Consider the following 138,561-nt stretch of genomic DNA (forward strand, 5'->3'; position numbering starts at 1 on the left):
GTCTGCATGCAAAATGTGTTTGGTACAAATATTCCGCATATTAGATAGATAGATAGAGAAGTGTATTTTAAAGACAAATATACGGCCATGAACATAGTAAAATAACATAAATAAAAGGCACAAATAACATAAACTTTGATCAGCGATAATCATAAAACACTTAAATTAAACATTACATTAACTTAAAAATAGTACTTAATGTTTGGAAAAACGATGATTGAAAAAAAAACACTTAAAACTAGGAAAAAATTCTAAAATAAAACACTACATTAACTTTATACTGGATTTTTTTTTTTTTTTTTTTTTTTTTTTTTTTTTTTTTTTTAGTTAATACAATTTCCAGATATCTCGCTATTCTTCTGTAATTTTTTAGTTGCCATAACTAGAAAAAATCGTTTTCTGATTTCAAACTGTCCAAACACTTTACCCCCCCCCCTAATGTTCAAATATATAGCCCAAATCATACATTTCCCATTATTCTGTCACTTCTCTTTGTGTTGTCTCGCGCTAAGCTGAAAAAAAAAATAACTAAGAAATAGGTTGGTTCTAGAGTTTTACGCAGCGTAAACTTGAGTGAGTGGTGCATAATACACAAGAACCAAAATTCCTTCCCCCTACGCCAATAAAAAAAAAAATCTCAAATAGAATTCTCAAATTTGGACAGCCTTATTTTCCACTGGGGGGGGGATTTTCCGCGGGGGGTATTTTCCACGGGTGTATATTTTCAGGGGGGGTATTTACCGGGGGATATTTTCCGCGGGGGAGGGGTATTTTCCGGGGGGGTATTTTCCAGGGGGGTATTTTTCCGGGGGGTATTTTCCTGGGGGATATCTTCCGCGGGGGGGGGAGGGGTATTTTCCGGGGGTATTCGCCGGGGGGGGGGTAAACGCCGGCCACCGTCTAGATTATAGTTATCTAATATGCTGAATCTAATGGCGTGTTTAAATAGTTCGTGATAACGAACTCTTAAGTAAGGAGTGACGCGGCTCAATAGTAACTGAAACTCTAAAAAAGCTAAATTTTGATACCATTAGATATATAAAAAGAATTTGCTTTTCATGCTGACTTCAAATACATAAGATTCATTGAGTTTAATGTTACCCATCAAAAGCCAAGGGTCTGAGAAAATTTGCTTGATTTTCGAGAAAAGAGGAAACACTCCTAAAAGTCAAGTAATTTTAATAAAAATCACACCGCCAAATTCAGTGTATCAGAGAACCCTACTGTAGAAATTTATAGCTCCCATCTACAAATATTTGTAATTTTTGTTATTTTTTTATTTTTTTTTTTTTTGAAGAAAGATAACCGATACGTGTTTATTTGTTGTTTTTACCATGGGTGAACGTATAAGACCAAAGGTCCTAGAATATCGGGAGAGGGCTCATCCGAACGGAAATTGAAGGATCTAGTGCCCTCTTTAGGTAATCAAAAATATTTGGGGGAGGGGGGGGGTTAGCTAATATAAAATATTGACGAAAAAGGATTAATAAAAAAGCGAATAAAAAAAGATAACAAAGATTGGGGGAATTGTCTAGAATTCAATTATATAAAATTCTTATTTATTTGACTCACTTTCTCTTTGCCGACTCAATTTTACATGTTAAAAATAATTGTCCGGGGTAAAGTTTCACCGGGATCGAATTGTTTAGCTAATCTTTCTGTGAGGGAAATTTTTCTGTGGGGTGGGGGGAGACTGGTTTTTCGGCATTTATTTAAAAAACAATCGGAAATTAAATAGGAAAAACAGAATTTTTCAACTGAAAGTAAGGACCAACATTAAAACCTAAAATGACCAGAAATTGTTCCGTAAATGAGGGGGATTGCCTCCTCCTCAATACTTCACTCTTTACAGTAAAGTTTGACTTTCATCCCAATTTTATAAGAACGACTACTGAAATACATGGGTTGTTTAATTAAAACAATAAGAAGCTTTTATAAAAGTACTAAAAAACTTTAGCGTGACAAGCAATTTATTGAGGAGGGCCCTCCATATACGTAACAATTTCTTTTCGTTTTAAGTTTTAATGCTGCTCCTTATTTCCAGTTGAAGTGACTTGTTTTTACTATTTAATTTTTGTTAAGATTAAATAATTAAATTTTTGTTAAGATTTGCTTTTTGGGGGTGTTTCCCCTTTTTTTGAAAGTCAAGCTAATTCTCTCAGGCTTGTATCTTTTGATGATTAACATTAAACTTGACGAATTTTATATATTTGGAATAATCATACAAGTTTAATTCTTTTGATGCATTAATTGTTATAATTTTTTTTTGTTTTAGGATCTCTGTTACTATTTGTCCGGATCCCTCCTTACTTACAGTTCGTTATCACGAAATGTTTTATTAATTTAAAGAGACATTTTGCAGTAAAAAAAAGTTCAAAGAAAACTAAAAAGCGGTATCAAAATCGAAAACGGGTGGGAATAGGATCAAATAGTGATTTAAGCTTCAAATGAACGAGAATTACTAAGAATGAACAAAGTAAAATTAAAACAAACAGAAATGAAATAAATCTTGAAAGTAAAGTTAAAAAAAAATCATCCCATGAAACGTACTAAAGGCTAGAGTGTTATTTACAGTTTTTATTTATTGTAGCATAAAACACATCTAAAATCTAAAAAAGTTAATAGGAAAGAAACAAAATATTTTTTCAGAATAAACGAATAATAAGTTTGGATTTATTATTCTAAAGGATAATTTTGTGTTACAACTATTTTCCTTTTAAGTCAGTATTATTATAAACAATTCTTGTGTAAGTAAAACTTTAAGAAACATCATGCTGTGATTTTTGAAGGAACCTCTTTTGTTTGCTTAGGCAATATTTGGATATTTTCTCGAATATTTGGCAAATATGAGTTTTGAGATCTTTAATTCAACAATATATTCACAACAAAGGAACATCAGCTTCAACAGAGTCTCCCTAACGTGATGGTAGCTTCTCTGTGCATCAGCTCAATGCTCATGGTCTTTTTTCGTTTAATGAGTCAAAACAAATAGTGCTTTGTCGCCATCTGTATTTTATTGGCCTTTGTGAGGCTTTCCTCGATTCGAAAACTGAATCTCTATTGCAGCTCTCTGGCTAAAATATGAAATACATGAGTCGAAGCAAGATTGCTAATAGTAGGAGAAAGATACGGAAAAAAATGGTTGAACCAGGAAAAAATTGATATAGACATTATTTTTGCACCACTATGTTCAGAAAAGAGAGCTCTGCAATATATAAAAAATCTAAATCTCCATCGCATTACGAAATTACCTTTTTTCTATTTTTTTTCTCTGCTATTTTTTTATTTTTCCAGAATCCGAGAATAAGGAACCGTGAAAAGAAAAGCAGCCTGTTGATGGTTTTCTTTTCAAGAAATGATTGTATTTGAATGAATATAACATAAACGTCACCTTTTATCATTTTATTGTTTTGATTTTTGATTTTTAAAGTTATATAAGCATAAAAAAAAACAAGAGAAAAACACGCAAGTGACCTATGTTCATAGGGTATTTTCACTATTCTCAACAAATAACGATTTCCGCATAGGTATCTACTCCTACAGACATTTATAAATCCTCTTCTGATATTTAGTATCTGCTACAACCATGCATTGATCTTATACGCTCTTTTCAAAGTTGTTTTTTGTGCTCAGCCTTGCAGAGCCACCTATCCGCAAAAAAAAACTGCACAGATGGAAAATATTTTGGAGTCTGAGCAGATATTTAAAGACAGTTGCATGAAAATGGAAACCTTCGCAGTAAGGCAAGTGTCTTGTTTTTGCCCATGTTTGATCTCCCGTCTAGTAACAAATCCTGATTTTACTCAACCTTGCGCTTTGTTGCTTGGCAAGGGAAACCATACATATCAACACCAGTTCTCACATTTGATAGGCCGCTCTGGTGGAAGTCAATGATGACCCTGAAGTCCGACATCAGGAATGAGCTGAGTAGCATTGTTCTCAAGATGGGTGGTTTCCATTTGATGATGAGTTTCGTGGGATGAATAGGACAACACTTTAAAGGTTCTTGTTTGAAAGAGGTCCTAGAACTGTTATACGCGCCTGGTGCAGTACCGCACATTCTCTCTGGAAAATCAATTTCCAGAGCTATTCCTGCCCACATTCTCGTGAGCTTAGCCATATATGCCCATCTTCTCGAAGACGAGCAGGCAGCCTTGATTGCTCTATAAATGTCTACTGTCTTCAATGACGCCCTAGACGGATACCTCCCTCCCAAAAATCTCAGTCAGAATACTCAGCTCAAGCAACTGGATAACTTTTTCAAGCAGCGACACCAAGATCTGCAGTTTCAGAGACCGGCAAAGCTCTGGTTTCAGTATCTTGACATGGTTGGGATACTACTCAAATTCATACGTGCCGAGAGACTGGGCCTGTGGGATCGGCACTTACAAGCTGCAGTAGAGATGCTTCCTTTTCTAGAAGCATATGGACATAACCTCTATGTCAAGTCTGTCTGGATATACAAGCAAGAGCTGGCTAAGCTCCAAGCTAGTCACCCAAAAATCTTTGAAGTATTTAAACACGGAGGTTACACCATTAGAAGATCAGAGCGACGCTGGGCCGGGCTCTCGGCAGATCTTATCATCGAACAAGCGCATATACGAAGCCTAAATACTTCGAGTGGTTCTTGGGTACTTTCAAGACCAGCATGCCTTGAAATCAACCTCTTGATGCAGAATTTGACAAAAATTGGTTTTCGACAAGGGGACAGCGTCGTGACATGAGTTCCAGTAGAAAGGAGTGTGAGTTCGTCGACACCCAGTAGCTCGTTGGATACTTTGGAGAATATTCCCCGTTCAGTGGAGATGATCAGCTTAGAAACATTACCAACGGCATAACTTCTTCCCCAGATGTTAATGTTGACGAGGCTGATGCGGCTGGACAAGTGATCCTAAGTAATATGACGGGAAAAACCTTGAAGGTGCAAGTCTTCAAGAAAAAATACCAAGTGACCCTATTAAAGGCCAAAAAGGTGGGATCATCGGTGGTAGCGCACATGGATTAGGAGCTCCTTTTCTAGCGATTTATAATAGTGGCCCAGCGAACTGACCTTCGAGAAGAATACTTCAAGTACGAACCTAACACGATTCCTCCTTGTCTTTTTGAAAGTGATTGCTTAATGAGAAAAGCAAATAAGCCAGAACTTAAAAAAGCGATCTTTCAAGCTTGTGGATTGAGTCTCAGTCACCCTCAAGACCTGCATCTGTGTGTAGCATCGTCTTGGGTGGTGGTTCTCTTCTACATCGAGTTCCATGGAAGGTAGGATCAACCTTTAAGGACATCTTTCCTCCATATGTCTACTACGTACAAGCAAGGTATACCAGTGCCATTGTTGTTTTTGATGGCTATGAAGGTGGTCCAGAAATCAAAGATGCTACCCATTTACGTCGATCAAGAACTGTTGGTCATCAGGTCTTTTTCTCCAAGGAGATGACCCTCTGCATGAAAAAGGAAGAATTTATTTCATGCATTGGTTTGTAAGTTTTCCACTCGGAAGGAGACGCCGCCGTTCTGATTTCATAAAAAGCAGTAGAAGCTGCTCGTATTACAGACACCATGGTGGTTGCTGATGATACTGCCATTTTGGTACTTCTCATCAGTCGATCAGACTCGTTTTCCAGGCGTTTATATTTCTCACCCGAAACTAAGTTTGGTGGTACCAATTCAGCTTGGGATATTAGTAAGATTAAAAAAAAGCTTGGGACAGATGTCATCCATCTGATGATATTCTGTCATGCCGTGCTAGGTTGTGACACAAACTCTCACCTTTATGGAATAGGAAAGGGTGGAGCCGTTCAACTGCTGCTTACCGACAAGAGTTTCAGGTACAGCGCTGCTATATTTGGTGACAAGTTCGCATCCCTTGACGATATTGTGACAAGAGGAGAGCGGGTCTTATTGGTACTGTACAGTTGCCCTGATATTTCAAACCTTGACACTGCCAGAAAGCTAATCTTTCACAGAAAAGTGAGCACTACCACCACTTTCGTGCATCTACAAGAGCTGCCACCGACTCAGGCAGTAGCAAAGTACCACTCGCTACGAGTCTATTGTTAAGTTCAAGTCCGGCTCGGGAGCCCAGTAGACCCTTTAAGCTTGGGATGGAAACTGCAGGATAACGAAGTTTTTGCGCCAATAAAAACAGATAGATAGATAGATAGATAGATATTTATTTCGAAAAATTACTATCACAAGCCCCGAAGGGCCGAATTCGAATTTCGAAGTCCATAAAAGAATAAATAAACAAGAAAATCATAACAAAAGCACAACAACTAAAAAATTGGCAACCAATGCAAAAAAATAAAAATAAATAATTAATTAAATATCGGAATGCTATTTGATTCCTTAGTCACTTATATTAAAACCGCAAAATGGTAACTGGTTAAAAAGATAAAACTGATAAAACTGAAAAAATAAATAATATACACATTAACAAATGTTTAAAAAACAACATAAAAAGGAGATAGGGAACAAAAAAAAAGAGCAAAAGGAAAAACGAGCTGTTTCTTTTATTATATAAGAGATAAGACAAAATTTATGTACAAATTAACCACTATTTATTATATCAGTAAAAAAGGGATAAAAGATTTCTTATACCGCAAGGTAGTACAAAGACTGGGAGATAAGGTGGGGATAGGCTGGGACACAGTTCGTGGAGGACGATTTCTATGAGGTACATGGTAATCAGGGAAAAGGTTTGCAGTACGGGGGTTCAAAAGTGCCAACTTACCAAAACGGAGGAACAAATTATTTCTTCGTCTCTCGAGGGTCTCTAGGTTTGAAATATTTAACAAATGCAAATATGGTATCATGCCCTCTTTAAATATAATTCTTAGAGCTCTCTTTTGGACATTTTCAATTTTTTGTGTTGCTTTCAATTGAGAGGCCAGGGTGCCACATAGGACAAGCATACTCTAATATGGGACGCATCGAAGAAATGCATATCTTTGGTGAATGTGACTGCGGGCAACGGAATTTATTTAAAAGTTTAAGGAGGGAAAGTGAGGAGTTCGCTTGTTGTAGGATATCATTTATATGGGCATCCCCTTTCAAATTAGGAGAAATTGTAACACCAAGGAGTTTAAGAGATGTGACAGAGGTTTCAGGAGGTATAGGAGCAAGAAAATGGGGATGGGATTTAAGGAAACTTACTGAAACTATTGCAGATTTAGAAGGGTTAACAGTCAGGTCAAGGGAAGAGGCCTCAAAGAAAATATCTTGGAGTATGCCCATTGGGTTGCTAAAGATGTTTTTATGACATATCTCTAACACTGTCAAGTCATCGACAACTTTCAATATATTTTCGTAAAGGGTTGAAAGGCTGTTAGTCATAAGAGAAAAAAGGAGAGGGCCTAGAATAGTCCCCTGAAGAATTCCATTAAATATGGGGAGATGATCAGAGAAACAATTTAGATATTTATCTGCTTGAGATCTAATAGAAAGAAAAGAGGCAACGAGCTTAACAAGGAAAGTTTCAATGTGGAATTCATTTATAAGTTTATCTATGAGTAAATTGTGGTTAATGAAATCGAAAGCTTTTTGAAGATCAATAGAAATTAGATTAAGCCAAGTCCCCCTGCCGCTCCGTCTCAGCTGCTGAAAATTATCAACTGCTCTTGTCGTATTGACGGTTCTGATAGTAAAAGGTGCACCTGTAAGAAAAATGGACTTGTGTGTACCGTACCTGTAAGGGGAGTCCGTGCAACAATTCTAAGTTTCAAGACGAACTTAGTGACGAAGAATAAAAGCTCACTGTGATGATGACAAATCTAGTTTCTACATTTAGATGAAGTGCAATGTTTAGGCATTAGAAAGCTTTTTCTCTAAGTTACAACGTACCTTGTTCTAAAAGGTCTAGGGCCCTGAGGTTTTTTGTTACTCCTGTTTATTCGTTTTGTTCTTCAGAACCTATTTATGCAAATTCCTAAATATAGGAACATTCCTAAATATATATATATATATATATATATATATATATATATATATATATATACAATTTTTGATGCTTTGTCACATTTTTTGTAGCCGCAGATCTTGTTGGCTTCATTTTCGCGCAATATTACCCCATACGTTTTTCAATGCCTTTTGCTTTAGTTATTCAGACTCGTTTAGAATCATGAGTAAAATCGCATGACGTCATAGGTACAAAAACACTTCTTTCCCAGCTTTTCCACAGCCGTTATATTTTTGTTTTAATCCAGGAAAGTTCCAACTCCTATGCCTTCTGAAATAGCTAAATTACGCATTGGAAATTCTGACTTGAACTCAATTCCTCCTTCCTGTTTATCTTTTACCGACGCTAAAATAACACGCTTTTTATTCCATTGTAATTTCTGAAATATCTAAATTAATGAAACAGCATAACTTTCGTGCTATTCTTTAGTTTTAAGTTACATTTTCGTTTGCAATTCCCTGTGATTTGTGTTGTTTCTTGTGCCATGCCTTTTTCTTTAGCTGTATAGTGTCATTTGGTATCTTGTATAATTTTTCTCTTGTCACAGATACTTAAAATTAATTACTCCTAAACTAATGGACAAATTTTAACATTTATATTCAATATTCCAATTCAACAGAACCCTATGACAAAACAAATGCTGCCGTTGCCACCAACAGAAGCATGAGCTCAACAAAGTGCAAATAAAAATCGAAAAATTTCCACCAAAATAACGTCGTACTACGACTACGTTGTAGTCAATTAGCAAAATATCAATATATAATGTGATCAATTTGCGGTTTTCGATTGCTGTGGGCCTACATATTTGTCTTGTTGGCTGGAGAAACAGTGAAGCAAAGAGAGAATCCCACGAACGAGGTAAGTAGAAAGTTAGATTTGGTCATTGACCCTAAATCCACTCCTTATTATCCTATTCTGGACGCTCTACAGTACTCCCAAGTGAACCTCTGAAGCCCCACTATAAAGGAGATAGCAGCATTCGGTAGCATGTCTTATACAGAAGTTCTTTTCAGAAGCTCTTTATTAAAATAAACGATCCGACTAAATGCATAAGTTCTCTTGAGAAATGAGAAATGAATCATAAAGCTTTTTAGTAGGGGAGGATCTGTCTTAGTCGTAACGGCGCTGTACAAAATTTCAGCTTAGAAACAAATTCTCAGCAAACAAAATTCTTCATCTCTCTTGGTAGTTTCGATTAAAAACAAATTCAGGAGAACAGTGTAGGTCCTTGAAGGGGATATTGGCAATAATGTTGTTCTTACGGCATTAAAACTGGCAATCCATGCACCAAATAGGTAGTTCTTCACCAAGAGAACCACTTAAAAGAATAGGCTCTTTGAAACAAGCTCATAGGATGTTTTGTCGTCAGCAATATGATGTTAAGTGTATGCTAGACTTTCTCCCATATTACTTTTATATACAAGGATATGAGTGGGATCCTTGATATTAGACCCTGGTTATCCCCAACATCCCCCGTGACATAACTTGCCAAGTTCAGTCCTCATAGAATTTTATTAGGTTTGCTTAAATAAATTTATAGTAAAATTCATAATTTTTTTTTAAATTTAACTGGGACAAAATACATATACCATGGATAAATAATCGTTTTATTCAGGTCCTTTCTCTGCATTTTTCCACATCTGTAAACATTTTGAAAATAAAGTTTTTGTCAAACAAAGATCTATACTTCAGAATTCTATACTGATTATACTGAATTGATTGATCCAACTCCATTACTGTTTTGGTTTTAAAGATATCTAGGTGTTTATAGCTTTTCTAAACTGGAAACATTCAACCAATAAGCATGTTTTTTTCGGAGGGGGGGGAGGGGCTCTTGCATCCATCTTATCCCTAAAATAATATTTTTGGGGATGATTCTAAGTATAAAGGTAATGGTATTTGTCTGACTACTCTTTTTTCAAACAACTACTCGTCACAAGAACAAATTAACGGAAAATTAAGCTCAGCCGTCTCTAAATGTCGACCCGTCTCTAAATGGGTACCTGGAGAAAACTGGGGAAGGTAAACAGGAAGGGTGTGCGAAAGCTCAGGATGGCTGGTCCCCATCCCCCTTAGCACTTCCTGGCACCAAAGGCCATGCAATGGAGATGAGGAAATATTCAATATTTGGAAGAATAGCTCAATATTTACCGTGATTTGAAGAAAAAAAGAAGTAATTGAATTGAAATTTCTTTTGTTTAGTTTTGTTCTTTCTCTTAATCATATTACAGTGTAATTAAAGTATGGGCAAATAAAGTAGCGTCGCTGTAGTTTGTCATATCGGAATGAAGTGTCATTACGCTTAGAATTTTCGACACACCGAGAGTGACAGTTCATATCTTTTTATTTAAATTAAGGGACAACACGGAGTCCTCATGCAGGGATTTTGTGGTCATTCCATAACAATTTGAAGAGTGAAATATAACCACTAAATACAGCATACGACATGCCCTTCATTTCTGTTTATAAAAGTGTATATATTTATATAAAAATAAATTGTACTGTACCAAAAATAAGTTCCTAAAATTGGGTGAAATCGCCTTGTAGTCTGGGCCTCTGGAGCAAAATCCTTCTTTTGTAAGACGTTATAATACCCAAAAAACGCAAAATACATTTGTAGCTTTTCCGCTACTTCTACAACTTAAATTTGATTGTGTTTTCTAGGCTCAAGATTTATATTCATCAACTTTTTGGTATATCACTTAAGAAACAATCTAAATTATAAGTACTTTCAATTTTTATTTTCATTTTCCAATATTTTCTAAAGAGTGGTTAAGCATTAGGAGGACACACCCCGAATCTCCATATGAAAGATGGTCGAAAACTGTGTTTTTTTCTTCTTGGTGATGTCTTATCAAACTGCTACAAAAAATGGGTCCTGCATAATATTGAGAAAGTTTAAAACTAGTTTGTATATTTTCTGTAAAACTGATTTATTGTAACACAGCACGTTTAGATTATCTGTAGCCAATGCAGTGTTCTCTGTTTGAAAATTTCTCAAATGCTTTTTGGATCCATCGTCAAAATGCCAAGTTGAAAAATTAATGTATATACCACAGCGCTATCTATTCTTTGTAGCTCTAATATTTTGTCAAAATTAGCTGTTGATAATCAAGTACTTTAGATTTTTTTTTTTTTGTATTTTTTTTTTGACTAAAAATTTGATAATTTAACCCTCAATAGAGTCAAAAATGATTGTGCTAAGGAATGTACATGTTGTTTTTCCATTTATATTTATTCCTAAGCTCCAGACAATTTAAGCAGGGGTCTCGCTTCCCGCTTGTCAAAATCCAATTTGATAGTCTGAAAATCCCAATAAATCCCTTTTACTTGAAAAAATACATCAAAAGCCCCTACCCCGGTGTGCAGATTTATGGTGCGATTATATGATGTGGAAAGCCGTACGTTTTTCCACGTGGGGATGACCACAGTTTTTTCCGTACAGATGGAATAATATTTTCATATTGATGCGCATGTAGTTCCCGTAACCATTTAAAACGACCATCTTCAACTAATATTCCATGCCCTCATTTAACTTTCTATTACTGAAAATATTATAAATTTTTGTCAAAAAGAACCTTCCTAAAAGACAGTGCTGTGTTTCTACTGCTGCACCTTTGCCCCAGCCCCAATCGATTCGCTATACAGCAGAATTTTCTGCATTGCTAAATGACACCTTTACTTTTTCATCCGCAAGCAAAGTAGCTATTTAAATGAGGTCTTAACCCCATGTACATGGGTGAGTTAGCAATCTATAACAACTGGCGAGTACGCTAGTAGTCGAATACAAACAACATTTTCGCTTGCTCAGTAGCCAACTAGCTGCCGTGTGGAAATCTTGTTGTCTGCTGTTATGGCTAATGTCCTTAAATCCACTGCAATATTTCATTATGCACTGAAATTAGATCCTACTTTTCAACCAGATATATTAGCACACTCACTTTTATTCTTTGTTTACAAGCAATATTTGAAATGTTATCTAAAAATAAACCCATGCAGTTTTTCTGATTTTATTCTTTAAAACTAAAAAGGAAATGCAAAGAGAAACTAGGCAACTTTTCGTAAACTATAAATGTTTAAAATGTAAAATATAGGTAAAGTTCTATGAACTAAAACTGTAAAATCAGATCAACAGAAGACCCTCATATTATTATGAACTTGAAACTGAGTCCATATTTTCATTGGATGTCTGTTTGCTATCATCTAATTTAATTGACAATATAATAATGCTTGCTAGATCTTCGTCCAACATATTAAAGATCAATAAAGCACACAAGCTAATGCGAGTACATATGACTAGTTTACAATTTAGCTCAGTCAAAAATCGGAGAGTTTTGTGAAGTCACCGACACTTCAACCTTTTCAAGAGCGTTCTTACAAGCAGCAAACAGAACGAGTCCATGGAGCACACGAGATTAGCTTATGAACTCCTTGTGAAAAATCTAGCTTGTAGCTTGTAAATTCGGTTCTTTTACCTGGTCCTTTATGCTCAGTCCTGGTTACTCTCAAGCTCCAGGTATATAAACTCAAACGTTGTCGTTGTTGGACTTGTATAAGCAAAAACTATAGGCCAATTCCTACTGAAAGTTAAAGATGTAAAAATGCATAAAACCAACGTGAATTACTACTATTGAAGAAAGCCAAACATAAGAATTAAAAGTTTCTATTAGTCATCATTACCTACTAGTCAGCTTCTTCAAATAGAAAAATCTCCGAAGCAGGATTTCAAAATATGCACCCACTTCCTCATCCCTTGTGTCATGATTATAGATGGGATTATACGAACTTGAGGTTTCATTAGTGGCCATTCACTGCGTCTTAGGTGCAGTCATACTGGCTCTCGTTTTGAGGCTTCGCTTATATGCAGTGTTTTTGATTGAAAAAACCTGAGTGAGAGGGATTCCCCATAGTCCTAGTCACAGTAATGACAGTTCCTTAGCCTCGTGTAGCCAGCCTATTAGTTATCTGCATGTCATTATTGCCAGATAGAAGGAGTTTCGATGAATGGGTTATTTTGTTTTCTAGTGAATTAACTATTTACAAGATAATTAGTAATGAGACCTAAGCAAAGCTGCTTATTCTGCAGTAACATTAACATTTACCTTTTTAGTTTATTCCATTTGAGAAGTCCAAAATCAGTGATATGGCAGTGGTGTTGACCATCCTCACTCCGCATTTGCACTGCAACAGACAAGACATAGTTGGTTGCTTAATGTTGTTGCAACTATTAGTTTTGATAAATTTAAGCTCACTGAGCAATGTTCTGCCGGGGGAATTTTACTTAATTAGATTCATGTACCGCCACTTGTACCGCTTACTTTGTGTGGTACCTACCGGGTGCGCCAGTTCTGCCGGGGGAATTTTATTGGTTCGGGTATTTCAATGTAGATTCATGTACCGCCACTTGTACTGCTTACTTTGTGTGGTACCTATCGACCGCACCAGTTCTGCCGGGGGTATTTTACTTAATTAGATTCATGTGCCGCCACTTGTACCGCTTACTTTGTGTGGTACCTACCGGCTGCACCAGTTCTGCCGGGGGAATTTTATTGGTTCGTGTATTTCAATAGTTGTCGGCCCTGTACCACTTGTGACCGTGTCACTCGTGTCATTAAGGATTTAAGCTGTATTATTAAGGATCGCACCAACTGCGCCGTTATGCAATTGCTCCACTCGTGCCGCTTAGGTTTTACCTTGAGCCGCTGAGTTGATATAAACTTGTGCCACTAAAGATTGTGCCACTCGTAATAGGGGGAAAGGAATGAGTACTTAGAAGGGGTAGAAAAATGACCACTCCACTCCCTATGAGAGAAAATAAAATACGTAACTATAGTAGGTTAGAAGTTCTCCAACCATCAATCCATCAATACCTCTAGTGTTAATTAGAAATCAGATTGCATGGGAGCGCTGCCTATGGAGTACATTTGAACTAGTTACCTACTATGCGATGAGATACAAGCATATAATAAGAACAAACACAATAGAAAAGTAATGGATTTATTGAAACTTACATTTCAGGTGTTCAACAATGTTTGTATATGAGCAAGGCTTCACTTCAGTCAGAATAATATTTTCATAATTACTCGCAGAATGATAGGAACATAAAGTCTGTAATCATAATGCCCATAATCATAATGAAGACGAATGACGCGAAAAACACTTTTCATCACTATTTATCCTAAATCCTGATTCATTGCCGTGAGAGCTATTTCACGATTGGCCCAACTCCTGTGGAGGGGCCGCTACCTTGTCATTATGTTTACAAACTAAACTCATTATGCTAACTGCCCATCCAATAATTTGTGTTCAATATATTTATGATTAAACATTTATATTCCTATGATAACTTGAAACTTCCTGAATTAAGACATTGTCTAGTGATTTTTTATTGCCATGTATTTTAGTGAAATTCCAAACTGTCTTCCTTGATTTAATACTTGGTCTGTAAAGCGAAACGTCTGGAATGCTACGAGGTATTTATCGGAAATATCCTCAGAAGGAAACAATTTTGTTTTATTTTTTATATTTTAAATATATGATTTATTACTCCCTGCACATATTATCCTTCCCATTATTTAATGAAGTCCCGTCATTAGGATTTGCTTGCCCTTGGGTTTTTGAAATATTCGCGGTTTATTTACTATTTGTCTTACGTGATTTTAGTTGACATTGTATTATTTTATACTTCTGTTTAAGATTAATCAAGGGTGGAAAAAAAATTTTCTGTATTAAGTTTATTGTTTTATTGTACATCCTTTCCATTGCTGATCCATCAGAACAAGATTTCATAGAGTTACAGATTAGCGGCAATACTAAATATTTGTTTTTTATAAATCTGACACTGATGACTCCTACATTTCCAATTGTATCAAACCTTATCATGGGAAATGTTTATGTGGTTGGGACTATTGTACTATTACTACAAGATTTTTTTTTTTAATTCACCTTTTACAAGTTTTTTTCTCCTTTGCTAACTATAGCATAATTATGCTTCCTATCTACGCTAAATTAATAGGGAAATACATCGATTTTACATTAACTCTATCTAAGTAACTAGCAATACATATATATATATATGAACGATTTAAAACATATAATAATATGTTCAAAACATTCACTGGTAATCATTAAAACATTTTCACTGGGTTTGTTCGTTATATAATTCTGATAATAAGTTATCGAAGTTGTTAATTTATCAAAACTATAAAAATGAGACATGGTGTAAATTCACACCTATTTCACCACCTTACGTGTCTCTTAGAGTACTCACTCCTTCTGTTGTAAATTATGACCCTTCACTCTTTTCGTCTTGGCAAAAATTTTAAAACACTTACAATATAGTTTCTTCCCGGAATAGTTCGAACATGGTTGGGCTCATCTTGGACGAAGTGCTTTCTCTAATTATCAAACGGGAAATGATACTTCCAACTACAGGTGTGTGGAAATATGCTATCGGATTTCATTCTCACCTGCTGTTTTTGGATAGTTCATAAGGTGCTTTATCGTTAAGGGGTTGAACACTGGGACCGCGTTGATAATAGATGGGTTGATTTTCTTCTCAGCATATCATTCTTGGGATATTTTAAAGTACATAGAGAATATAATTCTCGTATAAAATTATTCGCTCGTGCACTTAGAGATTAAGTTCTCTTATAAAATTGTTCGTGCATGGCTTGCATCTATTAGCTTTTGTGGTGATTCCTTGGTTAATCACAGGGGAATTGATTTTTGGATTTGGAATGGGTCGACATCAAACTTTAGTGACTCCTTCAACATATTTTCTTTAACTTGTGGGAGGAGTATATTGTCACTGAGGGGTTAGTCACTGGGGTTAATTTTGGTTTCTGTAATTCAGTGGTTGGTTTCCAGGTCTATTTTTCAGAAATTATCTTTTAACATTTATGGGATAACAGAGATGGGAACTTTTCGCATTTGATAGAGGTGATAGGAGGGATTCCGAAGAATGATCGAAAGTGATTTAATACATAATTCTTCAACGCGTACATAATTTGGGCTCATCTATTATCGTAGCTATATCGTAATGTAGTGTACGTGTCCCAATGGACTATCAATGGTGATATTTTTGTAAATATATATTGTACCGGTAAACGGGGTTCTCAGGATTGATTTGTTTATATAGTTCGGTAATGCACTGGATACTGAGATTCATTAGATAGTGTTACCTGATACATAATATGGTTTGTGATCGAGGGACAACGATCAAAAAGGTATCTGTGATTTTCGTCCTAGCTTGGTTGCCTGTAATTTGTGGTGAGTACTCTTCGTTGGTTGAGGGATGATGAAAATAGATGCTACTCGGTTGTATCAGCACTGGACAACGTATTGTAATTAATGATTTCCAATAGGTCATTCCAATTCCTTTAATAAAAATAACGAGGCAGAATCACACGTTCTTTAAAAAGAGTAGTCATAATATATAATAGGTAATACGATTGGGCACATTTATGGCGAGTTTTACGGTACAACACCATATAAAACAAATACACTAATATTATTACACATATATTGATTTTAACAGAACGATATTATTATCATGTTGGTTTCAAATACAATTTCTATTGGGAAACCTAAAACGTAGGAATTTCTTCTAAGTTGTTATAGAATAACGACGATATAAGAGATTAATCTCTTTAACTTTAAGTAATGTCTCTTACTATGCTCCTTAGTATACGCTATTACACACATTTTGTTTTAATTTCCTTCAACACGTATTTAATTCTACATTAGATTTAAAATAATCATTTAAACATAAGTTACGCTACATCATTTAGTTTGAGGTCTCAGTTTACAACATATTTCTTGCCTTCACTGTTCACGCACGTCCGTGCTGTTTAAGAAACGTATGTTGCAGCGTTGTAACCACACGGCTCTACGTAAACGACACTTACAATGAGGGAACAAGACATAGCAAGGATGAGTGGAGACCTCTATACCCACTCGTTTTCTAATGTCTCCCCTTTTTCTTGGCTTAGACGTTTTCATGGGGTTCCGGGTTTAACTTCTGCATTTCAGCCGTTTCCTCGTGTTCTTCCTTTGGGTTTTGCCTTCTTAGTCTCAAAATTCTTCCATAATTAAAAGTTAGTAAGGTTCTCATAGTCAACGAAATCGTGAATACAAAACATACGGTCAGTAGTATGTTCCACCAGAAATTGGTTGAGAATAATCCGTATCTATTATCCACGTACGTTAATCTTTGGTCTTCATTTGTAAATAGGGGAATCTGGGAGTTTAATACTTCTCTTATTTTTGTAAGCGGTAATGTTCCTTTATTATTTTCTATTTTGGACCATATTGAGGTTTTCATCTCCTCCATTTAGTAGGTTATACCCTCGTTCTATTAACAGTGTAAGGAATCTAAGTGGTAAGAACCGATTATCACCATTACTACAATTTGGCCCCTTTCGGTATCGATTATCGCGTTTCGATTAGGACTTGATTCTGTTGTCACGATCTGAAATGATCAGTTTATAATTACGTATATAAATACTAATAGTTTTTTTTTGTTTTCAGCAATATTATTTTTGTAAGACTATTTGCCGTGTGCCTTCAGCAAGAGAATTTATTTTTGATATACTACACATATACTGAAATATATTGGAAAAAATTTCCTTTAATATTTTTGTAGCTATACCATTTTTATTCCTAGACAACGAGTTTTAAATTATTGTTCCTTTATGTCACCAAACTATTCAAAATCTCGTAATCCTATACTGACTAAGGGTAATTCCATCCTTCAGGTTTCTTAACCTTACTACCCGGTTGTGTTGTCACTTTCTCCTCGACTTCTTATGTTTTTTTTTTTTTCGGTTTTGCTAGGGATATAAGATCAAATTTCTTGTATTGATTTTTCAAAAATTCTTGACCTTTTAATTTTGTTTCTTTCGCATGCGCGGCCGCTGACGTCAGTTTTGACTTTCCTGTTTCTTTAACTACCATATGGTCTGAGTTGCCGTCAGTTTCTTCGGAACTGGTTTCCGATGGGTCTGCTTTAGAACTCTTAGAAGTGGAACTTTGCGTTTTTGTGGTATCACCTGCCCGTCCTTCGTAAATATTGACTCCTCTGGATGTAGAAGGTTTATTCTCCAAGTCCTCGTCTAGAGATCTCAACTCGAAAGACTTGGAAGACTCTTGTGAGCTCTGCGAGGAATCAAAAGTTTTTGCAGGGTTCCTCCATTGTTTAAATGCCATGTCTTCAGGGGGACGAGGCATTTTTTGCACTAGTGTTTCCCTCCATGAAGTCCATTGTTTAGGCTTGACCTTGGACACAGGTATATCATGATATTGTCCTTGCTGGTCATCCTTGGGAGTTTGATTCCAAGGCAATGTACTTTGCCTCTTTTTTATGGGGAAATTTATTAAATCCATAGCTTCTCGCATATTTGATTTAATTAAATCTTTGGGAGGAGTTTTCTATATGATAATACCCGGAGTTTCTACTGCTCTGTTCAATTCCTCCTGTAGCGACAGGGGTCTCTCTGTTAGGTTTTCCGGGGAAACCATATCATCTGGAAATCTTTTAGGGGGACAAGGGGTTGAAATTCTACTCGGAAGAAATTGTGTTTTCGGTGATATCGTATAATCTAATTCTCCTGCGCTCTCCGATGATGAAATTTTTGGACTTTTTGGCGTTTTTATTCTCACTGGTATTAGGGACTTTCTTGTGGGAATAAAAAGATTTTTCATAGCTAAAACTTCTTCAAAGTTTTCCTCATAACTATCATTTTCGAAATAATCTTGCTTGAAATTAAAGGGTTTTAGCTCTTCCAATCTTGATTTATGGGGCTCGTCTTCTGCGTCGGACGAATCGATTGACGAGGGACGCGATACCCATCTTTCCGGGAATTTGGCTCTTTTTATTCGGCTAACATGTGCCTTATAGGTTCTTCCATTATCGGGGTTCGCCATTTTAAAAGTAAACTCGTTATCATACTTTTTGACTATTCTATACGGTCCAGAGCATTTATTGGAAAGTTTTCTGCCTTCCATCTTTGCCTTGTTCCTTAGGTAGACGCAATCTCCTGTATTAAAATCTATATTCCCTTTGACTTTGGGCTAGTTTCTTAACTCTTGGCTTATTTTACATTTTTCCAACTCTTGCATAACTATCTTATAAGTTTTCCTCATCCTATTTATAAATTCTTGTGTGTAAACCTCCGTTGTATTATAATATTGTCGGTACTCAACAATATAACGATACAGTATTCTCAAGTTATGACCAAATAGTAAATAAAAAGGGTTCTCCTTGGTTTTTTCTGAATAAGTAGTGCTAATTACGTTATTTAAATAAGGTAAAAATTGAATACAGTCGTTGCTTGTGTCTTTTGTATAAATTCTTAATAAATTCGAAAATATTTTATGTCTATTTTTTATTTTACCGTTAGCTTGTGGGTGATATGGGGATGTCACCAATTTCTCTATGTTAAGAAAACTCATTAAGGCTTTTGTTACTTTTGAAACAAAATTGCTTACCTTATCACTTATAACCTTGCTTGGAATGCCAAACTTTAAAAATAAGTTCGCTAACGCCTTACTCGTGGCGTAAGCGCCTTGATTCTTTAATGCTTTTGCAAAATTAAATCCGAAAAAGTGATCTATAACAGAAAGAATACAAGCATGGCGCCTGTTGGAAACAGGCAAGCCTCCACTGGTTCCATATAAATCAAATGAGACAATATCGAAGGGGGACCTCGCTACCGGGACTCTGCCCATTGGGGGGCTAGGGTAGGCTTGGGGTTTTTTTCTTAAGTCACACGCTTCGAATGTACTTACAAATTCTTTAAGTTTTGTTAACGCCGACGGCACATAAAAAAATTATTTTAATTTATGGAAAGTTTTCGTTATTCCTAAATGTCCAAATATATCTGAATGAAAATATTCAAAGGCAGATATTATTAAGTTTTGGGGTAATACAGGTATTATTGAAGTTTGGATACTCTTTGCCTCAGCTGTCACAATTTTGCATGATATTTCTTCATCAAGGTCATAGTAAAAGTAATTTATTTCTTTTCTAAGAGTTTTGAATTTATCGGGTAACGCATCATCAATCACAAAATAAATAAATATGGCTAAGCACATTTTGTCCTTTTTTTTATTTCTTTTTATATTTTCCTCAGACAAGGGACAATAGTTATCCTTATTTTCTTTTACTGTGTCTTTGACTTTCTTCTTCTTACTTTTATGTTTACTCTTAGTATTAATAGCGTTAATTTCGTTCTCCTCGGTTTCTGACGGCGTTCTCGGTTTCTCGGTTTCAGAAAATTAAAATTTGTTGCTTTTCATCTCCGACGGAGTATTTTCTGCGATTCTACTCAAGAAGTCACAAGCTGCATTTTGTTTACCTTTTAAATATTCAAATTCATAATCTCGATCTTGGATTTTCATAATCCATCTAGCTAGAATTCCCGTGGGGTTTTAAAAGTGCTCAGGTACTGCAAGCTTTTATGGTCTGATTATAATATAAATTTTCTACCAATTAAATAGTGTCTAAATTTATCCAAGTGGTGGATTATAGATAATAATTCTAAGTTTGTGGCGGAATAATTACTTTCGCCTTTTGATAAAGTTCCACTCGAATAGCATATAACTTTTCCTATTATTTTTTGTTTAGGCGGTCCTTGTAAAGGATCAGGGTTTCCTATGGGAATTATTTGCGAAAAAATAGCACCAATACCTTTCGAACTAACATCAGCTTTGGCCACAAATTTTCCGTTTTAAAAATTAGGTAACGTCAAAATTGGATCACATGTGAGCGCTTGTTTGAGATGATCCAGGGCCATTTGTGCTTCCTTAAACCAAGTAGCATTTTGGGAGTCCCCTTTTGTTAATTTCGTGAGGGGTTTCGCAATTTGGGCATAATTGCACACGAATTTCCTAATGTTGCCAGCAAGACCAAGAATTCCTCTTAATTCTTTCATAGTTCTAGGGGGTTTGCGGTTTTCAACACATTTTATTTTGTCTGGGTCCGAAGATATCTCTCCTTGCGTCACCACTACTAATAAAAATTTAATTTTAGGTTGAAATAAATTTACTTTTTCAGGCCGGCATTTTAAATTGCCCTCTCTGAATTTCTCGAACACATTAGCTAATGTTGCTAAGTGTTATTCAGCGTTTTCTCCTACGCATATGACATCATCAACAAAACGAATGATATTCTTCAATCCTCTTAATAGATGTAATAAGGGACTACATAGCGCGCTTGAACTTGTCTTAAGTCCAAAAGGTACTCTTAAGTATTCATAGGAACCGCATTCAGTTGTAGAAAACGCAGTTTTATAGACATCTTTTTCGGCTATTTTTACTTGGTGGTAGCCTTGGGTAAGATCTATAGAAGTAAAAATGTTGTTCTGACTTGAGATAAAGTCAAGGATTTCATCAGTTCTTGGTGAATGAAATTTATCACTAACTGCTTGTCTGTTAAGGGCTCTCTAATCTGCTACAAGCCTCAAGTTACAATTCTTTTTCGGAGCTAAGATCACTGTTGTAGAATACGGACTTATTCTGGGGCGTCTAATCTCATTTTTTTTCTAATTCATAAATTGTATTTTTTTAGCACTCTTTGTGCTTATAAGGTACACGATATGGCTGTTTCGCGACAGGATTACTGGTCGTTAGAATCGAATGTTCATAAAACGGTATCAGTCTGATGTCATTTATCAGATGCAGAAAACATATCTTTGAAATTCCATAAGAAATCGCATAATTTTTTCTTAAGTTCTAAGTCCGTAATATGATCCATATTAAATTTGTTTAAGAATTGCGATTTAGTTAGAAGGTATTTGTTAGTTGTGGTTTAAATTCCGTTAACTAGGTTTCTTTTGGAATTTTCCCATCTATCTAAATCATTCTCCGAGATAACTTGGATTTGAACTAGACATGTTCCCTTTTTTATTGTAATTGTATCATTTTCGTGGTTATTAGTTACCCAAATAAAACCTTCTCCTTTGTCGTAAGTTATAATCTGTTCTTCGCATAACAGATTTTCAGAAATTTCATTCGACGGGATCGCGAGCCATATTTCAGGTTTGCTATCCACTGGTTCTATCATCTATGATATATGAATTCTTTGCATCGTTTTGGGAGGGACTTTTGTGTTCCGTCTTGTGATTCCGTAATACTTTACTGAGTTTTCATTGTTTATTAAATATAGGCTGGGGTTATCCGTAAATAGCATTGGCAGCGCCTGAACCGCATTGGAATTCCCTACCTTTTTCCATAATTCCACTATTTCCTTGATTTCATTCCACCTATATCGTCGCATATCTCCTATTTTATTTTTGCCGATTCAATCCGCTTATTATGTAAATTTACTTCATATCTGCAATGTCTCCCAGAAAAAATAAACAAATTTCTGATTATTCCATATCCTCTTTGTAGCTAGATATGAGGTTCAAAAGATTGCGACACTATACCGCCAGAAATTTATTTACTGTTACATTCTCTTCGTAACCTCTGTTACAATTTCTTAAGGTAGGGAAAGGGGTATTTGACGGGTACACAAGCCTTTCGTTCGCTACGTCTAATAATACTTTATCAGACCTTAAAAAATTTGTGCCGATGATGGCTTCATACAGAAAATTGTTGCATATTATAAAGTTTGTCGGAAAAATTATATTATCCCTTTTTACATCTAGGCGAATTGGACCTTTTGCATCCAATCTATGCCCTGTTACACTAGTTAAATTGGGACTATTAAAATTCTTCTTTTGCCTAATATGCGGAGGTAACATATTAAATACGCATGAGTTTATGATATTAACCGTGGCACCAGAGTCAATTAGTGCCTTAAAGTAAACATTTGCCACACTAAAATCATTAAATATAGGTAACTTATTATTGCTATCACTAAAGGACGGTACTACTATTGGGTTGGACCTATAAAATATTCTAGGCCCCTTCAGGGTCCAGTTTATTCTTCTGAGGAGCCTGAGACGTTTCCCTGCGGATTTATTTCATGCGTCGGTTTCTGCAATAGAGATTCAGATATGTCCATGGAATCTCTAGGCAAATGATTTACATTTGTTTATCGATTTTGCCATGTATTATTACGATAGTTTAGATTTCTTGCACCAGTGCTGGGTGCTGGCGTCGACTGCAAATGCCGTCGGCTTGAAAAATTTGCATTTCCCATCGGCAAATTTTTGGGATTTCTATATACTATTCTTGCACTATATTGGTTTTGACAAGTATTTGGGTTTTCCAAACGATAATTATTTTGTCTATTGGGGGGAGGTTTATACAAATTCGGTTGGTACGTATTGTGGGGTACTGGTGTTTGCAATCTTTCCTGCCTATAGCCTTGTGCACCATTGGCGCTAAAATTTGTTCTTCCAGACAAATTGTTGCCATAATTTTGTGCATTACAGACGGTATTCCTTGGTGCCGTTATGTCTCTAAGCCTAAAGCGGCACTCTCTCGCGATACGCACTGGTCGATTGTAGTTATAGCATCTTACAATTGTGGAATTGTTTCCATAATTGATTGGTTTAATTCACTGAAAATGTAGGGAATTTTGCCTAGTTGGCTCTTGCGTTCAATACTTTTCTTGGACTGGGGAATTATCCCTTGAAAGGAAATTTGGAGAAGCCTGACCTCAGGTGAGGCTAATCTTACGATCGATTCACCTAGGCTATTTATTTTTGTTTTACTGTGATTTGCCATAATCGTATCAATTTCGATCATTCGCCCCACCTCCTGAACTGCAAGATCTAACGTTTGAATATTTTTGGATATTACCATTCTATATAATTTTGGGGGTTGCCCTTGCAAAAAGGCATGTAGTATGATTTTGTCATACAATTCTCCTGAACCTTTTCCAAATTTTGCTTCTACTGAAATTCGTATATTATATAAATGTTCTCTCACGTTCTGTGTATGGTCAAAGCATACCATTCCGTGTTTTAATTTATTTGTTGAACTAGTTTCTATAAATCTATCTTTGAGTGTTGTTAACAGTTTTTCTATTGTATTTATTGGCAAAGTGTCATCATCTTGTAGAGTATTTTTAATTTGCTTTGGGAAGCTTAAGGCTTGCCCTCTTAATCTTAGGAGGAGCATACCGACTAATCTTTCTAGCTCTATTTTTGTTGATTCTACAAATTGGGCCAATTGGATATTAAATTCGTCGATATCTGTTTGTCCATCATATTGCAGAATAGATTTTGTTATTTCTACATTTTCTAAGACCAACTTTTGCGCCATTAATAGTTCGCTTAATTCTTCTGACAGTTTTGCGTTTGAAATATTTAAACCAACTTCACAAATATATACGCTCAAAATAAATTTATTTCTTCACTTAACTTATTTGGGGGAGACTGTTATCTCCTATGGGATATTCTAAAGGGGTTTCCTATTATAGCTTAGCGGTTATAGGCCTATACACTTTTTCTTATGTCTGAATCTACCCAATGATTTAAATTTAAATTAAGAAGTTTGTAGCATAACTAGTTCGCATGTTTTCCTCCAGGTTTTCCGATCGCGCTAGTTCTGCTGGGGGGATTTTATATGCGTTGGCCCTGTACCACTTCATCCTACCGACCGCGCCAGTTCTGCCGGGGGAATTTTACTTAATTAGATTCATGTACCGCCACTTGTACCGCTTACTTTGTGTGGTACCTACCGGCTGCACAAGTTCTGCCGGGGGAATTTTATTGGGTCGTGTATTTCAATGTAGATTGATGTACCGCCACTTGTACCGCTTACTTTGTGTGGTACCTATCGACCTCGCCAGTTTTGCCGGAGGTATTTTACTTAATTAGACTCATGTACCGCCACTTGTACCGCTTACTTTGTGTGGTACCTACCGGCTGCACCAGTTCTGCCGGGGGAATTTTATTGGTTCGTGTATTTCAATGGTTGTCGGCCCTGTACCACTTGTGACCGTGTCACTCGTGTCATTAAGGATTTAAGCTGTATTATTAAGGATCGCACCAACTGCGCCGTTATGCAATTGCTCCACTCGTGCCGCTTAGGTTTTACCTTGAGCCGCTGAGTTGATACAACCTTGTGCCGCTAAAGATTGCGCCACTCGTAATAGGGGGAAAGGAATGAGTACAATGAAGGGGTAGAAAAATGACCGCGCCACTTCCTATGAGAGAAAATAAAATACGTAACTATCGTAGGTTAGAAGTTCTCCAACCATCAGCCCATCAATAGCTCTAGTGTTAATTAGAAATCAGATTCCATGGGAGCGCTACCTATCGAGTACAATTGAACTAGTTACCTACTATGCGATGAGATACAAGCATATAATAATAACAAACAAAAATAGAAAAGTAATGGATTTATTGAAACTTACATTGCAGGTGTAAAACAATATATGTATATGGTTGAGAATAATAATTTCATAATTGCTCACAGAATGGTAGGAACATAATGTCTGTAATCATAATGCCCGTAATATTAATAATGACAAATGACGTGAAAAACATTTTTCATCACTATATATCCTAAATCCTGATTCTGTGCCGTGAGAGCTATTTCACGATTGGCCCAACTCCTGTGGAGGGGCCGCTACCTTGTCATTATGTTTACAAACTAAACTCATTATTCTAACTGCCCATCCAATAACTTATTTTCAATATATTGATGATTAGAAATTTATATTGCTATGATAACTTGAAACTTCCTGAATAAGACATTGTCTCGTGATTTTTTATTGCCATGTATTTTCGCGAAATTCAAAACCGTCTTCCTTGATTTAATAGTCGGTCTGTAAAGCAAAACGTCTGGAATGCTACGAGGCATTTATCGGAAATATCCTCAGAAGGAAACAATTTTATTTTCTTTTTTATATTTTAGATATATCACATATTACTCACGGTACAATGTCTTGGCCACAAAATTGCTAAAGAGAAGATTCAATTGAGACAAAGAAAACAAATATTTCCTGGACCATGCTCTAGGTTTAATATGTGAACCTCAGTATTCTTTAACCGAAGTATTTTTATGGCGTTTCCAACCCCCGTCTTATTTTTCAAAATAAGTTAATAGAATTCTAAAGCTCAGCTCTCTGGCATATTTTTCCCACCAAAACTTCGACCAATTCAAAAATAAGATTTTCAAAGTTGAATTGAACTTTCATTTAGATGTTTGTTGATTGTAAAGTCTTGAGAATCTTTGTAAACCAAATCTAATTTTGCTACCCTGACCGATGAATCACTCATGAGAAAAGCCATGCTTCACATGCTTCCACAGCCAGACATACTTGTTCATTATACTTGTGTAATTATTCAGATTCCTGTTTTTCTTAGAATTTCAGGGCGTTTGAAACGGTCCTTATATAAAATAGGCTCATAAAGTTACCGGCAAAGATTCCGACTAGTTATTCTACTTTCTTGTTTTATCATATATAAACCTATGCCTGGAAGAAACAATCAAAGTCGTTAAGGCCAAAACTCTTTAGACACAGACTTAAGTAATGTTTCCATCAAATGGTTATAAAGTATTCCTAGGAACCAATTATGACCATGAATTAGATGTGTAAAAATCATATTCGGGAATTTCAGTTTCAAGACTTTCTACCTTGGTGAAAGTCCGCTTCGTCATACTGATAAGACGGCTGTGTGAGGTTGGATGTCGAAAAATGCTTTGAATACCTTCAGAGTTCTTTTTTGCCTAGCACTTATGCTGACATGAGAGTAGACAGTCCTAATGTCCAACGACCAATGAAACTAAATCTTCAACTAAAATCAAAGGTAGATTATTTTCCAAAATGAAACTTACTATGTATGCCTTTGTTTCTCAAAGTTAGTCACTGCTCTGTATCATTAAAATTAAGTTCACTGCTAGATCTTCTACGCCTTCTCAAAGTCCTCGAGGCTTAAAAAAAAATTATACTTTATGTGTTTAATTAACAATAATTTTCAAGACCAAAGCTTTTTATTCCAGACATTGCAGAGTTTTATTTCTCAGGATAATTTAAATGCTTTAATTTAGCACGAAAACAGCGTATTGTTTTAAACTACATTGTGAAGTTTAGCAGACATAGATTTATTCTTCTCATCTTTCTGCGCTAACTTTTTCCCTTGGCTGGTACTATTTCCTTTCGTCCAGGTTTGACTTCACCTGACTATTCACTTTCACTAGGGACAAACTAAGATACCTCATTACCCATCTAGAAAGATATTCCTGCTTTCACTATAAATTAATTCAGTTTTACCTGGTTGGATATTCATGTTATAGCCTTAACTTCTTAATATTAAAAATCAGGGTTTGATCACAGGCTTATTCTGGCAAAAATCCTACTGCGTCATGCAGCTCGAAGAAAAAACAAACCAAAAGCCCAAATCAACATTGGTAAGCTGCAAGATAAAGAAGTTTGGCAAATACTAAACATTGAGCTAACCGTATCGATGCACTAAACGACATTGAGGAGAAAAACTGCTAGCCTGAGCAAAACTGGGAGAAATGCAGTAAAATGACGAGAAAGACGCCAAAGAGATCCTAGGCCAAATGAAGGAAAACAGCAGCATTGGATTACCATCATAATCTATCAAAAGTTGGAGAGGAATGAAAATGATGAGTGGCCATAAAGATGTCATAAAAGAGTTGTACAGACTGATCAAGCTCTCCGCTTGTCTGAACTACCGCGAAACGTGGGAAGAGACCTCTTTGTCATTGCAGAAAGCAACGCTCATACATGACATCCCCAAGCAAGAAATCGACTGATTCTCAAGGAATCGACTGGTAAGAGAGTCACATTCTCAGAAGTTGAGAAGGACGGATAAAAAAAAGCCAATAGCTGTCAGAAGGAGCGTTTTGTCAAATAAAAAGATTGCTTCCAAACCCTTCTCAATTGGAACCCATCACCAGCCCCAGGTGGTTTCCACCGTAGAGTTAAAAAAAACAAATGATGTCGAGCTTACCGCTCCGACAAGAGCAAAAAAACGAAGCGATTAAGGCCCTGAAGAACTACAAGGCCACAGGAAAAGAGGGTCTCCCACCGGAAATATACAAACATTGTCCCAAGATTACTGCTGAACAGCTCCATGGTAACCTTGATGAAGTACAAAGTATCATCAATTTCCCGAAAGATAGGAAAACATCAGTTATTCTCCCATTCTGTAAGAAAGCTGATGAAACTGGATGCAAGATTAATACACATGAGTCTAATTGATATACTGGTAAAAATATTTGGAACTATTCTTCTTAACCATGTCAAGAGGGTAAGGGAAAAAAGAATCCGTGAAAACCAAGCCGGCTTTCTTCTGAGTAAGGGTGCGCTAAAACGTTTTTTTGCACTTCGCCACATTATCCAGTACTTTGAAAGGTGCAACTTGCCGCTGATTCTGATATTGTGGACTTCGCTGCCGCCTTCGATTCGATCATTCGCCAAAATCTTTGAAAATTTCTAGAGGAAGACGAAATGCCCATAAATATGTCAAATTGCTTAAGGCACACTATGAGGAATCAGTGAGCAAAGTTCAAGTTTACAGAGAAGAGACGAATTCTGTGTTGAGTTCGGAGTAAAATACGGCTGCTTTCCCTCTCCAACCCTGTTCAATTACTGTGCAGATTGGGTGCTGGAGAATGCCCTATCTTCTCTCTCGTCTAGGAGTTCAGATTGGACAGAACCTATCACTTGAAGATCTTGGCTACACTCCACATCCAACTTTATCTTGGATTGATTTAAAAAAGTTTTTCCAAAAAAATAAGTTTTTCAAAGAAAAGCAAAGAGCTCCATCAAACCTGAAATGAGCAGAGAGAATGTCCAATAATCATCCTAGCGAAAAACTACCACAAATTGTCATCAATAAATAATAAAGCCTAAAACGAACAAAAATTACAATAAACAACCGAGTCAAAATCAAAACGAGCAGAAGTTAACATGAGTACAGATGACACCCTCCCCCCCCCCCCACATGCCTACTGAATACTAGAACATATTTTACACTTCACTAAAAAAGATGAATGTGGATTGATAGTTTAATATACATATACTGATATTTTTTCTTTAAAGTGTTAATAATTTTTGATTTATTAAAGTTAAAAAAAGGTGAAAAACATTTAAAGTGTATTTTGTTGAATTTATATGTTACCGTGAATGTCACAAATCTGGTTAATGTTGGGATTCACTGGTAAATGTCCGAAATTCCCTTTTCTCTGCTTGGATTCAATTAGCTTTGCAAGTCATTTTTTTTTTCAGTTTCATGCAAGCTATGATGGTAAATGTTAAAGTTAAATTAGGTTAGATTATGTTAGTTTAGGTTAGGTCAAGTTAGATTAGGTTAGATTAAATTTGGTTATAAATATCAGAAATGGGTTAAAAACCTAACATAAGCTAACCTAACCCAACCTAACCTCATTTAACCAAACCTAATCTGACCGAACCTAACGCGTCATCATCAAACCTTGCATAAAATTCAAAAAGTTGACCACAACACTGACTAAATCCAAGGAGAAGAAAAGGTATTTCGGACATTCACCAATTAATGTCGGACATTCACGGTAATATAAATAGAAATGTGTATATATCATATTCCAAATTGTCAATCTGTATTCATTTTTTTTTTTGGCAAATTGTAAATTATGTTCTAGCATTAAACAGGCATGGGGAGGCGTCAGCCCTACTAATGTTAACTTCTGCTCATTTTAGGTTTGACTCGGTTATTTATTGTAATTTCTGGTCGTTTTGGGTTTCATTTATTTACTGATGGTGGTTGCGGTTATTTTATGTTTTGAAGATTATTTGACTTCGCTCATTTTTGGCTTAATGAAGCTCTTTACCTTTCTTTGAAAAATTTATTTTGTGGAAAAAAAACTTTTAAATCTATTTATGTTAGTTTTTTATTGACATAGTCTTTTTCATGGAAAACGAAAATAATATTTTAAATTTTTTTGTTTTTTTCTATAAGAATCCATAGTTTGGCTTGCTCTTTTTATGTTGGAGAAACTTTTTCAACAATTTCTAACAACATACACCCTTTTGAAAATCTGGGTACATATAGTATTTCTTAATTTAGTTTTATACCTCCTCAAGTTGACCTGAAAAATAAAACCTAATATTATTCCCAAAAAATTATCTCTATACTCTTTGATAGTCTGGATGCTTTTACACTCTTTTGATTTAGTTAAACTGAAAGATCAGAAGTAGAAATTGTAGTAGCCCTAGAAGTTTCAACTTAATACCCTCAATCGTTCTTACTAGGATGTTTCCGAGAGGTCTTACAGGCAACCAGCATCAGGGGTGGATCCAAGTTTTTTTTAGGGGGGGGGAATAGGTTTATTCGATAAACTTGCATTAGTAGCAAGTTTATTTAACGCAAACTTGCATTAATTAAGCAAATTACACTACTTTAGACTACGTTAGGGGGCCCCCTCCCTCCCCTGGATCTGCCACTGACCAGCATACACGCAGTGCCTTTTGCTTTAGTTTTAAAGCAATATTTAGTTGTAAGCCTAATGGACAAATTGCATAAATGTTGGGGGTCGACATACCCAATATCCCTAAAGATATAATCACTGGACTGTTCAACCATGCTGAACAAAATTGCCATATTAAAAATTTTATTGAATGTATATGGAAAATAAATAGGCTTGGGAAGAGGGCTGCTCATATAATCAAAGAGAGTGCCGAAGAAAAACAACCAACAAAATAAAACCCGGAAAGTCAATAGGAATCTGAAAAAAAAAACAATGAAAAAAAAACCTGAAAGATGAATAAAATTCAATAAAAGCCAAAAATAAGAAGAATTAAAACCAAATACCTAACAACAATAAAACTAAGTCACTAATCAATATACATGATTTGCAAAGAAATTCAAATTCAACCGCCATCGATGGATACTAGCGAATAACTCAAATTGAACCGATGGCGGTTCAATTTTGAATTACCTTCCAAATCACGGAAAGTGGTGAATGACTCACTTTTGTTGTTGTTAGGTATTTGGTTACAAGTTTAGGCTTTTATTGAATTTTATTCATCTTTTAATTTTTTAGTTTTTTTCACATTAACATTGACTTTCCACCTGTTATTTTGTTGGTTTTTTCTTTGCCACTCTAATTGATTATATCTTCTCGTTTAGCGTTGAAGAATAGGCGCCTTTGTACCCTCGAAATGTTCGCTTTGTTGTGTTTTGCCACTATTTTCATTTGACCTTTAGAAAACCCAGCTGTCAGTATTTTCATTTTAGCCTTTTCATTTTGGCTCGTTTTTCTTTCTTTATGTTATGTTAGGTCAATGTCGTTAAGCAGTTTATTGATTATTTCTTTCTAGTTGGTCATATAAAAAAAATAATGGTTTAAAAAATCTGGTGGCTGATTTCCTATAGTTTAATTTCTAGCCTGTAATTTGTTATATGGGGTTCTTATTTATTATTTTTTTTTCCGCTTTTTGCCAATTAATGTCGGACATTCACGGTAACATAAATACAAATGTGTATATAAAATGTGTTGTATATGTGTTGAATATGTATCTTAAATTGTCTATCTGTATTCATTTTTTTTTTTTTTTTAGCAAATTGTAAATTATGTTCTAGGATTAAACAGGCATGGGGAGGCGTCAGCCCTACTAATGTTAACTTCTGCTCATTTTGAGTTTGACTCGGTTATTTATTGTAATTTCTGTTCGTTTTGGGTTTCATTTATTTACTGATGGTGATTTGTGGTAGTTTTATGTTTTGAAGATTATTTGACTTCGCTCATTTTTGGCTTAATGAAGCTCTTTACCTTTCTTTGAAAAATTTATTTTGTGGAAAAAAACTTTTAAATCTATTTATGTTAGTTTTTTTATTGACATAGTCTTTTTCATTGAAAACTAAAATAATATTTTAAATCTTTTCGGTTTTCTGCCACTGACCAGCATACACACAGTGCCTTTTGTTTTAGTTTTAAAGCAATATTTAGTTGTAAGCCTAATGGACAATTTGCATAACTGTTGGGGTTCGACATACCCAAAATCCCTAAAGATGTAATCACTGGACTGTTCAACCATGCTGAACAAAACTGCCATCTTAAAAATTTTATTGAACGTATTTGGAAAATAAATAAGCTTGGGAAGAGGGCTGCTCATATAATCAATGAGAATGCCGAAGAAAAACAACCAATAAAATAAAACCCGGAAAGTCAATGAATCTGAAAAAAAAAACAATGAAAAAACCCCAAAAAAATGGAGAATGAATAAAATTCAATAAAAGCCTAAAATTGTAAGAATTAAAACCAAATACCTAACAGCAATAAAAGTGAGTCATTCACCAATATCCGTGATTTGCAAAGAAATTCAAATTCAACCGCCATCGATGGATACTAGCGAATAACTCAAATTGAACCGATGGCGGTTCAATTTTGAATTACCTTCCAAATCACGGAAAGTGGTGAATGACTCACTTTTATTGTTGTTAGGAATTTGGTTTTAATTCTTACAAGTTTAGGCTTTTATTGAATTTTATTCATCTTTTAATTTTTTTTTTTTCACATTCACATTGACTTTCCACGTTTTATTTTGTTGGTTTTTTCTTCGGCGCTTTCATTGATTATAGTTTTTCGTTTGACACTGAAGAAGAGACGCGTTTGTCCCCTCGAAATTTCCGCTTTGTTGTGTTTTGTCAGTATTTTCATTTGGCCTTTAAAAACCCGGCTGTCAGTATTTTCATTTTGGCTCGTTTTTCTTTCTTTATGTTATGTCAGGTCAATATCGTTAAGCAGTTTATTGATTATTTCTTTCTAGTTGGTCATATAAAAAAATAATGGTTTAAAAAATCTGGTGGCTGATTTCCTACAGTTTAATTTCTAGCCTGTAATTTGTTATATGGGGTTCTTATTTATTATTTTTTTTTCCACTTTTTGCCAGATTTGTGGAGTCCTGCATCACCTGCTTTCAATGTGATGTTTGAAGAAAGTCCTTTTCCTTTTGTCACCTCTTCCCTTTTCTTTTTTTTCAGCTCTTTGTTTCTGTGAGTACTATAGGCGTTCTTGCATGTTATGTCATTAAATGATTACCAATTTAATGCTTGAAAGTCTTGTTTTGTAATACCCCTCTTTTAAAGGCCGTGGAGCCTTTGTGGGGGATTTGTGATGGTGCTATTGAGTTGTTTTTGTTGTTGTTGAAATATATATCTTATGTTATGTAAATAGTAGTAGCAGCAGCTTAGAAGTAGTAGTAGTACAAGCAGAAGCATTAGCATAAGGGTACAAATATAGTATTTTGGTTAGTTCAACATCCCCCACAACAAGCCTTGTAATTTTCAACTTCACATACCAAATTGTTCCTAAGATATTGCACGCTAACAGCCTAAGATAACGCCCTTTTGACAGCTTGCGCACAGACGGCGTGTTTTGATTCAGTTAATCTTTCCCCCTTAATATCACCGGAAATATCCCCTTCATACCCTAAGCCGTAGCTGTAATAGTAGCAATAGTAGTAGTATCAACAGTGAGAGCACTAGTACTTGTAGCAATAGTAATATTAAGAAATTGCCTTTAGGTCAGTTGAACATCCCCCTCATCAAGTCCTGGAAATTTCAATGTAATACAAATAGCCGTTGCTATGACATTGCCGATACGCCCTTTTTATAACCTTCATATCCATATACTTCCTTAAATTTCATCTTAATACACTTTGCCCTACCAGTAGTTTAAATAGAAATAGTAGTTGGAGCGATGGTAGCAGTAGTAAATGTAGTAAATGTAGCAGTGGCAGTAATACTAGTAGTAGCGTGCGCATATTGCCGTATGGTCAATCGATTTTCCTCTTTAAGCATTCTCTGAAAGTTCCAACTTAATACCCAAATCCATTCCTGAGATATGCCCTTTTGAAAATCTGCATGCACATAGCGTATTTTGATTTATTTCAAATTTTCCCTCGATAATCTCCCATATTTTCACCTTTATACACTTAGCCTTAATAGTGCTTGCATCATATTAGCAGTGGTAGCAGTAGGAGAAGCAGTCGCATTAGTAGTGTTGTGTTAGTAGCACTAGTAACTGTAGTAGCAACAGTATCAATAGCAGTAGTAGCATGTAGATTTTGGTTAGTTATACACCTCCCGCATGTAACCCTAGAATTTTATTTTTAATATGGTAAGCCGTTCCAAAAAAATTGCTGATCAAGCATTTTGACGCCCTTTTCATCTTAATACTCTTAGCCTTACAAGCAGTTTCAATTGAAGTTGTAGTTGGAGTAGTTTAGTTGCAGTAGCAGTAGTAGTAGCAGCAGAAAAAGTAGTAGTTGTAGCAGTATTAGCAGTAGCATAAACAAACTGCGTTTTGGTGAATTCATCTTCCCCTTTAAGCATTCTCTGAAAGTTCCAACTTAATACCCAAGTCCATTCTTGAAATACGCCCTTTTGACAATCTGCATGCACTTAGTTTGTTTTGATTTAGGTCAAATTTGCCCTCAATATTCTATCAAATTTCCACCATCATACGCTTAGCCTTAATAGTACTAGTATCATAATAGTAGTGGTAGTAGTACTAGCAGTGCTATCTGTAAGGGTGTTGCATTAGTAGTAGCAGTAAAACTTGTAGTTGATAGCAGTAATATCATATACATGTTGCCTTTGGACCAGTTTAACCTCCTCTCATGCCGCCCAGGAAGTTTCATCTTAAAACGGCATGCCGTACCAATACGCCCTTTTGACAATGCACACAGTATGTTTAGTTTAGTTGAAATTTCCCCTCAACATTTCCTCAGATTTTCATTTCCATAGCTTCAGCATTAGTAGTACTCACCACAGAAGCTGTAGTTTTAGTGGTAGTAGTAGTAGTATACAGAAAAACACATTCGATGTTTTGTTTTATGTTTGTTTTTATGATTTCAAGGAGGCACACTTGTGCCTCTATAAAGAGGCGACCCACCACAATGTTAAGCGATTTCCGGTCCTAGCGGTCGCAGAGAGACAGCGATAATTGCTTTTTTTAGCCCAAGCTCATACTAAGAAACATGCAAAATTTCTCCCCCCTCCAACTTTATCTTCATTGGTAAAAGTGGGCCGGAAGTTTTAACCCTCCGACCACAGCCCCCCTTTAACGTTGTCCGATTGGGTTGAAATTTAGAGGTTAAGCTTTCCTAGGGCTCGGGAGCTTATCCTCGAAATTTCAGTTCAATCCGACCACTCCTTCTCTGTTTTCCAAAAACCAAATATAGCCACTTAAAGTTCAATTTTTTTTTTTATCCACGCCTACAGGCCACAGTTGGCAACTGATCCGGGTGAATGAGGACTCATTCGAAGCAGAATTAGACCTGTTAGGGCCTTTTGATATTTTCAGACCGAAAAAATTATCCCCCGAATTTACATTTACGAAAAGCCTCGTTTTCCTATAAGAGCCCATGTTAATTTTTCCCACCACAGCCCCCCTTTAACGTTGTTTGATCGGGCTGAAATTTAGAGGATAAGCTTTCCTGGGAACTGGGAGCTTATCCTCGAAATTTAAGCTCAATCTGATCACTCCTTCCCTGTTTTCCAAAAACCAAATATCAAGTTTTGTGGGGATTTGCTTGCGTCAAAAATAGATCCCACTTACTAAAAAACAATTACAATTGTGTCTTTTTAGTACAGCGGTCGATACTCCTGACTTTAGGCTGAAGACCCGGGTTTGATTCCCCGTCAGAGCAAATTTTTTATATACTGAATTTAAAGTTTAAAAAAAAAACTCAGTTTCTTTTTTAAATTATTTGAAAAAAATTAAGTTTTATAAAGAGTTAAAGAGGCTGAGTTACAAGATCGACCCTTAAAACACCCTGTCGAGAAAGAAAAGAATAATACTCAATCATCTAACAGTTAGTCAAGCAATAATAAGTAATAAACTGTACAAAAATGTGCAGAAACTATTTGAAAAGAACTACGTTTTCTAAAGAGTTAAAGAGGCTGAGTCACAAGTTCGAACCTTAAAACATACAGGGATTAGAGGGTACAGTTGGGGGGCTGCCGCCCCCCAAACCTCCCGCTTTCGCAGCCTTTAAATAAATAAAAAAAAAGTTTTTTTTTACTGAAAGTAAGGAGCGACATTAAATTTTAAAACGAACAGAAATTAGTCCGTATATGAAAGGGGCTGTCCCCTCCTCAACGCCTCGCTCTTTACGCTAAAGTTAGACTCTTTCTCAAAACTTTTTTTTTAACAATAAAAACTTTAGCGTAAAGAGAGAGGCGATGAGGAGGGCACAGCACCTTTCATATACGGAATAATTTCTGTTCGTTTTAAGTTTTAATGTCGCTCCTTACTTTCAGTTTAAAATTTTTTTTTATTTAAAGGCTGCGAAAGCGGGGGGTTTTGGGGGGCGGCAGCCCCCCAACTGTACCTTCTAATCCCTGTACGTTTTAAGGTTCGAACTTGTGACTCAGCCTCTTTAACTCTTTAGAAAACGTAGTTTTTTTCAAATAATATGTTTATACATCTTAAGATTTTGCGTAATAGAACACAGAAGCTAATAAGATTTTGGGAGAAAATTATGCCATAGGAAGTGTCATTTTATAAATGATCACATTCATTAGTGTGATAAGACAATAAAGCAGCAAAAATGCGTATATTTTCAAACTATAAAGTTTTCGTTGATAAAATATAATATTAATAGCCTAAGTAACCAACCCGCAATAAATTGACCGATGGCATTAACCCGATGGTATATAAGTTCTTCATGTGATTCGCATACCTATACAAGTTCCTATTATTTTAGCAATAGCTTATTCCCGTTTAGCAGCTAAGATAAGCAAAATTCAACAAACTAATGGAACTATACATTCTCAACTAGTACAAGTTAAATTTCATTGGGAATCGTTGGGACCAGCAGGTTGTCTCAATGATTTTGCATTATCCAAGAGTATAGGTAACTGACAAGGGTCCAAACTGGCGCTAATGTCGACAGAAAAAAAACTATCAACACCATCCAGCCTGTGGGAACATGAGCCATTTTTTTAAGCTCTATAGTAATTTTTCTGTCAGGAACTGATATCATATACGTATTCCTACCCTAATTTTATCATTTAATTAAATTAAATTAATTTTCCTTATTATCACACTGAAAAAATACCAACTATCACCAAATTCTAGGTGGCGTTGATAGTGTTTCTGTCGACACTAGGGCTAGTTTCAGCTCTTATAAATTGCCCATACTTTTTGGTCATTATCTCATATGTACCTTGGTATTTTCTCCCGCAAGAAAACAAATGAAAATTCCTGCCTGAATGTAGTGGCATCAATACAAGAAAATGGGGGGGGGGATGGTGGCAGGGCAAAATACTTTTTCAAGATATAAGAACAATTTTGGTTTTATTTTTTTTCAGTTCTTTCAATGGCAATACCAAAAAGCCGTTTTTCAGTGAAAATACCAAACAGGCTTTAAAGAATCTAGATGGTGGTAAAAACGGCCCCCTTCTCCAATTGACTCCATTACCTGAATGTGTTCAGGTAATTGCCTGCCAGAATACTTTTGATTATCATCATTATTGTCATGCCTAAATGACGCATCTCACATTTTCGAACTTCCAGGATATCTGCTAAAAACTAAATTTTAGCTGTTCTCAAAGCCTAGATTTATATTAATATAAATCATAGAATCCTGTTGACCAATATAAATCAACAGAATAAAAGTATGACTGAACAAACGTTGCCCCTTCTGAGTCCCCTTTGAGAATATCTTAGCAAGCGAGTTTAGAGAAATATCTCAGAAGTGTGAAAATATAGGATGAGATCTTTAGGTGTTACAGCGCCATCCGTTCTCAAACATTGCATAAAGGGATATTTTAAGCCCCCTGTGTTAAAAGTAATTACTATCATAAGGTCGATTGACTCAGTTAGTAAGGTTAATGGACAACATTGATAGGCCAACTGATAGGTTTTTTTTCGGCTCTTCTGTAAAATTCACTTTTGAAGATAATCCCATCTGAATTCACGCAGCTCGTGACTTCTCCGTTAAGATAAAACACAAATAATCTTAGTTTTTATTAAATGTAAGAAATCTGGTTAAAAGCAGTTTACAACTGTGATAGTCTATAATTTATTACCTTACTGAAGTTTTGAACGTCACAGTTTAATTGTTAACTTGGTAAGTGGTTTTTGTTTTAATTGGTCAGTAGGTAGGGCGTGAAAGGACTTTCACTGGCTAAACAAGATGTAAAATAGTGAGCAAGCACAAGCTATAACATTATTCTTGATCAATTACTTCAATTACTTGATCTGTTATAAGAATTGGACATTGCCAATCATCTGGTAAAGCAACCATATGTAAAGCAAATTTCGAGTAGCAATACTAATGTTCTGGGAACAAGATCTCTTAGTCCTCCATTAAAAAAAAAAAAAAAAAAAAAAAAAAAAAAAAAAAAACCTGGTACATCAAAGTACAATTTGTAATCCAAGGTTTTACGATAAAGTTTATTAAAAAAATATCATACCAAAATTATATATTCAACAAAGCAATCAATCGATATAAAGACGCTCATGTAAAAATAATCCTTATAGATTTAGAAGAAAAAAGACACTGGCAAACATCGGCAGTAAATACGCTTGAAATGGAGTAAAAATCAAACACAGCACAGACAAAATAAAAACTCACATAAAACGACAAAGGAAAAAAGGGAAAGTTAAATAAGTAAAAAAGAAAGAATAATTACTATTCAGTCACGCATTATTTACATAATATAAAAATAGCATAAATGTTTAAGACCCATTGAAGGTATTTGAAGGTCTTGTTACAATATGATGCTATTCGATGCCGTATTTATTTATACACCTTTAAAGATTTGTTGTAATAGACAATGAAGCCACTAAGGCTTTAAGGGGAAAATTTATCTCCATATGGAGCCATTTGAATAAGTGACCTCATTCACCAGTGTAACACGGTAATATCAAAGCGGCAAAAATGCGCATGATTTCAAACTATAAGATTTAAGTTGACAAAATATAATATTAAAATATAACGGACAAACCTAAATTATTATTGTAAGCCCTTGATATGCTTTCACTCCTTTGTAATTCCAGCATGCGTAAATAAAAACATATTGTACATCGTGCACGACGCCATAGAACACGTCAGTGAGCCGTTTATGTCTCCAAAAACACACACACAAAAAAAAATTTAACACGAATTGCTAATGCATTGAGCAAAAACTTCAACTAAGTACCGGAAAACAAATTTGATCACTTATTTATTTTACCGTAGCACACAGGCATAATATGCATTCAGTGAGTCTTAGAGTCAAAAAACAATTTGAAGGAAATATTTTAGTTATAATTTGAAAGTTTAGAACTAAAGCACCAAATGCCCCAGTTAGAAATTTTTTTTACTCGTAATTACCCGTATACTTCTTTTAATTAAAATTCGCAACTAAAAGGCCTACAGATTCATTTATATTGTCTAGTGTTATCTTCTATTCATTAAATTTATATAGTTTATTTATTAGAGATTCAAAATCTGGTTGGATTTGGTATGAAAAAAGACAAAAAACACTTTCACTACACCAGATTCGTCATAATTCCTATGTGATTTTTCTTATAAATTCCGAATTTAAAGAAAAATGATGCTTAATTTACTTTTACAGAAAAATTATCCATAATAGGGACTAGGGACATGCGACTGGCAGCAAAAACTATTTAAGTTTTGGACAGTTTATGTTTCATCGGGCAGTTTACGTTTCAACACCAGTTTCATTTTAAACCAACACGATCTTGTACTGTCAAAAACAGAATGAGGAAAATAGTTCAACTTGACAATTCTGTACCAAGAACAACTTGATATGAAAAAGCAAAGTTCGACATTATTTATCCCTTCTTTTTATATCGCTAAATTTCCTGTTATCGAGCTAGCTTTCCTTTGTACCACTATAGATTAGACATTGAACGGAGAAAAGCATTAATGTCTATCTAAACACAACTAATAACTTTGTCAACTGTTTTCAAATCGCTAAGGGATAAATTTTTATATATTTTGAACAATCTGCTAGCTAAAAGGCGAACATGGAACTCGATGCACTTTAACACTGACTGCAAATGTGCTAATCGCTATCCTCGTAAATTCAAATAGGGGGCGGGATACTGGGGTAAATTTGCTACTTGGAGTCAGTGTTAGAAGGTGAATTGACTTGTATGTTCATCTTCTAGCTAGAAAATTAATCGATATATGGATACTGAATTGAAATGATTAATCAAAATAAAAATTTACTCGTATAGGATAAATAATACACAAATAATTTAACACTTTACAGAAACATTATTTATAAATTTTAGTAGACTTCCGTATCGGTAGAATTTTACATCAAGGAAAATTTTATAGGGACTCTTAAGCCAGGCTCTAACAGAAAATGGTAAATTATGCAAAATAAAAAAAGTTTGATCACTGCTGTTAAGTGAATTATAGCTGAGATGTTTGATTGAAAGTGAAAATACTGTAAGTCCTTCTAGAAAAAATTCTTGAAACTAAAAAGGATTCCTATGAACATTGTTACTGCATCTAAAGTTTTAACACATCTGGCATGATTATCAAAAACTGTTAGGTAAGTTGTATCAGAGGGAGGGTGAGCAGGGCAGCGCACGGATGATCCTCCTCGGGAAGATTAAAGAGCAATTGAACAAACACAATACTGCTACCCCAGAGGCAGTTTAGGGAGGAAGGAGACAGAAACTTGTCCCGGGCGCAGAAATCTTAGGGGCGCAATTTTTGATTCCATAATATTTTGTATTCAAATCTGTTTGTATTTTACAGGATATCGTCTTGTAATAAGATGGAAAGCCGTGCTGCTGGAAGAAAATGACGTTGTTAATGAATGAAATTTTTGTTCAAATTGGTCTGAAAATTTTTGGGAGACAGGGAGGGGGTTAATCAAGATCCTGTCCCAAGCGCAAGTTTACCAGAATTGCCATTATGCCGACCCTTCCTTTAAGAACAGCTTAGCAAACAGTTTATGGCAACTGTCTAAGACGAATAAAAATTTCAGATAGGAACTTTAGGTGCAACAGTAATGACATCTATAAAAGCATGCAAAAAGTATATTTTTTACAAGAGCAAAAACAAAAACCCTTTATTTATTTCAAGTTGAATTTTGAAAGCCCCGAATTTTTCAATTCTCAGTCGAAACAGAAGTTTCATAAGTTACTCATATGAAAAGTTTTTCTATCAGATGACGTAAAAACAGCTGTCAAAGCCAAATTTGACCCCTGTAAAATTTTCATAAATTAGCTCTATTTTTTTATTTCTTTGTATTTTTGTTTGCAAAATTCTCTTGGTTATTCCAAAACGAAGCCACTAACATAGGCACTACTACACGTACTAAGAGGCCCCTGATTTCAGATAAATACGCATAAAAACCACTAGTCAGGTAGTCAATATTATAGAAGTAGATAAGTTCACTAACTATTTAAATAGAATACAAATCACAGTAAAAACATATTTAAAAGCACCCGGAGTCATCGAAGTCTGTAAATCCAATATATAGTTATTGGAGTAGTAAGTATTCAAAACATCCGTTATCCATCCTTAATGTAATAAACTGGATTACTGAGTTGTGCCAATGGTAAAATGCAGTCACAATCCAAATATGCCACCACTGGTGTGACGACCCAACAAAGTCGACTTTTCCTGGAAAATTAATATTTCCTCTTAAAATAACTTAATGTGTAAAAGACATGTTTGACATTCTAACAAAGTGATTTCCAAATATTTTTTTAGATTTGCCTTAGGTCCAGTAAATTGAATTTTCATTTTATTTTTTTTCTGCTACTGAACTTTATCTCTCATTTTATCTTACTTTTTCCGAATATGATTTTTGAAAGCAGTTGCAAGACGAACCTTAGGGATCATTAGAGAGGACGCTGCAAATCACACACGGCCCGAGAAATGCAAATTGAAGCTTTGTTTTCGTGTTCCACTCAGCTTAAATTAAAGATACCCTGATGGGGGTTCGCCAGTTTCGTGATACCCTTTGGTACTTCCAATAACCCGTCGAGCAGTTTCTTGCAGGGACTCTGCACCCACCAAACAGGAAGTTCTATTTGCATATATGAAGGTGACTTTTGGGGCTAGGCTGCTATATCTATGGTGGCATGCTTGTTGTAAAACCATACTACTTATGGAAAATAATTTTTTTTTTGTCACAAGTAGTAAGCAAAATCTCCACGATCGGTAAAATATGAGAAAACTCTTGCGAATCCTATTTTGATTTATGAGGAGTACAAATAAAATAAACAAAAGGGTGAAAAAACGAGGATTTTGTCAGCCAGTGGCGAACCATGAAGACGAAGAAACAAGCAAATATTTCGACAAGGACCTCCGCCAAGTCGTCCTCAGTGCTAAACAAAAAAGAAAGAAAAGAAAAAAGAGAAAGAAACCAACGAAAATCGAACCTTTCCAAGTTTGCTTGACAACGACAGAACAAAAACTCAAGAAGAATCAAATTGGAATCAATGAAAAAGAAATTTACCAAGATGATTGAGCAATAATCCTTTGTTTTGCTATAGCTTTAGCTGTTGTAGAAATTCGGACTTCATTTAATGTGCAAATAGAGTCTCTCAAGTTAGACCTGGTGAAAATATTTATTGAGTCATCCAAAATTAACTTTTTATAAATTGGGCTTAATAAAATATCTCCAGTGTCTCTATTTATTGCTAAATTTTGGTTTATGTATTTTTTTTATCTCAATTACCTCTTTAAAAGATTGTGGTAGGCCATTTACAGTAGATATTAAGGCTGCCTCTCTGAGTTTCATTTGTCATGTATAGCCAGTTTGGTCTTAGAATGTATTTAGTACAAAAACAATGGGTGCTTTTCGTTTCCATATTAACTAGAAACTCTAGATTGCCATTGTCAAAACCCTTATCCCACAAGGAATATCTTTTGATCTTAGACTATCAATGTCAGTTACATTTCTAGAATTCAAGAATAACTACACTGAAAGAAGGACATTGTCCACTTTGAAACACCTCAAAAATCTAAAACATCGACTCCAATTGGATTAATTCGTTTATTCTAGGATAGCTTAAGCATAACAAAAATCCAGGTTCGGCTTGTAATGCAAGTGAAATGTATAGAATCACGGGGTGGGGCCCTGGGTGGAGGGATTTTGAAGATTAAAATTACGTAAATAAAGAGTATCAACAGTAAAGTGGTAACGTATTTTTTTTATCTTAAACTAAGGCTCCCAAGAAAAATCATTAAGCATTAAAACTACAAAACCTGCATAAATACAATTGTTGAGTAAAAATAATCGAGGAGAAATTAAAAGAAATGGTCAAATGTCATGTTTTTCTTTTAATTCATTTTTCACAGCACAGATTGTAAATGTCAATACAAGAAAATCCTACACATCTGGTTACATTTCTTCCTAGCCAATTAAAACAACCAACTAATATTTCACAAATCACAAGGAAAAGTCAGCTACGATATTTGTGGCTGGTTATTCTTACCATCAATTTTACCAATCAATATCGATATTTTGGTTAGATCATAATAAATTGGTATTTGATACTTATTTATTTGATTGCGTGAAAACTTGTAAAACCACGTTTGTTTTAAATATAAAAAACCGGAACTTCAATTTTTAATGAAAAAGACCTCTATGTGTATCTAAACAGTTTTCAGTTTTAGCTGGTGGCACATTTAAACAAAAAAAAGGGGGTGAAAAGCCAGCGAAACATGGCTAAGAAATAGATGGCACCAAAGAGCTTAAGAAGGTATAGCTTTCCTTTGAAGGTTTAGTTGTCTTTGGGAAACACTGTTAATGTTTTAATACTGGCAGACAAAAAGCGTTGTTAAATTTAACGCACTAGTTTACTTATTTTTGGGTTCAATGTGACAACAGTATTGAAAACATCATTTTTCCCCAGAAACTTCAATTTTGAAAAAAAAGGAAATAAACATTTCCAGATATCAATAGACATAAGATGCATCCAGAGGAAAAATGTTTTTATTTTGATGTTCTTAGTGGTTTAAAATTTGGAGTTCTTTTTTTTAATAATAATGAGATTTAATTGATGAGACTGGGGATAAGTTGAGTTTCTTTTATTTTTAGAAAATCAGTGTAAACAGTTCAACACAGTAAGTTATGAAACAGTTCGTGGTAACGAACTGTAAGTAAGGAGCGACCCGGCTCAATGGTAACTAAAACTCTAAAAAACGGAATTTTGATACCAATAGATACATCAAAAGAATCAGATTGTTATGCGGATTTCAAGTACGAGTTATAAGTTTATGATTTTCATCAAATTTAGTCTTACCTATCAAAATCTACGCGCCAGAGAAAATTTTGCTGATTTTCGAAAAAAGGGAAAAAAACCCCCAAATAATTATATAACCTTAATGATAATCACATCATTATATTCAGCGTATAAGAGAACCCTACTGTAGAGGTTTCAAGCTCCTATCTACAAAAATGTGGAATTTTCCATATTTTGCCAGAAGAAAGATCACGGATGCGTTTTTATTTGTTTTTTTTTTTCCCAGGGATGATCATATCGACCAGTGGGTCCTAGAATATAGTGGAAGGGCTCACTGGAACGGAAATTAAAAGTTCTAGTGCCCTTTTTAAGTGACTAAAAAAATAGAGGGCAACTAGGCCCCCTCCCACGCTCATTTTTTTCCCAAAGTCATCTGATCAAAATTTTAAGATAGCCATTTTGTTCAGCATGGTCGAAAAAATTATAACTATGTCTTTTAGGATGACTTAATCCCTCAAAGCCCCCAGGAGGAGGGCTGAAAGTTATGAACTTTACCCAATGTTAACATATAGTATTGGTTATTGGGACCCGGCTCAATGGTAACCGAAACTCTAGAAAACGGTATTTTGATACAAATAGATACATCAAAAGAATCGGATCTGATTTCAAATATATAAGTTTCATCAACTTTAATCCTACCCATCAGAAGTTACGCGCCTGAGAAAATTTGGCTGATTTTCGAAAAAAGGGGGAAAGACCCCCTAAAAGTTATAGAACCTGAATGAAAATCACACCATCATATTCCGCGTATCAGAGAACTCTACTGTAGAAGTTTCAAGCTCCTATCTGCAAAAATGTGGAATTTTTTATTTTTTTTTGTCAGAAGAAAGATCACGGTTGCGTGTTTTTTTTTCCCAGGGGTGATCGTATCGACCCAGTGGTCCTAGAATATCGTGAGAGGCCTCATTGGAATGGAAATTAAAAGTTCTAGGTCCCTTTTTAAATAACCGAAAAATGGAGAGCAACAAGGCCCCCTCCCACACTCATTGTTTTCCCAAAGTAACCCGATCAAAATTTTGAGATAACCATTTTCTTCAGCATGTTCGAAAATATTAGAAGTATGTCTTTTAGGATGACTTAATCCCCCGAAGTTCCCGGGAGGAGGGCTGAAAGTTATGAACTTTACCCAATGTTAACATATAGCATTGGTTATTGGGAAGTATACAGTACATACGTTTTCAGGGGAGATTTTTCCTGGTAGTGGGGGGGGGGTCGGGCCGGGACTTACGCCGGGGGGGCCTCCGCCCCCTCCCCCCCGAAATCTCACTATTTTTTTCATTTTCCCATAATTTTCTGATTTTTGTCACAGAATAATGGGTTTGAAGGATTTGCCCCCCCCCCCCCGAAACAAATTGGGCCCTCCTCCCGAAACAAATTCCAGCGTACGTGCCTGGGGTCAGGGGTAATGTAGGAGGATCTTTCCATGAAGGAAGTTTTCATGGGGGAAGGGACATTGCTATGAAGGGGATACCGGAATTCCCAGCATTATTTAAAAAAAGATCAGAAATTAAATATAAAAAAAAAAGTTTTTCAACTGCAACAGCAGCAACATCAAAACTTTTAACGAGCAGAAAATATTGCATATATGATTGGGTTCACCCCCTAGTCAATATATCACTCTTTAAGCCAGAGATTTTTTAGTACTTTCATAAGAGCTATTTATTCCAATTAACGACCTTTGTGATTAAGCGGTCATTTTTAAAGAATTGGAACAAAATTTGAACTTTCGCTTAAAGAGCAAGGTATTGACTAGGGGCGAACCCCTAATGTATGTATTAAAAATATATGAATATAGAAGTTCGTTACGTAAATTAATTCGAAAGTTACGTATATTTATTACTAATAAAAACGTTCGTAAATAAAATGAAACAAGTTTCGAGAAAGCCATTTAACCAAATAAAAGTAAATTAATGAGACAATTTTGTTTTAATTATTCATGTTCTGTGAGCCAAGATCAAAACCTGCATTTATACAAAAATGTTCAAAAATTAAATTAAAAAAAACAAGTTTTTTTAACTGAAAGTAAGGAGCGACATTAAAACTTAAAACGATGAAGTTTTTTATTGTTTAAAAAAAATAGAGTTGTGAGAAAGTCAAACTTTAGCGTAAAGAGCGAGGCGTTGAGGAGGGGACAGCCCCTTTCATATACGGAATAATTTCTGTTCGTTTTAAGTTTTAATGTCGCTCCTTACTTTCAGTTAAAAAAAACTTGTTTTTTTTATTTAATATATTAAGAAACCACAATATGTAGCAAATTGTATCGATAGTAGGTGAAAGAAAAAAGAAGATTTGTGAAGCAGGATCTATTTGGCTCAGCGGCTCTGGCTCGCCCTCCTCGCGAATGGCTCTGGCTTGTTTCTGAATACTGTCAGTGTGCTCAACCCCATCTATAAATTCCACGACCATAACTTGAGCCAAAGAGATAAAAACAAATAATATTGGCCAGATTTTTCAAAATTTCGGGGTTAGATTTCACTGAAAAACATGGAATCACACTACACTTTCTGACAAAACTTTTTCGAATGTAAGAATGGAATAAATAGTGAAACCTAGCGATAACTGTGCCTCCTTTCTTCGTCCTATGTCAATGGTTTGGGCAAACACGAGGACAGAGCGAATTTTAAACTACACCTTTAAATTGATTAAAAACGTGACTTCGCCTTTCAGCTTCTGTTTTAAATATATCGACTTGGATCACCGAATTGTTCGGGCTATTTACCATCTATTTGTATATCTATTTACCATCATTTTTAAATTCATCTATTTATATCTATTCACCATCTCCATGATCTTAGAGATGGTAAATAGATATTAAGAGCCAAATGTTCAGGAATTTATGTCACTCATTTTCTCTTTTCTTACCCTTAAGAACTTCAGCAACTTATAACAATTTAACTTTACAAATAGTAGTTTTATTGACCGTCAAAACCCTTTGGTATTAGAAAAGACAAAATCAAGTCCAGTTAGAAACTAGAGTATAGAAGGAGTTGTCATAGAAACTTCGAAAGGGAGTCATTCGATTGGAAAAATCGGAAGTTCTAGTGCCCTTTTAAGAGTCAAAAGTGATTCGAAGGCAACCTCCACTTATCATTTCCCAAAACACATCCAATAAAAATTTTGAGATAGCCATTTTGTTCACCACAGTTGAAAGATCCTGTAATTAAGTATTTGGAGATGAAACCCTACCCCCCCCCCGACCCCATAGTCCTCAGAGCAAGGGCTATAAGCTATACTCGGTTATAAGCTATACGGTTTTTAAAGAAGGGGTGGTCGTATAAACTTCAGAGGGACCTCATTCGATTGGAAGTCAGAAGTTCTAATGGCCTTTTTAAGAGACAAAACTGATTTAAGGGCTACTAGGCCCCCCCCCCCCTCCCCCGACGACTTCTTTTCCCCAATTGCATCCAATTTGAATTTTGAGATGGTCGTTTTATTCAAAATAGGAAAAAGATCATATGTCAACACCTTTGGGGTTAAAACAAGCCCGCAGAACCTGGGGGAAGGGTTGTAAATTATGACTCGCAGGCATATAAGGTCTGTATGGAAAGGATGGTCGTATAAACGTTAGACGAGGCTCATTTGATTAAAATTTGAAATTTTAAGTTTCCTTTTAAGAGTCAAAGTGACAGAGGGAAAATACCCCCCCCCCCCCGCCCCCAAGCCTTCTTTCTCCCAAATGCATCTGATCGGAAATGTGAGATACTCGTTTTGTTCAAAATACTCCGAAGAACACATAGCAATGCCTCCAAGGTTGATAGAACCCACCAGAGCCCAGGAGCAAGAGTTCCAAGGTATGCCCCGAGGGCATATAAAGTTTTTATGGAATGGCCGGTCGTATAAACTTTGGATGGGCTCATTTGATTAGAAAAATTGGAAGTTTTAGTGCCCTTTTTAAGAGTCAAAAGTGATTGGAAGGCAACCAGCCACCCCACGCTCATCATTTCCCAAAACACACCCAATCAAAATTTCGAGACGGCTATTTTGTTCAGCATTGTTGAAAGGTCCAGTAATTTTGTCTTTGGGGATGTCAAACCCCCCACAGCCATCAGGGCAAGGGCTGTAAGTTAAGTAATTCATTCATTGTTTAAATATGGTATATGTTATTGAGAAAGGTTGGTATGTTTGACCTTTACTTTTCTAAAGACGAAAGGCATTCAGATGAGCCTTTAAGAGTATGTTGAGGGGAGTGTTGAACTTATAACAAAACCCGTTATATGCATCCGGGTCGTCAAAAGGTTGTAAGTCAGGAATGACTGAGTATATTAATTTGGAACTTTCAGAAAATGATGAAAATGATAAGGAGATGATCAATTGATCAAGCAGGCAATATTTATAAGTTACTACTACAACCACAATTACTACCATTCCTACTACTACTACTGCTACTACTACTGCTACCAGCAAAACTACTGCTTCGGTAGTGAGTACTACCAAGGCTGAGGATATTGAAATAAACATCTGAGGAAACGTTGAGGGGAAACTTGAACTAAATGAAAACATAGGATGTTCATACAGATTGCTGACATGGGCGTATGAGCAATTTTTTGGAACGGCTTACTGTATCAAGAGGAAACTTCTGGCGTATCATGAGTGGGATGTTCAACTGACCAAAAGGCAACATGTACCTGCTACTACTGCTATTAATACTGCTGATACTCCTGTTCCTACTACTATCACTACTATTATGATTCTAGTACTATCAAGGCTACACATATGTGTATAAAGGTGAGTCTGAGTGTAGGATAAGTCTACGAAGGTGAAAATTTGACACAATATCCAGAAGAAATTTGAACTAAATCAGAACACACTATGTGCATGCAGATTGTCAAAAGGGCGTATCACAAGAACAAAATTTGGGTATTATGTTGGAACTTTCAGAGAATGCTTAAAGGAGAAGATTAATTGACAAAACGTTAATATGTGCATGCCACTAATAATCTTACTATCACTGCTACTTTTGCTGATGCTACTGATGCTACTGCTACTACTGCTACTACACTACTCCAACTACTACTTCAATTGCTACAACTTGTAAGGTTTAGAATATTAAGATGAAAATGACGTCAAAGGGGTTCAAAAGAGCACATCACCGATATTTTCAGAACGGCTTTACCGTATCAAGGTAAAAATTCCGGAGCATCATGAGGGGGATATTCAACTGACCAAAGGCAACATGTACATGCTACTACTGTTATTAATACGGCTGCTTTTACTGTTACTACTATTACTAATTCCGCACTACTACTGCTACTTCTCTTACTACTGCCATTACTACTGTGATACGAGTACTGTTCAGGCTAAGTTAATGAAGGCGAGAATTTGAGAGAATATTGAGGGCAAATTTGAACTAAACTAAAAGACACAATGTGCATTCAGATTATCAAAAGGACGTATCTCAAAATTGATTTGGGTATTAAGTTGGAACTTTCAGAGACTGCCTAAAGTAGAAGATCAATTGCCCAAAAGGCAATATGTGCGCACTACTACTAATACTATTACCACTGTTACACCTACTAGTTCTACTACTACTATTACTATTACTCCAACCACTACTTCTTTTGCAAATACTTGTAAGGCTAAGAGCATTAAGATGATAATTTCAAAAGTATATGAATATAAATGTTATGAAAAGGCCATATCGTCAATGTCAATAGCAGTGGCTTATTATATTTGGCAATATTTGCATCCTAATGCAACTGCTTGTCCTCATATAATTACTGCTACTGCTACTACAACTGCTACTGTTATTATTAATTCTACTGCTAATACTGCTACTAAAGGTAAGGCTACTACTATTAATTCTACTGCTACTACTTCTACTACTGCTACTAATGTTACTAACGGTGCTACTAGTGATGCTATTACTACCGGTGCTGCTACTACTGCTACTAAAGCCAAGAGCATTATGATGAAAATTTTGAGCAACATTGAAGCACACTATGCCCACACAGGTTGTCAAGAGCTCGTATCAGCAATGCTTCCGGAATGGTCGATATTATTAAGTTAAAACTTTCATCGCGTGTTGAAAGGGATAATGAAGAAAACCAAAGATGCTATGTGCCTACTGCTATTAATGCTACTATTGCTACTACACTATTGCTACTATACAGGCTAAGGGTATTAAGGTGAAGCTTTCAAGGAATATTGGGGCGGATGTTTGACTAAATCAAAACAAACTATGCGCATGTAGATTTTTAAAACGGTGACAAAGCAATATCTCAAGAACGGCTTACATTTTTAAGTTAGACCTTTCAGGGTATGTTGTGGCGGATTTTGAATTAGCCAGAAGACACTATGTGCATGCTTTTAATACTATTTCTATGTTTACTGTGACTAATGGGTCTAAGGGTATTAAGGTAGAACTTTTAGGGAACGTTTAAGAGAAGTTTCAATTAAACGAAAAGACCATACGCATGCAGGTTTTTAAAAGGGCATTTAAGCAATATAATAGGCAGTGCTGCTCAATCATAGCTAGTAATATCATTGAATCTCTTAAAGGAGCTAATTCGATTGTAAATTAAAAGTTCTAGTGCCGTTTTTAAGAATAAGCAGCCATACTCCTTAGCCTATAATTTTCCAAATACTTCCAACCAAAATTTTGAGACAGTCCTACAGTTATGCAATTTACCCAGATTAGCACCGCAGATTACCAGATTACCGCAGATTAGTCGTACTGAGGGAAAACGACTTGGAATGGAGATTATTTTTATTTGTTTTTTTAATTGTTATTTTTTATTATGGTTTGCTGGTCTTTTGGGGCATGGTGTGGTTTCTCTTAACGTGGGATTAATATTTGATAATGGATAGAGATAATCGTGAAATTCCATCATCAAGGTTAAAAGAATTTGAGCGGAATTCTCTTTCATTTCAGTCAATTTTTCAAACTATTGTAGCTGGTGATGATGAAGATACTTCTAGTAATTTTGATATCCCAAAAAATCAATATATATTTATGAATGAGCTGGTAAGAAAAAATGTAAATACAAGTAGGATGTCGTTGTGGAATTGCCGGGGTTGGAGGACTGCGCAGGATGTGATTGAAACTTTTTTGTCGGATTCAGATACAGATATATTAGGCCTATGTGAAACTTTTTTAGATGATTTTTCAATTGAAAATATACATGTAAAAGATTACCAATTTTTTCACATCGGTCGGAAAAGACAAAAACAAGGGGGTCTAGGTGTTTTGATTAAAAATTGCATACCAGCACGTATAAGGATTGATTTTTTGCCAATGAATATTGAAATGATTTTTGAATCTTGTGTAGTTGAATGCTCTTTTCCAAATAATCGGAAGTTTTTAATTGCAGTTATTTACCGTACTCCGTCATCCAGCCAGATGGAATTTAAAAATCATTTTGAAAGTATGTTGGATAAATTAGCTAGTCTTAATACTCCTTATTTAGTTATGGGTGATTTTAATATTGATTTAATGAAACTCCTATCTGCAGATCAGAATAGAATAGATAGAAATATTTTGCAGTTTTTGGAGGGCCCACTATCTTATGGAATAAACCCCGTATGTTTTGTGCCCTCTAGAATAGCTGATACATCATTTTCACTTATTGATAATATTTTTTCACCTTATAGTGCTGTTAATACATTTATTATTCCTGATGATTCATCTGACCACTGTATTATTATGTCTGATTTTCTTATAAATTTCCCGCATAATAAAAAAAATCAAACACAGCGTAGAGATTTTTCACATAAAAATGTGTTAAGGTTAAAAGAAGGGCTTGGTGATGTTGATTGGAGTCCTGTAATTGATGAGAAGGATCCGAACCAATCATTAGATAAATTTTATTATATTATGAATGAAAAGCTTGATCTTTTTTGCCCATATAAGAGCCCGAGAGGAAAGAAACTTACCCCAAAAAAACCTTGGATAAATGAATCACTTTTGATATCTATTAATGATAAAAATCGTTTATATAAAATTAGAATAAAATATCCCAAGTAAATAACTATACCGCGTTTTAAAAATTATAAGAATATGCTGGTAAGGATCCTTAGAGTAAGTGAAAGACTTTATTATGAAAAATCTTTTCGAAATTCAGATTCCCCTAGAAAAACTTGGAGTTTGATTAATGATAAAATTGGAAGAAATAAAAAGTTGTTACACCCTGAAGTGTAATTTGATATTAATGGTAAAGAATTTAGAGGACCACAAGCTGTTGCTAAGAAGTTTAGTGAATATTTTGCTAGTATTGGATCATCTGTTGTTTCAGGAGAAGTTGACCTTTCTTCCCCAAGGTCGCATAAAAAATATCTACCGCCCACTGAAGATACGAGCATATTTATGGCCCCGGTTACTTTTGCAGAATTTCAAAAGGTCATTAAGAATTTAAAAAATGGTAATTCATTGGGATATGATGAACTTTCAACTAATTTGCTAAAAAATATTGCAAGTGTAATTTTTGAACCATTGCTTCATATTTTAAATTTATGTATTTTCTCAGGTACATTTCCTAAAAGATGGAAAATTGCACGTGTAATACCATTGCATAAAAAAGAAGATAAATCTGATACAAATAATTATCGTCCTATTGCAATTTTATCACCGTTGTCTAAAGTATTGGAAAAAATTCTTAAAGGAAGGATTACTAATTATCTAGATAAAATAATTTTTTTTACCAAATATCAGTTTTGATTTAGGGCAGGCCATTCGACTGAACAAGCAGTTGCAGCTATTTTATTATAAATAAATGACTGCTTAGATAGTAATTATCATGTATCTACTGTTTTTTATGATGTTAAAAAAGCATTTGACACTTTAAACCATGAAATTCTTTTTGATAAAATGGAAAATTCCGGTATAAGAGGGAAAGTACTAGATATAATAAGATCATACCTTTATGGACGTAAAATCGTGGTAGATGTTGATGGACATTTGTCTAGTTTAAATGATCTTGAAGATATTGGTGTCCCACAAGGATCGGTATTAGGTCCGCTTTTATTTTTGATGTATATTAATGATCTTCCACAATGTTTGCAGGGAAATAATGGTCTTGCAATTTTATTTGCAGATGACACAGCTGTTTCTGTTAAAGCGAAGGATTCATCTACATTAATTCAAAATTTGTTTAACACTGTTAGTTCAGTTAATCGATGGTTTGTTTCTAATTATTTAGTACCGAATTTTAAGAAGACTGAATTTATGGTTTTTGGTCATTCAAAACGTGCTACTAAAAAAATTTCATGTCAGGAGCTTCAAGTTGGTGAGCATAAAATACGTAGAGTTCAATCGTATTTTTGATCCCCTTTTGTCATTTCAAACTCATATTGATCATTTAAGGGTGAAACTTTCGCAAAATATTGGGTCTATGTATCGTTTGCAACATGTTTTTCCATTTTCAATTTTAAAAATAATTTATCATTCTTTGATTGCTCCTTATTTAAATTATTGCACAATTATTTATTTAAATACTTTTTGGACGCATATAAAACCCCTACAGATCCTTCAAAATAAAGCAGTGAGAATACTTGGAAATTTTTTACATCGTCCATCAAAACTTAGAGATGCATCGGAAAATGAAACATTACTTCTTTTCTTGAATTTATTAGATCTGAAACATATAAGAGAACTTAATATATCAATATGGCATTTTAAAATACAAGATCCTAGTAGTTATTTTTATGAAAAATCTCTGTTGATTCTGCCCCTCCTTCGGCTCTTAGGTGTTCTGGAACATATCGAATTCCCTTTGTTAATTGTGAAAGATCTAGATTTTCAATTAGATACCAAATACCATTTATTTCAAATAAATATAGGCTGAAAGATAGAATTCTAATTGAGGCATCATTTCGGCAAATATCAGTTCTAAGGAAGAAAATATTAAAATTATGTATTGACCTGTGATGGTGGAATAGAAATGGTGGAATAGAAATTTTTTTAAATTTTTTTATTATTATTATTTTTTTTTTTTTTTATATTTGTTACCCATGTTGGGATAGCCTTCCGTGCCTCACTTGTCCAGCGTTTGTTTTCTTTATGTTTGTTATGTTTTTTGTTTTTTTCTTTAACCAGGTTTTTTTTCTTTCTCTCTTTTGTTATGATGAGGAAATGTTTTTTTTGGTTTTGTTTTTTTTTGTTTTTTACCCAATTTTACGAGCTTTGCTCTCTGTTGGGGGTATATGTTTTTTGTTATGTTGAATTAATCAAATAAACAGTTAAACAGTTAAACAGTTAAACCCAATGTGCTTTAAAACTAAATGTTACATTAAAACTAAATCCAAAGGCGCTGTGTGTGTACTGGTCGCCAATAAGACACCTCAGCAATATCCCAAAAACGACTGAGGGTATTGAATAGAAACTATCAGGGCTACTATTATTGCTACTTCTGATCTTACAATTTAACTACATGGAAAGAGTGTTAAGGTATCCAGGTTGTGAAAGAGCATAGATAAATCCTTGGGAACGGTTTTAAATGTTATCTACAGGTTAGCTAGAGGAGTTATAAAAATAAATTAAATAATAATATTTGTGTCAAAATTTCAAAATTATTTATTCTTACAGAGAAAACCGATAAGAATAAGACATATATTTCTTTTTCCATGAAAAGACTATATTAATAACTAACGAACAGAAATTAACTTAAAAAACTTTTTTCCACAAAACAAGTTTTTTAAAAAAAGTAAAGAACTTCATTAAATCAAAAATGAGCAGAAATAAAATCAAATAATCTACCTAGCGTAAATCTACCACAAATCACTATCAATAAACAAATGATACCCAAAACGAACGGATATTACATTAAATAGCCGAGTCAAACTCAAAACAAGCAGAAATTAACATGAATAGGGCTGACAACCCTCATACCTTTCCAAGACCAGGACATGATTTGCACTAATGAAAGAAAACATTTTAAATGTTTTCACTTTTTAAACTTTAATAAATAGAAATTTGTTAAGACTTTAAGGAATAAATATCAGTATATGTATATTAAACTGACAAAGCACATTCATTTGTATTTTTTCAGTGAAGTGGAAATTATGTTCGGGTCTTGAGAAGGCGTGGGGTTTGTCAACCCCAAAGACGTGTGATAGGGTAGCTCTTACTGTTCAATTCCCGGAAGTTCGCACTTTTGCTGAGATATATAATTAGAGTTTGACTTTGTGTCGCAATCTACAAGTACGACTGCTCAAACCCGAAGGCTATTGAATTGGTATAAGAATTATTTTTACAGCACTATATGACTTTAGCGTAAAAGGGGGGGGGGGCTGAGAGGCGACAGCTCCACCATATACAGCATAATTGCCGTTTGCTCTAAGTTTTAAAGACGCTCTTTACTTTCGTTTGAAAAAAAAACTAGTTTTATGCATTTATTCCGTAATAAAAATTAGTTAATCTAAAATAGATTTATTATATCATAGGCAGCGCGCTAGCGCTGCCTAAGTAAAGAACGATGTGGGCACAATGTTTTTTTTTCTCCATACCCGGGTACTTCGTATCGAAGTTGTGGTAGAAACTTCGAAAAGGGCTCATTCAATTGGAAATTGGAGTGGCTTGTACCCTTTTAATAGTCGAAAGTGATAGGAGGGCAACTAGCCCCCCCCCCCCCCACGCCCATCATTCCCCCAAACCCATCCAATCAAAATTTTGATAGCCATTTTGTTCAGCGTAGTTGATTTCCAGATAGAAATTATGTTTTTGAGGACAGTCCCCCACAGCCCTTAGGACAAGGGTTGTAAGTTACACCCTGGGGGCATATACGGTTTTTTGTAGAAGGCGTTGTCGTAGAAACTTCAAAAAAGGCTCATTCGATTGGAAATTCAAAGGGCTAGTGCCCTTTTTAATAGTCAAAAGTGATTAGAGGGCAATTAAACCGCGTCTCACGCCCACCTTTTCCCCAAACACATCTAATCAAAACTTTGAGATAGCCATTTTATTCAACGTAGTTTTAAGTTATGGAAATAAGGTCTTTGAGGATGACAACCCCCCCCCCCACAGCCCTGAGGGCAAGGGTTGTAAATTATGCCCTGGGGGCATATAAGGTTTTTATATAACGCGTTGTTGGAGAAACTTCAAAAAGGGCTCATTCGATTGGAAATTGAAAAGGCTAGTCCCCTTTTTAATAGTTGGAAGTGATTTAAAAGCAACTAACACCCCTGCCACGCCCACCATTTTCCCTAACATATTCAATAAAGATTTTGAGACATCAATTTTGTTCCACGTAGTCCAAAGTTTAGGAAAATATACCTTTGAGCTGGACACTTCCCCCACAGTTTTTAAGGAATAGGTTCTAAGTTATGACCTGGGGGTATATAAGATTTTTATTGAAATCGCTGTCGTAAAAACTTCAAAAAGGGTTCGTTCTATGGCAAACTTAAAGGCCTTGTGCCCTTCTTAATAGTTGAAAGTAATTTTAGGGCAACAAACCCCCCTCTCACGCCCATCTTTTTTCCAAACATCCGATCAATATTTTAGATAGCCATTTTGTTCAACGTAGTTGAAAGTTTTGTAAATTAGATCTTTAAGGATGACAACTCCCTCCCGCCCCCCACAGCCCTCAGGGCAAGGGATGTAAGTTATGTCCTGGGGGCCTTTAAGGTTTTTATTGAAAGCGTAGAAACTTCAAAAGGGCTCATTCAATTGAAAATTGAAAGGGCTAGTGCCTTTTTTAATAGTTTAAGGTGACTGGAGAGCGACTAACGCCCCTCTCACGCCCACCATTTTCCCAAACACATCCAATGAAAATTTTGAGATATCCATTTTGTTCAACGTAGTTGAAAGTTCTTGAAATTAGGTCTTTTAGGATGATAGCCCCTCAGAGCACTCAGTGCAAGGATTGTTAGTTATGACCTGAGGGCATATAAAGTTTATATAGAAAGTTGTTATAGAAATTCCAAAATGGCTCATTTGATTGGAAATTGAAATTGCCCTTTTTAATAGTTAAAAGTGAGAGGAGAGTAATTAACCCCCCTCTTACGCCCACCATTTCCCCCAAAAGTATTCAATCAAAATTTAGAGATATCCATTTTGTTCAACGCAGTTGAAAGTTCTTGAAATTAGGTCTTTTAGGATGATACCCCCTCAGAGCACTCAGTGCAAGGGTTGTAAGTTATGCCCTGGGGGCGTATAAAGATTATATAGAAAGTTGTTATAGAAATTTCAAAATGGGCTTATTTGATTGGAAATTGAAATTGCCCTTTTTAATAGTCGAAAGTGAGTGTAGAGTAATTAACCCCCTTCTTACGCCCACCATTTCCCCCAAAAGCATTCAATCAAAATTTAGAGATAACCATTTTGTTCAACGCAGTTGAAAGTTCTTGAAATTAGGTCTTTTAGGATGATACCCCCTCAGAGCACTCAGTGCAAGGGTTGTAAGTTATGCCCTGTGGGCGTATAAAGAATATATAGAAAGTTGTTATAGAAATTTCAAAATGGGCTCATTTGATTGGAAATTGAAATTGCCCTTTTTAATAGTCGAAAGTGAGTGGAGAGTAATTAACCCCCTTCTTACGCCCATCATTTCCCCCAAAAGCATTCAATGAAAATTTAGAGATATCCATTTTGTTCAACGCAGTTGAAAGTTCTTGAAATTAGGTCTTTTAGGATGATACCCCCTCAGAGCACTCAGTGCAAGGATTGTTAGTTATGCCCTGGGGGCGTATAAAGTTTATATAGAAAGTTGTTATAGAAATTTCAAAATGGGCTCATTTGATTGGAAATTGGAAATTGCCCTTTTTAATAGTCGAAAGTGAGTGGAGAGTAATTAACCCCCTTCTTACGCCCATCATTTCCCCCAAAAGCATTCAATCAAAATTTTGAGATAACCATTTTGTTCAACGCAGTTGAAAGTTCTGGAAATGATGTATTTAAGGATGGCAAACCCCCAAGAGCCCCAAGGGCAAAGGTTGTAAGTTATGCCCTAGGGGCATATAAAGTTTTTATAGATAGAATTGTCGTAAAACTTCAAAAGGGCTCATTCAATTCGAAATTGAGAGAGTTAGTGCCCTTTGTAATAGTCAAAAGTGATTGGAGGGTAACTAACCCGCCTCTCACGCCCACCTTTCCTCCAAAAACATCCAATCAAAATTTTCAGATAGCCAATTTGTTCAATGTAGTAGAAAGTTCTGGAAATTAGGTCTTTGAGAATGACACCCCCCCCCCCAGCACTCCGGGCAAGGGTTGTAAGTTATGCCCTGGGGGCATATAAGCTTTTTATTGAAAGTTTTGTCGTAGAAACTTCAAAAGGGCTCATTCGATTGGACATTCAAAAGACCAATGCCCTTTTTAACGGTCGAAAGTGATTGGAGAGTGACTAATACCCATCTCACGCCCACCATTTCCCCAAACATATCAACCAAAATTTTGAGATAGCCAGTTGGTTTAACGTTGTTGAAAGTTCTAGATATTCGTTCTTCGAGGATGACAACTACCCTAACAGACCTTAAGGTAGGGGTTGTAATTTATGCCCTGGGGGCATATAAGGTGTTAATGGAAAGCGTTGTCGTTTCCAAAAGGGCTCATTCGATTGGAAATCGAAAGGCCTAGTGCCCTTTTTAATAGTCGAAAGTGATTGGAAGGCTTGACATTTTTATAGTAAAGATCGATTTGGGCATAATGCATTATTTTTTGTTGTTGTTGTTGTTTAGACCAGAACAAAATTTGCACTTTACTGAAAAAAATACAAATGAATGTGCATTGTCAGTTTAATATACATATACTGAAATTTAGTAATCAAAATGTTAATATTATTTGATTTATTAAAGTTATAAAAGTAAAAATATTTACATTTTTTCAGTAAAGTCCAAATTTTGTTCTGGCCTTGAGAAGGCATAGGGGTTTTGTGGCCAACTTATGTTAATTTCTGCTCGTTTTGAGTTTGACTCGGTTAATTATTGTAATTTCTGTTCAATTTTGGCTTTCATTTATTTATCAATGCTGAGTTGTGGTAGTTTAACGCTTGGTAGATTATTTGATATTATTTTTGCTCATTTTATGTTAAATGGAGTTCTTTACTTTTCTTTGAAAAACTTATTTTGTGGAAAAAGTTTTTTTAATTAATAGAAGAGAAAGAGCCTACAAGGCTGTATTCTAAACTTAAATAAAAAAAATGTATATGTCTAATGACCAATCCAAAGCAAAATTACAAGCAACTGAGAAGAAAAAAGAGGCACAATGAATTTCGATGAGGTTCCTTTAGTCCAAAAACAATAGAAGTGTAAATACAAAAAATGACTGCTTTGGTTTAAATCTAATAAATTTGATATCCTTCCCCGTTCTTTTCTTTCAAAAAATGTTCCCTCTAGTGTGTTAGATTCTTGCATCAGAAAAAGCTAATGCCACCATCCCATAAAGTAGGTAATTACCCTAAGCTTCCTTGGGGTACTTCCTCAGCAATATAAATTTATATAATGTGTCACTGATTCTATTGAGTCATTGCAGCAAGATTCTACTCTCAAAACGAAAACGCATTTTAGGCTATTGGCATTAAGAATGTTGCAATACTTTTTGCAAGCAATCAAGTGCTGATGTATTGTTAGGTTAAGTACCTTTGATTCTTACCGCTATTTATATTGTATATCTAAGTTTTCTGTCCAAGCAACGGAATACTCGTTTTTAATCTATATTAAAGTTTTTTTGTAATAAATGCTACGAGTCACATTAAACGAAAATTAAGCAAGTTTTGTCAACCAAAGCCGGAAGCAGCATAGGGGTTACCTTCAGTATATATATATGTATATATATATATATATATATATATATATATATATATATATATATATATATATATATATATATATATATATATATATATATATATATATATATATATATATATATATATATATATATATATATATATATATATATATATATATATATATATATATATATATATATATATATATATATATATATATATATATATATATATATGCATTATTTTTGAGGAAAAATGAGCCAAAAACCGTGCATTTGTTCACCTGTGCATTTGTTCTTGACCAGAAGGCTCAAGGAATGAAAAATTGTTGGCCTACTATTTACTACATTGAAGGGTATTTTGATCAAAATTAAGAATGGCTCGAACATACCTGGAAATATACATTCAGGGAACTTCGTTAAATAAAAGAACAATGCGACACCGCACAGTAAGTACATAATACCAATCCTGCCAATTATTGCCTGAAAAAAAGAAGAAAAAATTACTTAATATTGATGAGGTTTAAGGCAGACGTATCTTCGTTAGTGGCACAAGTATAATACATTAAATTAAAATTGCTTACCGTACAGTTTTTATAAGATTCGCCACATACGGGCAGGATTTTGAACAGATAGGTCATTTCAACTCGACCTCCATATAATATAATTTTAATGCACTCAATGACTGTAACGGACATTTCCAGGCTTTTTTTGAGACATTAAAATTCCAGTCTATTCTAAAATACTTCTAACAGCTTCTTGAATTTTCGCTACAGTGAACAGTCGATTTAAATTAAATTGCAGTTGGTATTTTCACTTTACAGTATAACATTTGCACTTTTGGCACATCTCTCTCTCTCTCTATCTCTCTCACACACTCTCTCTTTCTCTCTATCTTCCTCTCTCTCTCTTTCTCCCCCTCTTTATTCTTTCTTTTGCGTTGTTTTTCACTAAAACTGTTGATTGGTTACCAATATAATTTACCTGCAAAAAGAAATTAAACATGAAGAGCTTTATTGGGAATTTGCAAGTTAAGCAAGAAAAAGCATTTTGTTTTATTCAAATTTGTACATTTCTTATTGTACTATTTTTCTGTTTCAAAGTTTCCCATATATGAAGGTGTGGAGGGGGGCTACCTGAGCAGGGCCATTAATTGTGGGGAGCGCTTTTGTCCTCCCTAGCCCTTTGAACCTTCCCCCGATTTTTTGGGAAAATACGTTTTGTTTCTTTTTTTGGTTTTTTGGTATATTCGCTGAATATATGGAAAGAACAACAACACAATTACCCCGACCCCCTTATATTTTGAAAAATACTTGTTTTGGCATTTCCTTTAAACATACCTATTTTGATACTTTCACTGAAACAATCGAAAAAAAACAACCAAATTTCCCTCTAGATTTTGAAAAAATACATTAAAACCATTTAAAGATCTCTAAGTCAGACTTCAAATGTTGATATGAAAAACAAGAAAGACCAAACTATCTTTTCACATGGGAATTTAGAACAAAGAAATTTTACCAATTCAAACGTACAACCCTCTTAGCAAGAAACCAAAAATACTATTAAAATAAAAAATATATATATAAAAAGAATTTTGACGAGTACAGTCAATTGGACAGAGGTTGGGGAAGGGCGAGGCTTAGAACCCCTCCACTCCTCTTCCCTCAAATTCTGTGATACTTTGATTTTTTCTTTCCAAGGTTTTCCTATATTTCTATATGTTTCGAGTATTTCAACTATTTTCTAACTCAAACCCCTCCCAAGAAGCAATTTCCTCTGCGTGCGATTCTCAAATTACGCATTAGCATAAACATTGTGTTATTCTTTAGTTTTATGTCATGAGGTGATAAATCAGCAGTTTCTGTTGAATTAAGAAGTTCTGATGCGCATTCAATTCCCTTTTCCTGTTTATTCTTTCACAGAATCCTACATTTTATAGAATTTGTATTTTCCTGGAATTCGTAGTGATTTTTGCTTTTGCTTCTCTTTTAACCGCAGATTTTGTTTACGACTCGATGTGATCCTCACTGTCGTTTGTCTCTTAAAAAAAGATTTTGTTGTCTATAATCGAACCACAGAAATCGTTGTGCATAATTTTCATTTGTGATTTGTTTTGATGCTTGTTGTCGCATGTCTCCTAACCATACATCTCTTTGTCCTTCATTTTCATTCGTCATCACCTTAAACATTTTTTCCATGCAATTTACTTTAGCTGTTCGGATTGTCTTCTAATCGCAAATTTCATTTTGCAAATTATCGTTTGCAATTCAGTGTGATTCTCGCTGTCGCTTGTTCCATGCCTTTTACTTTGGCTTTTCAGAGCCATTCATCATCTTGTATAATTTCGCATGCGTCTTACATACCAAAACTGATTGATTGATTGATTGATTCCACCCCAGAGGAAAAAATAATTTAGTTTGCTCTTTAAATTACAATATGACAATAGATGAATGTGACGTTATTTACATGAATTTTTTCCCAAAATTAAGGCTCTAAACGAATTCCTTCAAACTAATGACCTATCTAGATCTTTTTTCCGGCTAGAAAATCTCTAGGTGCCAATTAAAAAAAAAATATGAAACCGTCCTAAAGAAAAAATGCACACATACATATTTAAATACATAAAGACACCCACAATATAGACATAAAGACACCCATATATATATATATATATATATATATATATATATATATATATATATATATATATATATATATATATATATATATATATATATGTATAATTTATGGCGTCCGACTTCTTCATAATTAAACAACCTTAAAACATTATTTTCATACTTAAGTGGTAAAGGAAGGAATGAGTGAGGTAAAAAAAATAAGGTGGTCTTAGGCTTTAATGTCGTAATTTTAAGCAGTGCGTTCATTCTGGCCAATCTTAGGGGAGAATTAAAACTAACTTCTTCACCTACCTGTCACCTTATTTGGAGGCATAACAATGAATTTTTTTTATTTCATTACTGGTGCTAAGTCAACGGTAATGATATAACATACAATTTATAGATTTATTGTCAAATTGGGATTACACATCATGTCCCATAATTGTTTGTGTTAAAGTTTGCTGCTTTGGTTTATTCTTGCCCGTTGTAAAGCAAGTTTTATGTACACTTAAGACAGTGGTTTCTTGTTTCAACTACTAACTCATTCCATAAAATAGAAGATGTTACGTAATACGTTGGAAACATAAGAACACTTTGAAGTTTCTAATAGAACAGACGTTTTTAGGAGCCAATAGATTCCTCCTTTCTCTCCCATATTGCAACTGTTTCCTTTCGCCCCCTCTTGCAACAAGCCACTACTAAGAATTATGTAATACAGCTGTGAAAAATTAGTTTTATGAAAACAAATTATAAATACCAAAACTAAGGGCTCAAGAAATCCTCCATTATTGACCGCCCAATGGCAGAGAGGTATGGTTCCCGAGACAGCCCAAGAAAAAAAGACAAGCGTCCTGGTCTTGTCAAATTTCTTGTCGAGGAACATTGGTAGCATCTGAACTGACATTGACACAGCATACATTAAGGTGGACATCAATAGGTAGAAAGCCATCCAGTACTAAAAGGAAAACCAAATATAACTGCTAAGGGTCTATGAATCTTGAGGATTTAGAAAAGAGGCTGATATTAACTATACCAGCGGAATTTTGAGGACAAGTCCTTAATTACAAAGCTCATTCTCATTATCACATTACCACTAGCTCTAGAGTTAACACAAGTAATAGAATAAAGTACGATCTAAGGAACCGTTGATATATATATATATATATATATATATATATATATATATATATATATATATATATATATATATATATATATATATATATATATATATATATATATATATATATATATATATATATATATATATATATATATATATATATATATATATATATATATATATATATATATATAAAAAACTATCTTATAGGTGAGTAATAATTGTGTATGTATGTATGTATGTACTTATGAATCTATACATGTTTTCGAAAACGGCTCCATGTTTTTTCGGAGAAATTGGTATCTTGGGATATTCTCGCATAAAAAAAAACGATCTCGATAGGTCGGAAGTCGTAGAAAAATCATTAAGAGCCTTAATTTTGGTTTTTGCAAATGAAGTCATGTTCTATGTTATTACATCACCTAAGCATTTCTTATGACATCATATAAGTATTTTCTTATATGATGTCATGAATAGCATAATTAAGATTGTTGAGTTTCTAACGCAACACTTATTTATATAATATAATGTCTATTGAAAGCCCCAAAAAAACGAAAATTTGCAGTTGCAGTTACTATAAATGAGGATTTTTTAAAACTAATACCTGAACTCTCAAACGTGATAAAATGTGAAATTTGACAACCTGGACCATCAATTGTAACAACACCAATACGGACAGCTAAAGCAAAGGCCATTGCTAAATTATCTGAAGTAATCAAAATCCAAAAACGTATCAAAAATGAAAATGAAGAGCAAAGACACGGGCGGTTGAAAGATACGGAAAACGACAACTAAAGCGTGTTAAATGTGGAAATGAGGAGCATAGACACACGCCGTTAGAAGACATACGAAAACGAACAAGTGAGACAGTCAAAAATTAAAATGAAGAGCAGCGAGTCAATGAAAATCAACCTGGACAGCGAGAATCAAAAAGTGTCAAAATTGAAAGTGATAGCGATGATGATTGGGTTTGGGATTTTTACATGGATAAGGTCATCAATGCCTACCATATCTTTGTTAAAAAAACAAACAAAGGCTCGGCGATGTGTATCTCATACTGACAAAAGATAAGCCGAGGTGTAACGAAGCCAACAAATTGAGAATAATAGCGATGATGATTGGGTTTTGGGTTTTGACATGGATAAGGTCGATAATAACTACCATACCTTTGAAAATCAAAAATATGGACTGGATAAATCGTTGGAAGAAAAAAAAGTTTTTGTCCCATCACCTGAGCAATTAAAAGAAACAAAGGTTCGGTGATATTTGTTTCATAATGACAAACGACAAGCCATGACAAAAGAAGAATTTTTAGACCCATTACCTAAACAATTAAAAGATCCAAATAATTGGCTATATGTCTTTCATAATAATTAACGACAGGCTACGGCAAAAGTTTAAGGTCCAATAAAAAAATGTAATTTTCAAAATGGTACTAGTTTTAATTAAAGATCCTTTAGTACTTCATGGCATCAAGGAAAGTGTCAAACTGTCTATGTTTAGAAGACAAGCAACAGTGAGAATCTACGTACAGAAGCCTGCCACGGGCCTCACTCCATTGTTAAAAAAAAAAAGCTTTGACGAGGTGTATTTCATACTCACAAAATATAGGCTGATGTTTAACGAATTAAATAAATTGAAAATGAGCAATGATGATCGGGGTTTGTATTTTTACATGGATAAGGTCATCAATACCTACCATGGTGGCCGGAGTTTATCCCCCCCCGTAAAATACCTCCCATGGAAAATACCGCCCTGGAAATACCCCCCTCCCTGAAAATACCCCCGTTGAAAATACCCCCCTGGAAAATATCCCCCGGAAAATACCCCCGCGGAAAATACCCCCCCCCCAGAAAATACCCTCCGCGGAAAATACCCCCCCCCCCGGAAAATACACCCTCCCCCTTGGAAAATACCTCCCGGAAAATACCCCCCCCCCCGTGGAAAATAAGGCTTTCCAAATTTGAGAATTTTCTTTGAGTTTATTTTTTTTAATTTCTGTAGCGGGGATGGAATTTTGGTACTTGTGTATAATGCGCCACTCACTCAAGTTTACGCTGTGAAAAATTCGAGAACATCGGTTTTTTCGTTAGTTTCTTCGTTATTTAGAAATAAATATGGGCTATAGATTTGCACATTAGGGGAGGGAGAGGGTAAAGTATAGCGGGTCTGCATGCAAAATGTGTTTGGTACAATTATTCTGCATGTTAGATAGATAGATAAATAAGTGTATTTTAAAGCCAAATATACGTTCATGAACACAGTAGAATAACATAAATGAAAGGCATAAATAACATAAACTTTGATTAGCGATCATCATAAAACACTTAAATGAATCACTTCATTTACCTAATAATAGTATTTAATACTTGGAAAATTGGGGGTAATTCCGTGTTGGGGTATTTTCCTGGGGTTATACACACACACACACACACACACACACCCCCCCCCCCCCCATTCACTATATTCATTTATGTTATTTTATTGTGTTCATGGTCGTATATTTGGCTTTAAAATACACTTATTTATCTATGTATATGATATGCAGAATAATTGTACCTAACACATTTTGCATGCAGACCCACTATACATTACCCCCCCCCCCCCCATAATGTGCAAATCTATAGCCCAAATTTATTTCTAAAGTGACGAAGAAATTAGCAAAAAAACCGGTGTGTTCTCGAATTCTACACAGCGTAAACTTGAGTGAGTGGCGCATAATACACAAGTACCAAATTTCCTTCCCCCTACGGAAATTAAAAAAAATAAACTCAAATAAAATCCTCAAATTTGGAAAGCCTTATTTTCCACGGGGGGGGGGGAGTATTTACCGGGGACTGTTTTCCGCGGGGGTATTTTCTGCGTGGGGTATTTTTCGCGGGGGGTATTTTCCGGAAGGGTATTTTACGCGGGGGCATTTTCCGGGGTTAATCGCCGGGGGGGGGGGGGGTGTAAACGCCTAGAACCACCTACCATACTTTTGAAAATCAAAAATGTGGACTGGATAAATCGTTGGAAGAAAAACAAGTCTTTGTCCCGCAACCTGAACCATTAAAAGAAACAAAAGGTTTGGCGATACGTCTTTCATAATGACAAAAGACAAGTCAAGGCAAAAGAAGAAGTTATTATCCCACCACCTGAACAATTAAGAGGAACAAAGGTGGTCGTCAATGCCATCCATACCTTTGAAAATCAAAAACCTAGAGTAGATAAATCGTTGGAAGAAAAATAAGTTTTAGTCCCAACACCTCAGAAATTGAAAGAAGCAAGGGTTCAGTAATGTGTCGTTTATAGTCACAAAAGATAAGCCACGGCAAAATTTAAAGGTCCAACAAAAAAAACTTAATATAAATGCACAACTACTTTCAGTGAAATGTTTATTTGAACGTCATGACATCACTAAAAGGCTCAAATTGTCTGCGTTTAGAAGACAAGCGACAGTAAGAATCTATATTTAGAAGCCTGCCACGTGCCGAGTCGGGGCCCGGCGGTGATTTTGGACTGTAAAAGACTGAACGGCTATCGCACAACATTTCTTAGTGAGCCAATCAGTTAAGCTATTAGAAAGCATATTATACTGCCTCACAGTTTCAGAAGTTGTGCTCCTCTGCGTTTGCACGTTTGTCCCTAATCCTATATGTAGCCGTATTAACAGAACTTATAACAGTTACGCAGTTGGTTGTACAGCCGCTGCTATGACTTGGGGTCAGAAAAAAAATTTGTGGGATTTTTTTTTTGGGGGGGGGATCTGGCAATTGGACCCTAAATATTGACTTGGGCGAAGGGGCAAATTGGAGATTTTGGCTTCAATTTATGAAAATTCTTGGCACTTTGAGCCCTTGTTGAACTGGAATCTATTTCCGATTAAGTAGCAATGTAGACGGAAAGAAACAATCTGTATCCATGCTATCAAATTCGGGTATCTAGTTTATATCAGGAACAGCTTGAGGGATCAAATTAAAAGTTTCAGGGGATATTGGGAGGTCAAGTGCATTTTTTACTTCGCATAGAGGGTTATAAAAATGGTATATGTAAAACATCTTGAGAATGACTTTTGGGAATCAAGCTGAGACTTTCAGGGTGCTGAAAAGGGGGATGAGGAGAAGCGTGTTTATCGATTCCCAGGGCGAAAATTCAAATATTTATTACGCACATCTGCTGTAAATTTTTAGGTCACATACTCATCTCAACTACAATCTCAGGATCAAGCAAATCTCAATTAGGACAAAGAACTGAAGAAACAAATTTAGTTGTATTGATTCATGACGTTCTGTTTTTTCTTTTTTACACCGAAAAGGACGCAGATTTTCAATGGAGATAAATAGAAATACCCTCTCCGTTCCCATTCACCTATATTAATATATTATTAAAAAAAATATATTGCACAAAATTATCTCTGATCGATCAATATGACTCATTACGCAGCGTAAAAAACGGTTTAACCTTTAGAAATTCTGTTGGAATTTTTTTTTTCTGTTCAAGTTTGACCTAAGTATTATTTTAATTTATATTCTCTTTCTAGGATTTATTCATTCATTTATAACGGTATTATTTATGTTTAATGTGATTAATGGCTTTATTTTCTATTCGTTTTTAGTTTAAATTATTATAAGACTTTATTTTTTGGGTCTATTTTTCGAGGATTTAAGAGTACATGCGGTTAAATTAGGTTTGAAAACTAAAACAAAGAGTAGTGTTTCACTTGGATAAGAATATATATTGATGAACAGGTAATTTTAGGTTAAAAAAAGATACCTAGTGGATGGAATTTATCGCCTACATAGTATCAAACAGTTCTAGGTAACGAACTGTAAGTAAGAAGTGACCCGGCTCAATAGTAACCGAAACTCTAAAAAAAGGAATTTTGATACCAATAGATACATCAAAAGGATCAGATATTTATGCTGATTTCAAATATATAAGTTTCATCACATTTAGTTCTGCCCATCAAAAGTTACGCGCCTGAGAAAATTTGCCTTATTTTCGAAAAAAGAGGGAAAGACCCCTTAAAAGTCACAGAACCTTTATGAAAATCACACCATCAAATTCAGCGTATTCAGAGAACCCTACTTTAGAGGTATCAAGCTTCTATCTACAAAAATGTGGAATTTTGCATTTTTTGCCAGAAGTAAGATCACGGATGCGTGTTTATTTGTTTTTTTTTTCCTCATCGACTCAGTGGTCCGAGAATATCGCGGGAGGGCTCATTCAAACGAAAATTAAAAGTTCTAGTGCCTTTTTTAAGTGACCAAAAAAAGGATGGCAACTAGACCCCTTCCCACGCTCATTTTTTCCCAAAGACACCCAATCAAAATTTTGAGATAGCCATTTTGTTCAGCATGGTCGAAAAATATAATAACTATGTCTTTGAGGATGACTTAATCCCCCACTTTCCCCAGGGGAAGGGCTGCAAGTTATGAACTTTGCCCAATGTTTACATAGAGTATTGGTTATTGGGAAGAATACAGACGTTTTCAAGGGGATTTTTTTCTGGTAGTGGAGGGGGGTATTCCAAATATATAAATTTTATTAGGTTTAGTGTTACATATCCAACGTTACGAGCCTGATAACGTTTGCTTGATTTTCCAAAAAGGGGGGAACTGCCCCCAAAAATCCGAAGAATCTTAATGAAAATCACATCATCAGATTCAGCGTATCAGAGAACCTTATTTCAGAGGTTTGAACCTCTTATCTGCAAAAATGAGGAACTTTGTATTTTTTCCGGAAGAAAGATCACGAATGCGTGTTTATTTGTTGTTTTTTTTTTTGGGGGGGGGGGTGTTCGTATCAACCCAGTGGTCCTATAATATCGAGAGGGCTCATTCAAACGAAAATTAAAAGTTCTAGTGCCTTTTTTAAGTGACCAAAAAAAAGGATGGCAACTAGACCCCTTCCCACGCTCATTTTTTCCCAAAGACACCCAATCAAAATTTTGAGATAGCCATTTTGTTCAGCATGGTCGAAAAATATAATAACTATGTCTTTGAGGATGACATAATCCCCCACTTTCCCCAGGGGAAGGGCTGCAAGTTATGAACTTTGCCCAATGTTTACATATTGTTTTGAATATTGGGAAGTATACAGACGTTTTCAAGGGGATTTTTTTCTGGTAGTGGAGGGGGGTAGGGGGTTACGTGGGAGGATATTTCCATGGAGGAAGTTTTCATGGGGGAAGGGACATTGCTATTAAGGGGGCGCCGGATTTTTCAGCATTATTTAAAAAAACGATCAGAAATTAAAAAAAACAAGTTTTCAACTGAAAATTTTTCAACATCAAAACTTCAAACGAACACAAACTATTACGTATATGATTGAGTTCGCCCCCTAATCAATACCTTGCTCTACGCTGAAGTGTTTTGAGTACTTCCATAAGAGCTATTTATTCTAATTAACAGCCTTTGTGATTAAGGGGTCATTCGTAAAAAGTTGGAAAAAATTTGAACTTTAGAGTAAAGACCGAGGTATTGACTAGGGGGCGAACCCACCTAATATACGAAATAAAAATTTACGAATATAGAAGTTCGTTACGTAAGTTAATTCGTAAGTTACGTAGGCTATATTTATTACTAATAAAAACGTTCGTAAATAAAATTACACAACTTTCGAGATAGCCATTTAGCCAAAAAAAGTGAAATTACTATGCAAATTTTATTTTAATTATTCATTTATGGAGAGCCAAGATAAAAACCTGGATTAACTCAAAAACGTTCAGAAATTAAATTAAAAAAAACAAGTTTTTTAACTGAAAGTAAGGAGCAACATAAAAACGTAAAGACGAACAGAAATTATTCCATATATAAAAGGGGCTGTCCCCTCCTCAACGCCTAGCTCTTTACGCTATAGTTTGACTCTTCCTCACAACTCTATCTTTTAGAACAATAAAAAGTTTTAGCGTAAAGAGCGAGGCTTTGAGGAGGGGACAGCCCCTTTCATATACGGAATAATTTCTGTTCGTTTTAAGTTTTAATTGTTGCTCCTTACTTTCAGTTAAAAAAACTTGTTTTTTTTTAAGTTTAATAATTAATAAGGAAAGTGAAAGCATTGCAGCTGTACGAAGCAAAAAATCCAAGGCACAGATCGCTGCTGAACAAAGGTTGGAAGAATTGTGAGATAAAACAAACAGCTCGTTGTAACGCATTGCCAGTAAGGAGCGACTCGGCCCATTAGTAACCGAAACTCTTAAGAATCGGCTTATTATACTGATTCCAAATATATAAATTTTATTAGGTTTAGTGTTACATATCCAACGTTACGAGCCTGATAAAGTTTGCTTGATTTTACAAAAAGGGGGGAACTGTCCCCAAAAATCCGAAGAATCTTAATGAAAATCACACCATCAGATTCAGCGTATCAGAGAACCTTATTTCAGAGGTTTCAACCTCTTATCTGCAAAAATGAGGAACTTTGTATTTTTTGCCGGAAGAAAGATCACGAATGCATGTTTATTTGTTGTTTTTTTTGGGGGGGGGGTGTTCGTATCAACCCAGTGGTCCTATAATATCGAGAGAGTGCTCATTCGAACGGAAATTAAAAATTCTAGTACCCTTTTTAAGTGGCCAAAAAGATTGGAGGGCAAAAGGCCCCGTCCCCCGTCCCTTTTTCCCAAAATCGTCCAATCAAAATCTTGAGATAGCCATTTTGTTCATCATAGTTGAAAGGCCCAATAACTATACCTTTGGATATAACATGACTCTGCCCTTACAGCCCCAAGGGAAAGGTCTGTAAGTTATAAAATTTGTCCATTTTTTACGCATAGTATATGTTATTGGGAAGTATGCATACATTTTCGGGTGGGGGGAACGAATTTTATGCTGTTTTTTTTTTCTACGGGGGTCAATCCACGCCAAATCATCCAATCGTGACTGCGCGTGAAATTCCAATTTTGCTGAAAAAATTCTCAGCTGTTCTCTTCATTGATAGTACACACAGGATTTTTTTTTTTTTTGAAAGCTAGTTTTTCGGGAAAAAATTTCCAAAGTTTCAAAATTCGCAAAAAACGAGGTTTTTTGAAAAAAAAAATCCAAAAAGTTGGTATTTTTTTCTACTTATTTATCCAATTATCTTTATAGCCAGGAGAGATTGGATAGAAAAAATTGAGGCAATCCGATAACGACGGAAGAACTAACGGCCAACCGAAGTTTTTGAAACCTTGTGCGAAAAAGCAGAACTTCAAAAATCTGTAAATTCTGAACGGTAAGAGCTAGGATACCATTTTTTTTTATTCTCGTCCTCTTGTCACCAGGTACAAAGGGAAGTTTTGCATTTAGTCCTATCGCTTTTAGTTTCGGAGATATTTTCATAGAATTTTGACAAATTGTGAAAATTGTCACTTTTCATCCCCAAAAAAATCTCTGTAGGCAACGCGATCCAGGAAAACTACTTATTAGGTCCTAGACTACCAAACATGACCTACCTGAAACCGTAAAAACCTCGATGGCAAAATTCGATCCTGATTTTTAAAAGAAGATTGAAGTTGGACTGTTTTTCAAGTTAACAAAATGCATGCGGAATGAACTGCTGCAAGTTTAAATTCTTTGTTGCCAAGCAGTTTATTCAAATATCGAAATCACACAAATTGAGCGATTCCTTTCTCCAGAGTAAGTTAGTGGGATGCGTCATCGAATTATTTGAAGTTCAGATATTTCACTCACAGTCGAATAATTGCTATTGACCGTGAATGAAGTATAATTCATACCGTACTGTGAGGATTGTTAGATGTCGGAATTAGAAAAAATAGCTCTTGAAAAATGTTGTGTTGGACTTCATTTAAATAGCGAGTGTCACAAGAAAACATTTTTTCGCAAAGAAGGACTTAGACAATTTACCGAACTTTCAGATCAGAGTCGCGAGACAATTTTATTGAGAACATTTATTAGCTCCATAGAGCGTATTTGCTTTCATCATGAGCAATTCTACCTTCATCAGTTTGCTAAGGCTGTTCCGAGAATCTGCTGTGATGCATTTGAGTTGCACACCTCTTGTCCTCGGACAGGAACAAGAGCTATAACACTAGAAAACGCTAGAACCTTGTCTCGTTTCAAACTTATTCCCGGTTACAAGGTGTGTGCTGAATGCCGCACCGAAATTGACGATCGTGCCTACGAAGAGTCCGATGATGACATTGTTAATATCCCCCAAGTTTCTAACGACGGATCTTTCGCATACAATTCCCAGCCTGATTGTTCCTCAAGACAATCTGCAGCGAACGCAGCTACAGTTGTTTCAAGTTTATTTGAAAATATTGGGACCTCGCCGCTCAAGCCTTAATACTTAAAACTCTCTGTTGGACAAAAAAAAGACTATGTTAAACGGAAGTCCGAAACGATTGCAGAATCCGTTTCCAAAATTATTAATGTCGCTTTGAGTGTTCCAACCAGTGGTACTTCCTCTCCTGTGCTGAAGCGCAAATGCATAGCTTCGTCATTGGTTCAGAATTCTATGGAGTCTGCTGAAGAATCTGTCCCCTTTCTGATGAACGACACAGAAACAAAAGATTTCTGTATTTCCCTGAAAACCAAACTTGAAACCTCGGATACATTATCTAGGAAACTTAGTCTTCTCACTCTAGTGCCTCCGACATGGCCCCGGCAAAAAGTATCTGATTTTTTCCAAGCATCGGAATACCTTGTTAGAAAAGCTAGGAATATCAGAAAGGAGGGAGGAATATTGCCTCTTTTGACCTCAAAAAAGCCACCTTATGTTCTTAAGCCACATGTAGTTCAGGCTGTTCTGGACTTTTATGAATCTGACGTCAACAGGCGGCAGCTTCCAGGCAAGAAAGATTTCGTCTCCGTAAAAATCGATGGCAAAAGGGAACAAAAACAAAAGAAATTACTGCTGGCCAATATTTCTGAACTTTACGAGTTATTTAAGAAGGACAATGAGGACAAGCCGGATTTCAAAATCGGACGCAGCAAATTTGCTGAGCTTAAGCCACCCTGGTGTGTTATAGCTGGCTCAAGTGGGGTACATTCGGTATGTGTTTGTCTGTACCACCAAAATGCTAAGCTTAAATCATTAGGCGCTGATATAAGGATTTCGCTCAAGGATTTGATGTCCAAAGGTGTATGCTCTATCAGAAATGAAATGTGCATGATACACATGTGCACTGTATGTTTTGATAAACAAAACGACTTGGAGAGTTTTCTCTGGGAGGAACTAGCTGAATCTGATTCAGTGACCTATAAAGAGTGGGTACATGTGGACCGAACAGTTCTTAGACAAGTAGAAGAAACGATAGATGTGTTCATACCGAATTTCGTCGAGTCAATCCGGAACCTTACAGTACACCATTTCATTTCAGTCCGTCAGCAAAATTACATAGACCAACTAAAGCAGAATCTCTGCTCCAATGAGGTCCTCCTGCTTTTAGACTTTGCAGAAAATTTTTCCTTTTTGGTCCAAGACGCAGTTCAGGGTTTTCACTGGAAAAATTCTCAGGCAACATTACATCCGTTTGTGGTATATTGGCTTAGGGGTGATAGCCTGTTCAGCAACAGTTTGTGTGTTATCAGCGACCACATGGACCATAACCCTGCTGCAGTTCACACTTTTTTGAAAGTCGTATTGCTTCACGTTAAGGCTATGATTCCCGGCCTTTGCAAAATCTATTATTTCAGCGACGGTGCAGGATCCCAGTACAAAAACAGAAAAAACTTTGCAAATTTGAGCTGCCATTTCACTGACTTTGGGTTAGATTCTGAGTGGAATTTCTTTGCTTCGTGTCATGGAAAGAATGCGTGTGATGGGATTGGCGGTACTGTGAAAAGACTAGCAGCTCGCGCCAGCTTGCAAAGGCCATTTGACAATCAGATACTTAAGGCACACGATCTTTATGAGTGGGCAGATAAGTCCCTACCCAACATTACAGTATTTTGCGTTTCGTCAAATAACGTTAATGAAAACTTTGAAAGTTGCCTCGAAGACCACTTTGAGAAAGCTATTACTATTCCTGGAACTCAGTCATTTCACAGTTTTAGGCCCAAAGGCAAAAATAATATCAGTGCTTGCGTTTTATCGGATTTGGGTACTATCTTGCCAAGAGAAGAATTTATTGTGTTGCGGTTAGATTTCGAGAACGTCCTTTTAACCGATCTGGACTCGGGAGACTACGTAGCCTGTGTGTATGGCTCTGATTGGTGGGTGGGGTGTGTTGTAAGCATTGATGAGGAGAGTGGCGAAGTTGAAGCTAAGTTTATGCACCCAAATGGACCATGCTCAAGTTTTCGTTGGCCTCGGCCTGACGACACGTGCATAGTACCAGCTGCTAACTTACTACAAAAGCTGCCTATTCCTGAGTCTCGTAGTCACTCCGCAAGAAACTTTGTTTTAGAGCCAGATGTAGTAGCCGTTGTTACAGAAACATTCAAAACTTACAAGAAGAAAAGCAGAGAAAGCAACCATTAATTGTTTTATTTTCATTATTTCATTTTTTTCTAACTTAATTGATCTAAGTAGTTTTGAAGAAGCGTCTATTTGTTTCAAGAAATATAAAATCAGCCATTTCCGGACAAGTTCACATGAAGGGTAGGCTAAAAAAACTTTAGTATACTATGCTACATACTAAGAATACCAGGTGCCTGAATTGATGAATTACATTCAAACTAGAAAAGTTTGAGATTGGTTACACGAGATACAGCATGAGTGGCCATATTAAAAGATATGTTCGCTAACCAAATAAAAATGCAATAATTGGCGATAGAAGAATCTGCATTTTTATGATAACAGGAAACTTGAAAAACGGTCCAACTTCAATCTTCTTTTAAAAATCAGGATCTAATTTTGCCATCGAGGTTTTTACGGTTTCAGGGTAGGTCACGTTTGGTAGTTTAGGACCTAATAAGTAGTTTTCTTGGATCGCGTTGCCTACAGAGCTTTTTTTGGGGATGAAAAGTGACAATTTTCACAATTTGTCAAAATTCTATGAAAATACCTCCGAAACTAAAAGCAATAAGACAAAATACAAAACTTTCCTTTGTACCTGGTGACAAGAGGACAAGAATAAAAAAAAAATGGCATCCTAGCTCTTACCGTTAAGAATTTACAGATTTTTGAAGTTCTGCTTTTTCGCACAAGGGTTTAAAAACTTCGGTTGGCCGTCAGTTCTTCCGTCGTTATCGGATTGCCTCAATTTTTTCTATCCAATCTCTCCTGGCTATGTAGATAATTGGATAAATAAGTAGAAAAAAATACCAACTTTTTGGATTTTTTTTTCAAAAAATCTCGTTTTTTGCGAATTTTGAAACTTTGGAAATTTTTTCCCGAAAAACTAGCTTTCAAAAAAAAAAAAAATACTGTGTGTACTATCAATGAAGAGAACAGCTGAGAATTTTTTCAGCAAAATTGGAATTTCACGCGCAGTCACGATTGGATGATTTGGCGTGGATTGACCCACGGGGGAAATTTTCCGTGGGGAGAGAAGTTTCCAGGAGACTAACTTGTCAGGGGAAATTTTGCACTGGGGGAATTTGCCTGAATTCCTACACAAAATTATTTTCATATTTCTTGCTTTCTCTTTTCCGTCTCAATTTTACGCGTGGAGCTTTTAAGGGTAATTGTCCGAGGTAAATTTTCACCGGGATTCAATGTCTAGAGGATGTTTCCATGGGGAGGGGAATTTCTTCGTGGAGGGGGGCCAGATTTACTGGCATTATTTAAAAAAGATCAGAAATTAAATAAAAAAAAGTTTTTTTTCAACTGAAAGTAAGGAGCAACATTAAAACTTAAAATGAACAGAAATTATTACGTATAAGAAGGAGGTCGCCCCCTCCTCAACATCTCAATCTTTACGCTAAAGTTTGAACTTCGTCCCAATTCTTTAAGTACGACCACACCACTGAAACAAAAGGGTCGTTTAATTAAAACAATAAGAAGCTTTTTTTAAAGTACTAAAAAACTAGCGTAAAGAGCAAGAGTGTTGAGGAGGGGGCAACCCCCTTCATATCCGTAATAATTTCTGTTCGTTTTATGTTTTAATTTTGCTCCTTACTTTCAGTTGAAAAAACTTGTTTTTTTTATTTAATCTTAAAAAGGAGGCAAGGCACTAAAGGCAAGAATAATGACAGTGGTCAAGCATCAAACAGTTCGTGGTAACGAACTGTAAGTAAGGAGCGACCCGGCTCAATAGTAACCGAAACTCTGAAAACCGGAATTTTGATACCCATAGATACATCAATAGAATCAGATTTTTATGTTGATTTCAAATATAAAAGTTTCACTAAGTTTAGTCTTACTCATCAAAAGTTACGCGCCTGAGAAAATTTGCCTTATTTTCGAAAAAAGGGGGAAACGCAAGGGCGGATCCAGGATTATTTTTCGGGGGGGTTTACTAATTTTTGACTCAGTTTTCGACTAATTTTACTTATTGTTACCTAGGGTTTACTAATTTTCGACTTATTTTCAACTCGGTCAAAAATTTCGGGGGGGGGGCAAACCGGGTAACCCCCCTAGATACAGCCTTGGAGAAACACCCCCCAAAAGTCATAGAACTTTAATGAAAATCACACCATCGGATTCAGCGTATCAGAAAACCCTACTGCGGAAGTTTCAAGCTCCTATCTGGAAAAATGTGGAATTTTGTATTTTTTGCAAGAAGAAAGATCACGGATGCGTGTTTATTTGTTTTTTTTTCATTAATCCAGGCGTGATCGTACCGATCAAGTAGACCCAGAACAATGGGAGTGGACTCATCTTAATGGAATTCAAAAATTCTAGTGCTCTTTTTAAGTGATCACAAAAATGGAGGTCGACTTGGCCCCCTCCCACGCTCATTTTTTCCCAAAGTCACCCAATCAAAATTTTGAGATAGCCATTTTGTTCAGCATAGTCGAAAACCTAAAAAAATAAGTCTTTGACGTTGACTTAATCCCCCAAAGTTTCCGGGGGAAGGACTGAAAATTATGAACTTTGTCCATTGTTTACATATAGTATTGGTTAATGGGAAGTATAAAGACGTTTCAGGAGGGATTTTTTTCTGATGGAGGGAGGGGTGTTGGAAGAAGGGTTATGGGGGAGGATCCTTCCATGGAAGATGTTTCCTTGGGGGAAGGGACATTTCCATGAAGGGGGCGCCGGATTTCCCAGCATTATTTAAAAAACTAGTTTTTTCAACTGAAAGTAAGGGGCAACATTAAAACTTAAAACTAACAAAAATTATTACGGATATGAGGGGGTTCGCCCCCTCCTCAATACCTCGCTCTTTACGCTTAAGTTAGAATCTGTCACACAACTTTATTTTTTAAAACAATAAAAAACTTTAGCGTAAAGAGCGAGATATTGAGGAGGGGACAGCCCCTTTCATATACGGTATAATTTCTGTTCGTTTTAAGTTTTTATGTCGCTCCTTACTTTCGGTTAAAAAAACTTGCTTTTTTATATTTAATTTTCAAACAGTTCGTGGTAACGAACTGTAAGTAAGGAGCGACCCGGCTCAATGGTAACCGAAACTCTAGAAAACGGGTTATTGATACCAATAGATGTAACAAAAGAATCAAATTTCAATGCTGATTTCAAATATATAACTTTAATCAAGTTTAATGCTACCCATCAAAAGTTACGCGCCTGAGAAAATTTGGCTGATTTTAGAAAAAAGGGGGAAAGACCCCCTAAAAGTTATAGAACCTTAATAAAAATGACACCATCATATTCAGAGTATCAGAGAACCCTACTGTAGAGGTTTCAAGCCCCTATCTACAAAAATGTGGAATTTTACATTTTTTGCCAGAAGAAAGATCACGGATGCGTGTTTATTTGTTTGTTTTTGTGTTTTTTTTACCCAGGGGTGATTGTATCGACCCAGTGGTCCTAGAATATCGTGGGAGGGCTCATTGGAATTGAAATTAAAAGCTCTAGTGCCCTTTTTAAGTGACCAAAAAACTGGAGGGCAACTAGGCCCCCTCCCAAGCCTATTTTTTTCCAAAGTCACCCGATCAAAATTTTGAGATAGCCATTTTGTTCAGCATGGTCGAAAATATGATAAATATGTCTTTTAGGATGACTTAATCCCCCGAAGTTCCCAGAGGGAGGGCTAAAAGTTATGAACTTTACCCAATGTTAACAGATAGTATTGGTTATTGGGAAGTATACAGAAGTTTTCAGGAGGTTTTTTTTCTGGTAGTGGGAGGGAAGGGTGGGTCGGTGGTTATGTTGGAGGATCTGTTCATGAAGGAAGTTTTCATGGGGGAAGGGAAATTGCCATGAAGGGGGCGCCAGACTTGCAAGCATTATTTATTGGTTATTGGGAAGTATACAACCATTTTCAGGAAGGATTTTTTCTGGAGGGGGGGGCTAGAGGAGGGGGTTACTCTGGAGAATATTTCCGTGGAGGATGTTTCTTTGGGGTAAGGGACATTTCTATGAAGGGGGCGCCGGATTTCCAAGCATTATTTAAGAAACGATCAGAAATTAAATAAAAAAAAACAAGTTTTTTCAACTGAAATGTAAGAAGGAATATTAGAACTTAAAACGAACAGAAATTATAACGTATGTGAGGGGGTTCTCCCCAAGTCAATACCTCGCTCTTTACGCTGCAGTTTTTTTTTTAGTGCTGTCAAAAGAGCTATCTATTCTAATTAAACGGCCTGTGTGACTCAGGGGTTTCTGAATCAAAATTTTTTTTCACTTTTAACGTAAAGAGCGTGGTATTGACTAAGGGGATAACCCCTTCATATAAGTAATAACATATACGTAATAAAAAAAACAATAAAAAAACAAGCGATACGGCTCAATAGTAATCAAAACTTTTAAAAACGAAATTTTGATGTCAATAAATGTATCAAAGAATGTGTTTATAATGCTGATCCTAAATATATAAATTTTATTAAGTTTAGTATTACTCATCAAAGGCTACGAGCCTGAGAAAATTCACTCGATTTTTTAAAGAGGGGGGAAACATCCCCTACAAGTGAAAGAATTTTAATGAAAATCACACCGTCAGATTCAGCGTATCAGAGAACCCTATTCCATAGGTTTCAAGCTCATATCTGCAAAAATCTGCAACTTTGTATTTTTTGCCAGAAGAAAAATATACGAATATAGAAGTTCGTTACGTAAGTTAATTTGTAAAGACATCCATTTAGCAAAAGAAAAGTAAAATTTTTATACAAATAAAAGCTGCATTAACTAAAAAACGATCAGAAATTAAATAAAAAAAACAAGTTTTTTAAACTGAAAGTAAGGAGCGACATTAAAACTTAAAACGAACAGAAATTATTCCGTATATGAAAGGGGCTGTCCCCTCCTCAACGCCTCGCTCTTTACGCTAAAGTTTGACTCTGTCTCACAACTTTATTTTTTAAAACAATAAAAAACTTTAGCGTAAAGAGCGAGGCGTTGAGGAGGGGACAGCCCCTTTCATATACGGAATAATTTCTGTTCGTTTTAAGTTTTAATGTCTTTCCTTACTTTCAGTTTAAAAAACTTGTTTTTTTTATTTAATCTTAATCTACAAGCGCCGATGTCGTAATCTACAACATCGAGTTTTGAAAAGTTGAAGAATAAATGAGAGACGCTTTTCCACAGGAGTTATCTGACGATTGTTTTGGTACTCTTTCGAACGACCGCATAACAAACAATACACTTTAATATAAATGTGCTCTGATGCCATTGTCTTTATCTAGGGCTAGAACCAAAGAAAGGCTAAGACAGTTGGGTAAAATGTTGAGGATGAATGGGTTTGAACCCAAATGTTACATTTTGTAAATACAGCTTTGGCAAAATAAAAGCAGGATGTCCTCATATGGGGTGGGATGAGGCAATAAGAAAAGATTTAAAGGAAGCAGGAGCTTCATTGGAGGAGGTAGAAAGTCAAGCTCAGAACAGAATGTGTTGAGCCAGGTCATCTGTAGCCGTGTTGGCCTCAGGTGGATGGCTACTCCAATGAGTTTTTAGAATGTTATCAGCCGTAACAGCAGTTTTCATTTATTGTTCTTATGATAGTCTGTATTTTTCGAACTTGCTCAGTTGTTACTAGATTTTGAAACCTTAATTTTTTTTATATTTTGATGTGGCTACACACGAGGCCAAGTAGCTCTTTCCTAAAATTCAAATCTGTTAATCCAGTGACCACGAAAAGGCTTTGTTTTTTTCAATATTTCTCAGATTATTTCAAAATACACATTTGTTTATCCATACGGTGACGCGTGAGCCAAGGACACTCTGATATGTGGACCATTACACAAAACCATACCGGAAGAACGACAGTTCTTCCGGGTCTTGATTGTAAATCTTTTTTTCTTCTTGTTTAGCGGCATATTTGTCAAGAAAATTCAAAATTGATCCTTGGTTAAATTCGCTCCAGCCGGGAGGCAAATTACACAATAATACTACGAAAACAGAATTTATGGGCTCGAAATGCATGCAGACACCTTTTTTAGCACCTGACCGGTGCTTCCACCTTAGAAATTTCCCTCCCTTTAAAATGGGAATTTCATTTTCTTTTATGGGTGAACTTTTTCATTCGGGGGTTTGTCTAGGGATTTTTACAAGTCCTATGGATTTTTTAGAGATTTCTAGGAATTGTCACTTTGAATTTGTGAAGATATTCCCCTTCGATTCATTATTCAGTCAGAGCTTCAACAGAATTCTATCGAACAGTAACAGGACGAATAGGAATCACGTTATTAATTTTGTTAAACGTGCCGAAACTGGGATAATCAAATTTGTGTGTATTTATTTGCATAAAGCAGTGCTGCTGAATTAATATCCCACCTTGTATGAAACGAAACAGGCCAATTGAATGACAAAAGACAATGATTGGTCTTAGCTGGAACTTGGAGCGTTGAAGCTATGAAATTTAGTATAAATAGTATGCAAATCAACATGTTGCTAATTCGGACATGATATTTTAAAGTAAGTTTCTTTTACCTTTGTATAGTTCATGTGTGACAATCACTGAACATACAAAAAGACATGAAGATAAAAAAAAAGGTATTTCCAAAAATCTATGAAAATTTGTATTCTAAAAATCTCTGCTTTATGGAAATCACTGCACACAAATTTGATTAACCCAGTTTCGACAAGTTTACCAAAAGTAATGACGTGATTCCTATTCACCCTTGTACCATACCATAGAATACCATTGAAGCTTAGGCTGGATAATGAAGGAATATATTCGAGAGGAATACCTTCACATATTCAATTTTTATCAATCTCCTTTAGTGAAAATACTAAAATGGGATTTTTCTAATTTTAAAGGCAATTAGCCTACCCCCATCCTATGGGCACCCCCGGCTTGGTTAAGAAAGCTCTGTCCTCAATTCAGCACTAAAATTAGGGTGATATATTTATTCAGATTTGCAGTGACGCCCTTTTTACTAAATTGATTTCTTATGAAGTATCAGATTCAAGATTCCCAGAATCAACATAGGGCAAGTTCAAGTCCTTTTCCTTTGTATCTTCATTTAAAAAATATATATATATATATATATATATATATATATATATATATATATAATTGTCCCCCCCCCCTATGTTTTGGTGGTACGTTTGTTTCTTATGCCTAAAATTTGTGGTTTTTCTTATTTTATTTTGTTTACAGTTGGCTTTTTTGTGTGCGTGTGTGTAAGTTTTTTTTATACACTGGAGTGACAACCAAACCTAATCAGCGTGTTTTTTCTCCTTGAACAGTGCAATAATTCTTGTACAAAATCCCCTGAAATAAATTCCTGCCTATATGACTGAACAGGGAAGCAAAGTAAAGAAAAAAATCTATTATGGTTAATGTTTCCCACTTCAGATCTTTCAAGGCTGGTGGAAAATCCATATTTTAAATTCCAAAATCCCTACGGATTCCACCATTTTCCGATTCTTTTCAAATCAATAGTAAAGCTTTGTAACAACAGTTATTCATGACAACTTATTTCTGAACTCAAGACAATTATTCGTACCAAATAATTCTTTTGACGTTTTTGAAGATATGCCCATCTTCTTTTGACGTTTAAAACAATGCTTTTAAATTATCGACTAGGCAAGTTTGGTCTTGATTAACAAACTCCCGCACCAGTTTTTCGGAATCTGGGTCATATGAAAATTATGAATACGAGTTATCTGACGGCAGATCTTTCCAAATACTACTGAAAATTTGAACTTTAAGAATATGATTTTTTTTTAGATGAACTTTGAGTACTACTTTAAAGTTAGACAATAAAATAATGTTTGGGTATTGTTCAAATTCGTGTTGTAAGGTCCAATAAGGCGTGCAGGGTGCAGAAAGACGAGTAAGAGAAACAAACTCCAGATCTATATTCTGTTATACATAACCAACAAGATTGCTGAATTGGTTTTGTCAGCACGTCACGGATGGATATGCTGGTCAAATTAATGAGTTATTAAGTTTTTATCTTTCTATCCTGGGAAATTCGGGTTATAAGGTTGCCTTACAACCCAAGGTTACAGAGTTGATAAACCAATACTTGCCTTTGAATCTAGTCATATTAAGCAAAAAAAAAGGAAATCTGATTTTTGTCAGAATTAGAATCTAGTCAAATAACTCCAGCATTTTCACCCTTTTTCGATGACAGCTGAAACCTGGGCACTTTTCATCTGCAGAAGTAGCTCAACACATTCATTCGGAACATTCTTGTGATCTCTTGATACCGTATCCTGTCCTAAGAGCTGCACGTATCGTTTTGTTCTGAGCTTGTTTCGGCTGCCTGTCTGTATGGTTTCTACTGCACTAGGAGAACATTTTAAAGATACGGTTGGTGAAACCAAGAACCAAGAGTAAGCACAAACGTGACTGTGGATTTTAGAATAAACGAATGGCTCGGTTCTGGTGGCGTTTTTCTTAAAAAAGCAAGCGCTAGCAGGGAGTCGCATCCATTTTTTTTCAATTTTTTCAACACCTATAAGACTTTGCCTTCTCCACTCCTGATCGAATTAAATAAAAAAAACAAGTTTTTTTAACTGAAAGTAAGGAACGACGTTAAAACTTAAACCGAACAGAAATTAGTCCGTATATGAAGGGGGCTGTCCCCTCCTCAACGCCTCGCTCTTTACGCTAAATTTTTTTTATTGTTTAAAAAAATAGAGTTGTGAGAAAGTCAAACTTTAGCGTAAAGAGCGAGGCGTTGAGGAGGGGACAGCCCCTTCATATACGGAATAATTTCTGTTCGTTTTAAGTTTTAACGTCGTTCCTTACTTTCAGTTAAAAAAACTTGTTTTTTTTATTTAATTTTTGAACGTTTTTGAATTAATGCAGGTTTTGATTTTGGCTCACCGTACATGAATAATTAAAACAAAATTTGCATATTATATTTGGTTAAATGGCTTTCACGAAACTTGTTTAATTTTATTTACGAACGTTTTTATTAGTAATAAATATACGTAACTTATAATTAACTTACGTAACAAACTTCTATATTCATAAATTTTTAACACGTATATTAGAGGGTTCGCCCCCTAGTCAATACCCTGCTCTTTAAACTATGTTCGAATTTTTTCCAGTTCTTGAAAAATGACCTCTTAATCACAATCAGTTGATCAGTTGAAAAACTTGTTTTTTTTATTTAATTCCTGATCTTTTTCTTTAATAATGCTGGGAAATCCGGCGCCCCCTTCATAGCAATGTCCCTTCCCCCATGAAAACTTCCTTCATGGAAAGATCCTTCCATATAGCCCCCGACCCTCTCCTTCCCCCACCTACCAGAAAAAATCTCCTCTGAAAAAGTCTGTATACTTCCCAATAACCAATACTATATGTTAACATTGAGTAAAGTTCATAACTTTCAGCCCTCCCCCTGGGGACTTTGGGGGATTAAGTCATCCTCGAAGAGATAGTTATCATATTTTTGACCCTAATGAACAAAATTGGTATCTCAAAATTTTGATCTGGACACATTGGAATAAAAGCATGGAAGTGGTTCTAGCTGCCCTCCATTTTTTGGTCATTTAAAATTGGAACTAAAACTTTTAATTTTCATTCAAATGAGTCCTCCTACGATATTCTAGGACTACTGGGTCGATACAATCACCCCTGGGGAAAAAAACAAACAAACAAACAAACAAATAAATAAACAAACAAATAAACACGCATCCGTGATCTTTCTTCTGGCAAAAAATGTAAAATTCCATATTTTTTTAGATAGGAGCTCGAAACCTCTACAGTAGGGTTCTCTGATAGGCTGAATGTAATGGTGTGATTTTCATTAAGGTTTTATCAGTTTTAGGGAATGTTTTCCCCTTTTTTCTAAAATAAGACAAATTTTTTCATGCTCGTAACTTTTGATGGGTTAGACTAAACTTAATGAAACTTATATATTTGAAATCAGAATTAAAATCTGATTCTTTTGATGTATCTATTGGTATCAAAATCCCGTTTTTTAGAGTTTCGGTTACCATTGAGCCGGGTCGCTACTTACTTACAGTTCGTTACCACGAACTGTTTGATAAGTTTTTATAGCACTCTTACATTATGCGGACCTTTCTAAAAAGTCAAGTTTGGTTAATGCTAATTAAATAAAATAAAATTGGATTAATATATAGTTTTTTAGAAACAAATTTGGGCTATATATTTGCATATTTGGGGTTGGGGTGGGGGGTAAAGCATAGCATATATTAAATGCGGAACTTAACCTAATCTAGGTACCTTCCCTCCCTAAATCAAAAAAAAACACAGTTTAATATCGTATACGCAATGAAAACCACGCTATCATTGCCTAGTCTGTGGCGATAAACATATCAAAACGGGTTTTATCATTGCCTACTCTATAGTAGTTAACCCGAGAGGCCCGCATAATGCAAGAGTACCGTTTTTATCCCATAATACTTTCGAACAAAGGGTTAGAGAGTACCAAGCTGAAGTGACTAAGCTGATAAATTGTCAACATTTTTGAATATTCTAAAATGTAATTATCGAACAAAATCGAATCAAGTTGCTTTCGGTGTCAGATCAGAACTATCCACAACAGGCAATCATTTAAACATATTTCACGTCCGATCTCACATTCTATGATATTGAATATCAAAAGATTCTAAACCATGTGACTTCCCTTTATTCTCATTAACTAAAACCCAAAAATAACCCAGAAGACTTGTGCAAAGCCTAGAAATCTCCAAATCACAAACTGAAAAGTTCTCTACTAAAAACATCCAAAAGCCCCATTTTAGGGGGGGGGGGAATCATAAAGCGAAGACACTCGTTATGATAATAACATAATATGAGACTTAAGACCTGTTTGAGAATACATAAAATCTGCAAGGCTGCCGAACCAGATCAAGCAGCTGGCTCGTTTTTCAGCATATTGAAAAAACCATCCAAGGAAGCTATTCATTAAGACGGTAATAGAGACAACCTAACTTGTTTTATTTTTGTTAATGCATAGGGACTATAATACTGTGTCCTTAGACCTATACAACTATAATATAGACCCATTGAAACCCTTTATAAACTAATTTTAGACATTAAGCATCAAAGCAGAGCAAAAGGCCCTTGAAAATAGACTTATTGCATCCCTAGAGCTAAGAACAATCATTAATGTGAAGAAAAATGCTGTTATATTTTATAAAATGGCCATCTTGTAATGCATGTATATGATTTATAAAATAGCTTAAAAATGCCTTAGCCCCAGCTCAATTGATTAAGATACAAATTTATTCTAACAAATGTTGTTGTTTTTTCACTGGAGGCAACTACATGCTATTTTCACGCGAAATCTGGTTTATGTGAAAATAAGAATCCTGATTGTAATGATCATGGTCTAGTTCTCTCTATAGTCAAACAGTTCGTGGTAACGAACTGTAAGTAAGGAGCGACCCGGCTCAATAGTAACCGAAACTTTAAAAAACGGTTTAGTCTTAGTTTAGTCAAGCTTAGTCTAACCCATCAAAAGTTACGAGCCTGAAAAAATTTGCCTTATCTTCGAAAAAAGGGGGAAACATCCCCAAAAAGGGATTTAATCTGAATAAAAATCAAGCCATCAAATTCAGCGTATCAGAAAACCCTACTGTAGAGGTTTCAAGCTCCTGTCTGCAAAACTGTGGAGTTAGGTATTTTTTGCCAGAAGAAAGATAACGGATGCGTGTTTATTTGCTTTTTTCTTGTTTTTTTTTCCAGGGGTGATCGCATCGATCCAGAGGTCCTAGAATATCGTGAGAGGGCAAACTCGAACGGAATTAGAAGTTCTAGTGCCCTTTTTAAGTGGCCCAAAAAATGGAGGGTAACTAGGCCTCCGACGCTCATCTTTTTCCCGAAGTCTTCTGATCAAAATTTTGAGATAGCCATTTTGTTCAGCATAGTCGAAAATCTAATAAATATGTCTTTGAGGATGACTTCATCTCCCATAGTTCCCAGGGGAAGGGCTGCAAGTTATGAACTTTGCCCATTGTTTACATATAGTATTGGTTATCGGGGAGTATACAGACATTTTCAGGAGGGACTTTTTTTCTTAGGGGGGGGGGAGTCTGAGGAGGGGGTTACGTGGGAGGATATTTCCAATGAGGATGTTTTCATGGGGGAAGAGACATGTCTATGAAGGGGGCGCTGGATTTGCCAGCATTATTTAAAACACGATCAGAAATTAAATAAAAAAACAAGACTTTTCAAATGAAAGTAAGGAGCAACATTAAAACTTAAAACGAACAAAATTATTACGTATATGAGGGAGTTCGCCTCCTAGTCAATACCTCACTCTTTACGCTAAAGTTTTTGTTATTACTTTCAAAAGAGCTATCCATTTTAATTAAACGGCCTTTGTAATTCAGGGGTTTGTTATTCGAATAAAATTCGAACTTTAGTGTAAAGAGCGAGGTATTGACGAGGGGGGGATGAACCCCCTCATATACGTAATAATTTCTGTTCGTTTTAAGTTTTAATGTTGCTCCTTACTTTCAGTTGAAAAAATTTGTTGTTTTTTTTATTTAATTTTCTTGACAGAGAGAACATATCTAAAGAAAAAAAAGAATTGGAAAGATGGTAGAAGAATGGGAAAGAGAAGGTACAAGAATGGAAAGATGGGAAAGAAGGCAAGTAGGTTGACTCAGAACAAATGTGTAATATCGATCACGAGCCTAGAAATGCAGATCTAAGATTTGGTTTGGATAGCAAGTGTCAACCACAGGCTACTTTTTATTTAACAACTTAAAGTTTGAATTAATTCACTATATCTAGGTATTCCATGCTCTAAAAACTAAAAATATTTTTAAATCATTCACCACAAAATTTAAACTGAATTTACAGGCCAGGACACGCTGTCTTCCGCCGCCTAATGGCTTAGAAGAAACTTTAGCTGCTGAAAGAGAATCATCCTAACCTACACATTATTTATTAGTTGAATGGACCTCAAGGTGCCACTATCAACTTACTTCTGAAGTTTGGTATTAATTTACTCACACTAGTAGAAACAGCAACTCTGACGCAAACTTTATTTAATATCATCAAAGAAAGTAGTTGAGCCAGATAAATGAAACTTTTAGAAATCCACTCAAAAATCATTGAAAGTCTTATTCACCTACAGTAAGTACGTTCTTTTTGGATGTTATTGACAATTTCTCCAGAAATTACTTGTCTAGCCTGTGTGGTTACACTCACTCTTTGCGCTAAAGTTTGACTTTTTGTCCAAGCTATTTAAGAAAGACTGCTCAAAAACAAGGGCCGTTGAATGTGAAGAATTTTTGAAGAACTTTAAGACTTTAGCTTAAAGAGCTAGGGTTGAGGAAGGGGTAGCGTCCCTCATATATAGAATAATTTCTCTTTGTTATATGTTTTAATTGTGTTGCTAAAAGAGCCACGCTTTTAGTTTATCTAAAAAGAGAATCCTTGATGAAAAAAAAACCACAAAGAACTAGCAAAATTGCACAAAAAAAAAACAAATTCCATGAAAATCACCATTCGTATTTGAAACTAGCCAGTACAGTCTCTGGAACTGGTGGCTCCGTCGCTATTTCTTAGACTCGTGGTGCAAAAGAGAGAAATTCATATGCTGCGAAAATGTAACAGATAAACCACGTTCGTTACACTATTTGCACATAGTACGTTAACATGAATTCTTTTGCGGCTAAAAAAATAATCAAATTTCTTAAATAAAAAGATTCCATCTCCCTCGAGACACTATTCAGTAGACGTCGTTCAAAGGTGTTTAATGGTCAAAGAAAAACTCAGTTCTAAGGCGGTAAGGTAATTCTTAAAGTTAGAAGGTCAGGAAACCAAAATGTGCGAGCCTTTAAACTAAGTCAGAGAAAAAAAATAAGCCTTACTGCTTAGACAGATTAAAAACATACCGGGTGACACCAAAAAGCATAGTAAACGCTTGACACAAAAATTCCAAGAAGAGAGGCAGAAATACCAAGCAGATCTATTCCAAGCCAACATTGGAAGGACTCTGCTGAACGGCAATGAAATATATGATACAAAGTAGAAAGACCCGTGCAACACTGAAAGAAAGAAAATTAATCATTAAAAATGTTTAAGCACAGCTAAGTATACAGAGGAGTTTTAGAGATCAGATCCTTCTAAATATATGTACCCAGACATAGGGTTTGAAAACCCAGAATTGAGGAAAGTCCCTTTTTTTAGCTATTTTAGGTAAAAAAAAGCCGACGTTATATAATTACGAAATAAGTATATCCAAGTGTCATTTCCGTACCCTGTATGAAAATCCATGCCATCCACGTCATTGGAAAGTTTGTCCTCTCGGTTATGGATTTATATTATTATTAAATTAGAAAAGCAAGTTGTTTTTCTACTGAAGGTAGGGAGCGACATTAAAGCTTGAAACGAACAGAAATTATTCCGTGTATGAAAGGGGCAGCTTTGATTTTGGCTCACCGTACATGAATAATTAAAACGAAATTTGTATATTAATTTAACTTTTTTTGGCTAAATGGCTTTCTCGAAATTTTGTTCTGACGTAACTTACGAATTAACTTACGCAACAAAATTCTATATTAGTATGTTTTATTACGAATATTAGGGAGTTCGCCCCCCCCCCCCTCTCCTAGTCAATACCTCACTCTTTACGTTAAAGTTCGAATTCTGTTTGAATCACAAACCCCTGAATGACAAAGGCCGGTTAATTAGGATAGATAGCTGTTTCGAAAGTCCTAAAAAAAACTTTAGCGTAAAGAGCGAGGCATAGACTAGGGTGCGAACCCCCTCATATACGTAATAATTTCTGTTCGTTTTAAGTTTTAATGTTGCTTCTTACTTTTAGTTGAAAAAACTTGATTCTTCTATGGGATTTCTGATTGTTTTTTAAATACTGCTGGGAAATCCGGCACCCCCTTCATAGAAATGTCCCTTCCCCCAAGAAAACATCCTCCATGGAAAGATCCTCCCATGTAACCCACTCCTCCAACCCCCCAACAGAAAAAAATCCTTCTGAAATCGTCTGTGTATTTCCCATTAACCAATACTATATGTAAACAATAGGCAAAGTTCATAACTTACAGCCCTTTCCCCGGGAACTGTGGGGCATTAAGTTATCATCAAAGACAAATTTATTAGATTTTCGAATATTCTGAACAAAATGGCTATCTCAAAATTTTGATCGGATGACTTTGGGAGAAAAATGAGTGTGGTAGGGAGCCAAGTTACCCTCCAATTTTTTTGGTCACTTAAAGAGGGCACTGGAACTTTTGATTTCCGTTCGAATGAGCCCTTTCACGATATTTTAGGACTACTGGATCGATACGAATACGATCACCCCTGGGAAAAAAACAACAAAGAAACAAATAAACACGCATCCCACATTCTTGCAAAAAATACAAAAATACAAAATTCCACATTTTTGCAGATAGGAGCTTGAAACTTCTCTAGTAGGGTTCTCTGATTCGCTGAATCTGATTATGTGATTTTCATTAAAGTTCTATGACTTTTAGGGGTTCTTTCCCCCTTTTTTTCGAAAATAAGGCAAATTTTCTCAAGCGTTTAACTTTTGATAGATAAGATTAAACTTGATGAAACTTGTATATTAGAAATCAGCATAATAATCTAATTCTTTTGATATATCTATTGGTATCATTTTTTAGATACATCAATTTATAGATACATCATTTTTTAGAGTTCGGTTACTATTGAGCCGGGTCGCTCCTTACTTACTGTTCGTTACCACGAACTGTTTGATTATTTCCACCAAGTTTTTGTAAAATTCTCGTATAGTACACCAATTTTCAGGAGTTTTGATGAGCTTGCAGCCTCTCCCCTCCCATCCCCGCCTCAAACAATAATAACGCATGTATACCAGGGGTGGAAGCAGGATTTTTTTAGGGGGGGGGCAAAATAGGTTGATCCGAAAAAAAAATTGGGGGGAGGAAAAATAGATTGATCCGATTAACGTGCGTCATGAGCAAGTTTAATTAACGCAAAATTGAGTTAATTAAGTAAATTGCACTACTTTAGACTACACTAGGGGGGGGCAACCCACCCCCCTCGTCACCCTAGATCCGCCACTGATGTATACAGTATTTGTACCTCCAAGTTTTGCCCTTTTGGCTTCGTCGCTGACTGCTGCAACTTCCGCATTGTGTTTTGTGTAGTTCATTTTTAAACTATCACAGTTAACCCATGTTTGGGGTCATAAATGCAGAATAATTACTTTGGAAAACCCTTACAAAGGACAACGACCAGCAACAGATCGAATTGGTTTTTTCCAAACAGTTGTAGTGAAACTGGCTCATCACAAGTAGAACTAGCGACTAACATGTAACCTACCTCAATATTATACAATGTTGAAGTTCAATAACCCTTTAAGGTCCAATTTTAAGATACGATGAGCCTCTAATCGGGTGATGAACCCGGAGGTTAGTTGTAGAAGCGACCTTCAAAGAAAAGCGAAAATTTAGGTTTGTTTGCTATGAGGACCCGTGTTTTACATTTAGGCTAAAAGTGAATCTGAAAAGTTGAAAAGATTCTCTCACACAAGCAATCGTTATTTTTGATTGATCGATCTAATTTGACAAAACCAGTGTTGTTTGCGATTCGTTATTCGACATAGCCGAACTTAATTTGTTTTAACATTCACTAGAGAAGTTAGCTGAATCTTTCTTTAACTATAGTAGAATACAGATGCGTCATATCAAGTTTCCTTTTTCTAGGGGGAAGGGGGGTTGAATCGTATTAGAGAATAACCATGTATCTAACCAATTTGTGGTTAATTATCATCTTTTGGTATATTTTTTGTGAATTATTGGGACTTAGGTGAACTCTCAACCCTCCCAAAATAACAGAAGTGATCACTTAGAAGGTGCGTGACCTCTGAGCCCAATCCACTCCTAAATCGTACCTTTTTCGCAATTTTTTGGCACTTCATATAATGTTTCTTTCATTATTGCCCCTCCCCCTAGAAAAAAAACTAGCCAGTATACGTGCCCGATTGGGAAAAGAAAAAATCCACATAAGAGAAAACCAGTCCGAAATATTATATTTGTAGTTTTTCGAAAAGCACAACATGGATGAAAAAGAAGCTAATATTTAAAGAATTTATCCTGGCTTAAGGCCAAATTAATTATTTCTGGAAAATGCATTTTAACAGGATGTTTTACTTTCTAATTTTAGATTAAATTAATTTTTTACTACAAACCTGAAAGCAGATAGAAACAAATGCTCCTATAAAACGGTCTGTTTGACTCATTTCTGGTGCAGCTGGCTCACCAAAAACTTCTGGTGCAATCTGAACATGATCTCGCAACGTCAAATAAAGGTGAAGCATCCATCCGAGGAAATGTGTCCAGATATTAAGGGTCTCATTTGTCCACCAAAAAAGACTGGAATAAAAGTTAAATATATAATCGGCTGTTATTCCAGATAAACGCTATTATTGCAGCTATGACGCTATTATTGCAGATAGTCATATAAGCAAAGATGGTAACCGATTAAGAAGACGCAAACTGAAAAGTGGCAAAATGCCACTTTTGTTTATCGCTTCACACTTTTAGACTTCTCTTTGCAGTCCAAGTTCAATTCTTAAAATATTAAATAAAAAAAAACAAGTTTTTTAAACTGAAAGTAAGGAGCGACATTAAAACTTAAAACGAACAAAAATTATTCCGTATATGAAAGGGGCTGTTCCCTCCTCAACGCCTCGCTCGTTACGCTAAAGTTTTTTATTGTTTTAAAAAATAAAGTTGTGAGACAGAGTCAAACTTTAGCGTAAAGAGCGATAAGGAGGGGACAGCCCCTTTTATATACGGAATAATTTCTGTTCGTTTTAAGTTTTAATGTCGCTCCTTACTTTCAGTTTAAAAAACTTGTTTTTTTTATTTAATTTCTGATCGTTTTTTAGTTAATGCAGCTTTTATTTTAGCTCGCCGTCATTGAATAAGTAAACAATATTTGCATAAAAATTTTACTTTCCTTTTGCTAAATGGCTGTCTCTAAATTTGGTTCTGACGTAATTTACAAATTAACTTACGTAACGAACTTCTATATTCGTATATTCCTCGTCTGGCAAAAAATACAAAGTTGCAGATTTTTGCAGATATGAGCTTGAAACCTATGTTGTAGGGTTTTTTGATATGCTGAATCTGACGGTGTGATTTTCATTAAAAATTTTTCCCTTTTAGGGGATGTTTCTCCCTCTTTAAAAAATCAGGTGAGTTTTCTGAGGCTCGTAGCCTTTGATGAGTAATACTAAACTTAATAAAATTCATATATTTAGAATCAGCATTATAAGCCCATTCTTTTGATACATTTATTGGCATCAAAGTTCCGTTTTTAAAAGTTTCGCTTACTATTGAGCCGTATCGCTATTTTTTTTTTATTGTTTTTTTTAATACGGAGATGCTATAATGCATGTAAGGATGTTCCTTTTAATGTGAGAACCACACTCTTAACTTTAGAAGCAGAAACAAAATTTAAAACAACAACGCCTGAATCACAAAGGCCGTTTAATTAGAATAGATAGATCTTTTTAAATGACTAAAAAAAACGGCTGCGTAAAGAGCGAGGTGTTGACTTGGGGGAGACCCCCTTAATATACGTAATAATTTCTGTTCATTTTAAGTTCTAATGTTGCTTCTTACTTTCAGTTGAAAGTACGTGTTTTTTTAATTTAATTTCTGATCGTTTTTTAAATAATGCTTGGAAATCCGGCGCCCCCTTCATAGAAATGTCCCTTACCCCCAAGAAAAATCCTCCACGGAAAGATTCTCCCGAATAAACCCCTCCTCCAGCCCCCCCCCACCAGAAAAAAATCCTTCCTGAAAATGTATACTTCCCAATAACCAATACAATATGTAAGCAATGGGCAAACTTCATAACTTGCTGCCCTTCCCCTGGGAACTGTGGGGGATTAAGTCATCGTAAAAGACATATTTATTAGGTTTTCGACTATGCTAAACACAATGGCTATCTCAAAATTTTAATTGGGTGACTTTGAGAAAAAAATAAGCGTGGGAGCCCGTGATCTTTCTTCTGGCCAAAAATGCAAAAGACCACAATTTTGTAGAAGGCTCTTCAAACTTCTGCAGGTGAGTTCTTCAATACGTTGAATCGTATGGTGTGAATATCAGTAAGGTTCTGTTGTCTTTAGAAGGAGTTTCTCCCGTTTCTCGAAAATGAGCCAACTTTTCTCAGGCGCTTAACTTTTGATGGGTATAATTAAACTTGATGAAACTTGTATATTTGAAATTAGAATTAAAATCTGATTCTTTTGATGTATCTATTGGTACCAAAATTCCTTTTTTTAGAGTTTCGGTTACCATTGAGCCGGGTCGCTCCTTACTTACAGTTCGTTACCACGAACTGTTTGATAGAATTTTTCAAAATTAGAGTATATACGTGTATCTTCACCATTGAAGGTATCTCAATGATGAAATGGAAGGAGGGGGGTCCAAGAAGGGGGATTTAAGACCTAGGTTATATGCACTAGATGTTGCTATCAATTCTGCTATAGTGACTGATAGTGTCTGAAAATCCTACACATCTCTTTTTAACATAATGCTAGTCAAATCTCCAGTGGCCCCCCATCCTAATATATCATTGTTTAGATTCTATGATAAGCTAATTATATAGAAAGGGGATGGCATTCACATTTCTTGACTAGGCTGGAGAATTGTCTATGCCTATTATAGATAAGGGTATTGGTAGGTTTTAATATTCTTCAGAGAACTTAAGGACACTTGTTCTTTTGTTTGACTAGAATGTATAGACATTTAAAATCCTTAAAGAAAAATTATGTCCTTAATTCCAAGTAGGTTCACGAACTCCGCATTTTTAGCCTTTTTTTTTTTTTTTTTTTTTTTTAAAGAAACATGGGAAATGCGCTTGTACCCTCGTTTAAGAAGACGATAAATGAAATTTTAATAAAATCGTAGTTTATAGAAGCAAAGCAGTAAAGGTAAATGCAAATAATAGCTATTTATTGTTAAAAAAATGAAAAAAACTTCACTAAGATTCCGTAGCTCAAAACTTTAAAACTCATGGAATAAAATATATACTGTGGCAATATTTTTTCTTTCTTTTTGTATATGTAAACCTTAACCGGTCAAGAAAAAACACATCATCACAATTTCCCATGCAAGTTCATTTTCTACTTATGCTATAGACACCTGTCCTGTGTACCTTATATCATGCCAGGTACAGATACAGAAGTAGAAGGGATGGAACAGTGGTGCCAATTGGGGTTACAAGAGGGTATCAGACCGCTAGATTTTGAAAAGCGCCCTCTTAGGTATTTTCTTTAAAAAAGGTTTTAAAAATACAATTATCCTCTATCATTTGAAAAATCGATTCTCTCCACCCTCCTCCTACATTTTCGTAAATTAGCATCAATTTAGTGGAGAGATAGGAGCCCAGACTCCCTGAGCTGTCAATATTGTTCATTGCTCCCATATTTTCCTATACTTTTACACAATTTAAACCTGTTTAGCTAATAGACAATCTGGCCCTATCCCGACTAAAGAACAGCGTCAACGAGCAGCAACCAAAGATCAGAGATAATATTTTCCAGATCAGCAATATCTGTCAGGGTCAAAGGTCTTAGCAAAGCCTTTGAGGCTTGCAAAGTAATCCTTGTCCTCCCCTTTCTTCCCATGAGACAACAACTTTCTTAAGGTATTGTCATTTTTTAGTATACTGATACCCGAATAACGACTTTGTATGCATAATCAGTACCCATAGAACACCCTTAGTTCCCGGAAAGAAAATACCCCTTTTGCAAAAAGAAGCAGACTCATTACGTCGGGAGCGAACCAGTAAGGGTTGAACAAAAAAAAAGAAAAGAAAAAGACAATGTCTGTATTCTTCCCATGAGACATCAATCCTTTTTTTTATTGCTTTTTTCATTTTCTTTTTTTGTGCATTTGAAAGCCTTAGAACAGTTTAAGAAACACTCCGGGTAACTGAAAAGAAAAAAACTCGTATTAAGAAATACACTATGATACATATTTAATTGCCATTATCCATTCGGCCATCAGTAAAATAACACACTGCAAAGCTCATGCTTTGTCACTGTATTGGTTATCAAAAATTAAGTATGCATTTACATTTCCAATGGAATTCACAGGATCTCAGGGGAGGTAACGGAAGTAGGGGAGGGGAGGTGGAGGGGATTTGAACAATAAGCCGATTCCCTTGACATATCTATCGGTATCAAAATTTCGTTTTTAGAGTTTCGGTTACTTTTGAGTCGCGTCGCTACTTACTTACAGTTCGCTACCACGAACTGTTTGAAACTGATTCACTGTAGTCACCTCTCAAAAGTTATGAAAATAACCTATGTATAGTACTAGACAAAGACGGAAAATGCTCCTAAAAGGGGGATCCTTATAAAAATTACGTCATCAAGTTCAGTATGTCTGCAAGCTATTAGAAGGAGGTTTCAAGCCCCTTTCTACCAAAACGCGAAATGTAGCATTTTTGCCGAGAAGGATGATCACGGATGTGCGTTAGTTAGCCATGCCCCATTAAGACATTTCTAAAATCCTGATGCACCACTCATAATGTTTAAATTTTTGTTGCTCAAAATTTGTTACTCAACCTGAAGGAAGCTTTATAGGCCATTAACTTGGTTCTTTTTAGGGTTGTCTTCTAGACATAATTTATACTAATAAAAAATATAGTCTGAATACAACACAATTTATACAATGTATGACGTCATTGCAATACTATCATAAACCTTTTTGCTCTTGAAATGCATGTGAATGTAACGTCATTCACATAAAAAATGTCAGCGAAAGGGTGCGCATCCTACCCTCGACCCAGTTTCTTTAAAAATCTTATTAAAACTAAGATAAACCTGCATGATTCAAGCATCCACAAAACAAGTCAGTTTTCTTTAGTATTATATTTAAAAAAAACAAGTTTTTTTCAACTGAAAGTGAGGAGCTACATTAAAAGTTAGAACAAACAGAAACTATTATATATATAAAGGGGTTGCCCCCTCCTTATCACCTCACTCTTTACACTAAAATGTTTTAGTACTATTAAAAAAGCGTCTAATTAAACGGCCCTTGTGCTCCAGGACGACCAGGAGCCATTATTAGAAAATTGGGAAAAAATTCAAACTTTAGCGTAAAGAGCGAGGTGTTAAGTAGGGAGCAACCCCCTTTATATACGTAATAATTTCTGTTCGTTTTAAGTTTTAATGTTGCTCCTTACTTTCAGTTGAAAAAACTTGTTTTTTTAATTTAATTTCTCATCCTTTTTTAAATAATGCCAGGAAATCTTTCCCCCTCCACGGAGAAACCCCCTCCTCAAAGAAATAACCTCTAGACAATTTGATCCCGGTGAAAATTTACCCGGAACAATTACTCTGCGCGTAAAATTGAGTCGGAAATGAGAAAGCAAGACATATAACAAGAATTTTGTATAAGAATTCTGGCAAATACCCCAGTGTATAATTTCCCCTGACAAGTTCACTCCCTGGAAGCTTCCCTCCCCATAGAAAATTCACCCGTGGAAAAAACCCCAGCAGAAAATTTGTCCCCCCCCTCCCGTCCAAAAATGTATGCCTGTATTTGAATAACAAATACTATGCGCAAACAATGGACAAATCTTATAACTTAAAGGCTTTTCCCTCGGGGCTGCGGGGGAGAGGGTCAATTTATACCCAAAGGCATAGTTATTGGGCCTTTCAATTGTAATGAAAAAAAGGAGCATCTAAAAATTTTGGTCTGATGATTTTGGGAAAAATCAAGTGGAGACGAGGCTTCCTAGTCTACCAATTTTTTGGTTCCTTGAAAAGGACAATAAAACATCCAATTTCCGTTCGAATAAGCCCTCCCGATATCTTAGGACCATTGGGCCGAGACTATCACCCCTAAAAAAAAAAACAAAAAAACAGCAAATGAACACGCATCCGTGATCTTTCTTTTGGCAAAAAATACAAAAGTCCACATTTTTGCAGATAGGAGCTTGAAACTTCTAGAGTAGGGTTCTCTGATACGCTGAATTTGATGGTGTGATTTTCACTAATGTTCTATGACTTATATGGGGTGGTTCCCCCTTTTTTCGAAAATAAGGCGAATTTTCACAGGCACTTCACTTTTGATGTGCAAGACTAATTTGCATATTTATTATTTATAAATTTATATATTTGAAATCAGCATAAAAAGAAGATTCTTTTGATATATCTATTGGCAGAAATATTCCGTTTTTTGGAGTTTCGGTTACTATTGAGCCGGGTCGCTCCTTACTTTCAGTTTGTTACCACAAACTGTTTGATATCTTTGCCTTTATGGTACTATATGGCTCATACTGTGAGCATGTCCTGTATGATTGTCCTTGTTCGTCAGAGGTTTAATATGATTTTTGAATTGAGAGAACATAACGTTAGCTTCCCTTTTGATTTAAGTTTGATAATTGGTGATAAAAATGTTAGGAACATAGTGAATAAATTCCTGTATAACACAAATAGTTTTGATGTTTGAGGTTATTGTGAAAGTTTTCTGAGGAGTTTTTAGTGAATGTGTAGTTTTTATTTCCTGTTTTTTTTTTTTTTTGTAAGTATTTTAGTGTTTGTGCATAAATGTAGTTATATAGTATTGCATCGTGAAATACCTGTTTGGTGCAGTCACTTAATAAAGTCATTCATATGGCTCATTTTCAGTTTTCATAGTTATTTTCACTTGATTGGGAAAACTAATTCCAACCTTGCCCCCCCCTCCCAGGTATTAATTGCACCACTGCTGCCAAGCGTAGCACAGTTCCACCAAATTTGGCACGCACTACCTGGTGTAAGTGATTTCTGAAAGTGGAGGCCCCTTGGAACCTACAGACTATAGACTATCCACCAGAGTTTTGAAAATTTCTAACAAATATATACCAAAAAGTTAAAATATTTCTTAAAATAAGATAAAATTAGAATTTTCTGCAGTGTTGACCCCTTACCATGAAAATTTCTGACTCTAACCCATGGATAAAAAAAAGAAGACAACCTGAAGATGTGTCTGATTGATCCCAAATAACTTATTCGAACGTGAAGTTTTGGTTGTTAATAATATGATTTAATTCTTTTTTTGGTCCACAAAGGGAAAACCAAAAACTGTTTACTGCCCACGTAAATTTAAGACAAATCGTTTAAAAAGATAAAAATTAAACATTTTCAAGAAACTCGAATCATAATCGAATGAATGATCAAGTTTGGTTAGGCTAAAATTCCTAGCTATATTTATGAGAATAGCAAGAAAATTCTATGGGGGCAAATCTACCATCCTTCCTCAGACTTCAGATTTACACTCACTTTCGAGGATTTTTCGAGTAGGGCAATAAGTTTTACAAGGGGTGGTGGAACCGTCCACCTTGCTTCTGCTGCAGCACCCAAAGGTTTATATTGTCAAAAATAATTTCAAAAATGGCTAATTATCCCAATTTTACTTGATTCTGTTATTTACTTTATTATAGGCACACAAAAAATAAACTCTGACTCACCTTTTTATACATTCTTTTCCGCTAAGCTGAAATCTATATCCTCTTCTAATATATGGGTTATGCTTCAAATAATCCGGAGCTAAGTCAAATTCAACGATTTTTGTAAGGCTGCTGCAGCAATTTACCGTTAATTTACGAGGAATCTCGTTAATCTGAACTAAATCTGGACTAGAACGACCTGATGATTCTCCATCTTCACCCGAACAGCTTAAATTATCGAAGATTAAGTTGTCATTTTTGTCAACAATAAGAGTTGACCGTTTTCGTTTCCTTGTCTTTCGCTTTTTTAAGATAGGACTTGGAGTTCGTCTTCTTAGAATTAATGGAGATGATGAATGTGGTGGCATTCTCAAGCTTACTTGATACAAATCACTAATATGTTCTTATGTCACTAAACCGAGTGCGACTGTGTAAACGTTCAAAGAAGCTCAGTTGTTCCGAATAGTCAAGATGTGTGTGCGGAAGTACTTCCCTGAATGGTAGTATACGTTTGTCAATAAGTTATGTGGCCAGCATCCAGGTTCTTGCTGGCCTCCAAAATTCTAGTATTTTTAAATTTGCGATACAGGTCTTGTGGCTTTGATTGTCTGAAATCTAAACGGAAAATTCGATCAGTTTTCAATCAGCTTAAGCTAATCATTAGATAATGCCGCAAAGGAAAAAAGAGAGGTCATTAAACAGAAGCTAGTATAAATTGAAGGGGATTTCTGATAGAGTCCAAAATTTCAAAGCTATATCTAAATTCTAACTACTATTGGAATCTGGTTTCTAAATTCGGGGCCTTATTTAGAGAGAACTCTTCTGCCCTCCTAAGCTCAAAAGGCGCGGCTCAATTTACCCTATCTTTCAGATTTTTTCCATGTTAAAAATAAGAAAATTTACCGCTATCATACCGACATAAACTAAAATATAAACAAACGAGACTATGCTGAAGCTTATATAATTTAAATTTGGGTATGGAGGGGGGGATTGGCCGATATACGTCTAAAAATTCCTCCCCCTCGAACAATTTTAGAAATTATTAACTAAAGAGCGAAAAAATTTTGAAAAAAAACATTGATATGGCTTAAAATTCTACTCAAATAACAGGAATTGAATTTTCAGAATTTAATCCAGATAGAAAAAAACTGATAACTGAAAATTTAAGGTAATTGTTGTTGTGCCAAAATTTCAATAGATATACACCTGTCATGTAGGCAAATTTCAGGACTCATTAGGGAGAGAAGGAGTGGAGGTAGGTACTTCAAAATAAATTCCCGGAACATACTTCAGCCTGTAGACCCATCCCTGAAAGTTTCATTCTCCTAACCTAACCCCTTTCCAAGATAGCCAAAAGTAGCTAAAGTAGAATTTTACCAAAAAAAACCCATTTGGATTGTAACCATTGTGTTTTGGAAATGAAGGTTATTAGATAGGGGGTAAATTTTGGGATGCTAATGGAAGCTTCGCTGGCTAAGCGGTGTCTATAAGGAGAATACACACCAACCACGACGTTTAGGAAATAGCAAAAGGTCACAGCAATGTTATACACAAATAATACCATCGTCAAAATCCGTGGTCCTGCCTGAGTCAGCTGCATCACAATGTTTGATTAGGCTATTTGTAAGGTGAAGAAGCCCTTGACACCTTTAATAAGGGCAATGTAATTATCTTTCGACTTGTATTTTTTGAAAGGACTTTTTTCGTAGAGATATTGCTAAGGTTTTCTAATTTTATTTACTTTTTTTATTATCTTTTTTGGGGGAGGGAAGGGGGAGAATTTATCACGTCTCAAGTCATCACTAAGTGGAACGAGCTTCCGAATAATACGGAACCTATGTCCGAGCTTAGCCAGTTTTCCTTTTTTCTTAACAGTAGGCTACCCTAAAACTAGTTTCAAATTTGCGGAACAGCGAAAATGCAAAGACCTAGCCAAATAAACCTCGGACTTATTAGTTATTTGGTCGAGTATATATTAGGTTCTTAGCATTATATTTTTGTGCATTGAAAAACACTTGTACAAAGTTTATATTTTTTTCAGAAAGTAAATTGGAAAGTAAATATTTAATTTTTTCAGAAACCAAATTGGAAAGTAAGTAAGTACTTTCTTTTCAGAAAGTAAATATATTTTTTTCAGAAAGTAAATATTTACGCAGTGAATATTCTAAACTTTGTCTCTTTATGCTGATCACCACCCCTAACAGATAGATGGGACAACCTTGCCACCTCTAAGGGGTATCAAAAATAGGAGGACCAGGCCTAAAATTTTGAAAATAATAAGAATTAATCTATGCTACTTTTAGCTCTAAAATATAATAAAACTATTTAATTTTAGGACAATATCTTGATATAACACAGAAATAAGGCAGTACAAACTGAGAAATACCCTACCTCTGATTCTCAATCCAACGCTCTTACTAGAATCACTGCTGTTTCAGCTGCCTCAGCCCCCATCCCTAACGGTTAGTAATAGTCCTGGGCTAAACACTAAGTTAGGAATTTCTTTCAGATTGACATTATGAACCAACTCTTAACGAGAAATGTTATAAAAAAAATTATAAATAAAAAATGGTGGAAATAAAAAAACTAGCAAAATTTTCTTATAGCTTTTGTTTATATCCAAGCATTAGAGGGGGGAGGGTATAACTGCAACGGTAGCAATCATTATATTTAGTAAGTACGGTGATCAAAAAGGTGTTTTTGTTTCTTGCTACCTGATTTCTCTACTATATCCCAATATTCATAATTTTAAAGGTAATAGACAAGCTCACTCACTCAAATAATTCTAAGTAATAAAACAGCATATCGTTTAAACATGTTACTAACTCTCTCCACAGTCTGTTTGGAAGTATGCGATGAATCTCAGCCGACACTGAGTGGGGATCTCAAGTTGCACTAAATAAAATTTGAACCCTTGTACCTGTGTAGGCTGTTTGTTAATCCTATTTTCGCTCTCGTTTCTGTGCTTCAAATAGGGTAGATTTAGCCCTTTTCAATTAAATGGGTTAAAGTGCGTGACAACTATGAAAATATACAAAGAAAACAGCTAAGATTGGGTTAGTAAAATTTTGTGTTGTCATTGACTATTCTGAAATATTTCTCTTCAAGATGGGCCGTCATTTTTCACAATTTTAGTAAAAGCAAGGGAATTAACTGAAAACATAAGAAAAGGAAAAGTACCAATATAGACACATGGATGTACCCGGAATTTCTTAGGGAACGGGGAATAAAACCATTGATTTTGTCGAGGGTTTAAGGGGACTTCACTGTTTTTATTTAGTTTTAATTTCATTTTGTATAAATTTCAAAAGTAAAGAAAGGATTAAAGACAACAATAATAATAGAATTAAAGAATTATGTATTTCAAAGGGATAAATATATATATTGCTTAAACTATTCATTTTGTCAAAAACAGAAAATGACTCAAAGAACAAAATAAGAAATTATTTTACAGAATTTATGACATTGTTTGATAATTTTTAAACCTACTAAACATGCAAAAAATATATTTATATACCACTAAATATCTGGATGCAACAAAAAATTCATAAAAAACATACACGACCTGTTAGAGGAAAATAAATCACTTGACTTTTTTTCTTAAAATATAGATAAAATGAAAATAATTACTATAGTATCTAGCTTTTCTGAAAATAAAAAAAATTCATATTCAGTGGCCAATGCCGTATCCAGAGGGGAGGAGAAGTGTTACCAGGCTTACTCCCCCCATGCCTATATCTAGTGGACGACTCGTAAATAAGTAACAAAATGGGTATAAACAAATTTTTGATGCGTTTTGTAAATACTTTTGTAAGCCCCCCGAAAGAATACCCCCCACCACGTCCGAACAAAAATCCTAGATACGCCATTATCAGTGGTACCAGTTCACGAAAATTAAAAAGATAGTAAAATATTTCAATTAAAGGGGGGGGGGCAGTTTTTCAATTTTTCCAATGAAAATACCAAAAACAAAAGATATTTTTGAATGAAATATTCAAAATAGGGTTTGTTTCAGAATCTAGGGGGCACTTTCCCTTCCTTGCCATCAAGTGACGCCATTTTTCATTTTATGGTTTTAAACTGTTTCAAAACGTTGAATCAACTTCGAAATTTGCTATTTCAATCAGAAGGACTGAAGCGAGGCAAAGGATAAAAAAATTTCCCTCCTCTTTGCTTATCCCTCCGAAAAAGGTTCTAAGCTATAATAATTAAGTAATTGTATATCTACTTTGTATAACTTTAATTGGACAAACAAATGTTTCGGTACCGGTGCATTATGCGGGCCCACCGCTATAGACTGTATCAAGGAAACCAGTCATGAAACCAGTCAAACGGGCTATTTGCAAGAGACCGCTATAGATAAATGATTGCAAAGCCGTGGTTTCTCAATGAGTTACAATATTTAAACGATTGTTTTTTGAGGTTTAGGGGGGGAAAAGGTACCTAGGTTAGGTTACATATTCAATCTATGTTATGCTCCCCCCCACCCCCCCCCCCTAATATGCAAATATATAGTCCAAATTTGTTTCTAAACTATTATATATTCATTCTATTTTGTTTTATTTCATTAGCATTAACAAAACTTGACTTCTTCGCATTGCCCGCATAATGCACCAGTACCAATGTTTCTTCATACAAAGTCGTGGCAAGAAGCGTTAGGCTAAAAGTCCTTATCCTCAAAGTGTTCTTAGTCACCTTCCTTAACCTCCAAGTGCCACCAAAGAGGCGTAAACTACGCGATGAAGTGATTTTCTAAACGAACACCAAAATGGTCAATGCATGATGGATCAACAGTTTCAAGTTAAATTTCACTATCCTAAAAGTTCTCACATGAAAATAAGCTTATTATTATTGATTTTTATACTTTTTGGAGTTCAATAGTCAATTGCAACTACTGAATTGCGTTCAAAAACACTTATTGGAACCTATTAAAAATAATTTTTTTTATTGTACTTCACAGCTCAATAAGCTCCAATTTTTACATATAAAAAGGGAAAATTTTTGGAATGCTCATCTATTAAATGGGGAATATTCTGGAATATTCATCTATTTAAGCTAACAATGCTTTTGATAAGTTTTAAAGAATCTGTGGGTTTGCAAGACTTTATTTTTGTAAACAATTCATTTTGATGTTTAAACTACGTTCAATAAACCATAATAATTATGCTTATTCAATCAGTTATTGCAATTAGTTGCAACCAATTGCAAAAAAAGCTCTGTTAAACGCGAGGTTGGACCTGTCTCAAGAATGAACTAGAGAACATAAGGCTGACCCTTCCGGAGGAAAAAAAGTGTAGAATAAAATAATTCCAGTCGCATGAAGAGGGCTGCCAATGATATGCAAACTTGACGATAATTAAGTGCAGGACCCTTCGGTGAACGGAAAACCCTTGTAAAGAAATTCATAGGCCCACTAGAAGAAAAGAGCACAGATAGAAGACCCACAGTTGTTTGTTTGTCATTATCACTTTTTTGAACTTCATAGATGAGCTAAACCCCAGTGAATTTTCCTCTTTTCCAGACTCCCTATTTTGGGAAAGACCATGGAAAAAGGCTTTTTTAATATGTTGAAGATATTACGTGTTACTAATATACTTTGAATTGTCCATGTACTATGAAAGAATTTATCTATCGCCAGAACTGGCTATCCAGGTTCCAGAATCACATGACGAGCCTCATCCACTTTTTAATAGACCTATTTAGGGTGGCACCAATCAAGCGGCGACGAGGTAAAAATTTGTTTTGCTTACATTTCTCAAATCATTCCATTCCATAGTTTTTTAGGTTTTCTTTTTTTTTTACGGTTTCAATTCCAAGTCCTAAATAATTGTCGGTATTCTTATATAAATAATACTTTTACTCAATTTAGCTTTCTTTGAACTTCTAGTATTTGTTTAATATCCTTGATTAACTAATCCATTTATATACATTTATGATTTTGCATAAGATGTCGTAAAAGGAGGCACTACATCCTATATGGGGAAGCCATAGACCTACTAAAGAGAACTTAAGCCATAAGAACGCTTCTGTCATCTACACAGTGCAGTTGAAATTTTGAATAAATCGTTCCATGAAAAGCGTCCTTACTGATTGGACATCCCAGGATCATTATGTGACGGTTAAGGTTCTTCAGTTTTGCATCTTGGGTCCTCTTATCCTTGCAATTATGGAATATATTGGGGGCAATCTAGAATACTCTCACTTCTGCATCACTTCGGCTGTAACACAACAAACCCTACAGCTTTCTCAAAAAGTTAGAACCCTATCAATGCTTCTCTATCCCTTGAAGCAGGTTTCCTAAAGATTGAATAATGGTCTGAGGCTTCGATAGTCAATTTGATTGCAGTAAAAACAAAGGAACTGTCAGTGTTGCGATCGAAGGTCTTGCGTCGTCAACCCAACTTCATCTAGAAATTAAATCCGCCAAGAGATTTGATGAGCTTTCTGTCCTGGGATTCATTATTTAGCTGATTTTTTTTGCGTTCCTATTTGTGGGATGGAATCTTTCTCAGCTAGAAAGCTTAGAGCATTTATTTTTCCAAAAAAACCTCCTTCCATCCAGCTCGATTATTACTCCACTTAAATCCTAAATAAGACCTTCTACTGCATACAACTACCCCTTTATTTCAGGAATCCCACTTGGTCAACACGTCATCATGAACAATGCTAGCAAGGCAGAGTTAAAGTGGCAATGATAAAACTATGCAAGCAACAGTAATTAAAGTGAGTAAACTAGCAGAATGTTGTGGATCATTTTGGTTCTATAAGACATACTTAATGAAATATCAAACAGTTCGTGGTAACAAATTGTAAGTAAGGAGCGACACGGCTCAATGGTAACCGAAACTCTAAAACACGGAATTTTGATACCAATAGATACATCAACAGAATCAGATTTTAATTCTGATTTCAAATATATAAGTTTCATCAAGTTTAATCTTACCTATCAAAAGTTACGCGCCTGAGAAAATTTGACTGATTTTCGAAAAAAGGGGGAAAGACCCCCTAAAAATTATAGAACCTTAATAAAATTCACGTCATCATATTCAGCGTATCAGAGAACCCTTCTGTAAAGTTTTCAAGCTCCTATCTACAAAAATGTGGAATTTTCCATTTTTTGCCAGAAGAAAGATCACGGATGCGTGTTTATTTGTTTTTTTGTTTTTTGTTTTTTTCTTTTTCCCAGGGGTGATCGTATCGACCCAGTGGTCCTAGAATGTCATGGGAGGGTTCATTGGAACGGAAATTAAAAGTTATAGAGCCCTTTTTAAGTGACCAAAAAAATGGAGGGCAACTAGGCCCCTTCCCACGCTCATTTTTTCCCAAAGTCACCCGATCAAAATTTTGAGATAGCCATTTTGTTCAGCATGGTCTAAAATATGATAACTATGTCTTTTAGGATGACTTAATCCTTCGAAGCCCCCAGGAGGAGGGCTGAAAGTTATGAACTTTACCCAATGTTAACATCTAGTATTGGTTATTGGGACCCGGCTCAATGGTAACCGAAACTCTAGAAAACGGTTATTTTGATACAAATAGATACATCAAAAGAATTGGATGTTAATGCTGATTTCAAATATATAAGCTTCATCAAGTTTAATCCAACCCGTCAAAAGTTACGCGCCTGAGGAAATTTGGCTGATTTTCGAAAAAAGGGAGAAAGACCCCCTAAAAGTTATAGAACCTTAATGAAAATCACAGCATCATATTCCGCGTATCAGAGAACCCTACTGTAGAGGTTTCAAGCTCCTATATACAAAAATGTGGAATTTTGCATTTTTTGCCAGAAGAAAGATCACGGGTGCGTGTTTATTTTTATTTATTTTTTTCCCCAGGGGTGATCGTATCGACCCAGTGGTCCTAGAATATCGTGGGAGGGCTCATTGGAATGGAAATTAAAATTTATAGTGCCCTTTTTAAGTGACCAAAAAAATGGAGGGCAACTAGGCCCCCTCCCGCGCTTATTGTTTTCCCAAAGTCACCTGATCAAAATTTGTAGATAGCCATTTTGTTCAGCATGTTCGAAAATATTATAAGTATGTCTTTTAGGATGACTTAATCCCCCGAAGTTCCTGGGAGGAGGGCTGAAAGTTATGAACTTTACCCAATGTTAACATATAGTATTGGTTATTGGGAAGTATACAGACGTTTTCAGGGGATATTTTTCCTGATAGTGAGGGGGGGCGTCGGGCCGGGACGTACGCAGGGAGGGGGGCCTTCGGGCCCGGCCCCTCCCCCCGAAATCTCACGATTTTTTCATTTTCCCATAATTTTCGGATTTTTCTCACAGATTAATGGGTTTGAAGGATTTGCCCCCCCCCAAAACAAATTGCCCCCCCCCCCGAAACAAATTCCTGCGTACGTGACTGGGGTCGGGGGTTCTGTAGGAGGAGCTTTCCATGAAGGAAGTTTTCATGGGGGAAGGGACATTGCTATTAAGGGGACGCCGGACTTCCCAGTATTATTTAAAAAAAATCAGAAATTAAATATAAAAAAACAAGTTTTTCAACTGCAACAGTAGCAACAACAAAAAATTAAACAAACAAAAAACATTGCATATATGATTTGGTTCACCCCCTAGTCAATACCTCACACATAAAGCCAGAGATTTTTTAAGTAATTTCATGATAGCTATTTATTCTAATTAACGGCCTCTGTGATTAAGCGGTCATTTTTAAAGAATTGGATCAAAATTCGAACTTTCGCTTAAAGAGCAAGGTATTGACTAGGGGGCGAACCTCCTAATATACGTATTAAAAATATATGAATATAGAAGTTCGTTACGTAAGTTAATTCGTAAGTTACGCATATTTATTACTAATAAAAACGTTCGTAAATAAAATGAAACAAGTTTCGAGAAAGCCATTTAACCAAATAAAAGTAACTTAATATGAAAATTTTGTCTAATTCTTCATGTACTGTGAGCCAAGATCAAAACCTGCATTTATTCAAAAATGTTCAAAAATTAAATAAAAAAAAACAAGTTTTTTTAACTGAAAGTAAGGAGTGACATTAAAACTTAAAACGAACAGAAATTATTCCGTATACGAAAGGGGCTTTCCCCTCCTCAACGCCTCGCTCTTTACGCTAAAGTTTTTATTGTTTTAAAAATTAAACTTGTGAGACAGAGTCAAACTTTAGCGCAAAGAACGAGGCGTTGAGGAGGGAAAACCCCTTTCGTATACGGAATAATTTCTGTTCGTTTTAAGTTTTAATGTCGCTCCTTACTTTCAGTTAAAAAAACTTGTTTTTTTATTTAATAACTTAATAAAAAACTCACCAGTCCTGGAAATAACCTGATAAAGTGACCTGGTTGTATTTTGGCGAAAATATTACATTTTAGTTCCTAGCTTTAATAGTTTGCAAACTGTTTGTTCTTTTTAGCACAAGGTATATGAGGGGTTCAAACCCCATAACCTAACACCCCTGTGTACGGCCTTGAATATTTTATAACCTTGAAATTTTAAATTATTGGTATTTTTACATAAGATGAAGAGAAGTATGCATTAAGCGCAAGAATCAGTTTCTAAATGACCTTTAATAACTAAGATCCAGAAATGACGTTTACGACAATTGTAACCCCCCCCCTTCCCTCCATTTCAAGTCAAAGGTTTACTTCGATTTAACTTGTTCTGGTTTTACTAATATTCTTGATATTCATTATAAACAGACAAATTCAAATTTCGTTTTTTTACTTCATCTCCTGAAAATTTTTGCCTTACCAAAAGTTTCAATGAGTTTATTCATAATTGAGAACAGTTTCTATAGTGTACATGCTGAAGTCACCGAAATTATTGGCTATTAAGTGCAGTAAGCAACAGGCCCAATATGACACACGAAAGAAAAAAATGAAGCTAAAGTTAGTAAGACAAGATAAATTATGGTAATGATATCTTACCAGAAATAATCTCAAACCGGACTTGAAAATACTTCTTTTTTGTACTATAAATAAGTCAGTGAAAAAAGTCTTATAAACAGAATGGTCCAAGGAATGATTCGATTTGCAGCAGAAAAACTGAAGGAATTTTGTCTCAATAAAATATCGAATTTTTGGTGAAGTCAAATACCTTTCATAGAAAGTTTCTAATTTTAATAATCGAACAATTACCTGTTTATAATTAATCTGTTATTTCTGAACCACAAGACCTTATACCAGAGTTTCACTGAAGTCAATGAGCTGATATAGAAGTCATACGACTTCCAATGCAGCTAGCTGCTCAGCCATAAGCTACTAAAATAAACTTGTAACCCTGACCCAGAGATGGTTTTCACGGCCACAAAGAAGGCTGCATCTACTCCGTAAAACCCGCAATACTTCCGCGGTTCTTTTTGTAACCGGCATACATTATTATGACGTTGATTCAGTGTGAATGACATAGCAGAGAACCTGTGAGAAAAAAAAAGAAATAACTGCATGAAACGGTTTCGACATAATTCAAACATGACGCTCCTGAACGTTGCTATTCTAATAATTTTATTCTAACATTTTTAGGGTTGTCAGTCACATGTGTGAGATAAATAAAAATTAGGTGTCTAATTTTTTGTTTGTTTTTGTTCGGCTTACATACGAACTAGAGACAAACATCGAGCATAAATTGCAGCAACAAGCTACTAGTACAAGCTTGTTTAAGTGAAGCTACCTGAGTCTGAAAGACAGGCTAGCATTTTCCCGTAGATTACTTCCTATACAAATTTTTCTTTGGGTACCACCCAAGAAATCTCCAAATATTATTAATTATTCTATCATTTTATTCAAGCCTTTTGAGGACTCACAATTTTCTCTTACCCCATGCAGATTACCTAGCAATACTATTCTATGACATGTTGTGTATCCTGAAGAAAGGTCTAGGGAAGGATGACGATGGTAATTTCTGAGGGGGGGGAGAGCCTATGTATTTTTGTATAGGAGGAGAGCAAAGATTAAAAAAAGGTTATTTGACTATAAAAAATTCTGTTTTTTATATTATTCCCAATATTGTACTTCTAGAGCATTTTTTTTCTTTTAAGGGACTGAAGCTTCCTTGCCCTTCCCTGATGGCACATTTTTGTCCAAGTTAGTAAAGCCACTTTCATGTTGCATATACAGCGTAAACTCCTCTTCCTTCATGCAGTGTAATTTTTAGCAAGATTTCCAATATGTTCATAATTAGGATAAATTGATTTAGTTTTCAGACAATTCGCAGCAACAAACCGTAAGAAAAAAGTGACCTCTTTTACAAGTAATCAAAACTCTAGAAAAGAAGAACCAACAACTCTGTCAGCTCTCCGGTTCTCTGAGGTGACCACCTCTTGTTGCAGAAAAATATCGAGCGTAATATATGAGATAACAACAATATGCCAACTAACACGGAAAGGGGAGGGATGAGAGGAGGGGTCTTTTAAATAAAGGGTAGAAAACGCTAAACTGGCGGTCCTAAAATTCAACTTTGACACTTAAAATCGCTTCACATTGAATATTTTGCGGTTGGAGTTCTTCAGTAATGATTTTTGATTATGAAGTTTAGTTTGACAAATAATAAGAACTTGAAAGTAAGAAACGGCGGATACGGTGAATAGAGTTTCAACCTGCTTCTTCTTTAAGATATACATGCAGTTTGTTCAAAATGAACGGTTGTTGCAGAAAGAATGTAATCCAATATAGTAATTCTTTGGTACTGTTAATCTTTTAAGGGGCTAAGGCCCCCTTGCCCTTCCCTGTTTGCACATTTCTGTTTAAGGCAGCAAAACCACTTTAATGATGCATATACAGTGCAGACTCAAAAATATTTGTGAAAAACGTGAAAATGTCGGTCCTAAAATTACATTATTTTTTCTTGAACGTAAGAAATGGGTCCTGATACAAACGGGGTGGCAGCCTCCTTCCCAGTAGTATAGACATTTACATGCCCTCCCAGGAATTTTGCAACATGCCCGCCCTTTTACCATAGGATTTCTACAACATGCCCTGTGACATCACATGGGATGGCAAGATTCCCGAAATTCCACCAATTGTTTCAGCATTTTTATATAATTGATTGGAATGTGGTCGGGATAATATCCAAGTGCTAATAAATAGTTACTAGCCTTCTGACATCACAACACACCCTCGTCTTTAAACGGTCAGATAGGAAATTAACAAGGGATTTTAAAGAACCAGATAGGAGAGCTCCAAATCCCTCAAACCTGTGCCACGTCACCAGTTCTATCAAAGGGAACACGGTTGGCAAGACTCCAATGACACAGCCCCTCTGGACTCCAATGACGTCATATGACTTACCCCGTTTTAAACGGTCAGGTGTAATATGCATGACGCAATTTCATGTAACCATGTGACAGGAACCATGGGGGAATCCTCACTTGTAACTTAACGATAGCACACACCTTATGTGAGGTCACGTAATGATTGTACAACCATCACTGTCACGTAATACCTTTTTGACGTTTAATTTTTTCGTGCGAAACGTACAACGTGGACTCACCAAACATTACAGATGTACTAGAAGCTCCTAACTGCATGGGGAGCAATAAAAGCTAGACCAGAATGAAATTCCAGCTGAAATGTATAAGGTCCGCCTACTATATTTACCGCCTAACCCATCTATTTTTAAAACCATCGATGACAAAGATTTTACCAAAAGACTGGGCGAATGAGTTTACAAAAAAAGTTTTTATTTAATTTAACTTAATGACGGGGTACACTTTATGTTAGGACAGAATACACTTTTATGCAACGACGGCGCACTTTTTTGTAATAACGGAGCACATCACTGTCACGTAATACCTTTTTTGACATTTTATTTTTCGCCCGAAACGTTCAGAACATTTTTTTCTTATAGTTCTTTGTCCTCGCTAGGACTCGAAAGGTCACTTTTCTTCTAATGGGAGAGCGCTCCAACCATCAGGACTGGCCTGTTATCCTCTGTATTTTGTCCTACTCATTACTTTCAACATATAACAAATTCTCGGGACGTCACAGGAGGCACCTCTGTCAATTCCATGATACACCTGGCAGGATTCCGAACATAGCCTAATCTTTGTTTTTCCGCGCACCTGCGAAAATTGGCACGAAGATTGGGAATATTTATTTTGAGACAATTGCTCTAAATATATTAAAAGCGATAAAGACTAAGGGATGCTTAAATTGTGTAAACACATCGATCGTCCTAAACAATAAATCTTGAAAACACAGACTTTCTAACTAAAAAATTTATTAAGTAAAACAAACTTACAACAATATTAAAACACAGAAAAAAAGCAGTTACAAAACACGACAAACAAAAAATAAAAGGTGAAAAAAGCCTTATCGTAATACATGCAAAAAAAAGAACCGTGTACTATTGAAATTCGGGGTCCTAACAACTAATTCCAGGGGCAGAGAGCTTTTTGTTTTGTTTTTTCTTATGAAAATGGTCCATTTTTGCAAAACTTAATCTTAACTAACTGAAATACTTGATAAATTCTTCATTTTAGTGATATTGCGCGGATAATCAAGGAAAATTTAATACATTTTTTTCTATTTTTGTGTGTTTTCTTAAAGAAACGGACCATTAGTACATAGATTCTTTATTTTTAGTCATTTCTATTTTAAATATTTAGTTTATTAACCCATCAAAAACAAAGGCAGATGGAGCAAAACAACAAGAAAACAAAAGAAAACACCACTTCAAAATAAATAACAGTAGTAATCAACCTTATACTTTGCCAACGCCCCCGTACCAAACAGGTTTCTGGTAGGTATAATCTGGTTTGGTTCAAGTTTTTCTGACACAATTTACCGGATTTCTATTTCATGATATACAAGTTTTTTTTTTAGGTTAAATCCGTGTCAGAAAAACCGGTGTGTCTTGTTTAGCTGTTAATATATATCAATTATTTTTTTTTGTTGTCACTATTCCAGTTTTTCTAAACCTGTATTTGCATGTGGTTACTCCACATACGATATCCTTTCTGTTGTATTCTGGACCTTGCATAACGTGTTATGAAGGACAAGTTTTTCTGACACAATTTACAGACCAGATTTCTACTTCATATATTTTTTTTGATAACTTGATAGGTGATTTGAATAAAAGGAATTCAAATATTTTGTCTATGAAATAGAAGCTAACTCAATTTGCAAAAAGGTATTCCATTTGCACAACTCTGATCTGATTGAATTGTCGCCGACAATGAGATTTAATCACTGCTAAGCCTATTGTTATTGCGAGAGAGTTACCCAATTTACAGCTTAGTGTTAACTGACGGACTTCCAAATACGAACATTTTGAAAAGCAGACAAAAAATCGGACATTATAATCAGAATTATTTGATTAACATTTAAAAAGGGGTAATGAGGTATATGATCTGTATAATACACAAGTGATTTTTGATAAGTATTGTCAATTTAAAATAGGATCTGACTTTCCCTTCGTCCCCCCCCCCTATATCTGTGGGCCAGGAGGGGAGGAGTCAAATTAGGAGGCCCCCCGGCGGGTTTAAATTGGGTAATTTTTTATAAATTTGAAAAATGCCTAAAGACGAATAGGAAATGCATTTTTTCTTTACATGGTGTTCGTTCAATTGAAAGCGAGGATTACTGTTAAATAAATAATTCTTATATTTTTTCCGTTCAATTGAAAGCGAGGATTTCTGTTAAATAAATAATTGTTATACCTTTTAAAATAGCTTTACGGTGTTTGAGGGACTCGGTCGTTTTATTCAGTGTGATTTTTTCTTTACATAGTGTTCGTTCAATTGAAAGCGAGGATTTCTGTTAAATAAATAATTCTTATATTTTTTCCGTTCAATTGAAAGCGAGGATTTCTGTTAAATAAATAATTCTTATAAATTTTAAAATAGATTTACTGGGTTTGAGGGACTCTGTCGTTTTATTACGTGTGATTTTTTTCTTTAAATGGGGTTCGTTAAAAAAAAGAGGATTTATGTTAAATAAATAATTATTATATTTTTTATGTTCAATTTAAAACGAGGATTTCTGTTAAATAAATAATTGATATACCTTTTAAAATAGCTTTACGGGGTTTGAGGGACTCTGTCGTTTTATTGCGTGTGATTTTTTATTAACATGGTGTTCGTTCAATTTAAATCGAGGATTTCTGTTAAATAAATAATTCTTATATTTTTTCCGTTCACTTGAAAGCAGGGATTTCTGTTAAATAAATAATTGTTATACCTTTTAAAATAGCTTTACGGGGTTTGAGAGGCTCAGTCGTTTTATTACGTGTGATTTTTTGTTTAAATGGTGTTCGTTCAAAAAACGAGGATTTCTGTTGAATAAATAATTCTTATATTTTTTCCGTTCAATTGAAAACGAGGATTTCTGTTAAATAAATAATTGTTATACCATTTAAAATAGCTTTATGGGGTTTGAGGGGCTCTGTCGTTTTATTCCGTGTCATTTTTTCTTTACATGGTGTTCGTTCAAAAAGCGAGGATTTCTGTTAAATGCATAATTCTTATATTTTTTCCCTTACAATTTAAAGCAATTATTTATTTTAATTATATAATTGTTATAAATTTTAAAATTGGTTTAGTTTGTTTGAGGGTCTAAGTCGTTTTAATAAGTGTGATTTTTTATTTAAATTGTTTTCATTAAAAAAGCGAGGATTTCTGTTAAATAAATAATTCTTATATTTTTTCCGTTCAATTGAAAGCGAGGATTTCTGTTAAATAAATAATTGTTATACCTTTTAAAATAGATTTACGGGGTTTGAGGGACTCTGTCGTTTTATTCCGTGTGAGTTTTTCTTTACATGGTGGTCGTTCAATTGAAAGCGAGGATTTTTGTTAAATAAATAATTCTTATATTTTTTACGTTCAATTGAAATAGAGGATTTCTGTTAAATAAATAATTCTTATACCTTTTAATATAGCTTTACGGGGTTTGAGTTTATCTTTGGTGTTAGTCATTTTTATTTTTTCTTTAAATGTTGTTCTTTCAAAAAGCGAGGATTTCTGTTAAATAAATAATTCTTATATTTTTTCCGTTCAATTGAAAACGAGGATTTCTGTTAAATAAATAATTGTTATACCTTTTAAAATAGCTTTACGGGGTTTGAGAGGCTCTGTCGTTTTATTCCGTGTGATTTTTTCTTTACATGGTGTTCGTTCAAAAAGCGAGGATTTCTGTTAAATAAATAATTCTTATATTTTTTTCCGTTCAATTGAAAGCGAGGATTTCTGTTAAATAAATAATTGTTATACCTTTTAAAATAGCTTTACAGGGTTTGAGGGTCTCTGTCGTGTTATTCTGTGTGATTTTTTCTTTACATGGGGTTCGTCCAAAAAGCGATGATTTCTGTTAAATAAATAATTCTTATATTTTTCTGTTCAATTGAAAGCGAGGATTTCTGTTAAATAAATAATTGTTATACCTTTTAAAATAGCTTTACGGGTTTTGAGGGACTCTGTCGTGCTATACCTTGTGATTTTTTCTTTAAATGATGTTAGTTCAAAAATCGATGAGTTATGTTAAAAAAATAAATATTATATTTTTTACATTAAAATTAAATAAAGGAATTCTTTTAAAAAAAAAAATTTTATAACTTTTAAAATAGCTTTACGGGGTTTGAGGGGCTCCGTTGTTTTATTCCGTGTGAGTTTTTCTTTACATGGTGGTTGTTCAAAAAGCGAGGATTTCTGTTAAATAAATAATTCTTATATTTTTTCCGTTCAATTGAAAGCGAGGATTTCTGTTAAATAAATAATTGTTATACCTTTTAAAATAGCTTTACGGGGTTTTAGGGGCTCTGTCGTTTTATTCCGTGTGATTTTTTCGGTACATGGTGTTCGTTCAAAAAGCGAGGATTTCTGTTAAATAAATAATTATTATATTTTTTTCCATTCAATTGAAAGCGAGGATTTCTGTTAAATAAATAATTGTTATACCTTTTAAAATAGCTTTACGGGGTTTGTGGGGCTCTGTTGTTTTATTCCGTGTGATTTTTTCATTAAATGGTGGTCTTTAAAAAATCCGGGATTTATGTTAAATAAATAAATATTATATTTTTTCCTTTAAATTGAAAGCGAGGATTTATGTTAAATGAATAATTTTTATACCTTTTAAAATAGCTTTACGGGGTTTGAGGGACTTTGTTGTTTTATTCAATGGGAATTTGGCGTTACATGGTATTCGTTCAAAAAGCGAGGACTTCTGTTAAATAAATAATTCTTATATTTTTTCTGTTCAATTGAAAGCGAGGATTTCTGTTAAATAAATAATTGTTATACCTTTTAAAATAGCTTTACGGGGTTTGAAGGACTCTGTTGTTTTATTCCGTGTGATTTTTTTTCTTTAAATGGTGTTCGTTCAAAAAGCGAGGATTTCTGTGAAATAAATAATTGCTATACCGTTTGAAACAGATTTATGTGGTTTGAGGGACTCTGTTGTTTTATTCCATGTGATTTTTTCTTTACATGGTGTTCGTTCAAAAAGCGAGGATTTCTGTTAAATAAATAATTGTTATAAATAATTGTTATAATTAAATAAATAGTTGTTGGACCTTTTAAAATAGCTTTACGGGGTTTGAAATAGAGACTAAGAATTCAATGACTGTTCTCCGCAATAACTTACAAGGGTTTTATTGTTCCTCCCCAATCTGAATTCAGATGTTTTAAGTGCCCATCCCCCATAGCCATAACTCCATTCAACCTTGAGCGAAGGTATAAAAGTTTGATGAAGTTTTTTTCTACTTAACAACTACATTAATAACTTCCAAGATGATAGGACTGTATGACACAGAATTTATCAGTTTGAAAAAATCATCTTGTGGTGTTTTATTTGAATATGCATTTTTATTATTGTCTATAAAACTCGAAGAAATTGACTGTTATCATTGGCTAGTGAACTATAACATGTTTGAGTATGATAAAAGCTTGTGGAGTACTACATTAAGTCATATAAACAGACTGGGATTCTATGATAGAGTAATTACACCACTTAATAATGCTGGTCAGAAACTGAGAAATGTTCAGGAGGAAGTCAGTGAAATTTGCAGCTTTTTCGGGGTTGAAGCACTCTACGTAAAGGGCAATGTACCTACAGATAAAGTTTTAATTCAAAAGTGTGATCCTAGGATTCCACTTTCCAATCTAGAAGAGTTTAAGTGTCCTAAATTTGAAGGGGGTTATCACCGTCCTGAAGACGAGGTTAGGTTCTTCGCACAGTGGATACATAAGAACATACCTGATCGTGATAAATCCATAAGACATGGTAAAAACTATTCTATATCATGAGACCATCGTTTGTGGATGTTTAAGAGTGAACTCTAAGTACTATCTTTTATGTAAACATTTGTTGTTGTGTTTTTTTTTCTCAAAAAAAAAATCTGTTAATTAGTTTAAGCAATAAATATCTTTAAGCTTCACCCGTCTTTATTATTAATAATAGTTCAATTATTTTAATTAAAATGTGAAGAAATTGTAATTAACAATCGCTTTCTTGAATTCGCTTCCTGGACACAATACAGATATTTAATTCGAGAAATCATGATAAAATCGCAAGTAAGTAATAAACTCTTTATTGTTTTGATATTTAATTCGAGAAATCCCATCAGTTGAATTCAAGAAAGAGTTTGCTACTTACGATACTTTGATTTTGTCACTGCTATCCCACGTATCTCTCAATAGATGTCGATAGAGAATTTATTCATTCTTATACCTAGATTTTCTCTATGTTAACCTATCTATCCAATATATGATGTATGTAAATTCCTTTTCTTACATCTCCGATGTTTTAATAGACATTCTAAACGTTCGATATGCTAGCTTACTCTAAAAACAATGAACACATAACAATGTAAGGTATAATATATTTTTAATGAAATAATGTCATGTAGAATTGAACACCTTTGAACATTTTGAATCTGTTCCATAAAATGCTTCACCATTTACTCTCTTGATAGTATAGCTATTGTCTTCTCTTAGTTCGTAATCAGTAGAATAATCATTATTCCATTTTGACTCATACCCATTTTTTATAGGTGTGTCATCGACAGGCTCAATATGATTTTTGTCTTTGGTATTATTTAATTCATTGAAGTTTTGATCAATGACAGTAATGTTTGCTGGTACTTTGTATTTCATCGATTCATCTTTATATTCCTTAGTTATATTTTCTGCCAATCCCCTTTTTATTTTTCTAGCAATTTCACTGTCTATTATCACACTATTTTTACACAGGTAACAGTTCCGGCACGTAGACAGGATATGGTTTATGATATTAGTAGAAGAGTAGGCCTTTCTGTTCGTCTTTGCTTTCGTTTGAATGCTAATACTCGAAAGCTGACGATATGGTGTAACACTGGGTAATATGTTACCACAAGCACTAGCAAGAAGATGCCCCTCTTCATCAACTATTATTTTTATGTTGGTATTCTCTTTGAGTGCAATCATCTCCGGAGATCTCAATCTCGCATATCCACATCATAAGAGTGGAATTTTTTTGGAAGTCCAAAGAAATTAAATTCCCTACTGCCTTGAAAATGCATACATACGATTCGATAATGCTAGCCCCTGCAATTATTTCATCAATTAAACGCTTCATTGTCCAATATTCAGTGCGACAATAACATTATCATGTGGATACACTTTCTTTAAATACTTCATCTTCACTTTTTTAGAGATATTAGTTATGTATTTATGGTTCCACTGCGTAAAAAATACTGATTTAATACATGCAGTAAACTAGGTAGTGTCGATAACCAGCCATAGAGCAATAGTGGGAAAGCCACATCGTGTCTCAGGGACAAGCATAGAGTACAATTCATTCAAGAAATTATGAAAATATTTGTATGTAAGTAAAAAACTCTTTATTGATTTCACCTCTTGGATATACAGTACAGATACTTCATTCAAGAAATTATGAAAAATCGCAAGTAAGTAACTTTTTTCTCTTTATCACAAACAATTTTCACCTAGCTACACGATGTAGAATTTTAATTCAAGAAATTATGAAAAAATTCTCAGTAAGTAACAATTTCTTTCTTGAAGTCAACTCTTGGATACACAATACGGAAATTTCATTCAAGAAATTATAAAAATATTTGTAAGTAAGTAACAAGCTCTTTATTGATTTCACCTCTTGAATATACAGTACATATACTTCATTCAAGAAACGTGATTAAACACGTTTTGAAACAACATGCTATTTGCATGCCTTTCCTTGGCACCTTTCCAAACGAGCGGGGATCCCCCCACTGGTTCCTACACATCGCAAAAAGTGAGCAGTACGAAAACTCCACGTTTTCAGCCAGACTGGTTTTTTAGACAACACCCATTTTTAGGGACCAATCAGAGACAGCGGAGGTTGCTCAATATACAATAACCATGCAAAGTCGCATAGCTTTATTTCATTTTTTAAGGATAATTTAGACGCGGTTACGTGCGCGCACGTAACCTCGTCTAAATTATCCTTAAAAAATGAAATAAAGCTATGTCGACTTTGCATGGTTATTGTATATTGAGCAACCTCCGCTGTCTCTGATTGGTCCCTAAAAATGGGTGTTGTCTAAAAAACCAGTCTAACTGAAAACATGGAGTTTTCGTACTGCTCACTTTTGCAATGTGTAGGAACCAGTGGAGATCCCACTCGTTGGAAGGTGCCAAGGAAAGGCATGCAAATAGCATGTAGTTTCAAAACGTGTTTAATCACGTTTCTTGAATGAAATATCTGTACTGTATATTCAAGAGGTGAAATCAATAAAGAACTTGTTACTTACTTACAAATATTTTCATAATTTCTTGAATGAAATTTCCGTATTGTGTATCCAAAGTTGACTTCTAGAAAGAAATTGTTACTTACTGAGAATTTTTTCATAATTTCTTGAATTAAATTTCTATATCGTGTAGCTAGGTGAAAATTGTTTGTGATAAAAGATAAAAAGTTACTTACTTGTGATTTTTTCATAATTTCTTGAATGAAGTATCTGTACTGTATATCTAAGAGGTGAAATGAATAAAGAGTTTTTTACTTACTTAAAAGTATTTTCATTATTTCTTGAATGAATTGTGCTCTATGTTTGTCCCTGAGACACGATGTGGCTTTCCCACTATTACTCTATGGCCGGTTATCGAAATTACCACGTTTATTGCATGTATTAAATCAGTATTTTTTACACAGTGGAACGATAGACACATAACAAATATCTATAAAGAAGTGAAGATTAAACATTTTAAGAAAGTGTGTTCACATGATAATGTTATTGTAGCATTGAATGCTGACAAGGAGAAGTATTTAAACTATGAAATAAGTACAAGTGGTAGTACTATCGGAAACGTATGCGTGCGTTGATCATGACAGTAAGAATTGAATTTCTTTGGAGTACCAAAAAATTCAACTCTTATGATGAGTGGATATGCGAGATTGAGATCTCCGGAGATGATTACACTCAAAGAGAATGCCAACATAAAAATAATAGTTGATAAGAGGGGCATCTTCTTGCTAGTGCTTGTGATAACATGTTACCCAGTGTTAAACCATATCGTCAGCTTTCGGGTATTAGCATTCAAACGAAAGCAAAGACAAAAAGAAAGGCCTACTCTTCTACTAATATCATAAACCATATCCTGTCTACGTGCCGGAACTCTTACCTGTCTAAAAATAGTGTGATAATAGACAGTGAAATTGCTAGAAAAATAAACAGGGCATTGGCAGAAAATATCACTAAAGAATATAAAGATGAATCGATGAAAAACAAAGTACCAGCAAACGTTACTGCCATTGATCAAACAGTCAATGAATCAAATAATACCAAAGACGAAAAGCATACTGACCCTGTCGATGACACACCTATAAAAATTGTGTATGAATCAAAATGGAATAATGATTATTCTACTGATTACGAACTAAGAGAAGAAAATGGATATACTATCAAGAGAGTACATGGTGAAGCATTTTATGGAACAGATTCAAAATGTTCAAAGTTGTTCAATTATGTATGACATTATTTCATCGAAAATATATTATACCTTAAATTGTCACTTATTCATCATTTTTAGAGTAAGCTAGCATATTGAACGTTTAGAATGTCTATTAAAACATCGGAGATGTAAGAAAAAGAATTTACATACATCATATATTGGATAGATAGGTTAACATAGAGAAAATCTAGGTATAAGAATGAATAAATTCTCTATCGACATCTATTGACAGATACTTGGGATAGCATTGACAAAATCAAAGTATCATAAGTAGCAAACTCTTTCTTGAAGTCAACTCATGGGATTTCTCAGATTAAATATCAAAACAATAAAGAGTTTATTACTTACTTGCGATTTTATCATGATTTCTCGAATTAAATATCTGTATTGTGTCCAGGAAGCGAATTCAAGAAAGCGATTGTTACTTACTTACAACTTCTTCATAATTTAATGAAATGAATAGAACTATTCTAAAGAATAAAGACGGGTTAAGCTTAAAGATATTTATTGCTTAAAAATATTAACGGATTTTTTAAGAAAAAACACATATTTACACAAAAATAGTACTTAGAGTTCACTCTTAAACATTCAGAAATGACGGTCCCATGATATAGAATAGTTTTTACCATGTCTTATGAATTTATCACGATCTGGTATGTCCTTAGGTATCCACTGCGCGAAGAACCTAACCTCGTCGTGATAAGCCCCTTCAAATTTAGGACACTTAAATTCTTCTAGATTGAAAAGTGGAATCCTAGGGTCACACTTTTGAATTAAAACTTTATCTGAAGGTACATTACCCTTTACGTAGTGCTTCAACCCCAAAAAAGCTGCAAATTTCACTGACTTCCTCCTGGACATTTCTCAGTTCCTGACCACTATTATTAAGTGGTGTAATCACTCTATCGTAGAATCCCAGTCTGTTTATACGACGTAATGTAGTACTCCACTAGATTTTATCACACTCAAATATGTTATAGCTCACCATCCAATGGTAACAGTCAATTTCTTTTATTTCCATTGACAATAATAAAAATACACATTCAAATATAACACCAGAAGATGATTTTTTTAAACCGATATATTCTGTGCCATACAGTCTTATCATCTTGGAAGCTATTAATGTAGTTGTTAAGTAGAGAAGTACATCATCAAACTTTTATACCTTTGCTCAAGGTTGAATGGAGTTATGGTTAGGAGGATGACTCCTAAAACCATCTGAATTCATTGTGGGGAGGAGTCATAAAACCCTTAGAATTCATTGCGGGGAGGATTCATAGAACTCTCGGTATCTATTGCATGCAAATGAAGTCTGGAAATTACATTTTTTTTATAGTTTCTGTATTGTGTATCCAAGAGGTGAATTCAAGAAAGAGTTTGTTACTTACTTACTTACACTTTTTTCATAATGAAAAATCCGACAACGGATTATAATAGAGAATTTATTCATTCTAATAGATAGATTTTGTCAATGTTATCCGACGTATCCGACATATGATATCGATAAAGAATTGTTAATAAAGAATTTGCTCAATTTGATAGTTAAATTATGTCAGTGTTATCAAACGTATCTGTCAAAAGACATTGATAAAGAATTTATTCACTCTGATACTTAGATTTTATCAATGCTATTCCAAATATCTGTCAATAGATGTTGATAGAGAATTTATTCGTTCTCATACTTAGATTTTATCTATGTTAACCTATCTATCCAATGTAAGATGTATGCAAATTCCTTTTCTTACATCTCCGATGTTTTAATAGACATTCTAACCGTTTGATATGCTAGCTTACTCTAAAAATAATGAACACATAACAATGTAATGCATAATATATTTTTAATGAAATAATGTCATGTAGAATATTAATACAAAAAATATATATTATTATACATTATTAATATCAATAAAAAGCTTTGGACATTTTGAATATGTTCCATAAAATAGTTTACCATGTTCTCTCTTGACACTATAGCTATTGTCTTCTCTTAGTTCGTAATCAGTAGAATAATCATTATTCCATTTTGACTCATACACAATTTTTATAGGTGTGTTATTGACATGCTCAATATGCTTTTCATCTTTGGTATTATTTGGTTCATTGACTTTTTGATCAATGGCAGTAACGTTTGCTGGTACTTTGTTTTTCATGGATTCATCTTTATATTCCTTAGTGATATTTTCTGTCAATGTCCTTTTTATTTTTCTAGCAATTTCACTGTCTATTATCACACTATTTTTACACAGGTAACAGTTCCGGCACGAAGACAGGATATGGTTTATGATATTAGTAGAAGAGTAGGCCTTTCTTTTCGTATTTGCTTTCATTTGAGTGCTAATACCCGAAAGCTGACGATTTGGTTTACCACATGTTACCACAAGCACTAGCAAGAAGATGCCCCTCTTCATCAACTATTATTTTTATGTTGGCATTCTCTTTGAGTGCAATCATCTCCGGAGATCTCAATCTCGCATATCCACCATCATAAGAGTTGAATTTGTTTGGTACTCCAAAGAAATTTAATTCCTTACTGTCATGACAATGCACGCATACGTTTCCAATAGTACTACCACTTGTACTTATATCATAGTTTAAATACTTCTCCTTGTCAGCATTCAATGATACAATAGCACTATCATGTGAACACACTTTCTTAAAATGCTTCATTTTCACATTTTAGAGATATTAGTTATGTGTTTACTGTTCCACTGTGTAAAAATACTGATTTAATACATGCAATAAACTAGGTAGTGTCAATAACCGGCCATAGAGTACCAGTGGGAAAGCCGCATCGTGTCTCTGGGCAAGCATAGAGTACAATTGTTAGAGCCATAAGCATATTTCATGTCATTTTAAGATCCGTAAAAAAAAGTTGAATAATTTCGAAGTCAAAAAAACCCTCGTGCAACTGAGCCCTCTTTAACTGAACCCTCTTGCAACTCACCCCCCGTGCAACTCCACCCCATGTAACTAAACCCCCTGTAACTGACCCATCGTGCAAGTGAACATCCGTGCAAGTGAACTCCCCTTATAATCGAACCCCCGTATAATCGAACCCACATACAACTGAACCCCCTGTGCAACTGAACCGCCTAAGCTATCTGATAAATGGTGCTTACCATAGAAGCTATAGCTAGCTCGCTACAAAGTGTTCGTGGGGCATAGTGAATTACGCTTTTTCTCATCAAATTCATGTCAGTGCTGCCAGTCTCATGATTGAGCTTTGCTCGTTTTTGACTTGACGCCTGAATATCTGAGTCCTGGGAATAAAAATCAATTTCAGTCTTTTCTAGTCACATGTTTACCGGGTACTAAATAAGTACCCTTTTTACCCCCCTCAAAACCTAATTTCCCCCCTAGCATTATATTGGCTTACACTGAAAATAATTGAACAGAAAAATAAAAGCCCGATAAATATTTAATTGTTGGTGTGATAAAAAAACGCAACGTTTGGTTAATAGCTATAAAATACAATAAAAAAATTACTGTCAAGGAGGTATCATTAGCAATAACCTATTTCTAATGAAGCATTTAAAGTCACATTTTTACCGGGTACTAAATAAGTACCATTTTACCCCCTCAAAACTTAATTCCCCCCCTCGCATTATATTGGCATACACTGAAAATAATTGAACAGAAAAAATAAAACCCCGATAAATATTTACTAGTTGGTGTGACAAACACAACGCAAAGTTTGGCTAATAGCTTAAAATACAATAAAAAAATATCTGTCGAGGAGGTATCATTAGCGATAACCTATTTCTAATGAAGCATTTCAAGTAATATGTTTACCGGGTACAAAATAACTACCATTTTTACCCCCCTCAAAACTTAATTTCCCCCCTAGCATTATATTGGCTTACACTGAAAATAATTGAACAGAAAAAATAAAAGCCCGATAAATATTTAGTAGTTGGTGTGACAAACACAACGCAACGTTTGGCTAATAGCTATACAATACAATAAAAAAATATATGTAGAGGAGGTATCATTAGCAATAACCTATTTCTAATGAAGCATTTCAAGTCACGTTTACCAGCTACTAAATAACTACCATTTTTACACCCTCAAAACTTAATTTCCCCCCTAGCATTATATTGGCTTACAATAATTGAACAGAAAAAACAAAAGCCCGATAAATATTTACTAGTTGCTGTGACATACACAACGCAACGTTTGGCTAATAGCTATAAATACAATAAAAAAATATATGTTGAGGAGGTATCATTAGCAATAACCTATTTCAAATGAACCATTTCAAGTCACAGGTTTACCGGGTACTAAATAACTACCGTCTTTACACCCTCAAAACTTATTTTCCCCCTAGCATTATATTGGCTTACACTGAAAAAAACTGAACAGAAAAAATAAAAGCCCGGTAAAAATTTACTAGTTGGTGTGACAAACACAACGCAACGTTTGGCTAATAGCTACAATATACAATAAAAAAATATCTCTCGAGGAGTTATCATTAGCAATAACCTATTTCTAATGGAGCATTTCAAGTCACATATTTACCGGGTACTAATTAACTACCATTTTTACCCCCCTCAAAACTTATTTCCCCTCTAGCATTATATTGGCTTACACTGAAAATAATTGAACAGAAAAAATAAAAGCCCGATAAATATATACTAGTTGGTGTGACAAATACAACGCAATGTTTTGTTAATAGCTATAAAATACAATAAAAAAAATCTGTTGAGGAGGTAACATTACCAATAACGTATTTATAATGAAGCATTTCAAGTCACATTTTTACCGGGTACTAAATAAGTACCATTTTTACCCCCTCAAAACTTAATTCCCCCCCTAGCATTATATTGGCATACATTGAAAATAATTGAACAGAAAAAATAAAAGCCCGATAAATATTTACTAGTTGGTGTCACAAACACAACGCAAAGTTTGGCTAATAGCTTAAAATACAATAAAAAAATATCCGTCGAGGAGGTATCATTAGCAATAACCTATTTCTAATGAAGCATTTCAAGTCATATGTTTACCGGGTACAAAATAACTGCCATTTTTACCCCCCTCAAAACTTAATTTCCCCCCTAGCATTATATTGCCTTACACTGAAAATAATTGAACAGAAAAAATAGAAGCCCGATAAATATTTAGTAGTTGGTGTGACAAACACAACGCAACGTTTGGCTAATAGCTATAAAATACAATAAAAAAATATCTGTCGAGAAGGTATCATTAACAATAACCATTTTCTAATGAAGCATATCAAGTCACGTTTACCGGGTACTAAATAACTACCATTTTTACCCCCTCAAAACTTAATTCCCCCCCTAGCATTATATTGGGTTACAATAATTGAACAGAAAAAACAAAAGCCCGGTAAATATTTACTAGTTGCTGTGACATACACAACGCAACGTTTGGCTAATAGCTATAAATACAATAAAAAAATATCTGTTGAGGAGGTATCATTAGCAATAACTTATTTCAAATGAACCATTTCAAGTCACAGGTTTACCGGGTACTAAATAACTACCATCTTTACACCCTCAAAACTTATTTTCCCCCTAGCATTATATTGGCTTACACTGAAAATAATTGAACAGAAAAAATAAAAGCCCGATAAATATTTACTAGTTGGTGTGACAAACACAACGCAACGTTTGGCTAATAGCTATAATATACAATTAAAAAAAAATCTGTCGAGGAGGTATCATTATCAAAAACCTATTTCTAATGAAGCATTTAAAGTCACATGTTTACGGGGTACTAATTAACTACCATTTTTACCCCCCTCAAAACTTATTTCCCCTCTAGCATTATATTGGATTACACTGAAAATAATTGAAAAGAAAAAATAAAAGCCCAATAAATATTTACTAGTTGGTGTAACAAACACAACGCAACGTTTGGCTAATAGCTATAAAATACAATTAAAAAAAAATCTGTCGAGGAGGTATCATTAGGAATTACCTATTTCTAATGAAGCATTTCAAGTCACATGTTTACCGGGTACTAAATAACTACCATTTTTACCCCCCTCAAAACTTAATTTCCCCTCTAGCATTATATTGGCTTACATTGAAAATAATTGAACAGAAAAAATAAAAGCCCGATAAATATTTATAAGTTGGTGTGACAAACACAACGCAACGTTTGGCTAATAGCTATAAAATACGATAAAAAATATCTGTTAAAGGAGGTATCATTAGCAATAACCTATTTCTAATGAAGCATTTCAAGTCAAATGTTTACCAGGTACTAAATAACTACCATCTTTACACCCTCAAAACTTATTTTCCCCCCTAGAATTATACTGGCTTACACTGAAAATAATTGAACAGAAAAAATAAAAGCCAGATAAATATTTACTAGTTGGTGTGACAAACACAACGCAACGTTTGGCTAATAGCTATAAAATACGATAAAAAATATCTGTCGAGGAGGTATCATTAGCAATAACCTATTTCTAATTAAGCATTTCAATTAACATGTTTACTGGTTACTAAATAACTACGATTTTTATCCCCTTCAAAGCTTAATCTTCCCTCGATCAGTATATTGGCTTATACTGAAAATAATTGGACAGAAAATGTAAAATCCTGATAAATAAATACTAGTTTCTGTGACAAACACAACGCAACGTTTGGCTATTAGCTATACAAAACATTAAAAAAATATCTTTCGAGGAGTTATCATTAGCAATAACGTATTTCTAATGAATCATTTCAGGATATATGATTACAGGTTACTAAATATCTTCCTTTTTTCCCCCCTCAAAACTTAATGTACCCCCTAGAATTACATTGACTTACACTGAAATCAATTAAACAGAAAAAATAAAACCCCTGTAAAATTTTAATAGTTGGTGTGACAAACACAACGTTTGGCTAATAGCTATAAAATACAATAAAAAAAATCGGTCGAGGAGGTATCATTAGCAATAACCTATTTCTAATGAAGCATTTCAAGTCACAGGTTTACCGGGTATTAAATAACTACCATTTTTACCCCCCTCAAAACTTAATTTCCCCCCTAGCATTATATTGGCTTACACTGAAAATAATTGAACAGAAAAAATAAAATCCCGATAAATAATTACTAGTTGGTGTGACAAACACAACGCAACGTTTGGCTAATAGCTATAAAAAACAATAAAAAAATATCTGTTGAGGAGGTATCATTAGCAATAACCTATTTCTAATGAAGCATTTCAAGTCACATTTTTACCGGGTACTAAATAACTACCATTTTTACCCCCTTCAAAACTTAATTTCCCCCCTAGCATTATATTGGCTTACACTGAAAATAATTGAACAGAAAAAATAAAAGCTCGATAAATATTTACTAGTTGGTGTGACAAACACAACGCAACGTTTGGCTAAGAACTATAAAATACAATAAAAAAAATCTGTCGAGGAGGTATCATTAGCAATAACCTATTTCTAATGAAGCATTTCAAGTCACATGTTTAACGGATACTAAATAAGCACCATTTTTACACCCCCCCTCCCTCTGTCATTCTATCACCATTAACCATTTTCATAGATTTATGTTGTCTCAAATTTATAACAAATTGCCTGAGTCAACAAGCCCTTCCGGGAAACCTTAACTGCTAATCAGTTTAACCCTTTTTTTCTCCACCTTCCTACAATCTAATTCGCAAATACTATCTAGCTCTGTTTTTTCCCTATTATTCAATTGATATCGTTCGTATAGTCCAATTCGCGAATCCCTTATCCCTTTTTTTCTCCACCTTCATACGATCCAATCGCTAATTAGAATCATTCACGCTCCTATTATTCAAACATTAACTAATATCATTCATAGAGTCCAATTCACAAATGCTAAACCCTTTTTTTGTAAATAGAGTTATTTTTTTGGTAAATAATTCAACAGCATATTGGCATCAATTCTAGACATGTTACATTCTTAAACAAACTACTCTCGAGTTAAGGCAATTGTCCAAAAAAATATCTCGCTTTTTACAAACGTTTCTTGGAAAGGTACCAAGGGAACATAAGGCAAGCAAATACATGTAGTTTCAAAACGTGTTTGACCACTTTATAGGTATAAAAGGATTGGTCGCTTTTTGCAATGTGCATGTGAAACTGTACTGCATATTCTTGTGCAATTCCATGTGCCGTTCAAATCAGCATATAGGTTACTACTGGGGACAGCCCCTTTCATATACGAAATAATTTCTGTTCGTTTTAAATTTTAACGTCCTTCCTTACTTTCAGTTAAAAAAAACTTTTTTTTTTTATTTAATTAACTAACAACGGCCGGGATGAACGCTATCTATAGAACAATTTGTTTTGCAATTTAAAGTGGCAATTTCAAAAGATTTATGCATTGGTTGAGAGCATGGCAAAAATTGTATTTTTTTCATTTAAGTTGGAAAAAGAAAGATTTTTAGAGGAAAGATTTGATGATAAAGGTTCTCCCCTTGGATAATATGTAAACTAGGATCATTATACATATTTTAAAGTAAGAATTGTTTTCTTAACATGTCTCCTTGTCATCAGTACCAATTCTAAATTTATACCGCCTAATTACTGTTACGTCTCCTTTATCTGTCCATTTCTCTGTTATTCTAACCCTATATCAGTCAACAGTATTTCCACAAAAATAGTGGTAAACTTGAGGTAAACCATCAGACACTGGTTCCAGATTGTTGATCAATACAAAAAAATGGGCACTTCCTCGTCAGTGTGTTCATGCAGACTTCTCTTCCAGTACTCTTCAATACCACTTTAAATCAGCACAAATACGTCCATTATATTCATACTAAATGGTAATAACCTGCACTTTACCTTCAGAACAGAATAATTCAATCAAATTTCAGAATTTTTACTATCCATGTGCCGAAGGTTCTAAACTTTTTGCGAAATCCAAAAGGGCGCACATAGTTGCCTTCGTTTTCGCCATCCGTCATTCTTAGTTCAAACTAAGATATCTCCGTTTTACTCTTACAGTGCGTTTTATTTCTTCATCCTACCAACGGCGTTCTAAATTCAAAAAACGCCTTATAGTGCAACTTATCCACAAACACAGATACAAGATATCTTACCCTAGTAAAGAAAAAATATCCTACTCAGAAATTTCCCCAAAGTCAAACAAATGAAAATTTCTCACTATTTGTTAGTCTATTTGAAAGTTAGCGCCAAAAGTAAATTTAAACAAGTAAAACCGAGATAAAAGCTCAGTTCTTTATCCATACGACGACGATTCAACGACGGTTGGATGAAATTTCAAAAAACGGCTTATAAGCACGAACTGAAACGTCGTTTTACAAAAAAAAAACGGCTTATTAGTAAAACCGAGGTTTGAATGGCGAAAACAAACGCAGCTCATGTGAAGGTTTTGAAAAAATAAGACTTAGGCCCTTTTGGCGTAACGCTTTTTCACGAATTTGAAGTTATGCCCTTTTGGCAAAACTCTTATCTCGGTCAGAACTGAAGATAGGCCCATTTTGAATAGACGAATCGATAGATCTCTACGAGCCCTGTAAAACGACGTTTCAGTTCGCACTTATAAGCCGTTTTTATTAACTTCATCCAACCGTCGTTGAATCGTCGTCGTATGGATGAAGAACTGAGCTTTCATCTCGGTTTTACTCGTTTAGTTTTACTTTCGGTGCTAACTTTCATATAGACTAACAAATAGTGAGAGATTTTCCGAAAAAATATGTTTTATAACTTTAATCCTTTTTATTGCCTCCTTCTTCCAGCTTAGTGACCTTTGGAATTTACCTAGCGTTTATTAAAATCTTATATATAAGAAGATTGGAGCTATAGGACCATAGAATATTCCTCCCGTAGTGAATTCTCTGACGTTATACGAAAGAGGGACTCTTTCGTATTTCTAAAAGAGGGGTTTCCTCTTTTAGCCACTTTTGCATTTCAACCCGTGCTAATATTATATAGAGGCGGCCCTGATGTTTATACAGAATGGTTAGGGAATAAAGGAGGAATTAAATTGCTACATTAAGACTTCCAATCTCTTCCGTCCAAAGATCCAATTTTCTCTAGAAAGTTGTAGTTTATCAAAGTTCCTAAGAACACTAACTTTCTTTTCAGGAGATAAACCAGAATTTTAGGTTAATGTATACAACCATTGAGATTTGATAAAAAGGTTATTCCTAGGAATAATAATTTGACGCAAAGAACTTTAATCACACCAGTACCCAAGTCAGTCTGATTATTCAAGTGTGGTTATTCCCATAAGAAACATTAGACAACCTAGAATTAACTAAACCGTTTTTTCTCGGTAAACATTCGTGGATTGAAAAAGCAGACCCATAGATTATTAGACAATAGACCTAGAAGAGGTTGAGAAATGTTATAAATAGAGCTAAAATAATTTCCTTTATTTCTTTTTATAATAAATATCAGTTGGCACTGAATTTTGAGTACCCATCCTTACCTAAAGCCTCAGTCATAATACGGTACCAAATTTTTAGCCCCGATAGTAGGAGCAACCTTACAACTGTTGACATCGGTACTCAAGTTCGGTGCAACTTTCGTTTAAGGGGGGGGGGGATTAATACAAATTATAAAATTTTGTAAAATTTAGTCCTCTGTTCCTCCCAAGAAAGGGTGTGTTCAGTTTTCAAAACCTATCAGAGACAAAAAAGGGTGAAAGTGTTCATTAAAGAAATTTTTTTTTACCTTAAAGGGAAGTTCAGACAGCCTTTTTCCTTTCCTAAGATTCTTTCTTTCCTCTCTTTTTCTTTCTCTTTGCTACAAGTTCTAGCATCCGAATCGTCTATAATTTACTCAAATAGGGCCGTAGGTGAATCATCTTTAAGTGTGTGTAATTATAATACTAAACTTGAGTGTAAATTTAAATCGAGGTACTGAGGAAATTCTCACACAATTTATAAATAGACCCATTTTAGCGATTTAAAACCATATGAGGGGTCAAAACGTTTCCCACACTAAGAGTTGAAAAGAATAGATCCATCATGAGTTCAAATAAAAACAAAATCAAACAGTTAGAAATTGCACTACAACAAGCACAGTCTAGAATAAACGCTCTAGAAGGGCAATACGGAGATGCTACAGTCACAAGTAGGCTTCCAAACCTATTTGTGGAGCAAGCACCTCCCATCTCGTTACTGACATATCCAAATGAAATCCATTCGTGGATTACGACCCTTAAAGAAATACAAAGAAATTTAGAAAAAATGACATTGCTAGGATTAATCAAGCTATTTGTTATACATACACGGGGAGAAACACAAAGATTCGCTACGAGCTTAGACATTCATAAAAAGAAAGATACGTCAAGACCAACTAGGGATAATTGTTCCAGGTATAAATTTAGAGAAAGAAAAACGCTCGCATAAAATGCTGGACTTGTGGGGGTCCACATAGACAATCGGAATGTGAAAAACCTCCCACTTGTATCCGCTGTGGTGAAACAGGCCACAAATCAAAATATCGTTTAGCTCCGGCACCTATAAACCAACCCCAAGAAAAATTTTAGGGCAATTTGGCCAAATGTACTGCGGCCTCCGAGCAATAGTTAGAGAACCACCGGAAGGCACAGGCCCAGATTCCGTAGTTTTGTAGATATAGGTCAACCGTTAGGAGTAGATTTAGTGTGACTAGGAGTCACGGAAAACACTAGGACTATGAAACAGGAGTCACTAGCAAGGACAAGACTTGGACTATGGAACAGGAGTCACTAGCATGCACAAGACTAGGAGTATCAAACAGGAGTCACTAGCACGGACAAGACTAGGACTATGAAACAGGAGTCACTAGCACGGACAAGACTAGGACTATGAAACAGGAGTCACTAGCACGGACAAAACTAGGACTATGAAACAGGAGTCACTAGCACAGACAAGACTAGGACTGTGAAATAGGAGTCACTAGCACGGACAAGACTAGGACTATGAAACAGGAGTCAGTAGCACGGACAAGACTAGGACTATGAAACAGGAGTCACTAGCACGGACAAGACTAGGACTATGAAACAGGAGTCACTAGCTCCCGAATAATTGGAAGGGGTTCTGTTCTGAAGATGAATGGGTATCTAATCTCGTTCAAGAGGTATTTATCAGCCGACAAATATGTATTAATGAATAAAAAAGACCCAAAAGGGCCAAGAGGCACAATACAACAAACAAGTATTGGAAATTGAAATCTTACCTAATAATTTAGTGTATGTCATTCAAGAAGGTTCATCAAAAAATTATTCTTATAGGGGACCCTATCTAGTGTTATCGTAATTATATAAAACATCTTTTTGTTACACGAGTTAAAAACTTGTCAACGACGGTTAGTAAATATAAGACCACTTAAAAAGATAAACTACCACGAAAGGTTCTTAGCCACGAGCCCCAAAATTGCGAAACAAAAATCAAAGGTAGAGGACAAGCCCTTAGATCCTATAACAGACGAAACTAAAGGGGAGCCTCTCCTTAGCTGGGATAAAGAATGACTGGCACAATGAATTTGAAGATTTAATCTCTATATATTTCCAGAACAACTCCAAGACGCAGATTGGCATAGATGAACTGAGGAAAATGCAAATTTCCTTAAGAGAAGACAGAGGAAGGAAAATAGCTAACTATTGCACAATTATTTTAATACTTTTAACCTACTTATTTCTTTAGTAGGACCAGTTTCTATAGGAAAGATATTAAAAAAATTAAAAAAACTATGGGTAGACTATAGGAAACAAAAGTCTCAAGGTTTTCAAGTAACTGTGGAACAAGAAGAAATGGAATTAAATGGATTCTTAGCAAAGTTATGGTTTCATTAAGAAAACAGTAACTGTACTAAGAATTTAAGTGTGGGAGGTTGTCAGAAATCTATCATAACCTGACTAAATTGTAAAAATAGCAAAGCTTTATTATGCCTTTTGGGTAATGGTAAAACTAACGAAGTATTATTTTTCTTTGTGTAAGAAAAACAAACCTAACATTGTGAAATCAGACTTGAAAAATGATACCCTTGATTCAACAAAGTCCATAAAATGCAAATAAACCGGACCGTTTCAAAATCTGAGTTTAATGGCTAGAATATTACGTGAAAATGTCACGTGACAAAATATAGAAAAAAACAGGGTTTTTTAATATAGGGAAAGCGGAAACCAACATTTGAACAAAGAATCATTATTAGCCTTATTACAAAAATAGGGATTGCATCAAAACTGGTCTTTGGCCAATAGGAGACCAGAACGACAAAATAAGACAAAGCTTAAAATAATGATTCTGGGACCGAAAGGGGGTAGTCTTTTTTTGGAACTAACAACGATTAAGCATTTTCTTTGTAATTAAGATAGGCTACCATTGTCTGTCTGAACTCCCCTTTGAAGATAACATTAAGATAAGAAGTAAAGTTCTGAAAGATATCTGTCACCTGGATAAACCAGGCTAAGTAATAAATTTAATACGTACACAGGACACGTAAGAATAAAAACTAGTGTTGAAGGCAAAGCACGACATTTTATTATAATTTAGTGATTTGTGATATCTTGGATTAGAAAGACTTGGGGGCCCTAGGTGGAATACAGCATTTTCTAAGGATTGGAATAGAAGTAAAATCAGTTCGTCTTAGAAACTTGAACATGGGAACAGCCTAAGGTTTAAGTGCAATATAAACTCCTTGACCTTAAAGAATAAATTAAAGATCCTTTTATTTGCCTCCTCCTTCCAGCTTAGTGACATTTGAAAATCACCTAGCGTTAATTAAAATCTTATATATAAGAAGATTGGAGCTATAGGACAATACAATATTCCTCCCCTAGCGAATTCTCTGACATTATACGAAAGAGGGACTCAGTTTCCGTTTTTAGCCACTTTTGCATTTCAACCCGTGCTAATATTATATAGAGGCGGCCCTGATGTTTATACAGAATGGTTAGGGAAAAAAGAAGGAATTAAATTGCTACAATAAGACTTTCAATCTCTTCCCTTCAAAGATCCTATTTTCTCTAAAAAGTTGTAGTTTATCAAAGTTCCAAAAAACACTAACTTTCTTTTCAGGAGATAAACCTGAAATTTGGGTTAATTTATACAACCATTGAGATTTGATAAAAAGGTTATTCCTAAGAACAATAATTTGACGCAAAGAACTTCGATTACACCAGTACCCAAGTCAGTCTGATTATTCAAGTGTAGTTATTTCAATTAGAAACATTAGATAGCCTAGAATTAACTAAACCCTTTTTTCTTGGTAAACATTCGTGGATTGAACAAGCAGACCCATAGAATATTAGACGACAGATCTAGAAGAGGTTGAGAAATATTATAATTAGAGTTAAAATAATTTCCTTTTATTTCTTTTTATAATAAATATCAGTTGTCACTGAATTCTGAGTACCGATCCTTACCCAAAGCCTCAGTCATAACACGCTACCAAAATTTTAGCCCCGATAGTAGGGGCAACCTTACAAAGCAGGGCTCTAGGGGGTTGGGCCAACCCTGGAAGCATTGTTATATTTTCTTTTGACTGTTTTAAACGAAATTGCCAACAAACAATTTCAATCAAATACATTTGATGAAAAAATGGATAGTTGGGGGGAGGGGATGCTATTTGTCCACCATCACTATTGATTCTTTAAACAGAACCAGAACTTCCAATTTCAAGCAAACGCACACCCTCTAAAGCCTATACAACCATCCCTTCCATAAGAGCCTTAAACGCCCCAAGGGCATAACTTACAACCCTCGTCCTTTGGCTCTGGTGGTTTGTATCAACTTCAAAAGCCTTGTTATATGATATTTGGACAATTTTAAATAAAAGGACTGCCTCAAAATATCCATTGGATACATCTCAGGAAAACACGACGGATTTGTGTGTGCGTGGGAGGGATTACTGTTTTCTGATCACTTTGACTCTTAAAAAGGACACTAGAACTTCTGATTACCAATCCAACGAGTCCCCTCCAGAGCATATACGACCACCCTTTTCAAAAGAGGCTTATATGCCTCAAGGAAATAGCGTACAACCCTTTCCCTGAGAGCTGTATGGGGGGGGGTGTCATCCTCACAGACATAATATCCAAAACCTTCAACTACGATGAATAAAACTGTTATCTCCAAATTCTGATTGGAGATGTTAAGGCAAATGCTGAGCTTGGAGGGGGGGGGCTGTTTGCTGTCAAATCACTTTGACTCTTAAAAAAGGCACTATAACTTCCTATTTCAAGTCAAATAAGCCACGTCTGATGTTTATGACCTTCCATTCAATAAAAACATAACATTCCCTAATAAAATAAATTACAACCCTATCCCTAGGGTGCTGGGTTGTGTCATTCATAGAAATTAACATAAGTTGGGCGCAAAATGCCTATGCCTTCCCAAGGCTCGAACAAAATTTGCACTTTACTGAAAAAATACAAATGAATGTGCATTGTCAGTTTAATATACATTTACTGATATTTAGTAATCAAAATCTTAATATTATTTGATTTATTAGTACTGATATTTAGTAATCAAAATGCTAAAATTATTTGATTTATTAAAGTTATTAAAGTAAAAACATTTATATTTTTTCAGTAAAGTGCAAATTTTGTTCTAGCCTTGGGAAGGCATAGGGGTTTTGCGCCCAACTTATGTTAATTTCTGCTCGTTTTCGTTTTGGGTTTCATTTATTTATCAATTCTGATTTGTGGTAGTTTCACGCTTGGTAGATTGTTTGATTTTATTTTTGCTCATTTTTTGTTTAATGGAGTTCTTTACTTTTCTTTGAAAAATTTATTTTGTGAAACAAGTTTCTTAAATTATTTTCTATTATTTTTATATTGACATAGTCTTTTCAGGGAAAAAGAAAATAATACTTCAAATCTATTCGTTTTTTAAGACTTTATAGTTTGGCCTGCTATTTGTATGCTGGAGAAAAATTTTCAGCAATTTTTAACAATATACACCTTTTTAAAAATCTGGACACAAATAGTACGGTTTAATTTAGTTTCACACCTCCTCTAGTTGACCTGAAATGGAAAACTTGATACCATTCGCAATCTGTTTACTTTCTTTGATAGTTTGGATACCCTTGCGCTATTTTGATTTGGTTAAATTTTAAATAACAGAAATGGGATGGTTGGCATGGGAGGATGGGCGTGAGAGGGTGGGAGGGAAAGGGGGATTAGTTGCCCTCAAATCACTTTTGACTATTAAAAAGGGCATTAGCCCTTTCTATTTTCAATCGAATGAGCCCTTTTCGAAGTTCATTCCAATCGAATGAGCCCCTTTTGAAGTTTCTACGATAACGCCTTCTATAAAAACCTTATATGCCCCCAGGGCATAACTTAAAACCCTTGCCCTGAGGGTTTTGGGGGAGTGTCCTCCTCAAAAACATATTTTCTATCGGGAAATCAACTACGCTGAACAAAATGACTATATCAAAATTTTGTTTGGATGTATTTGGGAGAATGATGGGCGTGGGGGGGGGGGGCTATTTGCCCACCAATCAATTTCGACAATTAAAAAGGGTACCAGCCCTTTGAATTTCTAATCGAATGAGCCCTTTTGAAGTTTCTACGACAAAGCTTTCAATAAAAACTTTATATGCCCCAAGGGCATAACTTACAACCCTTGCACTGAAGGCTCTTAGGGGGTATCATCCTAAAAGAAAAAATTCAGAACTTTCAACTTCGTTGAACAAAATGGATATCTCAAAATTTTAATTCGATGTGTTTGGGAAAATGGTGGGCGTGAGAGGGGCGTTAGTTAGTCGTGAGGATGGGCGTGGAAGGGTGGGAGTGGAAGGGAGACTAGTTGCCCTCAAATTACTTTTGACTATTAAAAAGGGCATTAGCCCTTTCTATTTTCAATCGAATGAGCCCTTTTCGAAGTTCATTCCAATCGAATGAGCCCTTTTCGAAGTTTCTACGATAACGCCTTCTATAAAAACCTTATATTCCCCCAGTGCATAACTTACAACCCTTGCCCTGAGGATTGTGGGAGAGTGACCTCCTCAAAAAAATATTTTCTATCGGGAAATCAACTACGCCGAACAAAATGGCTATCTCAAAATTTTTATTGGATGTGTTTGGGGGAATGATCGGCGTGGGGGGGGGCTAGTTGCCCTCCAATCACTTTCGACTATTAAAAAGAGTACTAGCCCTTTGAATTTCCAATTGAATTAGCCCTTTATGAAGTTTCTACGACAACACTTTCAATAAAAACTTTATATGCCCCCAGGGCATAACTTACAACCCTTGCACTGAGGGCTCTGAGGGGGTTATCATCCTAAAAGAATAAATTTCCAGAACTTTCAACTACGTTGAACAAAATGGATACCTCAAAATTTTAATTCGATGTGTTTGGGAAAATGGTGGGCGTGAGAGTTAGTCGCTATCCAATCACTTTGAACTATTGAAAAGGCTTCCCTCTCATTTGCATCAGAAATAAATTTTATCCCCACCCCCTAATGCGCAAATATATACACTGAA

General features: G+C 35.1%; 1 protein-coding gene across 3 annotated transcripts; it reads right to left on the reverse strand.

Annotated features, from left to right (window-relative positions):
- Window positions 1–38,267: 38,267 nt before the first annotated feature.
- On the reverse strand, window positions 38,268–109,482 carry LOC148951960 (progestin and adipoQ receptor family member 3-like). 3 transcript variants are annotated; one of them, XM_089089448.1, is made up of 7 exons: window positions 109,388–109,482; window positions 99,301–99,894; window positions 92,012–92,195; window positions 88,713–88,865; window positions 63,135–63,332; window positions 60,152–60,242; window positions 38,268–41,474 (listed from the first exon to the last, which is right to left on the reverse strand). In XM_089089448.1, exons 2-7 carry the CDS (start codon window positions 99,645–99,647, stop codon window positions 41,332–41,334), a joined length of 1,116 nt encoding a protein of 371 aa, XP_088945574.1. In that variant the 5' UTR covers window positions 99,648–99,894; window positions 109,388–109,482; the 3' UTR covers window positions 38,268–41,331. The 3 variants fall into 3 exon arrangements, with proteins under 3 accessions (XP_088945574.1, XP_088945575.1, XP_088945576.1); XM_089089449.1 differs by lacking the exon at window positions 109,388–109,482 and adding an exon at window positions 102,055–102,143; XM_089089450.1 differs by lacking the exon at window positions 109,388–109,482 and adding an exon at window positions 102,106–102,122.
- Window positions 109,483–138,561: the final 29,079 nt, after the last annotated feature.

This window comes from Artemia sp. Qi Xiang Cuo, chromosome 5, assembly GCF_049724085.1.
Source record: "Artemia sp. Qi Xiang Cuo chromosome 5, ASM4972408v1, whole genome shotgun sequence".
Lineage (NCBI taxonomy): Eukaryota > Metazoa > Arthropoda > Branchiopoda > Anostraca > Artemiidae > Artemia > Artemia sp. Qi Xiang Cuo.

Coding starts and splice junctions, on each gene's coding strand:
- LOC148951960 (XM_089089448.1), bottom strand. CDS start 99,647: ATGCCACCACATTCATCATCTCCATTAATTCTAAGAAGACGAACTCCA. Junction 88,866..92,011: donor TTGTTTCTATCTGCTTTCAG/GTTTGTAGTAAA, acceptor TCTTTCTTTCAG/TGTTGCACGGGTCTTTCTAC. Junction 41,475..60,151: donor CCCTGAATGTATATTTCCAG/GTATGTTCGAGC, acceptor TTAATTTTCCAG/GAAAAGTCGACTTTGTTGGG.